This window comes from Siphateles boraxobius, unplaced genomic scaffold, assembly GCF_051911475.1.
Source record: "Siphateles boraxobius isolate OS27281-9 unplaced genomic scaffold, OSU_SipBor_1 29, whole genome shotgun sequence".
Classification (NCBI taxonomy): domain Eukaryota; kingdom Metazoa; phylum Chordata; class Actinopteri; order Cypriniformes; family Leuciscidae; genus Siphateles; species Siphateles boraxobius.
Genome location: NW_027508908.1, coordinates 17,080,053 through 17,224,231, shown reverse-complemented (window position 1 = coordinate 17,224,231; position 144,179 = coordinate 17,080,053). Strand labels below are relative to the sequence as shown.

Genomic DNA, 144,179 nt, shown 5'->3' with positions numbered 1-144,179 from the left:
ACATTAACTCAATGACAGTAACCATAGAAACCAACAAGATACAGCTGAACCAAATTAACTAATGAAGGAGTGGCAAGAAACTGAACAATGAACAGATGAAGAGCATGCAGGTGAGGGCCAGGGAGGATGATGGGGAATGTAGTGACCGTGACACTATTAAAATAGATTATTAAAATGGTCTTCAACACCCCAAACAGAACATTTAACAAAGTTGGGGCTATATACAGTATTATGCTAATAGTGATATTCCTCAATTTTTTTCTTTTTCTTGTGGCCAATCATGTACAGTGTGTACAGTATACTCTTCCAGTATGCACATTGTTATTGTGGTTAAAAAAAAACATACCAATATTCATTAGTAACAAAATAAGCTCCTCAAGAAGGCAGGAAGAAATCTGTGGGGGAAAACAATCTAAATCTATTTTTGTTTGGACAAAAACAGTCAGTTTCAAATGTCTTATGCTTCACAGTTGCTGAAAAGAACCCATGATTTTGGTACTTCACATATGCTGAAAAGACCCTCTCTGTCTGACAATCTGTCTTTAACCAGTCAAACCCTTTACTTGACATGCTGTTTTACCATTAGTGTCCATCACACCCCTGACTGCAGTCTGTGTCTGCAAGAAAGTAAGGTTTATGTGTGTGTACATGTGAATGAAACTGCGTAAGCAGAAGACCCACAGGGCAAACTGCTGATAATTGAGTTTCTCCCAGCAGTAAGACAGTCAAACCAGGTCTGAATCCAGTTGTCCTGTTCTTATCAGTAGTGTAATACAAGGAGCATAGGTGTCAAAGGCAGTATGAATTAGAGCGAATGAAACAGGGAGAGAAAGAAGGACACACGCAGTATGAAAGTGAGGCTTTAATATATAGATGTTTAATGGGAGGGAAAAATGGCATCTTTCATACAGACAATAAAATGGTCAATGCTATCTCCACAGAAATGGCAGCACTGCCTTGCACTTTATGTCTTTAGTGTGTTTCTAACAACTGCCTCTGTCCCTGATTGCCTCCATTCCGTCAACAACAGAGTGGCTTTTCCCTTTGGGCATGACTTCTAATCAACAGCAGTCACAGAGCTTTGTTCATTTCTTTTGTTTTGTTGATGCACACAGGCACAGCATCACAACATCCAAGCCCTTCACTTCAATTCACTGCTGATAATTGGATTGCTCGAACAGTACGTTTTTGAAGATTTATAAATATCTTATTCTGTGGTTCACAATATGGAGTGTGCCATGTCTGTGTGAAGGGAAGTAAAGTGCACTGAGCTTTTATCGGTGTGACTATTAAAGTTTTCCTCAAGCAACAGTTTCAGTCTCAGTTTAGAGATCACATTTCTGGTTGTCATCAAAAATGAGTGTGTTCAGATTACATAAAGGATTGCATTTCTGAGGTCTATGTTCCCTGAAGAAAGCTAGCTGTTAACATTAGCATTCCTGAGCATCTCAAAGGCAGTTGGAAGGTTGGCACATCTCTGCTAATGTTTTTTTTTTATTAATTACCTGAGCCATAAATTATATGTCACAAATTACGGTTGTGTCACAGAAAAATTGTGAAAGGTTAATCCTCCTTACACAGCAATTTCCCAATCGTAATGATATATGTGAAAAAGAAGTGTAGCATACTTATTATGGAAATAACATACTTTAAATGATACTTAAGTGCAAACGAATTGCATGTTCATTGCAATTTAATGAACGTATTTATAGTTTAATTTTATATTGAATGCAATTAGTTGAAATTAACTTTTTCGAACAACTTTAGTAGGATTTAAGTACATTTTAATTTGTAATTTCATAATTACTTTTGTCTTTGAAATATGGTTAAAGTGGACTGCTGAATGTACTGACAAGCACTTATGGTAAACTAAACTTTAATGCAATTTTAAACTTGAATATATAATGTATTCAAACATGTTTATATTTATATTTTTGTAATAATAAAGTTGCTATTTGATATATTTCTAATATAATATAATCATTTATTATATTATAATGTAATATAAAATAAAATAACAAAAAAATGTATGTGATTTCGAATAACTACATTTATTGTAAGTAGTACTTTACATGTATGTTATATAACATCAAAATAAGTGTATTTTTAAAAGCACAACAAAGGATTAAAATGAAAATAATTCAAATGTACTTCAAAATACAACTTTTTATTTGTCATTATTACAAAGTTGCACTTTTAAAAAAACTTGAGGGGCCTTTTATTTCGTTGTATTCTGCATCTTCAGCTTTTTAAAAGTATATTTTTAAGATTTAGTACACTACAAGAGCACATTCAATACGATTGAGTACAACATTTTTTGATAAAGGTATTAAAAACATATATACAAAATTAAAAATGAAAAAATGTATAAACTTGATTGTAGCTGTCACAATCTGTATGTTTTAGTGTTTTCATGGATTTTTAGTTTGTTTCTCTTCAGCCACATGTTTCCCTTTGTTCTATATCCCGCCACTATCTGTTACCATTGACATTCATTAACTGTTTATCACACCTGTTTGTATTCTGTTCATGTCTCTTGAGGTCTCATTCATTGTCTGGTATTGTTTTCTCTTGCGTGTCTGTGTGATCTCAGATTATCCTATTCGCCTTTTTTTTTAATTAACTGAACTTTAATTTATTATCGACCTTCGTTATCCTTGGACTTAATATGTTACAGTAGCATGTGTGACAATTAATTGTGTATAGGCTTTGATAGTTTGCACTCTCAGCACAGATACAATAGATGGCTGTTATTGCAAAAAGTGCAGAATTACCATTTTTATTTGATATAGTTCTTTATACATGGTTGCAATTTATATACATCCTTTTTTCCCCCCGCATGTTTATTGGTGCTGTTAACCAACATAATGGTGTAGTTATGACACTTACCAGCATGGACTAAGTGCCTTGCATGCTAACCAGCCATGTCTTGTATTTTTCAGACTGAACATCAGATTTTGCACTTTTGATTTTCACTTTGCAATTTATCTAATTATACATGTATGTCTTTCCTTTTCATCAGATTTTAATTTTTCTTTCTTTCTCTCCTTGGAAACCATCTTACTGCAGTAACCAAAACACAAGCAAGGGGGCAATAGTAACCACCGAGAAGATTGTCGGGACAAGAGACATGTCAACACAGGGATATGTAGACACATTTCCACCCTTCTTGTAAAGGAGCCTTTAAATGAGAAATTACACACTCGGTGATTTGAGTGATGACTAATTTAAGCAAATGGCTGAAGAATAGGATGTATGTGACGGCTGAGGTGTTTGCATGTTGATTTACCACAATGAAATTCATTGGATTGCTGCCCTAAAAATAAACTTTTTGGTGTTGTTGCATGTTGCTGTAGAGTATAGTTCAGTTTCAGATTTAGTTGACTTTCATTCTAACAACTACTAATATCAATTTAACATATGAATGAATGAAACGGTAATCAATTAATCAATCAATAAGCAGACACCTTTTAAACATGTATGACTCCTGATGTGCTCCCTGCTACTTCCGTCCTTGATTTATTAAGGACATTAAACACACAGACTACTAGGAGGTTACTCCATAAAAAGCGAGAAAAGTCTCTGTATCACCTGTTCCTGCAGATGGGACCCAGCTGCTGTGGAGTTGGAGAATGAAGTCTGGCTGAGGATCTCTCCATTGGGATGACAGCCGTGGGATTTTTCATTATGAATGGTGATATGTGTATACATGTAAAACAAATATTTCTGTCTGAAAACTGAATTTTCTAATGATGGATGAGAGTTTACTTCAAATGGTGCATTTAGAAACAAGGGTAAACTAATGTAATGACATTTTTCCTATGTCTCTGTATAATCTCACTCTTTCCACTGGAGTAGGAGCAGCTGGTCATCTTCAACAAATGTTGCCCTGCTATAAATGCCAACCCAGACAGCTGAATTATGGGCTTAACCCACTTCTTTTTCAGCAATATAGTTTTTTTTATAAGACTGGCAATCATCACCTTTTAGAGACTATGGTTCACAAACAGGAAGAGCCGACAGGGTATTTTGCTCTGCTTGTCCATTACGTACCTCAAGATACTTCATATCTTAACTGTATTGTGCATTTAATTTTGTGTGGTATGTGATTACATAAAAATATAATTTACATTCTTCATCATTTCTTCAAGGGTGAGAGATGTAAGCAGATGTGAAACACTACAAGTAGCACTTAACTTTTTTTTTACTTCAAGGCCCCCCATTGTCTGTAGTAATATCTGAAGGCTCTTTAGAATTTTGTTTTTTCAAATGTATATTAACATTGGCTCCTAGTTTCTATAAATTAAAGTAATAACATTTCTGGATTGCAAATGGAGATTTCGCTCTTTTCAACCAATGAATTTCATTGATTCTTCCAGTTGCTTGTGATTTACTGGAAAAGGATATATATATGAGCATGATCACATGAGTGTCCGTGCGATATGGCTGTATATCAGCATGGATGTGATTTGGCCGTAGTCACACAGCCGCAGGTAATCATAGCATGATGATATACAGCCATATCGCACGGCTACTCGTGTGATATTGTGTTTATGCAACAGTTCGACGGCACAAGTGTGTAAGTAAGAAACAATAAGAAACATTCTTTTGTGCAGAACTACATTCTTCTGCCACGGATACAAATCACAAGTTAACAGTAACAGTTGTGACCAAGCCTCTGTAACTAATTCTAAAATGTCACTTTAGAACTAGTAACGGAGAAAAACAGAGTTTTATTGAAGCTTTCTGTATTATTGTGGGGATCTACACAAGCAGGCACACAACACAGCTGCATCACATTCACCCAACACCCAGGATCACATGATGTTTTGGAAGGTCACATGACTAATCAGGAAGTGATAAATGTTTGCTGGCGACAAATCAGGCTCTCTTTTGTGTTGATGCTAGACACTGTTGTGCGAGTTGGGTTCCCTTTTCATGCAGTTATAATTGGTCATGGTCGAGCATGTTTAATCACTGCCATTTGAATTTTAATACTTATTTCTTTCATTTGTATTAGGGTAATTCTAGAAGCGCGTGTCTACTCTTCATGGAGGACACAGGCTTCTGCATGGAATTTTAACATTTAACATTATGCGATCACCCCCAGTGCGACCCGAGCTGCTGGGCTGCACTGGTAAATGCCTCAATATACATTTTCCATTGAATGTTTTATACGTGCATTGGAACATGTTTTAACTAGTGGTGGGCAGATCGAGGCTTCGTTAAGCAATGAAACAGTTGAAGCATATGTGCCATATTGTTTCGAGGCTTCGAATCAATCCAACACCCGTCTCCACGGTGACACCTAGTGGTCACTTGCAGGTGTTGATCTGAAACAACCTTGACAACGAGCCATTAAAAAAATGTTTTTTTTATTTTTTAATTATTATTTATGTGAAGCTTGTAACCTGTAGGCTCTTCACATTGCATAATGTTATTTTGGTCATGAAAAATGAATATTAATAAAAGAAAGAAAGCCACAATGTCTCACTTTCTTATCGATTTTTATTCAAAAATATTAATTTCTCTGCTGTCGAAGGACTTAGCCTACTTCTTTTTTTACAGATAATTTCTCCAGCCTTCGAAAAAATCCTCTCACAAGGGACACTTGTTGCTGGCATGCAAAGATATTTTTTAGCTAGGACATACAAATGAGGAAAGATTACTGCTCTCTCTTTCCAGTAAGTTAGTGGATCATGAGTTCTGGGCAAAAACGCATCGTTGAGGTATTTTTTCACTTCTACTGTGGCATCAGCTGTAGCTTTGTATATCATCTGGGTTTCACAGATACGATTATCAAAATTTTCCCATAAACTGTCCTGTGTTTCTACAGGTGTTGATGACGATGATGATGATGATGGGCCTGATGTTGACATTTGTGGCTCTGAATGAAAATGAAAACAGCAATTAGTAACAAATCCTAAACTGACGGCATATATGAAGTATAAACTCCATGAATCAGATTACATAACATAACATAGACTGAAACTGCTCACCAGGAGTTGTGTTTGAACGCATCAGTGAAGCACACTCCAGTGTGATGTGCTTTTCAGCGTCCTGGGCTTTGGCAGGATTTCCAAATGCCACATTTCTTAACCTTGGGTCCAGCAGTGTAGCCAGTGCCAAGGCTCTAAAAGTCTTGTACCCTCCACATCTTGAGTGCAGATCTTCTTGTAGATGTGAGCCTATGAGCCAAAACAGGAGAAAACCATATTAATTATAATAATGACAACAATATGACAGTTATGGCCAATTACATGGGTAGTATGGTCATTGTGGCCTACCTAATTGTACAGTTGATTCCTGCGTTGCATTTCCTAATGCATTTCCGTTGCAACATCCTGTACAGTGGTATAAGCTTTGAAGCACAAACTCTCTGTTCCTCTGACATCTCTGTTGTTGCTAGTTTGAATGGTTGCAGTAGTGACAATGATTGTTGAATAATGTCATACTCAAGACTTGTCAGGGGAGCAGTATCACTGTTTAAATTGGAAAGTGCAGCACCCACTGGCTCACGTTGCTCATACAAGCGTTGTAGCATGTCGAATGTGCTGTTCCATCTCGTCTCAACCTCCTGCATCAGTTTCAGTTGGTCTGGCCATCAAGCCCTGCATTTCCACAAGCTTGTCCTTTGCTTTGCAGCTGATCTGAACAACCCCACTCTCTTTCTGGCTTTCTGGCGTATTTCATTGACTGGGGGGTTGATGACTGGGGTTTGATCTAGGGGTTTGATCTTTTAAAAATCAAATTTAAAGTATGAGCAAAACATGGGAGATGGCGAAGGTTGAGTAGCTGGGCACTTATGATCATGTTGGATGCATTGTCAGTCACCATGCACTGAACTTTGGGGGTTATTCCCCACTCAGCCATTAGCAAGGCTTTAGCCTCCATGAGATGCTGGGCTGTGTGGGTTTGGTAAAACCTCCTTACACCCAGTACAACAGTTGCCATTTTTGCCTCTGGGGTTATGTAATGGCAAGTTACACCAAGATATCCATCCATATTAATGGAGGACCACATGTCAGCCGTAAGGCTAACAAATTCGGCCTTTTGTAGGTCCTCCATTGTCTTCTCCTTGGTTTTGTTGTACCTTTCGCTGACCATTATTTTAAGCACCTTCCGGGATAGGAGGACATAGCTTGGATCAAGCTTGTTCACAAAGGCCCTGAAACCCTCATCCTCCACGATGGTGAAGGGCTGCAGATCCTTCACCACCATGTTTAAAAGAGACTCATCCAATTCCCCCTGTCTGCCTTTTAAAAGTGAAGATAAAACATACTTTCAGACAAATATATTGGAAAAATAGTAGCCTACTGTGAAATTAGCCTACTGGTTCATTATTTGGAAATCTTCCTAAACAAAGTTATGTTATGAATATTTATGCTCAGTGTGCAGAGAAAGATAAAGTGGAATGTAGAACTACAACAATTAGAAAAACCAAAATGATGTCTTGGCTGTAGATTGGGTACTCATATGTAGACCTATAAAATGTATATTCACAAAATATTATATTATATTGACAACATATTATATTCACAGTGAAGCTGTTTTTAACATGATTGGCATTTGTGATTGGGACGTTAGGTAGGGCTTAGGTTGGCCTATGTACTTTCTAAACAGTGTCCCAACAGTTTGTTATTATATTTCAATTTTAATTAGCCTATATTTCAAACAATGTATACCTTGCTTAGATGACCCAGCAGTGTCAGTAGCAGGCATAGGTACAGGGGGAATGCTACCATCCTCTGCACCTTGCAAAATGGCAGGATGAGTGCTCCTCAAATGGCGCATCATGGATGATGTATTGTTGCAGTAGGCTAGCTGCCGATCACAATACATACATCTCACTTTATTTGGGGTTTACAAATGGAAATGCTCCCACACCACAGATGTACTGCATCTCTTCTGTGGAGCCTCCATTTCTATCTATCTATCTATCTATCTATCTATCTATCTATCTATCTATCTATATATATATATATATATATATTTCTATCTATGCATCTATTAATGTGTCACTATATGTACTCTGTCTTGTCTCTCAGTCAATGTGTAAATTTAAATGGAAGCCTAAATATAACTAAACAAATTGCACTATAAATGTCACTATATCACCAAAAATCCTCTATCTCAAAACCAAACTCCTCTCACAAAAACCCACGATGTGAAAATGCGTTGACTTCACTTTTATACTGTGTGATTGTGTGATCTGTTCCCGACCGACCTGTCAATCAATGCCTGATTCGGCGGACCATGCCACCTGTTGAAACACTCAGAAGCTTCATTTAGCCGCAGTCACGTGACGTGGCTGTTTTGAATCACGCTTCGGATCAGTGATTCGAAACATCTGCGCTTCGGGATCTCGAAAAGCTTCGGAACGTCTGTTTCGCGTCAGCTATCCCTAGTTTTAACGACTTTCTCTGTCCGTAGCAACAGAACGTTCACCTTTGTTTTCTTCATGTGTCAATGCGCTGTGGGACAGTTGAGCATACTGAAAAGTAGGCCTATATTTTCTAGTTATGTTTGAGTTGACTATGCTATGCTGTTTAATGAGGTTGGCAACTAACATGCTTGGTTTCTCTTGAAAAGGGTCTAGGCCAGCCACTGTTTTCCTGTGATTAATAGGCATTTCTTCATTGCTTCTTGTTGTTTGATCATTTGTCTGGTTATCTGTGATTTTGCTCTTGGGGCTACTCATGTGCCACATTCCTAGTGGCATTGTTTTATTTTCTTGACTAAGTGTTGCCATTAATGCTGGTGATTCTCCTCCCTAACTATGTTTTCTGCGTAGGCTATCCCTGTACAAGCCCGGATGCTTTGCCCCTTCTCGTCAGGGGACCACACTGAAAGAGACACTGTATTGGTGTGTACTTATAGCTACGACACGGTGTGATATTTTGTAGTGATATCTAAAGATCTTAAGTGTGTAGTGCTTGCTGTTTTGCATGCTTCGACTGGTGTTGGGTTGCTCTCCCCTCTTTCCTTCTCCCCAGGGGCCTCCTGAGCAGGGGTTTTGCATAGGCTGATCCGACATTCCTAGACTGAGGAAACTCCTCAAGTAATTTTTTAAGATCTTTTCTACATCTTTTGTACTAAAATATAATAAATTAGGAACACATTTACATATCTGCCTCTTGTCGACTGTCCCTTTGCGGGAAAAAAACATAGAATTAGCCACACTATATTCATGGAAAGATTTGTGGTTCCTCCTGCCCATCATCAGGGGGTGGCGTAGTCAGAGTAAAGAAGGTATATACTGCTTGGCAGGTACTACATTTGGTAGAGTATTCTGAGAGAGAGAGATCAACTAAGCGAGTGCATTACCTTCATCTAGCTGATATTTTTCTGGTCAATCTTATATTCATAATCACACAATCAGTTTGATTGTCCTCTGAGGAAAGCGATATCATTGTCTCAGTCCTTTTAGGAGTTAAGAGGATTTCCTATGCTTAATTTGTAAATAAATAATTGCTGGATCAAAAACAGCAATTAAAAGGCACTGTGACCGACACTGACCATACAACTTAAAGGGGTCATATAATGTCATTTTTTGTACAAGTTAATATGAATCTTTAGGGTCTAAATTAAAACTTTGTAATATACTTATTTATAAAAAAAATTATCATTAGTATTGTAAGAAAACACTAATTTTACATGAACAGCTAAAATACAGCTCGGTTTTCAGCACACTGTTTCAGTGCATATGCCTTTAAATGATAATGAGCTTAGCTCACTCCACCCCTCTGTTCTGTGCGGCGTTTTGACACCGCAGGTGGAGTGTTGCCTTTACAACAGTTGAGGGTATATTTTGCAACAAGAATGGCGGCGGGAGTCTCTGAGGACACATCTCTGCAACCGTATCAATTTGAACCGAAGTCGGACCCGGAACAAGATGATGCCCCGAAGAAGTTCGACAATTAAGGCTCGAACAGGACATTTCTGAATGGTTGGTTAACGTAATGTCACGTAATGTACACCTGAGTACACAGTTTTTAATAACACATTAACCATAACGCCTTGTTCATTATAAATGTGGGATTATGAATTATATTGAGAACGTCGTAACGTTACATAGAAAACATGCCGTGATATACCCTGAGTGTAAACATTAGCCGCATTCATCATGAAGCGTGCAAGCGATTTTGCAAAGATTAATATTTAAAGGTTAATAAAACGTTACACTCACTTCTTCTGGAGGTGCAGCAGGAACACAAATAGTTGGTACCGATTCTTTTTTCAGGACCAGCTTCTTAGCAAAACCTTAGACTTAAAAACCTTAGATTAATCTTAGATTAAAAAATCATTTGATTTATTAGCTGCGCAGTACTTGGTAGCCTTGTCCGCCTAAATTAATTATAAATAAACATAAAAAAAGGAGGCTAGGAGGCTATTTGCAGTATATTAAATCGTTTTTGACCTAACGTTAATTATTTTGCACTGAAATGACACACACTGTCGCCTCTGACAGCATTGCATCACGTGCACCTGCACAATATCATGATTTCCGAAAATATACTATGTCAACTAGTGATATCAGATCAAGTACTGTTGTCGGAATATGCAACAATTTAGACAATTGTTTTTTTCATCATGTATAATAACTGACAGACACTATCATTTCAGACGCTCTGTGCATGTCCTCGCACAGAGGGAGGCTGAAGACACGAATAGACAATTAACTTAAAGCTTTTACTCTTAAACAAACAAGGCACTGGACGTTTAATAAGAAAAGTCGACAATTCCTTCCGCGATATTATTTTTGCGTTTGGATGATAGAGGAGGCTTAACATCCAGTGTGGTCTGGGTGTGTCTGGGGGATGCTACCGTTGTTGCGGGCGGATGCGCCAGCAGTTCTCTTACGAGAGTATCTCTCGTACTGCGTAATATCTTACGCTATGGGGAAAACCTCTTTTCCACGGATATTGAAGCCAAAAATTATCCTTAATTTTGAATTAATGTAAAACTTTGTGCAGCAGCATGCAGACATAGGCAAGACGGCTTGCGCGCCTATTGGCTGCCCTGCGGCAACAGCAGCAGCCTATCGAGAGTGGCCCTGCGTGACACATATCCAATGGGGGCATTTCGCCACTTCGTCACGTCCCGCCAGAAAGGGCGTGGTCTCGACCTATAAATATAGCTCAATTAGGCTGGTACACAGATTTTTATCTCTTCAGCGAAGCATCACGTATCGCTGGATCCGGAGTGAGAAGCCACGCCGTCTGAGTAAAAGCACACAGCGGGACGAGCCTTTGAGTCTGAAGTCGCTGGCATCGCCGCCTTTAGCCGCCGTACCTGCTACGTTTTCCGGCGTCATATCCTTTTCAAGTGTGTGTGTGTGTTCGCCGCTGCGACACACATTTTTTCACTGTCTATCCCTCTCTTATAAAAGAGCTGCGTCTTTTTCAAGATGCATAGATCCTGCGGCTCGTGCCGAGCCACGCTCAGTGAAGAGGATCGCCATGTCATCTGCGTTTCCTGCCTGGGTGAGGATCATGCGGCTCTCACTCTCGTCGACGGCGGATGCCCTCACTGTGAGCTACTGCCGATGGTGACTCTGAGGACTTGCCTGGCATCATTCTCAGAGCCTGCACTTCAACCCGCTGTAGCGCCGCGCCGTAAAAAGCGCCGTGCCCATCGCGGCCCTGAGCCTTCTCCTGCCCGCCAAAGCTCGCCGGTTCGCCCGCCAGCTTCGCCGGCATCGCTCGAGTCCCTCCCCTCCCTCCCCGTCCGCCGCCGCTTCCGCCATTGAGGTCGACGAAACAGCCGAGGCCTGTTCTATCCTGGCGTCGGATAGTGAGGATTGGGTGAGCTCTGTGGACCTCCCCTCTGCTATCCACGAGCCTTCTGGGAAACGAGCCGGCATTGAATCGGAGCTGATGCGTCTGCTCTCTCAAGCGGTCGACAACCTCGGCCTCAACTGGGAGGCGCCCGCGCAGCCTGCGCGTAACCGACTGGACGGATGCTTCCTCAAGAAGGACCACGTGCCGTCACAATCCAGGCCCGCGCCTTTTCTTCCTGAGCTTCACGAAGAAGTCGCAAGGTCCTGAGGCGCCCCCCTCTCGGCCAGGGTGCGTACCTCTGTCTCGGCTGCATTCTCCACTGTGGACGGTGCGAAAGACAAAGGATACCTTTCTCTTACCCCAGTGCAGCGATAGCTTCCCATCTCTGCCCGCCCTCTGCTGGACGGCGAGCGCAGACGGCTCTACCATCTAAAGCCTGCCGAGTGACGTCATCCATGCACGGTCGTGCATACGCCGCCGCTGGGCAAGCCGCGTCAGCACTACACACAATGGCCATCTTGCAGATCTTCCAGGCCGACCTTCTCCGAAAAATGGACGAGGAAGGCGATGGGTCGATCAGGATTGCGGATTTGCGGAGCGCTACAAACCTGGCTCTACGCGCTACAAAATCAGCTGCACAGGCCATTGGGCGGAACATGGCATCTCTCACCGTGGCTGAGAGACATCTGTGGTTGACGCCGTCTGAAATGACTGAAGCGGAGCGCTCTGTATTCCTCGACGCGCCCATTTCGTCAGCTGGCCTCTTCGGATCTGCCATCAAAAATTTTGCGGACAGATTCCAAGAGGTTCAAAAGACATCGAAGGCGATGAAGCACTTCCTTCCGAAGCGCTTTAGTTCCGCAGCAGGTCGCTCTAAAGAGCCATCTGCCCGGAGCTCCCAGCCGCAACCTGCACCACCCGCCGACACCGCTTCTCAACGCCGCCAGGCCCGAGAAAAGAGACCGCGCTCTCGCTCTGCTGGACGCCGCCCCCCTCAGCGTGGGCCCCGGCCGAGGATCGAAATCAAGCCCGAGGTCTCAAAGCCTTCCTAGACTCTCTAGGAAAGCGACGGCGTTCAAATCCCGCTGCGGCCGGATTTTCACCGAAACATTTCGCTCGTCCAGTTCCATGCAATGTGACTGTTCCAGCGTATTTAGCAGTCAACAAGCCGGTCCATTTGCCCGGTGCCTGCACACAAAAGCCGTTTTTACGGCTACCCAGATAAATCCAATAAAGAGTGTATTTTCTGGCGTTCCGGCCACGGCCGATGGTGTTATGAGTGTTGCAAGAATGCCCACGTCTCAGTGCCCATTCCCACACGCAGACACAGCCCGCCACAATACAGGGCTAGCACAAATAAAATCGACTCATGTCGACTGTGCAATAAATGTAGTGTACGTGACCACGACACAGTGCCCACAAACACTACACGAAGCATGTCCCACGGTTTCTGTAAAAACGAAACCAAAACATTTTCAGTCGGCGCGCGACAGTGTTCTCAGTGCAGTGAGTGTGCCCGCTATCCCATGCCCACATTCCCTCACAGACATGCTGAACCCCACGGGGCTCGTCCCGCTCGCCTTCTCTCCACAACCTGTCAGACAGAAGCTGAGCGCGGTCGGGCTGCCTGCTGTGATCAGCGCTCCCCCCGCCTTGCACACTGCAAACACAGTGTCTATTTCTCAGCACACCGGAGCTCTCCGGCCGCCGCTATGCCGCGGCCAGAGCCCAGATTTCATTCTACCTCTAGCCTTTCACGTAGATGCGTGGGCAAAGCTTCCCGGGGTATCGTAGTGGGTGCTGAATATTATAAAAAGAGGCTATTCGCTGCAGTTCACTCACAGTTGCGCGGCGTGAGTCGAAACGACGGTACAAAACGAAGTATCTCATCTACTTCGAGTCGAGATAGCGAAACTACTGAGCAAAGGTATTGCGGAGAACGCCCACGAGAACGCTCACTGTCCAAAATATTTCTCCAAGAGCAAGGACGCGCTGGCCCACGTCTGGCCCCGCTGTCCCCTCTATGCTTTTCCCCCTGTCTCGCTCCTGCCTCAAGTGCTGGAACGAATCAGGGAAAACGGATGCCCAGTGCTGCTTGTGGCTCCGCTCTGGACAAACCAGACTTGGTTCCCAGTCCTGACAAGCACTGCCCCGTGGCCAATACCGTTGAGGAAAGACCTCCTCTCTCAGGCCAAGGGCTCGATTTGGCATCCTCGCCCGCAACTATGGTCCCTTCATGCATGGACCATAAAATGGTACCCGCTAACCTCCCGGAGGGAGAGTTAAACATTATCACGCAGGCGAGGGCACCGTCTACTAGACGGCTCTATTCCTCGAAATGGTCTGTGTTCTCTGCCTGGTGTCAAGCTCAGGGCTTTTCACCCGTAGACTGCGGGGTCACGGAAGTACTCTCCTTCCTCCAAGAGCTGCTGGATTAGGGCAGGACCCCATCCACGCTCAAAGTGTACGTGGCGGCCATAGCAACGTTTACAAAACCTGTGTCACGACCTAGTCGTGCGATTCCTCAAGGGAGCTCGGAGGCTGAACCCTCCCGGTGTGGGACCTTTCTACGGTTTTGGAAGCCATGAAAAATGCCCCGTTCGAGCCAATCCATTTGTCAGACATGAAGAATCTTTCAAAACGGTGTTTCTTTTGGCTCTCGCTTCAGTGAAGCGCATAGGGGACTTACAAGCACTTTCAGTAAGCGCGTCATGTATGGAGTTTGGGCCTAATGACTCAAAAGTCATACTAAAACCAAGGCATGGGTACGTGCCCAAATCCCTCAACACACCGTTCAGGGCCCAGGTTATTTCCCTGTGCGCACTCTAGGTTCACGATGAGGAGGAGGATGCAAGTCTCCTTTGCCCTGTCAGGGCACTGAGAGCTTATGTGTCCCGCTCGTCTGTCTTCAGACAGACCGAGCAGCTCTTCGTTTTGTTTGGCGGACGCTCCAAGGGACTGGCCGCATCAAAACAGAGCCTATCCAGATGGATAGTCGATGCCATAGCACTGGCTTACACTTCTAAGGGTCTGCAGTGTCCTTTGGGTGTCAGAGCGCACTCCACGAGAGGTGTGGCCTCGTCGTGGGCGTGGTATAGTGGGGTTACCCTGCAAGATATCTGTACGGCCGCGGGCTGGGCCTCGCCGTCTACATTTATAAGGTTTTATAACCTAGAGGTTCCCGCCTTACAAGCCAAGCTTCTGTCGGTATAGAATTCAGTGCTATCTGCCCCACTGTGCCGGCCCAGATGATGAGTTTTGCTTGTGCATTGCTCACTGAGCGATAAAACAGCTCCATGGGTGGTGAATAACCCGTACTATTGCCCAGTTCAGGCTGAACACGTTCACCCTGTCTGTGTGAAACATTGTTAACATAACTAGCTCCTGTAGGATGCTATTTCGTGGGGAATGATGCTTGCAGCCTCTCTTCTCCGACTCTCTGTGAGTCTATGGTGATTATGCACTATATGAGTCCCGGGCTACTGCCCTTGGGACTTTGGTGTCGGATCCCAGTACGCACGGCGTTTTGCATTGTGTTCCCCATAGCGTAAGATATTACGCAGTACGAGAGATACTCTCGTAGGAGAACGTACTCGGTTACTATTGTAACCTCGGTTCTCTCTAGAGAGGGAACGAGTACTGCGTATCTTGCGGTGCATACACAGCTCTGGTTCACTTCGGCGATGAAACCAGTGTACCAGCCTAATCGAGCTATATTTATAGGGCGAGACCACACCCTTTCTGGCGGGACGTGACGAAGTGGGCGCGAAATGCCCCCATTGGATATGTGTCACGCAGGGCCACTCTCGATAGGCTGCTGCTGTTGCCGCAGGGCAGCCAATAGGCGCGCAAGCCGTCTTGCCTATGTCTGCATGCTGCTGCACAGCGTTTTACATTAATTCAAAATTAAGGAGAATTTTTTGGCTTCAATATCTCTTGGAAAAGAGGTTTTCCCCATAGCGTAAGATATTACGCAGTACTCGTTCCCTCTCTAGAGGAACCGAGGTTACGTTAGTAACCGAGTACGCTATACAATGAGTATTAGACTAAAACGTGCCAGATTCTGATATGTTCATATAGCCTACTCAAAACAGACGGGGCAACCTAACACAGACAAGTTAGCTTACCGTTTTTAGGTGATATGCCATGTTGGTAGTTGAGCTGTGATATGCAAACTGTTGCTTGCAAACTTTGCATTCGACTTTTTTCCCGTTATCTATTTTTGTAAAATGCTGCCACACTGCCGATGTCTTTGACATAGTAAAGGAGGACTTAAATAAATAATATTAGACATTAAAAAAGTATAACAAGTTTGTACAATAGGAAATAAACAAGCAAACAGTTCAATCAGAAGTACAAAAGCAGTGCTAGTTATAGTAGCCTAAAGAAGTTATGATTCTATCCCCTTCCTTAGCCAAAACAATTTGCTTTGGAACAAGTGAGACGAATAAGACCAAAAATTGCCCATTACACAAAATTAATTACATTTCATTCATGTTTAAAGGGGACCTATTAAATAAAATTCACTTTTATAAGCTGTTTCAACACAGATGTGTGCCCCCAGCCGGAATTTCAACCCAGGTTGAATTATGTTTCGATTTTTCAAATTGAATCAACGTTGATATTGTGACGTCGCTTCACCATTGATGTCGCAACGTTGTTTCACTATTGATGTTGCGACAGTTTTTCGCCGTCTCTTCTTTTAATATGGGTGAAATAATGTCGTGTGTCGACATTGAACCAACGTGGAACTATGCTTCGGTTTTGCAAATTGAATCAGCGTTGATAGCATGACGTTGTTTCACTGTCTCACCTTTCAACGTGGGAGAATACAATTGTACATTAAATTGCAACCTAGTTTGCAGTTGGAACATGAGTCATGACAATGCTGACTGAATTAGTGATTAACTCTGCACACTAAAAAAATTTTAACTGACAAAGGACTGGGAGCAATGGCTTAATTACGAAAACATTTAATAAAGAGTTAACATATCCTCTATATTGTAAAACAAGTTTTATTTTGGAAAACAAAAAAAGTTAAAAAATACTTTCTAAAACATTTCAAACTTTAACTTGCAGCGTTTTCGATGTAATGTTAAAAACTTGTAGAAGTACAAATCTAGAATCTAAAATGTGTCCAGGCAGATTTTTTTTTTCTCACAAATGCAGTTGAGCAACTTCCTCTTCTAAAACAGTAGATGGTGCTAAGGTAGAGGATTAATTTAGCGCTAGTCTCCCGGAGAAGCGCCTGAAACATGTGCTTGCCTTTGCCTACAGCTGAGGATAATGAGCGGTGAACAGGTGACTTTCTATCTTACTGGCCGGCCTTTTTGAGTTTTTTACCCTACCAGAAGCCTACGATCGGCCAAGGAGCGACGGCTCGTGGTGCCATAACAGCGAGGCACTAAATCACTCTCCAGAACATTCTCATTCACGGTTCCATGCTGGTGGAATGAACTCCCCACCCTTGTCCGTAATGCAGAATCACTGACAGCATTCAAAAGACAACTGAAAACTCATCTCTTCCGTGAGTACTTAACATTAAAAAAAAATAATAATAATAAAAAAAATTCTTCTCTTTTAAATCTTTCCTTCCCTTTTAAATCTTCCCTTGTCTGGCTTTTGCTACTCTGAGCAATGCCTGAACTTTGTATTTTGAGCACTTCTTGCGTCGTTCTTCCCTCTTTACGATGACTCGCTTGCTTTAGTCCTCAGATGTAAGTCGCTTTGGATAAAAGCGTCTGCTAAATGACTAAATGTAAATGTAAATGTTTTCTTTTGCAAAATGTACATTACATATCTAGACAGAAATCCATATTAGCACTTAGTAGCACTCCACTCTTTCTAGGATAGAGGAATCTATAAGCTGAAAGCTTATAGAACATTTCATTTAATTAAAAGGAGGGTTTCATTTGTCTGTCCAAAATAATAATTTGGGCACTGCATATGTCACAGGCAAGTTAAGAAACATTGTATATTGTTTGTTTTGTTCATTCATTATTTTATTACATTAACAGTTAACCTGACTGAATTTCAACTAAATAAATAAATAAGTGGGACCCTCCTTTCAATTAAATGAAATGTTCTCATTAATTTATGAAAAAACGAAAGAAATAGATAGAAACTCACCTGTTCACCGCTCATTTTTCTCAGCTGTAGGCAAAGGCAAGCACGCGTTTCAAATAAGTGCTTCTCCCGGGAGACTAGCGCTAAATTAATCCGTACTCGGATATATATATCCGTACCCATACGTAACTTCGGTTCTCTCTAGAAGAGGGACCGAGTATTGCGTAAGTTGCTTACGCTACGGGTAAAGTCATCTTTTCTAAAGATATTGAAGCCAAAAATTATCCTTAATTTTGCATTCATTGTCAACGCACTGCAGCAGCCAGCAGACCTAGAGCAGGCTATCTTGCGTGCTTATTGGCTGCCTGCGGCTTAGCGTATAAAAGCCAGGCTCAGAGGCTGCATCACTGGTTTCATCAGCTGAAGAGAAAATCGGTCGTGGCGCCTGCACGGTCGGGTTACGCAATACTCGTTCCCTCTTCTATAGAGAACCGAGGTTACGTATGTAACCGAGTATGTTCTCTTATGAGAGGTTCTCTCGTATTGCGCAAGTTGCTTAAGCTACGGGAACTCATTGTCAATGCCGTGCGCGCCAGCATCCAATTCATGAGTCCCAGGAATTCCAGGGGAATATAGAAACGTGGGAAACAAGTGGCCGGCAATGCGGGCCAGCACATGTTATAAGCAGATATAGGGTATACAGAGTGGCGTTGCCGGTCCATATAAATATTCACCATACAGTGCAACTCAACCAGAAGAGCTAAAGTCGCGTGAGAGTAGCCTGCGCATGATAAATCTTGGCAGGACATACACACCGCTCATACTGACAGAAGTCTAGCCTGCAAGGCGGGAATTTCCAGGTTATAAAACCAAACAAATGTGGACAGAGAGGCCCAGTCTGCCGCCTCACAAATGTCTTGAATGGAAATTCCGCTGGACCAAGCCCACGACGAGGCCACGCCTCTAGTGGAATGCGCCCTGATGCCCAAGGGGCATTGCAGACCTTTAGACCTATAAGCAGATGCGATAGCTTCCACTGTCCATCTGAACAGGCTCTGTTTCAAGGCGGCGAGACCCTTGGTGCGCCCACCAAACGAGACAAAGAGCTGTTCCGAACGCCTGAAAGGGGCGGAGCGCTTAATGTAAGCCCTCAGCGCCCTGACGGGGCAGAGGGGATTAACATCACCCTCACTATCGAATGCTGGCAGAGCCGATAGAGAAATGACCTGCGCTCTGATGGGAGTGCCCAACACTTTAGGGACATAACCATGCCTTGGCTTGAGGATGACTTTAGAGTCATTTGCCCCGAACTCAAGACACGCAGCACTAACAGATAGCGCGTGAAAATCCCCCACACGTTTGACTGATGACAGAGCTGTCAGAAAAACGGTTTTGAGCGAGAGGGACTTTTGGTCCACGGAGTCTATCAGTTCAAAGGGGAAAGCTTTCAGGGCCTCTAGGACCAATGAAAGATCCCACATGGGAACCGACGGGGGTCGCGGGGGATTCATCCTTCTGGCTCCCCTAAGGAAGCGGATGACGAGCTCGTTTCTTCCTACTGACTGACCGCGCGTCGACTCAGTGAATGCTGCAACGGCCGCCACATATACTTTAAGCGTGGATGGGGACCTGCCCTTATCCAACAGCTCTTGAAGGAAGCCAAGCAACCACGGGACCCCACACGTTTGTGGGTCTAGATCTCTATCAGCACACCATTTGGAGAACACAGACTATTTAGATGCGTAAAGCAGCCTCGTAGAGGGAGCTCTGGATTGCGTAATCGTGTTCATCACTCCTTCTGGCAAGACAACGGGTATCCGTTGATTAACCATACGTGCAGAGACCAGTGCTCTGGATGGGGATGCCAGATTGAGCCGCGGGCTTGAGAGAGGAGATCTCTACTCACCAGAATCGGTCAAGGGGCTGTGTGAGACAGCCGCATCAGCTCCGGGAACCAAATTTGATTCTCCCATCGCGGGACTATAAGGAGCACTGAGTGGCGCGTTTCCCTGATCTTCTTGATTACCTGTGGTAACAGAGAGACTGGAGGGAAAGCATAAAGTGGGAGGCTGGGCCAGATTTGGGCCAGCGCATCCTCGTTCATTGAAAAGAATATCGGGCAATGAGCGTTGTCTTTTGACGCAAACAGGTCGACTTTCGCTTTTGCTTTGCTTTGCCTTTTCTATCAGTTCTATCTCTGACTGTGCTAAAATCAGCCAATCGTCCAAATAGTTCAGAACTTGCAGCCCTTTTACTCTCAAGGGGGCGAGAGCCGAGTCCACGCACTTCGTAAATGTACGGGGTGCCAAAGACAGGCCGAACGGGAGGAAGGTGTATTGATATGCCCAACCGTCGAAGGCGAATCTCAAGAATGGCCTGTGATGGGGGACTATCGGGATCTTAAAGTATGCATCTTTCAGATCGAGAGAGATAAACTAGTCCCTCGGGCGAACTTGCGCGAGGATTTGTCTGGTCGTGAGCATTTTGAACGGCCGTCTCATAAACTTTGTTAAAATATCTCAGATCTAAGATAGGTCTTAGAGCTCCATCCTTCTTGGGTACGAGAAAATAACGGCTGTAAAAGCCTGACTCGCTCAGAGAAGGAGGTACTGGTTCTATGGCCCCTTTGCACAGCAGTTTGGCTATTTCTGCGTGGAGTAGATCCGCTTTCACTTTCGTCTCGGTCCGTGCTCGAAAGCGAGGGGGATGTCGAGCGAACTGAAGCAAATAGCCCAGTCTTATTGTGCTCAGCACCCATTCTGACACTCCTGGAATAGCCTCCCATGCTTTTACATGTATAGCCAGGGGCAGAATGGGCTCCAGGTTCCGATCACCGCACTTCGTGGGCTCGGGAAACTGAACCGGAGGTGTGTGCGAGGCGCGCACGCCCTCAGATCTCGGGAACGGCGGCTCGCAGAGCGGGCAGCGAGTAGGTGTGAGCACAGATTTGTGGGCACATTCTCTACATCTAGCACTCGAGTGGCATTTGCCAGCTTTATGAGAGTGGGCTCTGTGAGTGTGTGTGAGACACGTGGGGCATCGTGTTTATGTGTAGGGGTGAGCACTGACTTGTGGGCACTTTTTCTACACTTAAAACACCATCGGCGTGAGCCTGATAACCAGAATTTATACTCTTTTTGAGATTTCTCTGGGTCGCCATAAAAACGGCGGTTGTGTGCAGGCGAGCAGGCTGTGTTGCCGACTCGTTGGCTGCTAAATCTACGTCTGCAGTAGCCTTCTCTGAGGGGACTGACAGGACGAGTCACTTTGACGGTGGTCCGCCGCGGCAAGATCCAGCCGTCTTTTCCTCTCTGCTGTTGCTATCAGGACTTTGGCTGCTCGGGCTTCAGCGCAATCCTGGGCCCGGGTCCCCGGGGGGAGGCGGTCTGCGGCCGGACGAGCGCTATCTAGGGCGCCCTGTCATCGCTGCGGAGGCTGGGGCTGAGCTGGACGCTGGTCTTCTGCACTTCGGAGAAGCAGTCGACGATCCCGTTCTCCGCTGGGCCGAAAAGACCAGTAGGGGAGAGCGGCGCGGAGCGCTCAGACTCCCTCATAACCGCAAGCGTCAACCAGAGTTGCCTCTCTGTGACGTGAGCGAGGCCATGCATCTACCGATCGCCTGAGCTGCGGATTTCGTAGCATGAAGGGAGAGATCCGTTGCGCTCCTCAAATCCGTGATGGCGGCTGGGTCCTTGCTTTTCTCGTCCCGTTCGCGGATGAGATCAGCTTGAAGGATCTGCAACACAGCCATCGAGTGCAGGGCGGAAGCAGCTTGTCCGGCGGCAGAGAACGTACAGCCGACAAGGGCTGAGGTGGTCCTGCAGACTTTAAATGGGAGGGCCCAGGCAGAGAGCGCAAATCACATGGCGGTCTCCGGCGCTAAGCGGGGCTCTGCACGAGCCGCAGGAAAGGCGAGGCATTTTGATCAAAATGCTTGCGATCTTTCAGAGAGAAAGTGAGTGTCGCGGCGGCGAACACTCACAGAAGGCAAAAGCACTTAAATGATACTCGACGCCGAATGGTGTAGCAGGCACGGAAGGCTGAAGGTGGCGAAGACGGCCGGCTTCTTCAGGCGCTTTCCTCTGCGTGCTGGTCGCTAGTTTCGACGGCGGATGGCTTCTCTCAGAGTCCAGTGATGCGGAGAGCTTCGCTGAAGATGATGAAAATACGTGATGCAGCCTCCGGGTCTGGCTTTTATACATTAAGCCACCCCCATTTTGGTGGGCTGTGACGCGTAGAGTGCACGACGTCATGCGCGAGGCTCAGTGGTAGGCTGCAGCAGTTGCCGCAGGGCAGCCAATGAGCATGAAAGCTGCTGCACTGCGTTGACAATAAATGCAAAATTAAGGATAATTTTTGGCTTCAATATCTAGAGAAAAGATGACTTTACCCGTAGCGTAAGCAACTTACGCAATACGAGAGAACCTCTCTCGTGAGAGAACCCTAGCTTAGCGCCATCTACTGTTTTAGAAGAGGAAGTTGCTCAACTGCATTTGTGAGAAAATCTGCCTGGACGCATTTGTGAGAAAATCGAGCGGAGAGATCTCATAAAAAGCCAAGGGTCTCACAATCATAACAGACAGATATGCATTTGTATGCACTAGATTTGATATTTGTTCAAAGGTTACATGCAATTTATAGGATGGTTTGTATTCATTTGTGAAATATTATCTAGGCTCATTTATTTATATTTGCAAAACGCAATGCATATTTGTTACTCCACTGCATTTTCGCTCAAATTGACCTTTGTACTTGCACATTGCTTTCTGTTTGTTTGTGAGTTGAGTTTTCCTTTGCAAAGCAGATTGAGTGTGTTTGCGAGTCGAGATTTCCTTTGCAAAGCAGATCGAGTTTGTTAGCAAAATGCTGGACTTGTTTGTTTAATTATAGCACAATATTAACTCCATAACATATGTATTCAGATGTAAATTTACAATATCAACCATTTATTCACAAGCAGTTATTCAGAGCCCCAAGGTGGAATTGAAAAAATGTAAATATTACTCCATGTGTCAGTTACGGTTACTATCATCATAAGGTCATGATTTCATCTTTGAAACAGACGAAGAAATCAACAAATTATGGCGTGGAGCTGAGAGGGTTGTGGTCTGTTGGTCCTTTAGCTTATATCTTTCAATGCAGGTCACCGACTCAAACAGTAACGGACGTATGTTCATACATAAAATTGTCATTGCCCAGTTTCCTGGAAGACAGACAGATTAACCAATCATGATCAAAGTAAAATGGTGAAACAACCAATAACAATATGTGGCAAGTGGGTGCGGTTGAGACACAAGCTCAAGTTGATTTATTAATAAAGAAGTCCGACTACGCCACCCTGGGAGTTAAACCCAGGGAAAATACTAAATATTGAGCAAAGCACACAGGTTCAGTTCCCTCAAAGTTAGACAAGAGACGGGAGTATAATACAAAAGTACAAAGGTTTATTAATACAAAAAATGATTAAAAATGTTGGACACTAAGACCCACATCAACTACTAACAACCCCACTTCAGATTAAAGAAACAAACAAACCAATATAACAATATATAGCTGCAAAGCAAGTACCCAAATTATAACAGCAGGGCTGGGGCTCCAAACGAAGAGGAATAACTGTGGAGTTCGGTGTTACGGGGCACACGTTCATGCGCACACACACCCGCGCAGCCTAATCACACTATCACACTCAAGTGTACACTGCACACGATAAGAAAGAACCACCACCACAAGGAAGAACAGCACTCCAGCCGTGGGACCCCAGCTCCTGCAGTAGAAAAATAAGAACAAAAAGAAAATATACAAATTAACATAGAAATAACCATAAAGACATTACAAAATAAGAAAAAGAAAAACCAATGACCTAAAAGGATTAACGAGTTGATCTGGGAGATTATTGAAAAGCAATTTCACTCAGTAGATGTTCACACACACAAACGGGATAACATTAATGGATCTCACATCACATACCTCCAGATAACTACTTCGTTGGTTGTTTTAAATAAAGCAGAAAAAGAAAAAGAGTTAAATCCAAGAAACAAAACAACATATGAAGTAGGGCACTAGAACGACACGATAAAAGAATCAAACGAGCAGTCCCCAAGTTGTTATGTTGATGATCATGTCAGCGCGGCTATCAACGGCAGCGCTTTAACAGCGTGAGAGCAGCCACAAACGAATCACGACGGAGAGCGAGCAGTCCCCTGGTTGTTATGATGATCGGATCGGCGTGACTGTATCAACCGCCGCGCTTTAACAGCGTGACAACAGCAACAACAAATCTCAGCAGAGAACGAGAGGGAGAATCCTAAAATGACATAAAAGATGTTACCAATCATCGTACCATCACAGTCCCAGTCATGGTTGAATTTAAACACTTACCATCAGGATATTATTTCAGATAGCACACTTTATAGCCACGGATTGGTCACAGTCATGCCCATCGATAGCACAATGGGATACAGGGAATCACGCCTATTTAGAGCGCAAAAGGAGTGTTAAACCCACACAACACTATATCGAGTGTCATAATAAACATACCTGCAAGGCGATCAATAGCACATCCACCAGGCAGCGCGAACGAGCAACAGCACCAACACATAAAGCAACAGCTACCATGGACACGAGCAAACAAACGGTGGAAGACGGACGTGACGCATCCCGGTTGACAACCAATCAGCCTTTAAATGGGAAGTACCGTTTGCTGATAGGCCAATATTACTGTCAATCACCTAATCCCGTTACAAATAGTTTCAGCGTGGTAACATAATGAATGTGTACAGTGTATTTACTTTTATTTACAGTCTGTATTATTTAATTAATTTGGTCAAATTGTGTTTTCATGACTGTATGAATAAAAATGTAATAAGGCATGGTAAACTGTTAGGCAAAGACACAAAATTGTAAATCCACACAAAATCACGCAAGGCAAAAAAGTTTCTGCTGCACTGCTCTCTTGAGGTTAAAACTATTTTTGTTAATAATGATAACAATTAGATTTTAACATATACGTTGATTTAGAAGTGTTTTTGTTAACCATTTTAAACCATTTAGCATTAAACGTTATATCAGCGTTGTTTCAACATTGAAACAACAACAACTGACATTATTTCAACCATATTTCAACGTTGAAGGTCAGTCATGTGCCGGCTGGGCAGTGTGTGTAAACAACCAGCCTATAATGGTAAAAATCCATCCAATACTTTTTTTTTTATAATCCTCATATATCATTATCAATCTCTCAGAACAAGCAGTTTCAAATTACCCCCTACCCCTACGTAAGAGTAGGGAAACCCCGCCCAGGACTTGTGACGATCTGCATTAGATCCCACCCTGAGTGAGAAGCAGCTGTCCGACATTATAACCGCAAATAAAACGATACCTCCTCTAGCATATATTTTCTGGCTCTGTGCGCATTCTAATACAGTTTCCACAGAAGCACCTATACAACAGTTTATAGATAAACATGATGGTACAGCAGGCCCGTTGTCAAGGGGCAGTGCCCCCCCAAATGAGTTATTGTGCCCCCCTAATCATCAATATTAAATGTCTACAATTGTGATCATTTTCACTTTCTCACCAAATTGTTTCAGCAGAACTTATCTCACAGGAACAGTAATCTCTACAACAGTAGAAATGCATAACACATTATCTTCAGAAATGATTCAGAAAATTCATTATTCAACGCATTATTACACAGAACGTTACTTGAAATATAATTATATTCATAAATGACTGAGTGTTTGAGTGTAAGTATATATTTCATATAAATCATGCAATTCATTTAGTTAAGCATACAGTATTGTTTATACCTAATTCCTTTGCGCAGCTGCACATTGCATGCGATCTCATAATCAAATTCTGGCGGTTTTGTAGGCCTACAGCAAAGCTATGGATATAAGAAAGTGGTTTAAAGATTCGTCTTTGAAAGACGACTTTGACCAACAACAACGTGTGTGGAGACGACTCTGGAGCTAATGAGATGGTAGGAATGGAGAATTTTTCTAATGAGACACAAGTTCAGAGCATAGACAAAGCAGTGGGTGTAATTTGAATGGGCCTACTACTAGTGACGTGATCGCCGTCGCTGTGACTGTGACTGGGCCAAAGCTGCAGGCCATTGATGATCTTAGAAATGAAGGACCGAATCAGATCATTTTACAGCGATACCCTGCACGCTTGTATAATAATAAAAATCGTCCTTTGTGTCTTTATGGTATCAGACTCGTGACTGGCTTGAATATAGTGTCAAAGCCGATGCAGCATTCTGCTTCCCATGTCGAGTGTTCAATAGTGCAAACGCCGTAGACTCGACTTTCACAGTTAAAGGGTACCGGGACTGGAAACACTACTAGTTAAATGTGGAAATGTTAAGAGAAAATAAACAGAGACGTTGATATCATACAGTGAATTATTTTATTTGAATAATTGAACAAAACAAGACTATTGTAGTCTAGTTATAGCCTAATATGGGTTGTTGTTTTGGTCTGTCTCAGATCATTAAAAAACGTCAGCCCCCCTATGAAAATTAAATTCCCCCCATTTGGTTTGTTCTGACAATGGCCCTGTGGTACAGGTAAGTCGATTAGATAAATCAACATAATCAACACAACAACTAAGTTCAGGGTGTCCGCGGGACATTATAAAGCATTAAAAGTCCTTAAATGGATTTTGCGAAAATTAAGGCCTTCAATGGTATTAAAAAGCATTACATTTGATTCCTACAGGCATTAAAAACTTTGATAGTTTTGAAAAGAATTTTATATCAATTTATTTGAATATAGCCTTTATAATTAATAATTTTTACTTGCCGTCCCAAAATATATGTTAGTGTGATACACGCAGAACCAGTTTGGTAATTGCTTCCGGCCGGAGCAAAATTGCCGTGATGCGGCAATAGCATCCAGCTGCAGCCCCGCAGACTCACCTCCGGCTAGACACCACTGGCTGGACACCAGTGGATAGACAGCCTACGTCATTTCCATTTTCTCTGTCATTTCCGTTTCGCCGCTAATTTCCGTTTTCACCGCTGGATTGACATATATTTATTTTATACTTTCACCTCTGGATAGACATATATTTATTTTATATTTTCACCTATGGATAGACAGCATATTTATTTTCTGTTTTCACCAGTGGATAGACAGCATTCTTTGCAGGCTTAATTGCACAAGTCTTTTCCGTATTGTCATTTTACTTTTATGACTTAAAATATATAATATAAAAGCTGTGTGCGAATTGAAATATGATCTTTATCATATCTCTTTACATAAAACAATTCTCAATAATATACTTAATATTATAACATCAATAATTCATGCAAACTGCATTCACAAGAACCACCTTGAAAATATATATTGTTCAGATCATATCACTATTTTTTGTGACTTAAATTCAGCCTAGATCAATGGACTATAACGTTTTGTCAATACAACAGACTTGTATATCTTAATTGACCACAGTTTTTTGCCTTGCCCATTTGGATATTCAATTCTTATTTTTTTTTTGTAAATGTAACCACTTCTGTTTTTAAAATATACGTAGATTCACATGATCAGACAATTTACCAAACAATCCAGATCAAATTAACACTTCATGGTTTTGCAATATTTCTTGGAAATTACAAAATATAATTAGTAAAATTAGTCAAATCTGACCATCAGAATGAAGATGCCACAGTTAGGCCCGTAAGGTTGTGGGGGAAGTCCCTATTTCAAGAGAAAATAAAACATGAACAGTTCCAAATAAACTATTGCACACTGTGCACACCACACCTCATTCCTGCCCCCTAAAACTGGCAGTCTGGGCAATGCTCAGGAAATTCAGGGTCTGTATAAAACCCTTGCAGGTCTCCACGTCTTCCGTTTCCACAGTACCCAACCCAGTCTTTGAAAAAACATCCTTTATTTTTTCTTACCACTGACATCTGCATGGCGCGTCAAATTTGAAAAGTGAATGACGATACGGAAATGACGTCAATTTGAAAAGTGAATGAAGATACGGAAATGACGTCTGCTGTCCATCCACTGGTGTCCAGCCACTGGTGTCTAGCAAGAAGTGAGTCTGCGGGGCTGCAGCTGGATGCCTCTCTGATGCGGAGTTGACGCGGGCATTTTGTACAGCGGTGGACAGGTCTGAACCAGTGGCGGCTACTGGTCTTTCAAAGAGGAGAGGCTCATTTTTTGGGAAAAAAATACTAAGTAATAATGGTTACTATCCTTTTACTACACCTATAACCATACATCTAAGGTTACTGTGGTAAAAGCATGGTAAGTGTTGTGGTTACAGTGCATTTACAACAAATTACACATTAAAACCACCAATAATGTGGTAAAAGCATGGTAAGTTTTATGATTACTGTCCTTTACTACACGGTGTATAGTAAAGGAAAGTAATCATAAAACTTACCATGCTTGTAGTAAAGGACAATAATGCACAAAACTTAGGCTACCATGCTTGTAGTAAAGGACAGTAATCACAACTTATCATGCTTTTTTGTTAAACTGAAACAAGGAATGTGGTGTATAATTGTGTGAAATGTATGATGAAAATTGGCTAGCAATTTCGCCAAGCAAATACCAAGAAATAGGTTGCAGCAGTTTGTCTTTCGACTATACTTTCAAAATCCGCGATGGGACTGACTGAGCTCGAATAGCTTCCGCACGTCAGCAACTGTTTATTACGGTGGCTGAGAGGTGCAAAACAAATCACAAGTATAAAAACAAAATAACAATTCAGAAAACACAACGACAATTCAAAAAACAAAATAACAATTCAGAAAACACAATAACAATTCAGAAAACACAATAACAATTCAGAAAACACATTGACAATTCAGAAAACAAAATAACAATTCAAACAAAATAACAATTCAGAAAACACAACAACAATTCAGAAAACACATTGACAATTCAGAAAACACAACGACATTTCAAAGAAAACGGAAAAGGTAGGTACATTTTGAGAATGGCAAACTTGTCGCTGATTGGACGAGACACCTGTCAATCATGCTTTACAGGAATTAAGAAATTTGTGATCAACTTTGTTTTGTTAAATGCGAAAATGGAACACATTAAACATTACTTTGAAGAAGGACATTCATATGCCGTGATTGTGGACATGCTGGCGAAATACCACGATATTAAAACTATTTACAAGATTACTAAAAAATATTGGGCTTCGTGAGGCGCACACACACGCAAGGTTTCTCGGTCTCTGTCTCTACCTCTCTGCCGTGCGCTACATGATTCGGAGCTCGCGAGCTCCAGATTCTCTAGAGCTCCGAGTTTTTAAACTAATTTGCGGGCATCAGGGAGACGCTATCAATATGCGGAGAACTTCCGGGAGACTTGGGATGTCTGCATATCACTCCATGGGACCGAACTATCTTTGGCATGTTGATGGGTGAGATAAACTTAAGCCATTTGAGCACAAGCTCATTTTAATGTCGTGGTATGTCGCCAGCATGTCCACAATCCCGGCATATTAATGTCCTTCTTCAAAGTAATGTTTAATGTGTGTGTTCCATTTTGATCACAAATTTCTCACTTCCTGTAAAGCTTGATTGACAGGTGTCTCATCCAATCAGCGACAAGTTTGCCATTCTCAAAATGTACCTACCTTTTCCGTTTTCTATGAAATGTCGTTGTGTTTTCTGAATTGTTATTGTGTTTTCTGAATTGTTATTGTGTTTTCTGAATTTGAATTGTTATTTTGTTTTCTGAATTGTCGTTGTGTTTTCTGACTTGTTATTTTGTTTTTATAATTGTGATTTGTTTTGCACCTCTCGGCCTCCGTAGTTTATTGTACAAAATCGCTGTCAATCAAAAGGGGATGCAGTCCTCCAATCATCACGCGAAAGCCCGGAGTCCAGGCCATCCCACTCCTCTATTCACCCCAGAGAAGCTGTGCGTCCATGGGCGGGACATAATCGCAGCATTTCCAATGACCGTCTAGTTTTGAAGCACTGGAAAAAAACTGTTCAAAGCAGCCCCATTGAAGTCAATGGACGCTCGGCTTCAACAGGGAAATGCACTGTGATGCTACGGGAATGTATGAGAAGGAAATCGAGTCAGCCGACCTGCTATATGTAGCTGATTCTGCACGAATTCGTCTTCGAGACGTTGTAACGTGTTGTAACGCATTTTTGGTAAAAAAAAAAATCTTAACACAATAGTACATATTTGACCTTTACTTTTTTGACATTATAGGGGAAGCGGAAGCTTCCCTTGCAGTCTTAAAGAAATCCCCACTTGTCACAAAATGGGAAAGTGCAAATTCCACCTGAAGTGGCTGGACAACGAAGATTTTAAGACATGGTTGCAGCCCGTTAGTGGAAAAAATGATGAAGGATTTTGCGGCGTTTGCAAAAAAGCATTTAAGTTGGGGACAATGGGAATCAGCGCCTGAAAATCCCATATGCAATGTGACGGCCTCTGGTAAGAGTCAGACAGCAAACAACTATGTCTAGTTACTTTGGCGTGACCAACAAATCTACAGGGCTCTCAAGTGTCACGCATTGAGCGTGACAGTCACTCATTTCGGTCTTTTGTCACGCTCTCCCGCCACACATTGTATTTCTCACGCTGAAAAACTATTTGTAATATATTTAATATGCCGCAGCGCCCAAAACTCTGGCCGCGCCGCTCTCTGTGGAACCGGCAGGAATCAAGCGCGTCTCCTATCGTGTTGTTCGTCGAGCTACACAATAGCCAATCAGGAAAATAGCACTATTGTATCTGGGTAAGATTTAACGCAACAACCAATGACAAAAATTTATCCAACCCCCCCATGCCCCCGTCTAGTGGACAACCTTAGTATTGCAGCCTCCAAAAGACCTTGAAGTACTTTTTTTTCAGTTGCATTTTGGTTCAGTCATATTTATTTGTGCTTATATTATTACTGTCTGTTTATTGTCTTCAATAATGTTTGAAATGCATATTAGTTAGGCTAGTTGTTTTTGTTGTATTATTTGTAAGTGTTGTCCAAGTAATAAATGGAAAGCTAAGTTGTTGTTTTTGCGCTGATACAAAAGAATGATCTGATCCTTGACTCACAAACTGTATTATCTGAACCGTGAGTCTTGTGATCCATTCCACCCCTATTCTTCAGTGATTCCCATTTCTTGTTGATGGTGTTTTTTTTTTATTAAACCTGCGAACTTCAGGCGTGTGCATGTGATATTGTAATGTGCTGATTGGACCAGAAGCAAAACAAATAACACGCTCCAGGTGGAGGTAGAAGCGCAGAGTTTTTTCTAAAACCGGCTGATTTATGATGTTCTGTGGGTGCATAGTGTCGGTTTCAGTGAATATGACTTCAGCTTTAATTTTTTTATTAAAGCAAATTTGCAATAACCAAATATGTCTGTAACATATTTTCAGCATTTTTTGTTGGTGTCTCATCATTTATTTATTTCTGTTCTCAGAAAAATGTGTGCACCTACTAGACCTGAAACATCTCATTTCCATTAGTATGGATGGCCCCAACGTGAACTTTAATTTCCTCAATAATCTCCAGCAAGAACATGGTGAACTACATGGAGGTCGGCAGCTAATTTGGGTCGGGAGCTGTGGGCTACACACGGTACCCAACTCATTCAAGACTGGCTTTTCCACATGGAATATTGAGAAACTTCTGAGAGCAATGCACTTTGTTTTTCACAATGTCCCTGCAAGAAGGGAAGATTATACAAAACTTACTGGCTCATCTCTTTTTCGGCTCCATTCTGTGGACACAGATGGGTAGAAAATCTGCCTGTTGCAGAGAGAGCCATTGAGGTATGGCCAAAGCTGAAAGAATATGTGGAAGCAGGCCATAGAAAAGAACTACCAAACCCTAGAACCTCTTCATTTGATACAATTGAAGCAGCACTGATCTTAGCCAAACTTCAGTTTTTCTTGGCGTTATCCAGAACGTTTTTTCCATTCTTGAAGAAATACCAGACTGATGAGCCAGTCTTGCCATTTCTGCTTCGTTTTAATGGCTATTTTTTGTTTTATGATTACTTTTGAAGTGGGTATACCACATAGAATAACTGTGTACCTGTGTAGGATGGAATAACAAAGCTGGTTAACAGGATGCTAAATAATTAGACAAAAGAGGTTTTTCCTTTTTGTGGAGTCTGGTGAGACGTTTCTTTAAAAGGGAGCTACTCCAAGACAACACTCCCTGTGCCTCTCCGGAATCGTTAAGAAAATGCAAGAAAAGCCCTTTGAAATACCCCACTGTCAGGCAGATAGCATGCTTAGACCCCCCCCCCCCCCCCCCGTCATGAGCAGAGACCGAGAATGGTGCAAGGAAAAGATGAAGTCTCTAGTTCAAAGATTTCTGCCGGACAAGCAGTTGACAGGAGGAGTTTCAGGTGGTAGGAATATTATAGGAAAATAAAGGTTACACACAGCGCAGTATGTATAAGCTGTGTTCTCAGTACTTTGATCTTAAGAACATTTTGAAGATTACAAGTTTGTTTTTAAATGTGCTTTCTTAAAAAGAGTATGAAATGGGAGTAGGATATGGGCTTAAACAGTAAATAATTAGATGTTACATTTTTTAAATACATTACTCTTCCTCTCATGTTCAAACTCAGATTAAACAAATAACAATAAAAAATTGTGTTTGTCCATTGCAGGTGATACTGTTGTGCAACAGTTTGACAGCTTTCTCTCTCTGCATGGCAAAAGTAAGGAGTTCCTCTCTTTCAAACCCATGGAGCAACGACTTGATACTTTTCTTCACCAAACTCTCAGCGCGTCTTATCCTGAGCTTCGGAGTTTCCTTCGACGCCTCCTGCTGTTGTCTAATGGGTAAGCTATGATAGAGAGAGGCTTCTCCATGAACAAGGAAGTAGTGACATCCAACATAAAAGTAGAAACTGTTGAGGCCCAGAGACTTGTCTGTGACCACCAAGTATGTGCTTTAGGGGGGGGTTCTCAAAGTGCCCCTCACAAAGGAACTACTGGCTTCTGTAGCCTCAGCCAGGACCAGATACAGGATCTACCTTGATGAGGAGAGGAGGAAGAGAGAGGGTGCCATGCGTGGACTAAAGAGTAAAGCTTTGGAAGATGAGCTGGAAGAACTGAAAAAGAAAAGGGGAGTGTTGACGGCGTCAGCCTTCAGAAGGACGCTAATCAACTTGCTGAGCAGGCTGATAACAAATCTTAACACACTCATGGGTCAAATGATTACAAAATCTAATACTCTCAGGATATTTAAGGAAAAGTGCAATGAATAGAAAAATGTTGAGTCAGAGTTGGAACTAAAATTGGCTAAATTAAGCCACATGCCTCAATTAACTTATTTACACAGTAAATGACTGCAATTTCTATAGCTCCTCATACATGTATGTACTTTGAATACATTTAGTTTCAGCATTTAAAAAGTTGAGCATATTGAAGAGCTGTTTTTGTAATTCTAAAATGATTATAAATAAAATAATTCTCTTTTTGAACTCCAAGGTGGCAGTGAGCTTACATTTTGTTATAATTGCACGCTTTTGTTTTCGGTTACAGTTACTGGTTTGTTGTTTTGCACACTGTTTTACAAAAGCAAGCTTTTTGAATAATTGTGGCTCTCAACTTAAAGAAGTAGAGTTCCTACTAATTTTGAAATATCTCCAAATAAATGGACATTTTAAGCTGCCTCCTGAGCCATTTCTAACTCAGTTCAGAATGATATAGTTTAAAAAAACCATATAATATCCGTGGTTAGTCATGGGTCGTGTATGGCATTAAAAAAATGGCATTACATTTCATTTGAAGACACCTGCAGAAACCCTGTAAGTTATAGCTATAGTTATAGTAGGCCCTATACTGTAAGTTGTATCAACTGACCATTCAGAAACGTCCACTTACAGTACAGCCTAACAGTTGCAGCCTCTTCCTGAGTCTCTACATCTGTGTCTGACTCCGGTTCAAACATGTAACGCCCGTTTCACACATACTCCGTGTGCAGTGCGTATGCGGTGCGTTTACGGTACAGGAGCAGCACGCGATATAGTGCTTTCACATATAATGAGTTTGCAGTGCGCTACTGATCCGCAGTGTTTCTGTGTGCCACAAAATCAAAAATGGCAAAGTAATTTTGATTTTAAATCCAAACGGTAACTTTGACATTGTTTAAGACATTGAAACAGTATGAAAAATAATTTTAATCATTGTGATTCTTTGTTTTACATGTAGTTTCCCCCGATCCCCTCCCCAAAATATATCATGCATTTTTTGAGGAAAAAAAAAAACATATATGATTAGGGTGGCCATACGTCCGGATTTTGGCCGGACAGTCCGGATTTTAAGCCCTGTGTCCGGCGTCCGGCACAGCCTCAAGCCGGACACTCATTTGTCCTCCTTTTTGGAGTTGCGCTGAATCGGCCAAAAAAAAAACGCTCTAGAATCTTTATTAAGACGCAGCAGCATAGCGTCTAATGCCGTAAGATCTCTGGTCAAACAAATGATTGGCTGAAAGCGGTGTCAAATAAATATCTGATATATCATTGGTTTAAAAAGGAAAACAAGCCTCCATGTGCTGGCTACTACGCCTACGTCATATCATAACGTTAAAATGCCGAAACGTCAGACCTCATTTAATCCGGAATGGACAAAAGAGCACACATTTATATCAAAAAGCAGTAGAGATGCTTTTTATGGATTTTGCACACTGTAGGTGTTTCTCAATGTCAAGGAAGGATCCTCGGAAGCCGTTATTTCGAGGATGCTACGTCATCGACATCCGTCGAAGGACTGTTCCAATGTCGAGGATCCTCAGAATTTCAACCAAGGACTGAGTCCTTCGTTCGGAAAATATCCCATGCACAGGAAAGGATGCACATGTGTAGCCTTCACGCTCTCAAATACCCCACAATCCTATGCGCCAGCTTTTCTATCTTGTTCAAAAAATAAAAAATGTCGGATGTTAGCGGAGTCGGAGCAATAACGGGGCAAAATGCTTTTAAATGTAAGTATATTTATGTTACCATACATTTGTTATAACTGTAGTACATATAAGTAAAGTTAAACGTTTAAATGCCAGTACAAATTACTACCGTATTGATATTACAAATTATACAAATAAATGACGTTATTGATGGCTAACTGAACCGGACCCGTCATTTAACAATTGTTAACTTGGTTGCCGTCACCGGCATTTCTTTTATAAATAACTAAATAAGTTGTACAAAGTAATTTAACATGGTTAGCAGAAGAGAATTCTTTTAAAAGCATTTAAAATCGTACTGACCCCAAGCTTTTGAACGGTAGTGTACTGTACATCACAACTTTTTGAATTTTTGCAGCGCCAAAAGCGGACCTTTTCACTGACGTAGTGACGCAATGACGTGCACTTGCTAGCCTGTTCCATTTACGTGTTCTCCGAATGCTAAAGAGGAGCCTTGCCTAGCCTCTGAAGGAAATGACTTGGAAGGATCAATCCTGCCAAGGAAGTATCCTTGACATTGAGAAACGGCTTGTGTCGCTGTGAAGTGGACGTTAGTAGTCGCTCGTCCTGATTTTGCCAAGTGGGAGCTGTCCTGAGACCAATATCTTTATGATGACCCTGGGACAACAACTGCCTCAGCCAATCAACGTTTATGATGTCATCACCGTGTGCCCCCCCCCCCACCCCCCCCCCCCCCCCCCGTCGAGTCCGCCAAATTTAAACAAACAAACAAAAAAAACACACCCCTGCCAACAAGTGCACAAGTTACAAGGTAAGACCAACGGCTTTTTACATTCTCCTATTAATTAACAGCAGTCTTTTACTACGACTAAACATATTTGTTTTTTGAATAACGTTAGCATTTTTCCACCATTGAAGTAATATAACGCATGTTGACGTGCTTAACAGTAAAATTGCCAGCCTAAATTGATCAGCATCGCTGACGTTCTGGCTCAAAAAATAAAAACAATAGAAGATGAAAATACTGTTTAGCATGCCCGGATTAACATAGTTTTGTGCCCTAGTGTGACCACAGTTTAAGTGCCCCCCTCCTCACACTTAATGTGTGAACAATTGAAATTCAGTATTTCTATGAAGATAATAGATGTACATGAACGTACAGCTAAAGTAAAGGCTCACCACAAATACTGCAGGGAATTCAATAAATCCGTGACAAGAATAGCGCCCGTAGACGTCTGTGGGATGGAGACGGAGACAAATCACAACCTGCTATGTGCATCTGAGCAATGAGCGATCTATCGACTCGTTAGTCGTTACCTAGCAGCGAATGCAAACAAAATGAAAGTGTCACTGTGGAATGGACCAAGATCGGGGAGGGGTAGGGGGGCACTTACCAAATCGCAATTATATTTCTTTATTTTTAAATGCATAAATATGTATGTATTAAATATCTATCTATCAAATATATAACTATATAGTGAATACATATACATTTATAAAATATGACAAATATTTTAAAGGTATAGTATTTGTTTGAATGATTTGGTGCCCCCCATTGGCTGGTGCCCTGGGCACTCGCCCAGTGTCACATATGGATAATCCGGCCCTGCTGTTTAGATGTTTAACGTATAGTTTTTATAGTGTGCCTAGCTACAAAAAAAAAAAAAAAGACGACTCAGGGAGAAACGTTTGAATTAGCTTATTTCTGATGTTGTCCTCAGACCATCATATGAATATGTTGACCTCAAGTCATCACTGATTTATTCTGTAGCATGATGTTGTCCTCAGACCATCATATTAATATGTTGACCTCAAGTCATCACTGATTTATTCTTACATGATGTTGTCCTCAGACCATCATATGAATATGTTAACCTCAAGTCATCACTGATTTATTCTGTTACATGATGTTGTCCTCAGACCATCATATTAATATGTTGACCTCAAGTCATCACTGATTTATTCTGTTACATGATGTTGTCCTCAGACCATCATATGAATATGTTGACCTCAAGTCATCACTGATTTATTCTGTCACATGATGTTGTCCTCATGAATTTGTTGACCTCAAGTCATCACTAATTTATTCTGTTACATGATGTTGTCCTCAGACCATCATATGAATATGTTAACCTCAAGTCATAACTGATTTATTCTGTTACATGATGTTGTCCTCAGACCATCATATTAATATGTTGACCTCAAGTCATCACTGATTTATTCTGTTACATGATGTTGTCCTCAGACCATCATATGAATATGTTAACCTCAAGTCATCACTGATTTATTCTGTTACATGATGTTGTCCTCAGACCATCATATGAATATGTTAACCTCAAGTCATCACTGATTTATTCTGTTACATGATGTTGTCCTCAGACCATCATATTAATATGTTGACCTCAAGTCATAACTGATTTATTCTGTAACATGATGTTGTCCTCAGACCATCATATGAATATGTTGACCTCAAGTCATCATCACTGATTTATTCTGTTACATGATGTTGTCCTCAGACCATCATATGAATATGTTGACTTCAAGTCATCACTGATTTATTCTGTTACATGATGTTGTCCTCAGACCATCATATGAATATGTTGACCTCAAGTCATCACTGATTTATTCTGTTACATGATGTTGTCCTCAGACCATCATATGAATGTTAACTTGTACGTAACATCTTGGTTTTTCTCCAATGTTTAAACAAATAGCTTACAGTACTTTCGTGAGATTATCATGGATTTTTAGGTCTTTACATTATTTATGTTTTTAGCCTAATTTTTTGTGTCTTTTCTTTTTAGGTTGAACATCAAATATGGAGGAATTTATAAATACATCTGTATACAAATAGGAGAGATTTAAAGTAAACAAAAAAGAGACAGATATAACAGTCCATGTTTTAGAAAAGGATTTGGATGCTTTTGAATTTATTCAAGAAAGGCTCTCTACCATAAATGCGTCCAAAGATGCCAACTTCAGGAGTGTGAATTCTGCAAGTCTGCAAAATCAGAAAAATGGATATTTCTTGTTTACTTGTAAACGCTCTGGAACATGCACACCCTGAAGTCGAAGGGCCAAAGGATGTAAGGCCTATGTTTCCTTTAAAAAGAGGACAGACTGGCTCAACAAACTTGTTATAGTTGAAAGGATTTACAGGATTCATTAAGGACATGACCCAACAAGTTCTTCTGAGGGTCACTCAGAAAAAATTAGTCAAGAGCTGGTCAAGCATATTCAAGATTTAATATCTCTTGGTGTTAAGCCAGGTACAATTCTCTTAAAATCACACGAATGGTCAAAGGAACAAGGGCATACTGATCTCAACAACCGAGCATATTTTGTTACCCCAAAAGACATTGAAAATATTCTCTATAAATAGAGAGGAGTACTTGTGCTAGTCATGTGAGCATGACTGTGCTAGAGTGGGTCTGTATACTGTAAATAGTGCGAGTTGTGAGGCAGTTGGTTAGAAATCGATCAGCTGTAAAAGGACTTAATGAGGCAACAGTGTTAATAATAATGCATTACATTTATATAGCGCTTTTCTCTGCACTCAAAGTGCTTTAAATGGAAGGGGGGAATCTCCTAAACCTTCACCAATGTGCACCACAACCTGGATGATGCGACGGCAGCCATATTGCGCCAGAACGCCCACCACACACCAACCAGCATATTGGTGGTGAGGAGACAGAGTGATGAAGCCAATTACTGTATATATATATATGGAGATGATTAGGAGACCATGAGAAATCGATCAGCTGTAAAAGGACTTAATGAGGCAACAGTGGGTAGGTACTGCCATTTTACATAATTTGGCCCTTGTAGTAGATTTTAGCCCATTAGATGACTGATATCACTATGGTAAACAAAACTAGAATGTACATTTACAGAAGAAAATGTGAAGTGGTGCTTGCAGTGGCAAAACTCGCCACTCGGTTGCTAGGGTGTGGTACGATTGCATACGAGCCAACAAACATGTCTGTACTATGTTCTGGTGCTGAGATATGGCTTATTCATGTTGTTCAGGTGGTTGCTAGGTGGTTGCTAGGGTGTTCTGAGTGGTTGCTATGCGGTTGCTAGGGTGTTTTGGGTGGTTGCTAGGGTATTCTGGGTAGTTGCTAGGGTATTCTGGGTGGTTGCTAGGGCGTTGCTAGGGTGTTCTGGGTGGTTGCTAGGTGGTTGCTAGGGTGTTTTGAGTGGTTGTTATGGTGTTGCTAAGCGGTTGCTAGAGTATTCTGGGTGGTTGCTAGGGTGTTCTGGGTGGTTACTATGAGGTTGCTAGGTGGTTGCTAGGGTGATCTGGGTGGTTGCTAGGCGGTTGCTAGGGTGTTCTGGGTGGTTGCTAGGATATTCTGGGTGGTTGCTATGGTGTTGCTAGGCAGTTGCTTGGGTATTTTGGGTGGTTGCTATTGTGTTCTGGGCAGTTGCTAAGGTATTATAGGTGGTTGCTATGATGTTACTAGGTGGTTGGTAGTTGTCACAGATGGTTACTATTGGAGTTCTTAGCATTTTCTTGGCATGATTTAGCATTTACCTAATTGCTATTAGCATGTAGCTATTCACAGCTAGCATGTGTAGCATGTTGGAAGTCCTGTTTGCTAGCATGAGTCAAAAGAACCAACCCCCATCTCTATACAATGTTCTGATGCAGAGATATAGGTCTTGCAAAATGGTTGCTAGGGTGCTCTGTTTGGTTGCTAGGGAGTGGCTTGGCAGCTGCCAGTCATGAAACTGAAAAGGCTGATTGTCAGTGTGAATGATATAAACCAACTCCCATGCCTCTGTGACATTCAGAATGGAAGATATCCCTCTATGGATTTTGGTTGCTAAGGTGCTTGACAATGGTTGCTAGGTTGGCTACGTAGTGTTGAGGTGATTCATTATTGGTTGTTTACTGCCCCGAGTCAAACGAGTCCACCCTTGTGTTTCTATGACACTTCTATCCGGAGATATCCTTTTGATCTCTTTCAATAGAAGTCTATGGAAGTTGTTGCTAAGGTGTTCTAAATGGTTGCTAGGGCGTGGCTTAATAGCTTCACAATGATCCTGAGAGACTGATTGGCCATCTGAGTAAAATGAGCCCGTCCCCTTGTCTCTATGACACTGTGATCCAGAGCTATGTTCAATACAAAATCCCTATGCAATGTGTAGAACGGCCCATTTCATGGGCCGTCCTACACCATAGTAAGTCAATGGGGCAACTTTGAGCAGCTCCTGACCCCCAGGGGTGCAACTTTTACCCCATTGTGAGGTATGTTCTTACAGAGCCTGTCAGCCTCTTCAAATGTGGCAAATCACACGTTTCTGTGAAATCTGATTTCTGAGCTATGACTCGTCAAAGTTTGTTGCAATGTTAGGTCTATGGGATTTTTTTGGGCTCTTTTTTGCCCCTGGGGTAATTACCGTACCCCCGATCTCTTAGAAAAGATGTAGCACACCTCTCCTCAATAAGCCTCACAATTATAATACTTTTTTTGTTGTGTAAAGTTCTTTTGAAATTGTTTTTATCCATACAAGTTTAAATACTTATACTTCATTTTTAACATGAATATAAACTTACAAGCTGCCATGTTGTGTAAAAGAAATCGTTGCCATGCATTACAATAATTTTTTTTTTAAGTTGATTGTTACGTGACTCCATATTAAAATATTAATGCCTCACATCAATGTATAGGTTTTCCGACGAATGATGCAGCTTGCAGACCCTCCTACATGTATGGTTCATCACCTGGGGCCTCATTTATAAACGTTGCGCACGCACAAAAGAAGGCGTACGCCGCTCTCTACGCAATAATTGGTATTTATAAAAAGCAAACTTGACGGGAAAATGTGCGGTCCTTCACGCAAGCTCTGACCCAGGCGTACGCACAAAAACGGGTGAAATGAGAAATGGCGACACCGTCGGCAGATGGAAGAAACACGTGAAAGTTTGTGAAACTGTAGACCGTTGTGTAAAATAAATGTCAATACTGCCTCTCATAAATAACACGAAGACTTCACAAAGCAAGTCTTACAATCAACAGCCTACACAAACACCCGTTTGATCGATCTGAAACAGAAATGCAAATTAATATTTCCACAAAAAAAAATCAAATATGTTCTGCAATAATATTGGCATGTTATACAATTCATCCTCATAAATAAGATGGTAAACAGAATGAAATAATGTACAAAACTGATATTCTCGCCAATGTGTCCGTCTGGCGGATCAGATATAGATGCAATTAGATAGTCAGTCAGATAGATATATAATTAGGGAGATATATAGCCTAGATAGATTTATAGACAGATAGATAAATAGTTGTATTATTTGTCCTCTGGGGAAAGTTGTTTTCATACTAAAAATGTCTTCATCAGCTACGGAATCATGGTATTCATGCATATGCCTTTAGTTTGTTTTATCTTTGATAAAATAACGTATGATGTAGCCTATGTCTCAACCATTCAGAAAGCTGCAAGAAATTACATTTGCGCTGAACTAATTCCCATTTCCAAGTAGATTATAACCAACATCTGTAGCTTGTCAGATGCAATTAAATGGATGGAAATAAAATGCCCCATCACAATGCGTAATGACGCACAATGGCTTATCTTGCGCTCTTAGAAGATGTGGCAAATGGAAGAATTTGGAGTGAACGCATCTTCAGACAGCAAGAAGATTTGCTGGCAAATGAGGACGAGTGGCTCATGAGCCGGTTCCGACTTCCTCGAGCTGTCCTGTTGGATCTCTGCGGTCTTTTGGCCCCCGCGTTACAGAGGAGAACTCGGAGGAACCATGCCGTGCCAGTCCCACTTCAAGTCCTAACAACACTAGGATTCCTGGCGACTGCCACTTTTCAGAGGGAATTGGCTGACAGGTCAGACATATCTCAGCCGACCCTTAGCCGGATAATGCCAGACGTTTTAAAAGGCATAATAGCTTTGTCCCATGAGTGCATAAAGTTTCCATACACGGCGGGTGAACAGGCAAACAAGAAAGCTCAATTTGCAGCTATGTACGGTTTCCCAAACGTTATCGGTGCTATTGACTGCACTCATGTTGCCATAAGGGCACCGAATGTGAATGAAAATGCTTTCATTAATCGAAAGCATTTCCATTCGATCAATGTCCAAATTATTTGTGATGCAGACATGTTGCTCACTAACGTAGTAGCTCGGTGGCCTGGGTCAACCCATGACTCATTCATTTTAAGACACAGCAGTGTTGGGCGCAGACTCGAGGCTGGTGCTGTGCGTGATGGCTGGCTTCTAGGTAGGCTACGTTTGATTACTAGACATTTTACTGTACTTCAAAGTCTTAACCCTTTCACTATCCTTGCAGGGTACAGTGGATATCCCCTCAAACAGTGGCTGCTTACACCTTTCCTCAATCCACATAATGCAGAGGAAAGGCACTACAACATGTGCCACATTTATTCAAGAATTCCCTCATTGTGCTGTTTATTTCAGTTAGGACAGTCTTGATTTCACCCAACTCCTTTGCCACCTCTCTGACTGAGTTAATGACTTCCCTCTGCATTTCAAGGACTGCATCGGTGAGGACACGCCCGCTGCTGGAGGGTTGAGAGCCGCGTGCCGTGGAGACGCTGGGCACAGACGGCTGCTCAGCTGCAGCCTCTGAACCACTGGCACTGGCCCAGCTAGAACACCCAGCGACTGAAATAAAGATTGTTCTATATGAATAAATTGTAATCGTGTAGCCTACATACATGTGACTTGACTGCATTCATTTGACTTATTTCACTTACCTGTGTCATCCGGTGCATCTGGCGCGTCAGTGTCCCCCTCCGCCTCAGTCACCACTCCACTTAATAGGGATTCCCCAATAATTGCCGACAGTCTCTCATCAAGAGGGGTCAGCTCCGGTGTCCCCTTTCCCCCACCCGTGGCAGACACACTCTGGCGATGGAGCGCTAGACGCTTTTTTGCCTCGACTTTGATGTCTGACCATTTCTTTTTTATTTCGGCCACAGTCCGAGGTTGTGAGGCTACAGCATTTACAGCGTCTGCAACCTTTTGCCACTCAAGTGCCTTTTTGGCATTAGTAATGCCCACACTGTGCCCTCCAAACAACATTTTTCTCCTCTTTTCCACCTCGCCAACGATAACTTCTACTTCACATTGAGTGAAGTTACGTTTTTTGATTTCCTCTCTATGTTTGCCATAATTTCACAATCTATGAATATTAACTTGTGGGCGTTTCACGGACTATTTATGGGCAACTATGGGCGTGACATGAAGCCGCAAAAGCTGCGCTACATTTAGAATTGATTGGGATTTATTAAGGAAAAAATGCGTAGGATGTGCGTGTGCACGGTTTTATAAATCCGAATATTTCTGTGCGTACGCACGTCCTATGTTTCATCCGTACGCCACTTCTGACGCAAAACCTACGCGAAGTTTTATAAATGAGGCCCCTGGGCTTTGAAGCAAACTGCTTAAACCCATATGTGTTACAAAACATAAATAATATTTACAGAGCTGACTACGGACGAGTGAGGCAAAGAACTGAAGAAGAGTATGTTTTTATTAAATATAATAAAATTGAACAATGCAAAATAACTTTAATTATATAAGAAATAAAATAAGATATAATGTTTAAAACAATGTATTTTTTACAAACATACATACACATGATGTTAATGAACCATTTGTTTACTTAGTCTGTTTGGTTCAATGCCATAGGCTTTTCCGTTATGTGTCATATCGCAGCTTTGTCAGCTGGTGCTGGGGCTACTTAGGACGACATGTGAGGGTCGTCATCCCGTCTTGTGTTGTTCGCCGGATCCGCCAGCACTTTCCTGATCCAGCTGGACAGTACGTTGGATTCCGGCCTCCCCTTGATTAAACCGAGACACATGTTGGGCAATGACATCTTCCTTGGAGGGTTTTTCAAAGTCTGATGACAGGGAAGGTGGAATGGTGATCTAATGTAGTTCTTCTACATATGGTGTTGGGTCAACAATGACTTTGTGTAGTAGAAGACTCATCAGGTCATCGACATAGTCTGTAATACAAATGTAAAACTGCTTGTGAAAGTTATGACTAAACCTTTTTGTTGAGCATGTTACATTAGTGTTGTTACATTTTGTTACAAATATGTTGTATTAAATAATTTCGTAATTTTGTTAATTATTAATATTTTAAAATAAAAATTAATAACTTGCTAAATGTTGGGTCTGTTTTCACAGGCTTGGCTGTGCATTCCCCTTTTTTTGACATTGGAAAAGCAAATTTGAAAACAGCATGTTCTTGTGTTGTTGTTGCCTGTGGACGTTGGGCATTCTCATTGTAGTGCATGGCTGCGAGATACAACCTGCAATCATTGAAGAATAAGTAAAATCATTAGTGGACCATAATAAATATAACTTCACGTTATTTGGATGCAATAAACAAAATTACCTGCATAACATTCCTATATAAAAGAAAACGACATTTTTGGGTGCAAAACGTATAACCAGGCTGTGGAATGCTTCTAGTGTCGACGTTTGAAAGTGGTGACTGAGTTTCTCAAAGTCCTTGAGAACTCTTGTTGCACGTTATTTTCTCCAGTTTGCCAAGTGTCACTGACCCTGTAAACAACACACACATCAAACCGAATTTTTTGTTTTCATTTTAACAGTAAACTGTTCGTGAATGTACCCTCTATGTAGACATACCTTTTTCAAACCATTTTTTGTTATCCCTTGAAGTCTTGTCTTCGTGTTCGCATTTAGGGAACAGGGGGTTGACGTGAACATGGATTTTCTGCATGTGATTAAGAAGTGATGTCCACTTTGCCACCTTTTCTGGTCCCGAAACAGAGGAAGTCACACTCCAGTAGAGATGATTTCGGATGCTTTTCAACCATTTCATCAGCACCTCACAGTCCTTATTTTTGGAAAGCTTCAGAAGTTTCTTAGACAAAGCTATGAAAAATTAAACAGAAGGGAAATATTGATTGATGGATAGTAACAAAACTGTAAACACCAGTTATCAACTTAATATTTAAAGACAAATAGATTGATGTTTACCTTTCTCAAAGTGCCACACATCATAGTACAGAGTGATGTTGCGTTCCCTCAGGTACTTTTTAATCTGTGGATGGCGATCAGTGACTATATAGTCAACCACCAAACCACGGGATTCCAGCTTATCCAGACATCGCTTTAAACCCTCCTTTTCCATGTGGTAACTACCACCTACCTCGTTGCTCTGTCAATAGGCACATAGAAAGCACATATAATAATACATAAATGTTAACATATTTTAAAAAGTAATATGTTTAAAACATGTTATTCAATCATTGACCTGAATTAGTTGAAGATGCACAATTGAGTTGTTTTCCTTTATTTTTTTTTATTTTTTTTTGCCCGCCTCTTCGGAGGACAACTTTATTTTTAATAAAGCAAAAAAAAAAAAAAAAAAAAAAAAAAAAAAAATAATATATATATATATATATATATATATATATACGCAAAATTTTACAATACAGACAATACATTTATATATAGTGCGTAACTATTCACCCCATTTAGTGAAACCTAGAATACATAAGTGAAGGGGGGATTATAGCGGCATGTACAGAGTGTGACAAGTAACATAGGGCACGACAAGGTGTCAGACAAACAATAACAGAAAAAATACACAACTTGAGCAAAATTATTATTATTATTATTTTTTTATTTATTTTTTTTGATCTGAGATTTACATTAGTTGATCACGATTAGGTGTTTGAGGGAGAATGGGTTTTGAAAATATTTTATGCATGAGTGTGGATAGTGTATGTCTGTGTATGTATGAAGTGATAGCTGCAGTAACAGAAGGGGGAAAGAATATGTCTGGTAATGTACACGGCTTATAGTTATATTTGTGCAATATTAAGAAATGTCAAGATGTCCAAAATGTAAAGAATGGGGACCAGATATCTTCAAAGGCTGATATTTGCTTACTTCTGTGTGCATTGTGTTTCTCCATTGAGATATATTCTGAGATTAAATTTGTCCAGTGATTGATGTGGGAAAAAGATTTCTTTGATTTCCAATTTTGGAGGATTACTTTCTTAGCGATAGCTAGAGAGATGAGCAACGGATTCCTATTTTGTTGTTTTCCATATCCATCAAAGTGTAACTTCCAAATTTTGCAGAGTGCCCTATGTAAAAAAAATGTAGTAATCATAGGCATAACATTGTTGAGAACTTCATCATTATAAATATATTTGTTAGACTAATAAATAAGCAGTATATATACACAATTTGTTCTCTACATCTACCTGGTGAGTCAGCACGCATATCTCCTGCTAATGCCAGTTTTCCCATCTCTTTAAGCTGCTGAAAAACATGTTGCTGATCTCTGTTCCAATTGTGGATGATGGTAGGCTCTAAGAAATGTCTTGCATGTCTCCGGAAAGTACCATATTGCACAGTTTGGAGCTGCATGGCCTTGAAAATCTATGAAAATAACATTGATAAAAAAACTTTTATAAAACGTACATACTAATAGCACTAAATGTAGTATTAAATCAAGTACAATAAATAATGGAATACCTTTAGTAGTTTTGAAAAGGACCCTCCCAGAAAATATACAGCAGCACACAATTGCAGGTTCCCCAATGGGGTACTCCCTACAATGGGCTGTCTCTGCCACCGTCTGTAATGCTGACATTTTCCGCAAAGCTGGGTGAATGTAACAAAAGTACCGATTTGTCTTTGGTGGACATCACATTTCGCCTTACAAACTGGACATGACTCGAAAATCTCTCTAAGGCAGCTTTCAAAAACAATGTACTTCTTCTCATTGTAGTTGGACACAGGATCTATTCTAAAACAATAGAAAGGACATTTACATGAAAATTGATTTCAGGTCACATGTTATTACTAGGAAACAAAATTCATCATTTAACAAGGTCAAAATGTATCAATTATTAATTACAACTTACGACAATTCTGATTCCTGAGTGACCGACTCTGGATAAAATGTTGAGTCATGTGGTTTCAGATTCATGTACATGTATTTCAGATTCTGTTTGTTCCTCTTCGTCTCCCTCCTCTAACTCTAGGCGAAGTCTCTTGCCTGGCCTACAAATTGAGCCACGTACTGGTGTTGAAGACAGCTGGATATCCGGCAACATTGGTATCGTTTCAGTGCCAACATCCTGTCTGGAAACTGTTGCCTGAATGCCTACAAGACAAAAAAATAGTTTAATAATTAAATAATAACTTAACTTTAATAATTATATTTTAGTATTCAAAACAGTCTTTCATGCAATTACATATGATTTCTCTATATAAAAACATAATAAAAACAAATATGTGCCACTACTGATATTTCATGTCTAGACTACATACCTTTGCTTCTTACATGGACATCCCTCAGTGTACCAACAGAAAGTTGTGTGCCCACTGATCGGATCTTTGGTGATATCTGTATGGCCACTGTTTCGGTGTATACGGAGTCTGTCTGACATCCAGCTTCATGAACTGAAGATGTTGCAGGGAGTTCTTGGGAACTCTGTCCCTGCTGAGATGAACTCTGTAATAATTATTTCAAATGTGTATTTAATTATGAAGTAATATCAATGTATACATTTTACATGTTCAACAGTAATGACATATTTCATTGACATTTATCTTAATACAACAGAAACAAAGCAAAAGACAAAAAACAGCCATGCATTCTCTACAATAAATTTACCAACATTGTCCTTGCATAGATTAGTACATCAAAGACTGTGGATATACAGTGTTTGTTACTGTTTAGCACAGTTCCAATTCCGTATATATGACTAGTGTAGCATAATAGCTTCGCAATAAATAGTAAACAAACATGGCTTTACTACAGTAAGTAACGTTACATAAACATAGAACAATGATTTGCGTTGCTTCAGCTAAACGAGCATGTGGTTAAACAGTAAACATTAGATATAATCAACAAATAATTTAAACTGATCATTACACCAACAATCGATGGTGTCTGATTTAATTACTACACTAATTTAAAAGGTTTGTTGGATTAGTTTCAATTCCCAGCTAGTTAACAAAGCTAAACAGCATTGCACTTTGTGTAATGAGTTACAGAAACGTTTAAACGCACCAACTTAAATGATAAAATACACTTACCAAAGAGTGAACTGCTCCATCTTTCAAGAACAGTCTTTGTGCGAATCCTGCATTAAACTGATTTAGATTGAGGAAGCTGTCCTAGGCAAAATGTGCTCCACATAATTTTAAATGAGGATTAAATTTTTCTGGAACCGAATTAAAAATACATTTTAACCACTGATCTCTAAGCACAGCGTTCCTGGGAAGGCCAAACAGAGGTGAATTTACTCCGGCGTGAAAATAACAGCGTCTCGACGACATGGTGACAAACACAATCTCTAAAAAAGATACTCTTCCTATTCTCCGTGGGAGCTCAACAAGACCGCACCCCCCTTTTTGTGTATTCCAGTGGGCGGAGATTAGTCAAAAAACTGTTCTAATGACGTCATTAAAAACGGAAGTAGAGGGATGTAGTCCAAACTGGTCGTTCGCTGTAGGCTTTGAAAGGGGACTTCTGTTAAATAAAATATCTCGCTAGGCATTGAACTGTGAGCTTTATAATTTTAGAGGTATTATTTATGCACTAACAGCAACATTACACACTAACTAAAGTTTGAAAAATGGAATCGCGAAGAACGGGACCTTTAAGCCAAATTGATCTCTAATGCACCATTCTGATTTTACGAATGGGAATAAGAATATTATATGAAATATGAATATGTATTGGGTTTAAAACCATACAGATTTTTGAAGGCTGATAAAACATGGCTTGGTGGGCATGATGACCCTAGAGGTGCCAGATTATTTGTTTATTTATGTATTTCTCTTAATTTTATGTATTTCTCTTAATATTAAGTCCAGAAATGTTATGTTTTTTTTGGTAGGCTACTGTGCACTTTGCAAGACAGGTTCATCTCAGTAGTCAGTTTTTGAAACCGATATCACAATGTCTTGAATAAATACAAATACTGTGAAGAAACACTTTTTTGCCGCAAAGTGTCCTCCCTTTTGGAGTTGCGCTGAATTGTTTAAAAAAAAATTACCTATAAAATTCCCGCATATTGATAGCGGCTCTCTGATGCCCGTAAATTAGTTCAAATCTCCTGGAATCAAGAGCCGCGCATGCGAGATAGAACATAGGCTACAGTATGTGCTCCAAACCGTGTAGAGCGAGAGAACTTGTGTGCAAACAAGCCCCCCCCTAAACAAGCCCCCTCAACATGGGTTAACATGGGTAATTAAAAAAATACACACCGCATAAGCACTGCAAACGGAGTATGTGTGAAACGGGCGTAAGGCTGCTCTCCGCGCTACTCTTGCCTGAGAGAAATTCGGCTGTTATGTTGTCCCAGTATCATGCTCGTGTGTCGTCTGAACAGAGGCGGGAAGCAGCAGCTCATTTGAATTTAAGGGACACACACAAAAAATGGAGCGTTTTCCCTCACACTCAAAAATGGGCAACTTTGACAAGCTATAATAAAAAATCTGGGTGGTATTTTGAGCTTAAACTTCAAAGACACATTCTGAGGACATCAGAGATTTATATTACATCATGTGAAAATGGGCATAATAGGTCACCTTTAATCAAAATCCACTTAAGGCAAGCAGAGTTAAACCCATGTGCAGTAGGCCTACTTATTAAATCCCAATGTGAATAGATGCAAAGTAAACAAAGAATTTACTTGTCTTGATAGTGATGGCGATTTCAAAACACTGCTTCATGAAGCTTCGAAACCTTTACAAATCTTTTGTTCCGAATCAATGGTTCAGAGCGTGTATAAAACTGCCAGTCACGTGATTTCCGCAAATGAGTCTTCATTAGCCTACATCATAACTGTTTTGAAACATTTCAAAACACTTTGAAATGTCAATGGTTCACCATCGAGGCGATGATCTCTGTCAACCCATGAATCATGAGGAGTCACTAAAAACCACTGAACAAGACTGTCTGTGGGTTTTACCTGATCTCTGATCAATTTTATATTTGTAGAGGTTTTAGATGTCCTAGTACATTAGTATAATTAAAATGAATAACGGTCGTTAATAGTCTCGCCTGTTTAGCTGAGCCATCAGAACAAACAAAACAAATTCTGACAATTGGTAAAAGAACATAGACACTTGATTGATTGATTGATTTTTATTTCTGGATCAAGACGATAAAAAGACAGTAATCCAAAGGATAACATGCTAAAGTAAAATAATTATTTCCAGCAAGGTCCTTGGTGTTACACACAGGAAACAATAGACAAGAAACAAGCAAACAAACCAGACTAAAAAGACATACAGTATGAGGAGAGGGGTAAAAAAACATCACATAAAAACAAAATGAAAACGCTGCAAAAACTCTCCAATTTATCAATAAATATTCACCTTGTTCCATAAAAGTTTCTTGACCTGTGTTTTAAAAATCCCTCGTGATGATAGGAGTTTTATAGCAGTAGGCAAACTATTCCATGCTATGGTACCAGTATAAAAGAAATATTTTTTTTATGGCATTAGTAGCTCTAGGAACTAAGCAAGAGCGGATGCTGGCCTTAGTGTTATGATTATGCTGCGTATGGACCATGGTTAAGTTAGAGTATAAATATTTCGGGGCATGACCATTAACACTGTTAAACATATGGTTCAGCTTAAGTTGTTCTACTCTTAGATGTACAGGTAGTAGACCAACTCTTGTAAACTCCGCCCTACCTATATGAGTACGGGGGGTGCTTTTAATAAGTACCGAATAACATTGTTTTGCAGCACTTGGAATTTGTTTTTAAGTTTCACAGACAACCCAGAAAACCATGCAGAGCAAGCAAAATCTACATGACATTGAATTAAAGTTAGTACCAATAATTTCTTTACAAAGAAATCAAAAAGCTTTGTTTTGCGATATAAAAAACTTCTTATTGGTAGAATCGTATTAGATAATTGCATTTGAAGGATTTTACTTGCAAAACAATTGCAAAAGGTGTTTTTATGGATGTTTGGCCCTGGTTACATTTACACTTTTCTAACCACTAGGGGTCACCGCAGAGACGGCGGTCGGATTGTTACGAAGCCTTGACATAATAAGGCACATTAACTTCAAACTGTTTCGGTGGTCCATGAAGCCTCGATCTGCCCAATCCCACTTGGAACGTGAAACATGAAACGTGGAAAAATGGAACTCACCAACAGATGTTACAGTGAACAATACTAGACAAGACACAATGGAAACATGAGGTCTATTTATATACAGATACTAATGACTAACAAGACACATCTGAGAACAATGAAACAATGACAAAACAAAACCGGTAAACACATGACCTGAAGAACCAATCAGAACATGACACATGCACAGCACATGGCAGGCTAACATGAACAAGGGAAGCACATGATAAACAGGAAGCAGGAAACACGACTATAAGAATTTCTAAATAAAAGACAAACCAACATGACCATGGGTGCTTCTCAATATCCCTCCTCGTCTCCTCGCTCCTCTGTCCTCCATCCAATGACCCGGAAACCAATAAAGCACAGCCATCTTGAAGGACATCTCAATTCTCTAATTGCACCGCGAGGAATCGAGGATCGAGGAGTGAGGAGGCTTTCAGAGGAGTCATGAGCGAGGATACACAGGTGTATCCTATGCGGAAGTGTTTTATTGACTAAACGTGACACACGTATAAATTCTCCTCCCCCTTCACATCGATCACAATCATTTTAAATTATACTTTACCTTTGCAATTTATATAAACCACACATCTCACATATTTCAACAGGTTATCTTGCTTTATTATTATTTATTATGAATTTCTTAAATAAACAAACTTCAACAACATAAGGGCAGATCATTTGAGCGCTGCTGATGACGCTGTGGAGTGACGCTCGAGTGATCAAGTATTCCAATGAATTAAAAAAAAGCTTTCACTCGATTCCTCCGTCCTCATTTTCTTTCCTTGCGTCATTTCTTCGCAACCTACAGGGGGCTGAGCTGATACGCGAGGAAAGGAAGTGAGGAAAGGAAACGAGGATGCACAAATAAGAATTGAGAAGCACCCATTATGTTGAAACACTATCTACATAAGAGCCAGCGGAAAAATCCCGAAGGACTGGCCGAGATAAAGTTATTCTCAGAGAGTACATGAACACTGAACGGCCACTGACGGTCTGGAGTTCAATCTCTGAAAACGTCTAAACACATTGTCAAATATGCTCTATGTTTACGTACAAGTTACATATTTGAAGTCTAAATAACTACATTCTTGCCTAAAAAAACTCTTAAAACTACATTCCCTGACACAACAACAGTAGTATTTGAAAAAAATATGGTGGTCAGTCATCCACCATGACATACTAGGTTCCAAGGTATGATACAAAGGTTCCAGTGCTGATATTGGAGAAATATCACATGGCCAGAAAAGGCTCTCAGCAAATTACATACACTCTAAACAAAAATGGTGCTAAATAGCACTAAGATTGGTTCATTGGCTTGTAATCATAGGGGAACCACTTTAAGTGCCATATAGCACCTATATTTAAAGGTGCTATACAGCACCTTTGTCAAATGGTGCTATATAGAACCATAAGAGGTGCCATATAGAACCATAAGAGGTGCCATATAGAACCATAAGAGGTGCCATATAGAACCATAAGAGGTGCCATATAGAACCATAAGAGGTGCCATATAGAACCATAAGAGGTGCCATATAGAACCATAAGAGGTGCCATATAGAACCATAAGAGGTGCCATATAGAACCATAAGAGGTTGCCATATAGAACCATAAGAGGTGCCATATAGAACCATAAGAGGTGCCATATAGAACCATAAGAGGTGCCATATAGAACCTTAAGAGGTTGCCATATAGAACCATAAGAGGTTGCCATATAGAACCATAAGAGGTTGCCATATAGAACCATAAGAGGTGCCATATAGAACCATAAGAGGTTGCCATATAGAACCATAAGAGGTGCCATATAGAACCTTAAGAGGTTGCCATATAGAACCATAAGAGGTGCCATATATAACCATAAGAGGTGCCATAAAGCATCTTGCTTACAATTACTTCAATAAAAATGGTGCTCGACAGTGGTTATTTAGAACCTCTTTTGGTACTGTATGGCACTTAAGAAGCTTTATAGCACATTTGTCAAATGGTGCTATATAGAACCTTTTTTTTCCCTTTTTTTTTGAGGTAGTAGGGGCCATTATCATGCCAGATACTACAATTGATGAGTCAAAATATGCTTCTAAATTACACTTTTACTTACCAAATCGTGGATTGAAAGATTCAAAATCCTGTACAAAAGCTTACTGAGAAACAAAATGCATTACACTTTTTTAAAACAGTTTAATTCATTTATTTCAGTTGCAAATATAATCAATGCTTTTTAACATTAACAACACTGGCTAACAGAGTTGTATACTCTGAAAAATAAAATAGAAATTGGAACTGGAAGAGGCCCAGAAAGAGAAAAAGAGAGAGACTCCGGTCTATGCACAGATTGAGTTGTACACCCTTTTAATCGTGACAGGAAGTCCGGCTGCATCCTTCATTTTTAAAACAACGCACTCCAAAAAGGTCAGTGTCTTTTTCAGTCCTTTAGGATACTGGATCCCAAAGAGAAAATATACACAAAGGACGAGGCCCAGTGCCATTGAGATGTCCTCACTCTCCTCTGTAATTGACTGGCCATCCAACATGATGACAATGTGGTCGTACTGCATGGGATGACCCTCCCTGCAGCCTTTAAGTACCATTTTAGGTGTTGGGGTGTCAGGAGGGCAGGTCTGAGCATGGCCCTGGGGGAGAGGGGATAATAGCATTAACCATATTCTCATACTTATTTGAAAGGCAAACCTTAAAAATAGTTAAATAAAACAATAAGCCCCTTGAAGCCGTGTTCTACTGTGAATTTAGAACAGCTAAGGTTGCTAAGCAACAAAGACAGTGACAAACAGCAGTTGCGCAGTAATATTAAAAGGTACACGGTGTAGGAATTTCTCCCATTTAGCGGTGAAATTGTATTTTGCATTCAAACGAATAGTGCTCTCTAGCTCCTCACTCTGCATTTTTAGGTACAGTCTTTCTCAAATTTGCCGGGGCAGTGACAGCGCCTCACTGATCTCTCCTCCACTTCTGCTGGTTTCAGTCACGTGACGCTGGCTCTGAACCAAAATGCGCTGTGGTAGGCTAGTGCTTTTTGTCCCTCTGCTATTATAGTTTTTCAAGATGGCGGAACGTCATGGATGCCTCCGTGGACTTGACCGCCCCATGTAAATAAAGATAAGAAATTCTTCGCTTACAAGGATAAGTCAGATCATTGGCAGAGGTAATTTTACACCAATGAGGACATATTTATGAATAAAGACATTAATTTTAGCTAATAAAATACTTAAACTACACAGTGTACCTTAATGTAATGCGGTCACAGGTGTATGTTTGTTGAGTAATTTACAACGGCTTTGAACGTAGCTCAACTAATTAGAATCAAGGACCTGAACTATCAGTTTTATAATTGATTTTAACTCCTGTCATACAACTGCTCAAATACTTCTGGCCAGAAAATGTTACTTTTGGAAGAGAAAATGTATGTAATTTTCTCTTCACTTTGATAGCATAGTTTGTGTAGACCAGCAAACAAAAACTAATGTTTGCATTGAAGTCATTTGCACAACAAAATGAGCAATAAGTGTACTGTAGTGCTTGGATTAGATTTGCTTCACACACTGTAGTCAACTGTTCATGGCTCACCTCAACTTCAAACAGCAACCCCGGGTCCTCCTTAAACAGTGCAGGCAAGAGCAGAATAGCTGCTTCCAACTGTAGGCCTTTAAACAAAATAACATAATTAGGTTAACATAACATGGTGGATGCTTTTATCTAATAGGTTTTCTTTGTTTTTTAAAAATGCATTACAAAGACAGTAATTAGTACTACCTTTAATTACCCTTAACTAGAAATTAGTCATTACTATTAAGCAAAACAGATACATGCAGGGATGTATGATCTCAGGCAGATAGGGTGTCAGTCAGTGATACACTGAAAATCAGTGCAGATTTAATTACCTTTTTTCAGTCTGCCATCTTCACAGTCGTCAATCACACGCCTGAACTTCTCCCTCAGGGGGCTCCTTGAAACTTGAAGGACTTGAGGTGCCATTACAGAGAGCTGAGAGAGAATTTGTTGGTCCACATCAACATTGGTATGGTCCCTCAGATCCCAAAGGAGCTTATGTTAAGATGAAGGCAAAGTAGAAGAGACATTAAAATATAGTCATAACTCGTTTGTCATAAGTCATAATTAAGGAGGCAATTAATACTAGTGGTGGGGGAAAAAAATCGATTCTGTTCAGTATCGCGATATTTTGCGCACGCAATTATATCGATACAGTAGCGCAAAGTATTGCGATATTTAATTATAAAATTATCTGTTTTATTTTCCGGTATTCTCAGAGTTTACTCTGATCATTTACATTTGCGTATTACATCCACAAGGTGGCGCTTGTTGCGGTGCTTTGTTGTCATACATTCGACAGCAAATTCAAATGAAAATGGCTTCAGTATTACGGTTGTACACGACGCTCCGCATCTTTCAAATCGAAAGTGTGGGTAAATTTCGGTTTTATGATTATTCTCAGGTTTATCTCAGGTTTATGTCTGCTTTATGTTACTCTATTGTATTTAAATAATTTTAATTTATGTGCTGGGAGCTCAGTGAGTTTTGTTTGTTTCATATTAAATATTACCTGCTCGGTCTTGTCTGTCAGCGCGTTGTCATTGTCCTCTATTTTTCACTGCTTGAGAACATGGGTTGAAATCGCCCTCTAAACCCTCATTCACTAAGTTAGGCCTATTCCCTAAGTTAACGTTAGTCCACTAATACTGTTCACTTGAAGGAGTGAATGAAAACGAGTGAGCGATAGGCGTTGAGCGTACATAAGCTGTACATTCGTTAATGGAGTGCAATGTGGGACAGAGACGCGATCTGACACGCGTCCCATTTTCTCACAAATCTCTACGTTTATTTAAATAATTCAAGATTGCTCTTATGAGAACACTCGACAAAACTGACATTTTGGCATAATTTGTGTGTGTTATGGTTTGTTCAAGCCCGAAAGAGAACTTGATACTGACGCGCGTCTTTTCTGTGGGTCGTGTGTGTGTGTGTGTGTAAGGATTTAACGGATACTGCGTAATTTTAAACTTTTTTTTTGTTTTTGTTGCGGTGCCGCGGTGGGCAAGTGATGAAACCAGTGTTGCAATGTGTCCCGAATGTTCAAGAACAAGTTTTTCAGTTTTTGCACTTCAGTTAATTTGTAGAAGATAATGTTTACAGAATTAAATGTGACATTTAAAGTGAGGTGAGCGGTCTTATTTTCCAAATTTTTTGTAATGCCTTTGAATAATATGGGGGACGTGAATCGCAATATCGCAGAATCGAATCGCAATACTTGCTCTATCGCAATATATTGAGAATCGCAATAATATTGAACGTGGCCCAAATATCGCAATACTATCGAATCGTCACATTTTTGCCAATTCCCACCCCTAATTAATACACTACTGTACTTACCATTTTGGCCAGTCTGAAACATGGGAACTCAGAGATCGTCTCCTCCGTGCTGTGGTTTGACACAAAATTTTTCCGGTAGCATTTTATCAGCGCCATCCTTTCTTTGAGAAGCTCTATGTTTGGTCGAAGCTTCTCGGTTTCCTCCTTCATTACTCGCAGATGTTCCCTGATGCTTCGTTCATCTTCTCCTGCATCAACCTATTGGGGTAGTTAAATTGTTACAAACTCTCAATAAACTAAAACATTGGGACCAGTCACTTTTAAACTATGAGGAGAAAAGGCCTAATGGTCATTCGGCATAGACTCATTTATAACTACAAAAAAAACAAGATAGTCTTAGTTGTTATCCCACCATATTTATAGTGACCAATCAACTCGTCGGAACAAGGTTCGATTTAACCATTGTTTGGCATGACATTGACTTGTAGTCACAAATTACACAAAGCTTGTAATGGTTGATACAAAGTACAGTTTGCAGTATCATTTCTTCAATAGAACATAAGACATCTTATTAGCTATCGAATTTCAATTTTCAAAAATGGGAAGCTCTCACTCCTTCATAGCCTGCAAGGTCATTTCATCTGCCGGCCCAGAAAGTTAGTAAAGACATCGTTAAAATAGTCTAAGTGACTACAGTGTCTCAACCTTAATTTTATAAAACGACGAGAATACTTTGTGCGCCAAAATAACGACTTTATTCAACCTTCTCTTCAATGTCATTCTCCTATGCTGTAAACTATGCAACGCTTCTGGGTTCTACGTCAGATCGTAGGTTCACTACTGGCCAGCATCACACACACATGACCAGCGTCGGCCAATAGTGAGCCTACGTTCTGACGTAGAACCGTGTACACTATGTCAAAAGCGTAGGAGAATGACATGGAAGAGAACGGATGGTCGAATAAAGTCATTATTTGGTGTCATTATTCTTGTTGCTTGAAATACTTAAGGTTGAGCCACTGTAGTCAGTTGGACTATTGTGACGATGTCTTGACTAACTTTATGGGCTGGCAGATGAAATGACCTAGCAGCCTATGAAGGAGTGAGACAGCTCTCAGATTTCATCAAAAATATCTTCATTTGTGCTCCGAAGATGAATGAAAGTCTTACGGGGTTGGAACAACATGAGGGTGAGTAATTACTGACAGAATTATCATTTATGGGTGAACTATCCCTTTAAAAGGGTTTTCTCTGATGTCCATGGACTATTGCAGAAATTGCAATTATACAAAGTTTACTGTCGAATTTGAGATTTTTACCATGGTACTTGGATAAGCTTCAGCTGTCTGAAGAGGTTGCTTCCTTCTTGCCCATCTCTCTTTCATTCGCTGTATTTCATTGTTGGCAACAAGCGGCTGCCTTTCCTTCTTAAACTTATTTCTCAGTGATTCAAGCAGGGAATCCTTAAAACAACAAGAGATTGTAGTTTTTAATGAAACGTTTACCTTCATGCTAACAGTCAGACACATTGCAGAACCTATGGAGCAAATTTATGTTGTTGTATACACATTTTTTGACCATCTACATTTTGGATAGATGCATACTTGCAGTATGTTCTTGAAGAGTTTGACTTCTAGATGTAAAAACTTTTTAGAAATTCCTAAACGCATCATGAAAATACAGAGCCTTCTTCCTCAGAAAACATTTTACTGCCATGGAATAAATTACCAGATGGACCTACTTGGTTAGAAAGTGTATTCTTGACAAAAAAAAAACTGATATCACCAGTAATTAATTTCTATTTATTATTATTCATTTTCAAAACTATGAATTCATTTTGAACAACATTACATACAACTGAAAACGTACATATCCAGACCCAATACTTTCCCTAAGAAATGGGTGGTCCATTATCACGTTTGACAGAAGCTCAATGTACTGAAGATGAGTTGGGTACCTAACAGGAAAATCAGAAGGAGAAAAGCATACTGGTGTTAGTAACTATACCAGCCATAGCAACTACACACTGAAAATTCTAAGGTAAGGGCACATTGTCACAATTATGTTCGGTCTAGTCTGCACCTGTTCTCATTAGTCCCTGATTAGTTCATCTTCATCCACCTGTGTCTGGTTAGTTACCTCATTTCATCAATGTGCATTTAGGCCATCCTTAAAAATATTGTTGTTTGCCGTAACTTGACCGACCCTGTCAATTTAGTCCGACCGACTTGCTGGTTGTAAACTTGTATTAAGACCGGACGATTATTTTTTACTCTTCAAAAAACTACTACAAATGCAATAAAACAATATTAATTATATTTTAGTAAGTATTGAGAATATAAATTGCCTAGGCCTACATACAAACATAGGCTATGTTCTTTCTTTTAAATAAAACCCTGTGACGTCATCTATGATTAGGTTTACACCATTGGTTTAAAGCATGTCGCACTATGGCCTGTACTTTTTTTTTTCTTTTCACACTAAATATTGTTTATGCGCACGTTGTACGTCTGGCAAGAATCATGTATTGTATTGGTCGCATTGCAATTAATCAAGCATTTATCAAGCTAGAAAGGCACAAGTAGTAGCAACTTACATTGTTTTTTTACTGAGGTGGTCAAAAAGAGCCTGGATCAATAGATTCCGTAGTTTTGTTTTACTTGCACTCTTCAGATCAGAATCTCTTCGGTCTATGGCCATCCTCAGCACTGTTGGAAAAACTAAAGAGGTATCTGGACCGGACTGTGCTTGGCTGGAGTTATCATTGTTTCTTGGAGGGTTCTCTCTACAGAGAAAATAATTGGAGAAAGAAAAGGGAAACTCAATAAGAGACTTAACCATCAAAAAATGTAATAAAAATTTAATTAGCAAACTAGTAGTAGCAAAACACTGGTGAACTGCAATGTAACAGAGTGGGCACAGTGATGTGTTTTGGCGTATGGGATACCGTTCTGATTACCTGCTCATTGGTGTGCTTTTAAGTTTCTCCAACTGGGCCAGAAACAGACTCTGTTTGCGAATGACCGGAATGAGCCTCTCAGACATTCTCTCTGAGATAATAGCAAGAGTGGCTCCATCTATCTCATGTTCTAGAAATGAGAAAGCATTTAAATAAGAAGGAAAGAAGGAGAGGTTCAATAAATAGCAAGCATTGTTATGAATTTACCAATTAGACCTTGCATTGTGATTGGCTAAGCTAATGTCACGGTTCAAGGGTTTGCTTATTCATTCTGTGGCCGTTTCTCAATATGCGTTCTTGTCTGTACTTGTGTTCTTGTGGACTTGTGAAACGTCATCAGTCGCTGCCCAAGTACTGTCTCAATACACAAGTTTGCATTTTGGCAAGAACGGTTAAAAATCCCGGAAGTGTTCTTGACACGCCCATTTTACCGAGGATGCATCGGTTGGTAACTTGTGTGAACTTGACGGCAGAAATATCCCAGCATTCATTTCGGCATTCAAGGAAGGAGCGGGGAGCAGAAAGGCAGAACAACAGTACGTCGTTTTTCTACAATTTCGTATGCTATTTCGTCACTAAATTCACTTCTGAGAACATTTGATGCGAGAAATCTACTGTGTAGATTTCAAATATTGCCATTTTTACGAAAATTTATGGCGAATCGAAAATATGCTCAAACATTCTCGGTAGTGAAGAATCTCCATAAGCGCACGGGGGTGTAGCTAGCGAGCCAACCGGCCAGTCATGCTAAAAACCTGGCTGTTATCATCAATAATTCTTGTTATGTTTGGGTACTGAAGACGGCGCTGTGCGGGGGTATTGCGCAATACCAGCAAGACCACATCGCCTCAAACTGTCAGCAGCGTTCTGTGTGCTCGTCACCTTGTAAGTTCATTCTTCCAAGAACAACTAGCAAGAGCGTTCTCCCCAAGAACACAAGTCCGTTCTTTGCATTCTTGGTTTTGAGAAACGGCCTGTGTGTTACTGCCCTGATCTGATTGCCTATCAGCGTCAGCTGTGCTGACAAGCAGTCAGGTCAGTCGCAGGTGTACCTCGTTTATAGTCCTATATGTAGTGCTGTGTTTGTCATGTTCAGTGTCAGATTGCTCACTGCAGTCACCCTGCGCTGCCAAGGATCTGCTGCCTATCTCATATTTCCTACTTTGCTTGTCTTGCTGATTATACATAAACTTTACCAGTACTTGCATTTGGATCCTGTGATTCGTGACCTAACAGCTACATTCCAGGGAGTGACAATCTTGTGAAAAATGTGTATTCTGTTGATCAATTACAGCAATAAGAGCTAAATTAATGATGTTGTAGCTTAGCAAATTGATAACTTTGCAACTCTCCTTTTGGGAGAGCATTGGAAAAATCTCATGGTATAGGTTGAGTGGTATTGGTTAATCACAAATTAAAGCTTGACATTGCATCACTAACATCAAGATTCCGATTCTGTTCATCACTGAAACCAAACAAATCATTAGTCTAAATTTAAATCAATTTGAAGTTGCAAATAACTTAGTATATCTTACAGGCCGATGAAGAAGTGTGATGAACAGGTTGTCCTCTTGATCTGTGTATGCATCAAGGGCATGGAAGTCAGTTTCCTCCCCAGGTGTAATGGCCACCCACTGAGTTGTCGATTGGACACCGTAGGCATGCAGATGCTCAGAGAAGCACCAAGTTTGGTAGAGTCTTCCGCACAATTTCCACTGACTGTGGTACTTGACAATATGTATAACTTTCAAAAAAACTGGGATTTCCTCAGCATGCACTAGGTCAAGGATCAAGAAGTCTCCAGTGGTGTATTTGACTCTGTCATATAGCACTTGTTTGGTTTTCCAGAGTGTCTCACTCAGTTCAGCAGTGTCCTCTGCAATAATCTCTCTAAGCTGAGAGGGTAGTGCATTCAAACGTATCTCTATTAAAGAGTACGGGACATCTTCCGAGCCATGGTTTCCAGTTGATTGTGCTTCCCAACACTGGCGCATTTGATAGCGCTTTGCCAGAGTCTTTGCAATATTCTGGTAATTGTTTACAATTGATGAAAGGCGTTTAAAGTACAGGTGTTTGGCCTCATACCTGAGACACCAATGTGCTCTCAGTGGACCGTGCTGTTTGATTAATCGAGGATAGTGAACCAGAAAGTGAATCTTTGGAGTGAAGTTGTCAGGGAAAAGCTTCTGAAAACTTTTCAGAAATTCTGTGATGAGAGCAGACAATGGACTCAGCCAACTTGTTTTGATCACAGGTGCCAGTACTATGTCACATATAGACCTAAATAGCAAATAAAGAGCCCAGTAAGTGTTTTCCTGAGGGATGAAGCTTCCAATAAAAAAAGGTAAGAGTCGGAAAAGGGTCAGTTTTTCAACAGCTTTTCCTGGGATGACACCTTGCTGCAGAGCAGATGGCTTCAGCAAAACAGGCCTGTGAGTGATATCGTTTTGTCCAAAGGGGAACTGTTGTAGATGTTCATTAAACTGTTGCACTGTTACCAGCCTTTCACGGGTAAGCTTTAGCAAGACTAATTTCAGAACCTGTGGGATAACCCCTTCAAGAATATCATGCATCAAGTCAGGCGGAAAGGATTCAGTAACCTCAAAATGAGGCAGTTTATCAAAAGGGCAGCGTCCAGTAACACCATACAAGGATTTACCATCTGACACTTGTAAATGTCTACGGTGTGTGTCAGGAGTCCGGAGAATACACTCACTTTCCTCAGTTTTGTTACGAATTTCACGGTGGTGGCACAGACAGAAACGACAGATCCGTCCTTGACTAAAGCAAGTATTGAAACCAGCCAAGGAATGGGCTGATAAATTGTCAGCACAAATGGAAATCACGGAGCCTTTGAAAATGCAGGACTTGTCTTCAATGTCAACTGATACACCACGGCGCTGAAGTTCACAAAGGTCACGAAGAAGAGGATCCAAAATTTGCTCGTAACTATACTTCTGAAGCAATCGGTTTCTGACAAGTACAGCCACATGTATATTTTGAAGACTGGAACGATACTTCAGAGGAATATTTCCCAGAACAAAGTAGACACTTAATATTTTGTGGATCTGCCTTTTGGATCCTAAACAATTTACAATTTCGAATTCATCAGTATATAACTGGAGCCTCAGCTGTGTCTCAGAACCATCAAAAAAGGCATGCTGCTGAAAAATTAATCCATCTGTAAAGTCTTTAAGTGTTTCTCCATCAAAAACTGTGTCTTCCACAACATAATGAAAAACATCATCTCTTTTCAGAATATTTTTTAAAACTTCCAAAATGGGAATATACTGGAAAGTCTCTTTTCTTCCTGTTGAGTCATATCCAAGTAAATACTCGACTGGTTCAATTAACCCAAACTCTCTAATACAGTATCTCTCAAACTGAAAGTCTGACACAATAACATCAAAACACTTCCCAAAGAGGTTGTCTTCAACCAAGGACTTCAAGTTTGAATGATGTTCAATATTGATATTTGTTTCTTCTAGACAGAACTTTAGAAGGTCCTTAGACTGTTCATTAAAAAGTTCAATGAGTATTTTCACTTCACGAGTAATAGTATGCCGAACAGTTTTGGGGAGGATGTGCTTTTCTTGAAGTTTTAAACAAAACAATGCAAAATGTCTCTCAATTAGTGATCTGAACCCACATATTTTTTCAGAAAAAGAGATATTTGGTTCTACAGAATCAAAAGTTTCCTCAAAATCATTAAAAGTAGATGAGGTGCCTGGAATCTCCTGATTGTTCTCTGAATCCTCTGCGTTTCTCAAGATTTTATGAGTCCGAAAAACATGGACACGTAAAGAACTCACTCTTTTGTACCTTTTTTGGCAGCCATCGTGTCCGCATACAACAAAGAAATGTGGCTCACTCTCATGGAAATACTGCAGGTGTTTGAGGTATTTGTTGTAAGAGACTGTTCTTACATGGCAGTTAGGGCACTGGTACATTGATCACAGAATACTTGATGAAGCTCACCCACAAAAGTTTCACAGAATTCCCCCAAGTCAATATCTCTCAACCATTGGCAAACTTGGACAGAAGTCCAACATGTGAAGTCTGTCATAACCTGAAGAAAGAGAGAAAATAACAAAACAAATTACAACACTAGGATGAATGTAAGCCTATAGACCTATATGCAGCAGCCCAGTGACGACAAACATTCATTATTTAATTATTTTGTGCATGTTGACAGTATTTTATGATTTATGAAGTAAAGAGAGATACCCGAAATTCCCTGTGTAAAAACATTCTAGTCTAATATGTCAAGAAAAGAAAATAATAATTTTCAACCTGGCTTAATGCAGTTTTTCGGTTCTTAAAATAAAATATGCAAATTAGCGGATATTTGATTAGATACAAAATACCATTTGCTTATTTGGACATAAAATTTTAGAAAACCTGTAATACAAAATAATATTGTCTTTATGCATGTAATCAACTAGGAAAGTTTAGTGGTGACATCTAGCAGTTAATCTCATAATATCCTATTTACGTTACCTTAAGTGTACTCCACACTAGCAGGCGAGACACTACATGTGAATGGTAAGACTACACAGTATCCATGGTAACGATGCAGCTAGCTATAAAGCCCGCCACTAGGGGAAAAGCCGTTAGACCATCACTATCAGTGATTTAAAATATATTAAACGGGAGTGTTATAACGTTAACATTATATCTGAAGAAAGTCAAGAAAAGAATGACCCCAGTTAACTTTACACACCTCAGTGTTTGTGAAACAACAGATAAACCTAACCGTTTCTCCTTAATGTTAACTTACACCTCTCTCTGTGTATTTCTCGAGCTTTGTCGATTAGACCAGGCGTTTCAGTATGTTTGGTTAAAACTTAACTTACGTCAATGGGATGGTTAGCGTTTTATTAGCCAACACGGTTGGTCAGGCTCCACAGCCAGCTAACATTAGCATGACACTAACAGTTAACTAGCATTAACGTCACAAAACACGGTAAAACATTTGCAAAATAAAATGAAAAGTTTCCCCTGACAAGTAACTTAACGTTAATAGTATATTTCTGTCGCAGTATGCGCTATGACCATAGGCTATGACACTCACCTCGAAAAATATCTTCTTCTTTCTCTTTTTGAAGTCTGTTCGTCCCGGTTTTGATTGACGTCGAGTGAGTCCAACGACAGTTTTTCTAGAGTTTTCTTTGAGGAATGCGGCGCTCGCGCTCGCGCTCGCTCACGTGCACCTGACCTGCACAGTGCACACCATAGACATCATATGATGTCTATGGTGCACACTACTCGGCGCGTAGGTTTATATGTTTGAATATATATATATATATATATATATATATATATATATATATATATATATATATATATATATATATATTCTATATACATATTTTGTAGGCTAAGTAGAAATTGAAACACGTTTTTAAACATAACTTCTCTCCTCACTCATTTTAGGCTAATTATTTTACTAGGCCTACCTACACAATAACAAAAAGCAATTAATATATGAATATAGCTTTTTATTGAAGTTTGTGACATAGCCTATGACTTCACTTCCACATAATTCTTTTTTATTTTTTTCTGTGGTCAAAAAGTCTTGTGTGGGGGCCTTGGAATATAGGCTATGTGCTTGTGTTCAGGAAAATTTACAGTATTTTAATGTCGTTTTTCTAATCCTATCACCAACTAAACTAAGCCACTAAGAGAGAGAGAACCTTTAAAGAATTGTAGGGGCTTAACGGGTTATTTGTATGGCAGTGGTGCCATATAGCACCTTAACCACCCCAGAGAACCGCTGAAGAACCGCTGAAGAACCAAACTGGGCTTAACAGGTTCTTTAAATGGTAGTGGTGCTATATAGCACCAGAACCACCGCAAAGAACCCCTGAAGAACCGCTGAAGAACCATTTGTTTTTAGAGTGTACGAGAACCAGAATGAACTGTTTTGTGTGCGTGTGTGTGTCTTTTGTCTCATTTTAAAGTTTATTTTGTCTTATTTTAAATAATTTTAAGTCAGCTCTAGGCCCCCTTGGAAGTTTGCTACCTGCTTCAAAATCACTGCTCTTTACCATCTCTGATATTCTCTAAGGCATTAATCCAGATACATTTGAAAATGGCATTTTTGTTTCAAAACGCTCTCCGTCCACACTAGCGTTTTCAAGAGTTTCCCAAATGTTTCTCATCCACACTGAAACGTCGGAAAACGCTGAATTGACCTTATTGTGCATTCATAAAAGCTCATTGAGATAATACAGACAGAACATACATAATAAAGTTTTAATGCTATTCTTCTGGCAGGATAAAATATCTCACCACTCACTGATGGGTCCAGGTCACACTCAGGCACCATTATATGTTTGGTCTAAAACGCAACTGTGACAGCAATTGCAAGTATTTTCTGTCATCTTTGAAGGACTGTGATATGAAGAATGTACAAAAGTAACATATTGTATCTCTAGATAGTGTGAAAGTTAATAGCACATAACAGGCACAATAGCAGTATAAATATGCATTATGCATCATTTGTAAACGGGTCATTGTTTTCAAATACCATCGTTTTTAAAGTCCACACTACAATGAGCGAATGGCGTATTCAAATTCATCCACTTGGGAAAGCATATTCAAAAAACTCAATTTTCGCAGGACAAAAACACAGTCTCAATGTGGACGGAAGTCCAAAACGGAGAGAAAATGATTTTTTTTCAAACAAAAACATTAGTGTGGACAAGGCCTAAAAAGACCTATAGCTGACGTACAACTGATTCATGTTCAACAAAGGCTTGCTATGCCAGTTTCTTTGAGTATAAGATTACCAGCCATATGTTGCAGCAGTGTCACAGAATTCTACAGATTGTAAATGTTAGAGCTGACATTGTGTGTGCATGCACTGTAGCTGATTCTAACACTCAGAAATGCAATGTTCCAAGGGCATTGGTGGCGGCAGCGGCTGTTACCCTGTCAGTGAATATGATATGTACTCAGACTGACAGCCTCTGAAAGGCTTAATGGAGTTCTGCAAGCTAACCATGCAAGCCTATTTCCTTCCCCAAAGACGGCTGAATGATATGACATTGCATTACTTTGCTACACAGAAAAGACTCAATCATCGTTAGGTTGCAAAATACATCAGAAAGACTGAAAAATACGGTTAGTGATGAGCCTAAGCTGAAGACATGCTTTACTTTGATCTGCAGGAATGGTATGTAACAGATTTCACAGAACCCATCTATAATAAAAATACACTGAGCAGGGTTGAGCTTCTGTGCTTGAGAGATAATAAAAGGCACTTTCCATAGAATACAAAATGGGCCTGAAAACTCTTTAAAGGGTAACTAAACCCCTGGTCAGAGCCTGACTCCACCTACTGGCAATATTTGAAAAATGCTGGAAAAGTGGGCAGAGCCCAGCGGAGGGGGGCGTGCACCTGAGACCAGTATCTGTCTGTATGGAACTTGCCTATCTCACCAACAACCCCTCACGAACCACTCCAAACATCCAATAGGAAAATTCAACTGCAGTAGCCACCGTTCAACCTGAAGAGGGCAGCACTCAGACGTTTTTACACCATATATTGTAGAATTAAAACACTTTATACACAAATGTCAAAAAAGTTACTCGAATCAATGAACAGTACTAATAAAGCCCCATTCTTACAGATCATTAACTAAAAAAAGTTGGTTTAGGGTTTAGTTACCCTTTAAATGCAATTTATTTTACAACAAATTCTCACAGAAATGAGCTTCAGAAAATGGTAACATAATAAGGTCAACAAAAACTTTCACATTAGCTGTTTATTTTCTGTAATTTATTATGTATTATTTTCTGTTATTTAAATATTATAAATATTGATATATTTATTGATAAATATAAATATATGTCACAACATTTCATTAGTAACACACAACAATTTTTTTTAAACTAGATAAAATTAAATGATTTTCTTTTACTTCCACTATGCTATCTAAAAGGTTCAAATGATGTTATTTCTTTGGTAATTAAATTTAAAAACGATTATGGGGCTAATATCATATTGTATCATATAATAAAACATCACATCATACAAAATTAGACAGTAAGGCATTGGTGATTGATTGAAACTTATTTTAAAAATAAGTTTTATGTTAGGTTAATTTTATGTTTGATAATAGTTTAGCTAACATATTAATGCATTTGTGCCTCCAACGCAAAAGGCAAGAGGCATGACAAAATTGGGAGAGATGCTTGTTTCATGTAAGACGATAAAAACACATGTTTGAAAGTCTAGAGAGAAAGTTCATGGTGCCTGTAAACTGGCTTATATCATCTCCCTTAGGCTGTTCAGAGAGCACAGTGCATAAATAGACACTTAAGGTTTGCACATGGGTCAGTGAGTCCATAGTAGTGAGTGTGTGATTGAGTCGGTCGTAAGTTTTGTCTAGGGTCTAAATGAGTATTTTATTAAGAGCACTTGAGTTAAAAATAAATAAAAAACTTTCAAATTCCCTCCTTACAACCTCAATTTTCAATAAAAGTTGTGCATATAAGTTCTATTATCATTCCAAATAGATAGGCCTAGTTGTGGTCATACAGGTGTACATACCCCTTGCAGAATCTGCTAAAAAATAAAAAATAAGAAGGATCATAAAAATTACATTTTTATTTTTTTATGTAGTATTACCCCGAATAAGCTGAGCAGTTACAGTAAACACAATAGATAGATAGATAGATAGATAGATAGATAGATAGATAGATAGATAGATAGATAGATAGATAGATAGATAGATAGATAGATAGATATGGTGGATGACTATGGTCAGCTACTAAACTCTAAAGGGTACTTTTTTTATTTATGAAATCACCATTATTCCTTTACACTAACAGCTACTGAAGGACTGCACCTAGCCTTTAATGTCAGCTCAGCTCTCTATTACCCCTTTTCCACCAAGGCAGAGCTGGTGCTGGTTCGGAGCCAGAGCCTAGTTTCAATTCGGTTCTTTGGTTTTCCACACGCAAAGCACCAGCTCCGAACCAGGAAAAGTGGTTCTTAAGTAGCACCAAATCATTGCTGGTCTAGAACAGAGCCAAGTAAGAACCACTTGCGTCAGGGGCTGGGGGCGGGGTTACCGTGACCAACAAGACGAATAGAAACTTGTGACCGCCATTTTTAAATAGCAGCTAGTCGAGCTAATAGCAGCTCGATTATAAATATCCGTCTATGTAAGTTACGGCGAGCTGCACAAACGCGTTGGACTCCGATGTATTTTGTAAACCCATGAGCATCCATAGTATTGCAACGTCCGTTATTGTTGATGGCTTGTTCGAGATGCATCGGAGCGGCGCGGACCGATCGGAGCTGCGGGAGTGTTTGGAGAACATACGAATCCTTGTGCTTTTAGATCGCTATTGCAGTGCTTTGATGTCATGCGGAGATCGATCTGCGAGAAGCCGATGCATCTCGAACAAGCCTGGCGTACTGTTTGGCGCTACCGCACTAGCGTTGCTGGGCAACATGAGACGTATACAGTGACGTAAGATCTGGCTCTGTTGTGGCTCTCTAGCCGGTGGAAAGGCAAATCGGTTCTTATTAAGCTCGTCAGTCGAACCCACTCTGAACCAGCTTTGGCTCTGGCTCTGAACCAGCACCCGGTTCTTGTTGGTGGAAAGGGGGTATATATCTATCATTCTTGTATCATTTTGTTTTGTAGCCTATTATGTTCAGTATTAGACACATCTACTTAGATGACTGATAATTACTGTATAGTACTGTGCTATATAATTAACGGATATAGTAAACACGTGTTTTGATGAAATGTTCAAGAAAAAAACATATTAAAATTAAATTTATAAATAGCCTAGATCTTATCTGAAAGGTGAAAGCAACACCAATGCTGCGTCCCAATTCGCATACTATCCGCCCTAAATAGTATTCGATAATAGAATTAGTACGTCCCAAATCGTAGTATGTTGAAATGAGTGTTTCAAAGATACCCGGATGGGCTACTATTTCCGGTCAGAATCCGAAGTGTAGATCGATGCACACTGGCCCTGTCCAAAATGGCACACTCCGGACTTGTGGACTTCCTCAGAGTCCACACTTCGGTGACGTAATGTAGTGCAGACCTACAGGGCCCTTAGAGCGAGTCCGCGAGGGCGCATTGAGAGGTATTTTTGGGACAGACTCGATCGTCACGCCGGAAACGGGAAGAAGGTCTCAGCTCAGATGTCGAAGCTGAATAAACTTAAAGGTCATCTCATCAGTCCCTTTATTAGAAAAATAACACAAATATCCTTAAAAAAAATTACAGTCTTTAGCATCGAGAACACGATTTATTTTATTTTCCCAAATCTTATGTCCATGTGAACTACACAGCCTGCTTTTACAGTTCTATAATTGTATATGCCACCTGGGCATTAGAATAGATGTCATGGTTATGTAAATGATCAATACAGTTGTACATAACAATACATAGTTCAATTTTAACACAAAATTAAAATGTAAATGAGTTTAAGAAAAATGTATAGGTTTCAATATTCATACTACGTTTAAATGACTCAGTAAAGCCATGACATTCGGTTCTATTTAATGAATCATAATAAGATCGTATTATTTAACACACTATTATTATGTTTGAGATATCAACCACTGGTCGATAATGTTTGTATAAACTGTAAGTAACAACTGGTAAAATGTACGCCTATATCATAAAGCCATGTTAACAGTCCGTGAGCGAAATCTCCTCCCATCCGTTTTCTGATTGGCATTTCGCAAGGATTTCTGGGTAGTTAAAGTGCGTGGAGCCTGCATCTATGCGGGCTTCGCGGAAGACCGCTTCAAGGGTACAAAGGTGGCGCTGCTGAGCACACTTCAGAGCGTTAAAATGCTAAATGGGACTGCCTACGGACTCATAGACTCGGCGAGCACGCGCAATTTAAGTCAACGAGACCGAAAGTCCGCATGAAGTGCGCCATTTGGGACAGGGCCACTCTAACGGCTGATATTGCCCACAACCCATCGCGCGTTGGACGAGGGTTCGGTTAGAACTACAAACACGAGTGAAAAGTGTTTAAAAACTACAGACATGGACAACCGAGAGTCCCGCGGTTATTAAGAGAGGTTTAGATAAAGAGGTTTGAGTGATTAATTATCAGTATCTAACCTGACGAAAATGAATGTATTCAGAGTTGTGCACATTATATTGCATCTGCAGCATTGTGAACTTTTGTAAAGATACGTTTAGCCATTACCTTTTAAATGCATCATATTCAAATTGCAAACACGAGAGTATCCACATGAAAGACCCACGACTGGCAGATGAACATGCTCTCCGAAACAGTAGGACATCAAATTAGATTGAATTGAGGATTTTAACTGATGAGATGATTGACAGGGCAGTTTACGGTGACAGGATGCACGCGACAGAGCTGTCCATTAAAGATGGCGTGATAGTATGCATCCCAAAGCTTGCCTATCTTTAGCTACACACTCAAAAGTATGTAATTTTTACTTCACAAGAGTACATACTTTTAGGGCGTAGTATAAGTAAGCGAATTGGGACGCAGCACAAATGATTTTTCCTCTGCGGTCGCCCTACAGGTTGGAAGCGAAATTGTCCATTACCGCTGTCGTAAATAATTTAGCCTACCATAGCCTACTGTCGCACGGGCATGCTCTCTGTTTATCCAGCACCGGCTTTGGAATCAACAATGGCCACAGACAAGGTAGAGTATAATGCAAGATTTTAAGAAAGTATGATTTATTGCGACATCTCAAACGAGCAATTTTAGCAATTGTAACGCTTGCCGTAAAGCAAGTCAAATTAATAGTTTTCTTATGTCTCATTAGAATAGAACTACAGAAACACGACCCCATCTGGCAATCTTACATATCGTGGATATATCAGATTAGGACCGCAAAGCTGTGGCATAAGTGCATTTCACCATGTCACGACTTGATGAACCACTGAAACGATTTTGGAAACATTATTTTAAGGTAGAAAATCTTACTTAGTGCTGCTTGAAAATTCTCATGTCAAAAGCTACAATGTGTCCTCCTCCCCCAAAATAGCATCCAGTAACCAAGGCGTGGTGATGTCTACGTTGTCTACATGTGCTACAAACCACAGGGAAAAATACTTACACTCAAGCTGTCAGTCAAACGGTGCTCCGCCTTTTCTAACGTTCGATTGGACATTGCCGCAAGTGTCCTGAATATGGTTGGTCAACACCGCTGCCTGTCAGTTTTCAAGCGTTTCTCTGCTTCCTTGCCGCTGAGCGAATCGATGTTTTGAAGGAGAAATGGGTTCCGATTTCTTGATGGGTACGGAAGGGGGAAGTAAATAATTTAAATGTCTCTGGTATCCGGCAATTTACATTGGGGGACCATAAACCAGCGTTTATACCGCATCCTTGCTCCTGAAAATTTTCGACTGGATAAACCGCCTGCATTCGTAAGACTTGAAGTTTGAATCTTGTACACTCCTGTCTTTGTTAACGTGCAGTAACGTTAGTCGCACAGGGGACGTCCGTAATAAAGTAAAGAATAAATGACAGTCCCGCTGACATGAATCGCTTAACATTTTAATGACAAGACTGTTTGTCTAGTTCTGATACATTTCTGTTTTTCCAAGCGATGGAAAGCAGAGGGTCACAGTCTGGTTTGTGCGAACAAAGGATATGTTAACTGACCAAAACAGATCAATGTGTATGTTATCGATAGCGCGTTTTCCAAAAGCGGAAATTCTGGACTTGATATCTAGAAGTGGCCATTAATGTGGCTAGAGTTCGATTGGTCATATACGGAAGAAGATGGCATCAACTAAAGGCAAAGCTGGAATAAATAATGAAAGCAGTTCTGGTCGGGATAGTGGCAGGACAGACGCAGGCAGTCCCGCGATATCCGCAGGGGCCGCATCCCTCACCACCAACAGGACCTATACACTAGATGACCTGGACACCATTGCCACTGTTGGTAAGTTGGTCCTTCTGGATCAGATTAAAACACGTAATATCATCCAAAATGTTTTCACATTTCTTTAAAATGTGTACAATCATGTTTGTCCTACAAGTGATTTCTTGGTTTAGCATTTCAAGGTTTCGCTTCTGATCCAAGCTTACCTCTGTACAAAGAGACAAACCGGAGCTTTGTAGTAGCATTTTAAGTTGCTCTGGGAATTCCCATGGGAATGCATGCAGTAATGGGTTGTCAAGTAGCCTACACCTGCTTTCTTTCTTTAAAGAGCAAGACCTAAATATAGTTCAGAAATACATTTTTGATATTTTGTTACTTTTTACCAGTAGATTTTTAAGCTGATTTTATATTTACTTGAGGCCATTCTCTAAAACTAACAATCGACTGGTTTTAACTGACATTTTGAAAGCCAGGCTCAGGTGGGAAATCCCGGAAGTAAAGATCAACATTATCATGAGGGTGAAGAAACTGCTAAAGTAAAACTATGAAATGTATCAGGGGTGCAACCCCTGCCTCCATTTATATTTTCAAGGGTGGATGCCATTAACTTTTCAAGAATGAACAACACCAGGAAGTCTTTTGTAAAAAATTATAATAACGTTTTCAAAGTTGCATCACCAGAAAGCTAGTTGCAGCCAGTTGCACAACAGTACAAACCCTTTAAATGCATGTCTATCTCTCGTAGCCTTGTTTTCATTCACATAGTATTGACTATGACTTGAATACACCTCATGATTTAGGGGTGGTCACAAATGTCTGGGTTATATAATTGTGCTGATATCATAAAGAAAAAAGCCTTATTAAACAAATAACATTTTTGGAAGTAAATCATTTTGGCATGATTCAATTTTTTTCTTCTTGGAAAGAAATGCAGTGAATATTAAAAAGTTGGCAAGGGTGCATTATATTGATTAACAACGTACAATGCTGTCCTTTTAAACTTCTGTTCATCAAAATATCCATTTTTTTTAAAATATTAATATTTTATTTCACAAAAATATTAAGCAGCACAACTAATTTCAACACAATAAAAATATGAAATATTTCTTGAACACCAAATACACATGATTTCTGAAGGATCACGTGACGCTGAAGACAGAACTCTGAAAATGCAGGTTTACCAGCCCATCACAGGAATAAATTGCATTTTAAATTACATTAGAAAACAATTAATTCATCAATTATTTTATTTGTAATAATATTTTACAATACTACTGTTGTTACTGTATTTTTGATCAAATAAATGCAGCCTTGGTGAGAGACTTTTTTTTTTTTTTTAAATCTTACCGACCCAAAACTTTTGAGTGCTAGTATATATTACAAACAGTCATTCACTGATCTCATGTTTTCCCCCACCTTAGACTAATTTTTATTCCAAAATGGCAGATTGCATGACATGGTTACACAAACTCAAAATCCATCCACTCAGCAGCGAGAATGTTTTAGCCTGCATTTAGCCTGTAATTTACTAATACTAATTTGCAGTTTATGGTAGTGCTTTTCTTGCTTTTGAAACTTAACCCAATAAGAATACTTAATACCTTTTTTTTTTGTTCTTCCTCTCACTTCTGCCCCTGAAGACCTCACTATCTTAGTCCACTCATACCTCTAACACATTTTAATTAGTTTCATTACACACCTTCTCTTCTACTCCCACATTTGGCAGTGAAAAGTAATTTAAATATGTATTGTGCACACAAATGGAACAAGGCCTGTCTGACAAGGAGTAAATTGCATGTGACCAAATTGTATGTTAAAAGAAGGCTCAGTTTCTAAACAAGCCCCTCTATTTATATTGAAATGCACGGCAAGAACATGCTACCTCCTATCTGAGCACCACAAACTTCCTCGTTCTCATTAGCACCATGTGAGTTCAGGCAGAAACTGGCAGGATTATTACTCAAGCCATAGAACAGACATCATAAGAGAACAACCTACGTCAGTCTAGTCTAACTCCACCAGTGATGTTCAGCCATTGGTGAGAGTAACAGTGCTTGAATACATACTCGAATAAGAATTAATTCATTATCGAGTTATGGTGATCGGCATAGTGGCTATTTGTACTGCCACCCTTTTTAAGGTCTGATGTTTTAGTTATTAGTTCTAGTTGTGGTCATGCTGAAACTGAAATGACAACTCATTGTTTAAGGGCCTCAGGGCGAGGAGGAGAACAGTTCACATTAAGAAAATAACAAGGTCAGGTCGGAATGTGTTCACAAGTATTTTGCACATGTGTCAGCATGTTTTGTTATTTTCACTCATTAAATGCCTCCAATCCATGTTCAATAGAAGTTATCTGATGATGCATCAATAAACTAAGCTAGTTGAACTTTGCTAATTTAAAAAATGATCAAAATACTAATCTATTTTAAAGACAAAAGTTCAAATAAGAGAGCAAGTGACAAATATTGGTATCGGGCAAAAAAAAAATTCTTGCTGGTGCATCCCTAATTTTTGGTTTTCAACCTGTGGGCCGTGATGATATTGCAGGGGGGCCGCCACTTACTATTAATAAAAAATAATAATTTTGTTAATGTAAGAATGTCATATTAAATATATAGTGAGATAAATAAAATATTAAACTGTGTATTCACTATTTATGCTGGCTGTTCGGTTGTGTTAAGAATAAACCACCAATTTATCTAGTACTTTTGCTGCATACAGTTAATGTAGGCTACAACTAGGGATGCACCGATATGAACATTTTGGCCGATACCGATAACCGATAATTCTTTACATTTGAAAGCCGATAACCGATATATTGGCCGATAAATCTAAATTAAAAAAATGTATATACTTTGATAGCCTGTATACATAAACAAAAGGCTCACCATTAAAAGCCTTGTCTCAAACACTTTTAACATAAATCAAACATATACAATACAGTACAGCCTAGTTTGAACCAGTGTAAGATTCCTTAACTTTTAAAATTAATTTTACACTCCTATGGGCAACTTTCTTTATTAAAAAAATGGCAACACTTTATAATACGGTTTAATTTTGTTAGCATTAGTTAGCATGAACCAACAATTTTATAAGACATTTTTAAGAAAGTTGTATCTGTTAACATTAGTCAATGCATTGTGAACTAACATGAACACACACATTTTATTAACTACTATAACAAAGGCTATTGCTCTCTGTTAGTTAATGCATTAACAAATGAGACCTTATTAACATTGGGCTGCATATAAAGAAACAAAATGGATCAATAAAATGGAATCGCCTCTGCACGGACAATAAGGAAATTATTTTTATCAAACCATATCGTTGATGAAAATAATACGACAACAAAATAATGGTAGTTATTAATTATAACACAATGTTTTTGAAAAAAATTAAACATTTTTAATATTACAGTGATAGTAAAAATCTTTAATAGCTTAATTACTGTTTCAAATGACATTGCTGTGTGAGCTGCGCGCGCTGAAGCTGAAGAGAACGAACGTTAAACCAAATCGCTTTGCTAGAAGGTTAATCAACTCAACGGTTGCTGAAGAATGCAAACCCAAAGAATTTACAAATTTATTACAATAGTGAATACAATTATAATTATATGACAGTCCCAATCATAGGTTTTAATGTTTTGCATTGTTGTTCAATCTGCGCGTGCTTAAGCTGAAGAGAACGAGCACCGGGAAACTGAAGAACTTTTCTAGCTGGCTGTTTAAATCCACGAAACGCATCATATGTGAGATTAATCAGATATTTATTTTACATCAACTTTATATTACGACTTATCTGCACAAAATGACGTGAATGCACAATCGAACTTGTGCTGGTCACAATGTTGTAGTAATCCCTGTTCTGGACGCGCTATTCCCACAACAACGCGCTGAAACACGGCAACTAAACCCAGAGAATTCACAACGTTTTATTACAATAGTGTTCTCATTATAATGGCATGTATATGACAGCCTCAATTATAGTTAGGAATGTGCATTGCTGTTTGAGCTGCGCGCACGCTAAATAGGCTATAAAGATGATCACCGATACAATGAAGCGCTACTGCATCGTTCATTAACTCAACCAAACGCATCCTATATTAGATTAATAATATAGGATAATATATATAATTATATATAATAATACAGATATATATACACAAAATAAACATATTACAACTTACAATGGCACAGAATGCTGCGAATGCTCAAGAGAACTTGACTATGCTTGTCATGAAGGCTTAACTCCATAGATGCGCTCTTTCCAAAACAACGCGCTCGTCGCGCTGAAACACTGGCGAACAAGAATTCACAACATTCTTTTACAGGCGTTTCTATTATAGTGTTATGAAGCCTATGTGACAGATTTGTGCTGCACATGTTGCACTGAACTGTATCTTCCTTTTCGAAGTGAATCCAATCATTCAGAACCATCATGGCGAACAGCGGCATCTCTCAACTGAAGTAAATAATCTATTATCTATCGGCTTTGATATATCGGCCAAATTTTCTTATCGGATCGATAACGATAACATCAAAAAAGACCATTTATCGGCCGATATCGATATATGGTCGATATATCGTGCATCCCTAGCTACAACATATTTTCTAAACATGGATACATGGTTATCAACAGGGTTGCTGAAATAGACAAATGCAGATGTTTCTTCATCTACAAGTAAGGATAAATCTTGAGCAATGCCTGACATCAAAACAAAGAAAATACAGTAGTGACTACCTAGTACTAGTCTTCACTTGTCTGGGAGGGAAAAACTGAAATTAATTATGTTGCTGAAAATAAGTTTTACATTATTTAGCTTATTTTAGCTTTATTTTGCCAGAATAAGGTTCACGTTAATTTTGTTGTCCGTTTGCAACTTTCTTCTCTTCAGCCCGACATACAGTGCTTAGTAAATGCTAAACAATACCGACCTTTACATCCGGTGAGTCACAAAGACTTTAGTTCATAAGGTCCAGGGCTCAACATTAACGCTTCTCCGCTTGTCCCAGGACAAGTGGATTTTTTAAAGGTGCAAAGATAATTTTACTTGCTGGACCATACAAGTAGCCTGAAGCGTCAATAACAAAACAAAAACAAAAAAACTAGGGAATCACTAAACAATGAGAATGATTCGGATTGTATTTCATTCAGTGGTTATTATCCACGATTGATAGTGGATAATAATATAATGTAATAGGCTACTTGCGGAAACAGTGCTGCACTGTTGATGCTCTTGCAGCCTCTGGAAGAGAAATCTAAACTAAACATACTGTGGTAAAAATTCAAAATGTGGAGTTTTTACATTTATAACATATGAGCAACATCAGTTAAGCAACATCACACGGCCAAGAGTGCTGTTTTCCTGAATATCATCGCAATTGAAAATGTGACACTGATTTCATATAGTTCAATAATCAAGTAGTTAATATTAAGTCACTTACATTTTAGTTGCAATATTGACCGTTTTTGTTCTATTTCAGCAGCGGAACAAAGATCACAGCAACACTCAGTAGTGTTTCATTACTGAATGATTCAGCGCTTTAAGCGAATTGGTTGAGTCAAAGATTAAATTAACCATTTATAAACAACTGCCTAATTATTTAATGAATTAGCCATTTGAACAAATTGTTTGAATGAATGACTAAATGACTCACCTGCCGCCACCTAATGGTGGTTTAGTTTCATGTTTAAAAGTATCATTCTTCCCCCAACATTTCTTATTTGTATATTAAAAAATATTTAAAATCTCATAGCATTATTTAATGCACTTGTAATTTTTCATTGTAAATTATTTAATTTGATTGATAACAGCCCTATTCTGTCTTATTATTTGAATTTATTGATCAAATTTAAGAATTTAAAATGAAAGACGAATCATACATTTAATAGGATTAGGGCAACAATGCCCTTTATAAAGTTAAAAAAATGCCCTTGGGGTAAATATCACAAATATGCAGATTTAAATACCTCAACGCTGATATAACACTGATGAGAATATTGCTTTAGAATAAATTATATTATACAACACAAAAATCCTATTTTTTTCAGACAGGCAAATCTTTTACTCGGACAAGTGAATTGACCAATTCACTTTTCCTAAGGATAAGAACATGACAAGGCTTAATGTCGAGCCCTAAGGTCCAATTGTTCGGTCAGGCCCGGTTCCATAGGGGTGCAAAGGGTACCAAGCACCCTCAAATGAAAGCAAGAGCACACTCTGTTTAAGCTGTATAATATTATGATATTGAGGAAACAGTTTTGGCAAATGCTCCCTGTGCATAGTTGTGTTTGCACTCTGGAGAGTGGCAAATGTTTCTATTTACAACATGCTTTTTCATTGTTGAGCAATGTAGCCAATCACAGACATAGCCTATCTTAAACGCAATGGCCAATCAGAAGTGTTTGAGTTAGTCAGAATACACTCAACGCTCAAACCACTAGAATTTTTGTCCTGCATGCTTGCAAAATCCTCTAATTTTAATTAAAAAAGTGTGTAGGGATGTAACGCCACCGGTTAATCGACATGTTACAACACGTGTAATACCGGTATCAACGGTGGTGGTGTGTTGGAGTTTTTCCCTCTTTTGCAACTCGCTTTTAAATCGCTAATTCAAAAATGAAAGTAAAGGGTTCACAGCCGAATGGGCATTCATAACGATGCGGAGCAGAGCGAGCGTTTTCAATTAATTATGGTAGTTCAGCGCAAACAGACACTCACTCCGCGCCAGTGGACACGCACCATTATGAATGCCCGTGTGTAGTTTACTTTTGCTTTTTCGCTTTTACTTTTCACTTTTTCATTATACTTTTCAGTTCATTATTAGTTATTATAAATGAAAAACAACAAAATAGTACAATGACAAACTCACTTAAATAGGCACTTTTACATTTTGCTTTGAAACCAATCTTCCGCCATCGTCTTGTCAGTCAAGAGTGAGGTGAAGTGAGGTGAAATCTGACTCCTGCTGCTGATTTGTGCTGTGACTTTCGTTCAGCTCACGCTGAATTGAGCACACATTGTAGTGTCTGTTCTCTAACTAAATTATTTTTATTACTATAAAAAATCAAAACGACGGTGGGGCGGTGCCACGGTGGACAAGTTATGTAACCGGTGTTGCAGCTGAACACCGGCAACACCGGTCACACCGACTATCGCAGCAAGCCATGTAAAGAGATTTCGTGTGCAGTGTTGACTGCTTCATTGATTAATGGCCATGTACAGAATTCACTCTTGAAATTGAAATGATTAAAGTAATAACCATTGCAGTGGACGGGACAAAAGTCTGAAATATGGGCACTTGGGCTGCAGGTATCATTCAAACATTTTCCAATTTTATGAAATCCGTTTTAACAAGATTACATTACATATTACCTATAAACAAAAATTTGGTTTTATAATTGTGAATGTGTCAGAAAAAAATAGTAAGGTGACATTTTATTTGTTTGTTAATAAATTAGTGTTTTCTGAAGTTGAAGTTGCTGACTCGTCATCTCCGCAGTATTGTGAATGCGCGCCTATAGAGAGAAATGCACCTTTCACTTGGATTGCATCAGAGTTGTTTTCGATTTGAATTGGTTAATTTAAAAGTAGACATTATTTCTCATGTCTGCGCGGCAAATAGCCTATAACTCGAGTTTTGGTCAATTTGTGAAGCGTTCCAGTTCTTCTTGCAGTCGAAGACGGAGAAACTTTCTGTGCTCTTAAGTTTATTCCGTGCACTGTCAAGTGCTTCATTAGATTTGTTGTGCTGCCAGTCTTGGCAGCAATTATCTTGTTGCAAATATTGCATGTTGGCATCGCTGGTGAAATCCATCTATGGGGGTTGGGTGCTTACACACTACAGCCTCACCTGTGTTGTAAACCTTGTTCTTCTTAAGTGTAGAAAAACTCAGAAGCGAAGACCAGGAGACTCAGGTTTGTATCTTTTAAGCAGGATTCTTTATTTGCTGTAGTCTGCTTCATCCAAAATCTTACCCAAGTCTTACTAAAGCAGTATACAGTAGTTCATATACCCTTTAAGGGGGAGGAGTTACATAAAAAGGGGGGAGGCAATCTGAACAAAGCATGTAAATGTGAAGTACAGGAATCAGCACTTTACCTGAAGTTCCACAGCCCTGATCTCGTCAGCATAACTGGGTGATTCAAATGTAAATATCCTAATCCAATCACCCAGACTCTTCACCGACTGGGACAGTGGCACCGAGAGCCATTAGAACAAAAGGTGAGAGTTTCAGTAATCTGCCCGACTGTATCACCCATCTTAATGGCCAGGAAGTGCATACAGACAAAAGCTAATGTCCGACACCTGAATTGCTTGACTTACAATAGAGAGATCACGACTGGCAATGAATCTCTTACTGATAATTCTGATATCATCATTTATACTTCAAATGCTAAATTCAGTCTACTAAACTTTCTCAGTGTATATACTATTGTATTGGAACCTAAAAGCATTTAATAAATTTGTAACACTACACCCGTGAACGCATCTCTGGATGTAACCGGCGTAAACTGGTGTTTTTCCTTGATGCCACAGCCAATCATGCTGCATGCTTATTGGCTCACTTGACGTTGATGAGATTTAATTAGTGTTTGTCTGAAAAAATTAAAGTTGGATAATAAGTGTAGCCTACTTATTATCATGCTTCTCCAGAAAGTTAAAAATGTGTTCTTATGCATGCAGTAAACCTAGGCCTATAGCCTGATTAAAGTAAAGTATTATAAAAAATAAAGTGTCTTCATTAACATACATACTCAGGCTTAAGCTGTAGACTATATCGAGTTGGTATAATTATCAATATATTTGTATTACCATATGAGACAGTTTATATCGACAGTAATTTGATATTACGAGCACATCTGAAAAATAGAAATCGTAGAAAGCGCATAATCCAATTTGTCCTAAAAATGAGGCATGCTTATATTACGGGCTTTAACATAACTTGGAAGATATAGTTAATGTGTATACTTAAACGCTACTTGCCCCGTCAGATGCTCTGACAGATTTTTTTCTTTTTTCTATTTGTGCTGTTTAATGTGCGAGATCTGTTTTATCCAATAGTCTCCATCTGTAAATGCTAGAAAGTCATGCGTGGATGAGCCTCATTCAAGCTAGTCTCTCCTAAACTTCACTCTCCTAAACCGCTGCACACATAACTTGACAATACTTGCAGTTTTTGTTCTATAACGTATTAATGACACACACACATCCCACCCCAAACGTTCTTATCTGTTTACTTATTAGAAACATACTTTTTATTTTTTAAATACACATGACAGCTTGAAATTTCGATATGGGTGTGTTTAATTTACATTGAAGAGCAAACTGTGTTTGTGTTTATGCGTTTATGTTTACCACAGACCTTATTTTACTCAAAAATTGAAAAACCTTGTTATGAAACCCCATAGGAAAATCTTGAGGGGAACCAGTGGCAAATTAGTCTTCCAGGTTTTGATGTCATCCCTGAACCACTATATAGAGTAGACCACAATAATTCTGACTGAATAATTCTGAAAAAATATATATTTTGCTAAAATATTTCTTGTTTGACATTAAATGTGCCATATGTAGAATTTTAAACCTACAATTGCATTTATATGATATCAGGAACTGTATGTGACTATTGTAAAGGAGTAATCAGATGTCAGATGAGTAAATGTGTGTGCTTTAAAATGTGTAAGTTGTGATTTCTAAAAACAAACTTGTCTGGAAAATGTGCGCACCTGCACGCAAACTCTGACCCATGCGCACAAACATTTTGGAGACGGAGCAGTTTGGCGACACTGATGGTGAGCTGGAGGTAAATGGCTTTTTGGTCACTTTTAGACAGAAAATTTAAAGAAAATTACACATACAGCAAGATAATAATTTCACTCTAGACTATCTCTTGAAGCAAACATCCATCCCTTCTTAAATATCTGCGCTAGTGGGCGCGTTTGGCCGTTTAGTGAAGCTGACTGCTGTATCTAATGGCAGATGAAGGAAAACCGTAAATCATAAATACAGTGCATGTTCACAATAACAGTTTAAATAAATAAAATAATGATTTAAACTATGTTTTACATCTGATACACATTTAGATTAAATATGCCATTCTCATTACTGGAGTTAAGCACTTAAATTACATGAAATCATTACTGAGAAGAAAAAAAAAGATATTATAATAGGAATATTTGCTGTGGATGCAATGCTTTTGAACACTTTTCCTGTGGCATGCTGTGTTTTATTGTTTTGACTACTGTGAGGATTGCTTACCATGATCAGAGGTGGAAAGAGTAATAAAATATTCTACTCAAGTAAAAGTACTACTACTTCAAGGAAATTTTACTTAAGTACAAGTAAAATTACCGGTCTAAAAATCTATTCAAGTAAAAGTAAAAAGTAGCTCATTTAAAATTTACTCAAGTAAAAGTTACTGAGTTACTTTTTTAACAGTGGGGGATGGGTGAACAGTGGGTGGGGTGGGGGGCTCTCCCGTGTAGGGTTGTAATGGTATGAGATTTTTACAGTATGATAATGTCTCAGAAAATATCACGGTTTACAGTATTAATCAATTATTAAATGAATGGTATTATTAAATTATGGTTATTATTATTATTATCATCAGTTAAAATGACAGTTAAATAAAAAAAAAATTTTTTGGGGGGGTTGAACAAATGCTTTTATTATAACAAACTTGAAGCCATTTGTTTGTTTTGTTTATTAAAATTTCAATAGAACATGTCTAATCAATTAAATTCAATAATTGATAATGAATTAGATTAACAACTAATTTTTAACATTAATAATTTATAAAAAAAATTAAGAATAATATTATAGTCCTATGAAATGTATTTTATTCATAAAATTAATTTTTCTTTTTATGATTTACTCCAAATATATAATCAAAAACGGTGTCAATCAAATGGAAATTTAAACTTGTCTCCTTTTATTTTTTGGGGAAGAGCTGCAAAAAACAGATTTACTAAATTAAACCATGGACAAAAAATATATGCCTTAATTAATGTTTAAATAAATAGTATTATTATTGTTGTTGTTATTATTATTATTTTGAGAAGTACATTCCATTGTATGCCTACAATAGTAATATATTTATGTCATAATTTCTCATAGTTAAACCAAACTTTTTTTTTTGATGGGTTATAGTGAAGATCTGTTTCAAAGTTTAAGCCTATTTGACAATGGTTTTTCTCAAATAAAATTTTGAAAATGCTCATTAGGTGTTCTCTCAGAGCAGCTCTGGAAATGTTCATGTATTCATCATGTATTCAAATTGTTTGTGAGACGCTGAAAACACCACGCGTACATGAGTATGTAGTAGACAAAGCGGAGCAGCTCATTCACACCGATTCACAGAAACGCAGAACAAGCAGGTTATATATTTACATAGCAGTATTTTTGCACTTAAATATTCACAGACCATGTCGCGATTGGATTTATTGCACAGTTCTACTTTCCATGTATTCATCCATCCATAATTTTGCATGTTTTACGTGACATCTTCTGCGTTATGTAAATTCCATTTTCATGACTGGATTCCGGGATTCCCTCTGCATCACGTAAATCGTAAATGTATCCTCCTTTTGCAGCCACTTTGTGTCCACATTTTTTGCAAATTGGATATCTATCCTCAAGGACAACCACACTTTTTTCTACATCCCAAGTATTTCCATACTGGCCATAATTCGCTTCATAAAAAATCGAGGGCACTTTGCTTTCAGCTTCAGCTGGGTCTGCGTCACCTTTTTTGCGCGTTTGTTCTCCCGCCCTTCAATCAATGCAGTAGTTTCCGGAGTGTGAAAAAAAACGACTCAATTACTTAACGCGAGTAAATGTAATTTGTTACTTTCCACCTCTGACCATGATAATAGCAGTTTGTCTGAGAAAATATTTTCGCACACATAATGCACATAAGGCCTATCTGTTTCTATTAAAAATGTAAATCAATTAAAAATACAATTTGGCCAGTGGAAAAGATTGAGAAAAACTTTCTCTGAAATGTATTTATTTGATATACTATTTGATTTATCTATTCAAAAACAAGGCAAGGATAAGCTACTAAATTATTTTTAGCAATTTAATGTGACGGCACATCTGTATCTCATATTGTCCTAATGTCTTGTACCGTTAAGCATGGTATCACGTGGATGAATATGCATATGCAACTGATATGCAGATGAGGAAATGCATAGTAAAACTAGGTGTTGTAAGCTCCATATATGGTTATTGGAGACGCATGTGCGCATAATCCTCTGCTGACTGGGATTTATAAAGGAAATGTTGTGCAAGTCTGAATATTTTTTGCTGTACAGCATTTTTGGCTTTCGTGCGCACGTACACTTTTAGTAAGGATCCTACGCACAGGTTTATAAATGAGACCCCAGAGCAGCCTCACAGTTTTTATTGGAGCGGATATGTACTATTTCCAATAAACAATGATCCTTATGTGATATCTGTGATTTACTGTACAAGGAAATTACTTTTGTGGTTTAGGGGAACATTTTGAGAATAATGTATAAAATACATTATTATACTCCTGTATAAAAATGGATAGCAGGGATGTGAAGTGTATACTATAGCATTAGGCCCAGCATAAATAATCCAATTTGCAGAGCTTTTTGTGGGATGGTAGAGATTTATGGTCTGTGACGAATGGTTTAAGTTCCTATCTCAATGCTCTTATCGTTAAATTGTCATTAAAATAATGAGGAAATCATCGTCAGAACTCACTTTTTGCTCTAATTTGATTTATGGTAGAAAAGAGACTGAATCTGGATAATATGGCACAAGTTTTCTTTTGTTAAGTAATGTCAAATACAGCTTGGAACATTTTCTAGTGATTTTAAGGCATTTGATATCACATGTTAAATGATGCTCAGTAAAGGTTATCTCTGCCCACCAGTGTAAAGTCAGTTGTAATGCCAGACTATTACTAAAATATGGGTTTCATAGTGAAAGGCTGACATCGTGCTTTACTGAGACTTACTATATATATAAAAAACACATTTTAAAGGTTTTATAATGACCAGTTTCAAAGTGTAAACCCCAAAGAAGAAGATGGTTTATCGAGAAAATCTAATACCACACATCAACTAATGCATTAATGATGCCTTCAATTAGGTATTCATTAATTATTTAGAATAAGTTTGGTGTCTCATAATCATGCTGATAATGGCCAGATAATGGTTAAGGTTGATGATTGAAAAAGTAAAATCTATTCCCATATCCAGATAAAGGGGCATCCGCCACCCGAAATAAGAGTGATCCGCCTAAGAAAACTGGAAATATATTATTAAAGTAATTGTTTGAACCTGGTTTTCTATATTAATTAGGAACCAAAAGCAGCCTACAATAAGTGCTGCAGGAATGAGTTCTAAAACTTGGAAAAACATTAGCATTTTTGCACTTGTTTTTTTCAATGGATTTTTGGTAAGGTCGGTATGAAACGGTAGCTAAAGTAGTCTTTTCTTCCCTTTTGTGTCATATAGTAAAGCAATTTCTCGAACAAAAAAAAAATGTAGGGTGGAATTTGGTTTTGTCCTCCATTGGGATTGCATTGGATCGCTGAATCTTTGTCGATTGCTGTGATCTAATGTGAGTGACAGGTTGTCCCGCTCTCGAGCCAGTGAACACGTCATCAGAGAAGAGAAGAGAAGAGATGCCTTTGCAAGAGAGAGGGGGGAATTATTTTGATTACAGATTACGAGGGCACATGCATTTTGACATATATAATTATGTGCACAGATAAATGATTTATAATAAATAATCTAATATAAAAAAAAAAAAAAGATTTGTCAATTTTGATTTTATGGTGACTTAAAGGCAGGGTAGGTAGAAATCCCCAAAAATATTTTTTTCCAAATTTGTTTAAACTGTCTTTATATATCAATGCATAATTAAAATGTAAGTACTCTGGAAAATAAATTATAAAAATTTAGTGTCTGTAGTCCTCTAAGGACTGTAATAAACACAGCTCATTATTCCATTCGGGATGAAAGAAATGATTGGCTGGGTCGACTGTAGGGCTGCAACTAACGATTATTTTGATAATCGATTAATCGGACGATTATTTTTTCGATTAATCGATTAATCGGATAGAAATTAAATTAGATTTTTTTTTATTATAACTAAATAAAACCGTAAATCAGGGTATTTATGTGTAAAAGTGTACTTTAAAAAGTGCAAAAGCCACACATTGAGTTTTACTAATATCAATATTTGCATTGTTTTTAATGATAATTGCTGATGGCAAGTTGACAAACATGATTATTATTAAAAAAATATATCCAACATATTATGTTTTAACACAATTTTTGTTAAAACAAATTTACACAGACATGTTGTTCAGATGTGAATATCTGAACTAAAAACATCTGAAATATATAATTCATTTAATTTTTATTTAAAATTAATTATATATATATAATATATAAAAGAATAATATAAGGATAAATTGATTAAATAAATATAGAAAGACTGAAAACAATTGTGTGAACGTAGAGCCGCAGTAGATCGCGTTTGAAAAACAATTAAAACTTAGTAGACAAATGCTATAAAAAGAGAATGGAATGGAGGTAACGTTACCCAGCAAGCTAACAGGCTTGAGTAAAGGACAGGAGAAATTATGCATTAGTGCACAAGCATTCGCTGAAAACCACTGAGTACAGTGACTAAAAAACAATATTTTACTGCTGCTGTTATTAACTGCCTTTATATTTAGTGCTTCGCTTTGTAAAGACCGTTTTAATTTAACCTATTTCTGCGGTAGCGCTATTTTAATCCATCACTTACGTTGCGAGCGAACTGATTGCACAACCTGATGCTCGAGACAAAATACAGACATCCCAAGATCCCGGAAGTCCCGGGAGTCTCCCGCATATTGATTGCGGCTCCCTGATGCCCGCGAATTAGTTCAAACTCCCGAAATCTAGAGCGCGCAAGCAAGAGCGCGCATGCGAGACATAAGAGACTGCTCCAAACCGTGTAGCGCGCGCGCTCGGCAGAGCGCCTGAGGGAGAGAGACCTTGCGTGTGTGTGCGTACCAGTAAACGCTCCCCGTGACGTAAGCAGACCAACTAATCGATAATGACATTCGTTGACAACGATTTTCATAATCGATTATAATCGATTTTATCGATTAGTTGTTGCAGCCCTAGTCGACTGTCACTCTCCCTCGCTACCATGGATACCACCTCTGCTGATACAGGAGCAGCCCAAATGCTCGCACCCGTTTGAAGAGGCACCGAAGCTAGTAATAACAATTATGGCTGAGAAAGAACAGTCAAAATTCTCAGTACCTGCATATAGAAGCAGCGAAGTCAAACAAGTTAAAAAAAGGAAGACAGTATTTGAAAAGGCTCTGAACAAAAAGTCTTTGGATAAATCAAGAAATCATATGAGAGTCAATATCAGCGTGGCTTTCCAGCGGTGGCGACAACTGAGGGATCTCAAGGTCCTGAAAAGTGACTCCATGATGGCTTTATTACAGGTAATCTTGCTGTTTTCATTTTGATGGCATTTATTTTTTCATGAAGCATGTATCACTAGCACACGTAGCTACCTAATATAGCTACCTAACGTTACGTAGCATAACTAACGTTACACTGGCTTAGCTATGACAGTGTAACTTTGGTGTCGACTGGTATAACGTTACTATTAGTGAGCCAGGGTTGAAACGATAAATAAGCAATAGGGCTATCTGCAGTTGAAAGCTGTTTTGTTTAATTTCGCCAAATCTAATTTTAGGTTAAAAAGTTTAGGGGATCTATTTTTATACCTAGCTTTACCCTCTGCTCTGCCTAAACTTTGTTCCCATGTTCACAGTGAACTCTACCTGCTCCGTTTTTTCATGTTTGGTTTGTTGTTATATGCTCTACATATGTTTACCTATGTCTTTATGTTGTATCTGCAGTGTTGTGCCTGAACGCGTTCATTGAACGATAGTTCATGAACTCGTTCATATTTTGGGCGAACGTGAACTGAAGGTACTGTATTACCGCCTGATGAACGTTATTGTGAACGTGTTCATTCTGGTGTCTGTGAACGCACGCTCTCTCATACCCCTTTTCCACCAAAGCATTTTGAGAGCCGGTTTGGAGCCGGTGCCTACTCGCGAACCAGTTATTTGTGTTTCGACAGCCAAAGAACCGGTTCTTGGTCAGGAAAACTGGTTCCAAAGCGGCACCATCTCTTTGCTGGACTAGAACCAGAGAACCATTCTTTTACCACGTCATGCTTATGTCGGGGGCTGGGGGCGGGTTTAGATGTGTTCTATACATCTTTTCTGACCGCAGGGCCAGGAGAAACATTTGCAGAAACACTATGTAGTCTGCCATTGTAATTGTTATGCTTGAAGTTGGCGCAAGCGTTTCTAGCTTTTTTTAAATGTATTTAATTTTTTTATTGAAAACATTATGTAAGCAAAGAAGAAAACAGTCACAATATAGAACAAATAAACGGAAAGAAAAAAAGACAAGACATACTAATACATAACTAATCAGAAAAGATTACATATCAAAGGAAAAGGTTAAAAGACTTACATATTTCAATTGTTTTTAAAGCCTTCTTGGAACATGGAGTTAGAGATAATCCCAAAGTAATGTTGTACTTGCAAGCGTTTCTAGCTAAGACGTATAGCGACGTACACAGTGATGTAACGACGTCGTTCGCTGGGCGCTCTAGTCAGTGGGGAAAAAAAACGATTCTGAGTAGGTTCGCAAGTTGAACCAACTCCGAACCAACTTTGAACCAGCACCAGTTCCGAACCAGTTCTTTTTTGGTGGAAAAGGGGTATCAGTTTAACTTCGTTCAATAGGGTGCCTACATGATGTCACTACATGCACTGCACTCCTCTCTGCTCGGCGCTGGTTAACGCGTCTGACTCTACCAGCTGAGCGAATGGCTGGGATTGCGCGTTCATGTGTTTTGGGGGCATGGCTTTGTAAGGAGCCGAGAAGGGAGGGGGTGGGAGTAAATTGAATAATGAGCTGTGTTTATTGCAGTCCTGAGAGGACTACAGACACTCGATTTTTATAATTTCTTTTCCAGAGTACTTACATTTTAATAATGCATTTATATATAAAGACAGTTTAAACAAATTTGGAAAAAGTATTTTTGGGGATTTGTACCTACCCTGCCTTTAAAGCTTTTATGTGGTTGCTAACAAGTGGCTTAATAGGACCACAGAGATTTTCTGGGACATTAAATGGTAGGGGTGTCAGGATTCTCCAAATCCTCGATTCGATTACATTTTCGATTCTAAGGTCACGGTTAGATTCGATTGTCGATTTTTTTTTTTAAGCACAGGTTGCTGTTGCTCCTAAAAAGCTGACATCAGTTCATCGCAATCTCACACATCTCTGTTATTATCAGTGAAGCTGACTGCACAATGAATCTTTCATAATATATAGCCTACACTTTGTTTGTTATAATTAGAGGATTTGCCAGCTTACAGAATTCAGCACTGAACATAAAGTCCGCTTTGAGCGGTGAGGAGAGTCTATCTTAAATGCTTCTGATTGGTCATTGCGTTCAAGAAATCAACACATATGTCTGTGATTGGCTAAATCGCTCAACGCTGCAAACATGTTATAAATACAAACTCTGGCCTGTAAATCGTTTCTATTTTGTTTTAGTTGTTCTTGTTGCTTTTCTGCAACAGATGAAAAAAATGTATTAATTTTTATATGTTGTATTCATAGATATTTCTAGTTTGCGGGAGTCCCGCAAATCTTTTTATTCTCCCGCACACACAGAGTGAGTGCATTACCGCCCGCGCTCGCACTCGTCCATCAAATCTAGTCCCGCGCCGCACTCTATTGCGTTGGGAGTGCACGTCTATAGATCAAGAGCCCGGCCCGAGGATAGTGACGGGAAATATCGACCAAGTTCGGGCTTGGGCATAGAATCCAAGTTAGAGGACTCGCAGCCTTTCAACACGTGTTTTTTTCCCGCGCCGTGATGAGTCGTTCATGAACGATCCGTTCATTGCCTCTATCACGCGACAAATGAACAAAAGACTCGGAAGGTCAAGTATTAATGTTCCCTGTAAATTACTTTTGACTGCATTATAATGATTTCTTAATTCAGAATATGATCAAGATTGCGTTGGATGTGTTCGGGGAATTTGCCTGTTAAAAGTAGGCTATAACATTTAAAGCCCCTGAAATGACTAGAAAAAAGATTAGTCAATTTTGATGAACGAGATTGAACAATAGAGTCAGTAAAACGATCCGAACTTTCCATGACAGGCGCGACATGGGGGCGTGACCGTATCGACGATTCCATTTTTTATTTCGATTTTTGAGTTTGTGAATTAATTTCGATCGATTTCGATTTAAAATTCATTTGAAATCGTGACACCCTTATTAAATGGCATCATGCCAAACAAGGAAACACTTTTATAGCTTTGTTGTTTTTATAGTTTGCACTTTTGCAAACTATTTTAACTCAAACTTTACAACTTGTAGATTTTCAAAAAAATTATTAAAAGAGTCATCGTAGCTTAGTGGTGGTGACGTAGCAACCATGGTGTAGTTTATAGCGTTTATAGCCTATTTATTTTGCTTCTGGTGAATGCATTTAGGATAGTCTTCAAAATGTATACAGTAAAAGTTGTGTTAATTTGTGAAGATTACAAAATGTTTTGGTTGAAGTCACTGTGAACAGGAAGTTGCGACAAATTTACTTCAGTATTCTGACATTTTTCGAGTGAAATGACAGAGGGTCTGGCTTTTCTTTTCTTTTTTATTAATAGGGAATTGATTGGATCTAGAAAAGTGTGCATTCCATCAGCTCATTGTCAAAGTTCAAAGCAGACTGACAAACTAAATTGCATTGGTTGAATTGTTCACCTCAAGACTAATGTGCACCATAGTGTTGTCACGGTACCAAAATTTCAGTATTTGGTACCAATTCCAGTGAAAATCCACGGTAGAGGTCTGCACTCCCGCGCGAATTTTTAAAGGTCATTGCGGGAGCGGGCGGGATGATGAGGTGCACTTGCGGGTGCGGGCGGGAGGGATGATACGCTGCACTCCCGCAATTGAAATATGAGTATAAAGTAAAATATATAAATGATTAAAGTAGCGTACATAATTTGTAGTTGTGAGGGAGATTCTGATTGGCAGCAATAAAAACGTTTTAAGCAGCCTAAACTTGTGAATGTTGTCAGGTAGGGCGGGGCCTAATCTCACGCACACTTGTTTAGAGACAATTCCTTTCCCGCTGCTCCGAGTTCGAATTCGAAAGCTAGTTCAAGTTCAAAATAGACAGCATGGACGAGGAACAGAGCGCCTCTAGTGCTTCAGATAAAGTGCTGTTGTGAATATTATGCTGTTCGTAATATGGGACCAATAAATATGTTACCAAGTATTGGTAAGGAATTTTGTGTGCACGCATTTTTTTCCCCAAGACCTTTCGTCAGACAGAAAGTGCGGGCGGGAGCGGGACATTATATCACAGATGCGGGCGGGAGCGGTACTAAAAATGACAAATCTTTGCGGGAGCGGGCGAGAGCGGGACTGAACAGGGCGGGAGCGGGTCTGAAAATTTTGTCCCGCACAGACCTCTAATCCACGGTTCTCGGTACCAATTTCGATACCAAAGCTTAATTTAGATTAAATTTACATAGCCTATATTAGAGGTCCCATATTATGCAAAATTCACTTTTGCATGCTGTTTGGACATAAATGTGTGTTGGCAGTGTGTGTACACAACCACCCAATAGTGATAAAAATCCACTCACTCCTTTTTTATTAATCCCCATAAATCATCAGCAGTGTCTCCCAACGACCTGTTTTCCGAATGCTGTTTTAGTGACGTCACTAAGTACAGGCCCCGCCCATGAGTTTTGATAGACAATGCCGTTCTAACATAGACTCGCCCTGATCGAGTTCACTCTAGCCATGTTTCCATCCTCTTGTCAACCGAATTATCTGAAGTTCGGTAAAAAAAAACTCATGCGAATAAAGCTGGTGAAAGTGTGTTTCCATCCAACGGCTTTAAAGCGAATAAAAACCTGTACGTAATGACGTCACTTGCTGTTTTGCGATCAAATTGGTATATCGAATTGATTTGAGACATTTTAAGGTGTTTCCATTCATTTTCGCACTGAATCAAACAACATTCAAGCAAACTTTTGCGAACAAAGTTTTGCTAGACAAAACGGAGCCAAATAGTGCTTATGTGCCAGCTGATAGCGACATATGTAAGGGAAAATGTATATGCCAGGCGGTTGTTAGCCTGAAGGGGTTGTATTCGCTAACAACCGCCTCGCTATACATTATCCTGCTTATTACATGGCTACCTACCAAATAAATCAATAATTTGACACAAAATATTAACTTAAAAAGGAGTTTATTGATTTAAAACGAGTAGTGCTTCTGCTAAAGAAAATAGTCTGTTCCGTCTCTGAACTGCGTCCATGGCAACGGTGTGTTATACTTAGCAGCTCCGCAGTCTGTTAACAAGAAATAACACACCGCATTCTACATTAGAATTCAACCAAGCCACGTAATAACAAGCAAACCTAACATAAGAAAGCAACGACTCTATAAACACATTGCTATGATGATGCAGATGCACGTAAATGCCCGACGACAACGGAGGCAGCCTGTGGTGTGGGAACGACAGCGCTCCATCAGTTCTGGGAGATCGTGGTTCAGAGACACTTCACGGAAACCCTTTGGTTGAAGCATTTTTTTGCTTTGTCCAATCTGCCCTACAAATGCAAAAGACCTTAAGTCGCTAGAGTGTGGAACTGAGAAAAATGACTTTAAAGTTTTTTAGTTGTCCAGCCAAATGAATTATAGGTAGGAATCGGAAAATCTGGTAATTTAATGTTTTAGTAATGAAAATTATCTACATAAAAAAAATATTGATCTCAAACTTGACCTTTGACCCCAATTTTGAAGTTACTGTACTCTGCCTTTGTATTGTCTGCAAAACGTGAGAAGTCATGCCAAGGCAAAGGGCAGTAACTTACACATTATCAATATTTGGTTGCTGATCACCATTAACAAAATCTTTATAGTAACACCAGTATTGTGTTTTATGGTTTGTTTGTGTATATGTTATGTAAGGTTGGTTCTGTAAAGCACTTTGATCAACTTTTTTTGTTTTAAAATGTGCTTTAGAAATAAAACGATTGATTGATTGATAATTTTGGATGATTTACAATTACTCTTAGCCATTATTGCTATCATCTGATTTGGTTGCATCCTGATGGCATTATTAATTAATTAGACATGACACCATATCTCCATATCAGTAAAGAGTATCTTGTGTGCAGTAAAACTAACAGGTTGACTGCAGATAGGTGACACTGAATTATATGAATACATACAAGATAAGCATATTTGTAATAAGTAAACATATTCATTTAATTAATAATTGAAAAATGCAAAGATATAACAAGATATAAAACAAAGATATAGCAGATAGAACAACGGATCATGTACAAATTTAAAACACATGGAATGGGAATAAGGGAATAAGAGTAAATCATTTACAAGTAAGTGAACTTGGAATCCTGCATCCATTTAATGTTGTTTCAGGGTGTTCTCACTCCTCATCCTCCACAACTTCGCTTACAGGCAGTGAACACCAGAAAGCCCTCCTGTTTTGGGGCATAAAAGGACATAATTTTCCGATTATGTCGTTCTTTTTAGCCTCTTCAATCCCCCGGTCATGTGGTCTCAGGAGAGAGGGAACCTTCAGCTCGAACTTAGCCCGGAGGAAGTCCAACTCGGTAAAGTCAGCATCTACATGGTTTAGTTTGAAGAACAAGCTCCTTGAACCACGTCGCAGCTGGATCACTGACATCTCGCCCAACTTTGATGCCTTCTTGGTCTTAACACAGGAGTGCCCATCCTTCCAATTCCGCACATCTTCATTCCTCATTTCAACCACTTCCACCTTCCTGGAGTTTGAGGTTGTCACAACATTCACAAAATCCTCAAAGTCATACAGCACACCTCCAGGTCGCTTTTTCATCTCCAGCTCGACACCATGATGAAAACTGTCAGCACTGATGAATGTGTGTCCCTTTTCGAAGTATTTCAGAGTTATATCCTCCATGGAGGTTGGAATCACCATTTACAAGGCAGACTAGGGAGGATAGCAAGCACCAATTCTTATTTTGGGCTGAACAGTTGTCCACCCAAAAGATGCAGTGGCCTATGTCCCTTTCTTTTTTTAGTGCAGTCACATAGACCGAGGTGATCTCTGCTGCTCTTCGCCCTGCCGTGCCCTCATGCCAGACCACAGAGATGGTGTTTTTTTTGTCTTTTTTCTTGCCTACAGAGGCAAAGGTCTCATGGAATGCCACGATGCGTTTTGTGAAGATTGATGTTTTTAAACCAGGCATACGAGGCAACATGATGACTTTTTGAAGGTCCACACTCTTCACCAATGTGTCCTCTGGCCAGTCCTTCTCTGCAACAGCCTGGTACATTATGCTGCTCTGCACGGCAGACTCTTTATGTCCAAGCCACCTCTGGCACTGCAAGCAGTCCATATCATGGCCATCCCAATCATGGTCAGTTTTCATGTGCTGATCCTGCAGTACGCACTCCTCACATTCCTCCTCTCCAAGCTTTGCAAAGCTGATCTTCTTATGTTTTACAGCTTTGCGGTAGCTTTCATAGGAGCAGCTGTTGCCTTTTTCCAAATAATCAGCATACATGAGCTTGATGTTAACGTCGCTAGGGAGATAGCGACGATGTGGGGCATGCTCTCTTCGGTAGTGGCTCACTGATGGGTGGAATGATTCAATGTGGTCGTAAAAAGGCTGCATGTCCAGCTTGTTGGATGGTGTATGTCTTCCTCTTTGGTCTCGTGTGATCACCTCATTCCCATTCCCCATCACAGAGAGGACCAGGCTGTCATTCGCTGGGTGGTACCCCAAAGTGGCCAAGAAAAAAGTTTTACAGACCTGCTGTGGGACCTGATCTGCATTATTTAGCCTGTAAACAAAGGACCTGCACCGTCGACTTGTTTTTCCATCCACACAAACTGCTGCTGTTGGTAGCTGGCTGACACTGTGGAACATGAATGCACGTCTGTCTGTGTAGTTGATGTCCCAGTACCTCTTCCAGATCTCCTTACGCCTCTCCTCACTAAATTTGTCTCTGCATTTTCTTCTGCATTTACACGGATCTCCCATTGGTGGGGCTTTGGCTGGAGCGAGGGTGGGCTCTGGTTCTGGCAGTGGAGTGAGTGTGGGCTCTGGCAGTAGAGCTGTGGCTGGAGCTAGGGTGGGCTCTGGTGCTGGCAGTGGAGCGAGTGTGGGCTCTGGCAGTAGAGCTGTGGCTGGAGCTAGGGTGGGCTCTGGTGCTGGCAGTGGAGCGAGGGTCGGCTCTGGCAGTAGAGCTGTGGCTGGAGCTAGGGTGGGCTCTGGTGCTGGAAGTGGAGCGAGGGTCGGCTCTGGCAGTAGAGCTGTGGCTGGAGCTAGGGTGGGCTCTGGTGCTGGCAGTGGAGCGAGGGTTGGCTCTGGCAGTAGAGCTGTGGTTGGAGCTAGGGTGGGCTCTGGTGCTGGCAGTGGAGCGAGGGTCGGCTCTGGCAGTAAAGCTGTGGCTGGAGCTAGGGGAAACTCCATAAGAGCATCAAGCGTGGTGTCAGGTGTGCTGCAGAACAGCTCATCAGAACCAAACTCTGGGAAACTAATATCCAAACAACTATCAAGAACTGTCCATGTTTTTGATTTGGGTGCTGGATCACAATCAATATCGCCATAAGTAACTGAAATGAACAGAACAAATTTACAATGGAGACATGCATGGAAAAATATGGAACATGAACATGAAATATTTGAAGAATATTTGATTAATTAATGTCAATGTTATGAAAATGCCTACCACTGTCCAGAACGATCATTTTTTTTGTTTGTGGTGCATCCGGACCACAAGGAATATCACCACAAGGAACTGAAAGGAATAGAGCAAATTTAATAATACTAAAAATAATAATAACAATAATGATAATAGTAAAATAATAATAAGTCATGGAGGGAAATTTGAATAGTAAATAATATTTTATATTCAATACACGTAGGTCCAGCAAACATTTGTTTTTACCAATAGGCTATTTGATTAATCAATGTCTACTTTAACAAAGTATCAGGCATAGGCCTACAAGTAAGTGCAACTGGTTAATCAAGGGTTAAGTTTGGCTCGCTGACTGGTGGATTAATCTCAAATGCGTGGAGTGATTTGAATATTGTTTTTCTGACGTAACTGACTACCAGACAAAAAAGCTATAGCCCGTACATGCGGGTGGATACAGTTTTGCAACCAATTATTATTTATTGCAACGTAAAAGGAATTGCCTTTACATCTAATTGAATGTTAATCGCCTGACTTGTGGATTGATGTGAACGCCAGCTATGGAATAATGCTCAGAATGCTTGTGGATTAAACATCTCTGATGACGTTCATTGCCATGGATTTTATCATGTTACAAGAAAAGGTAGGATATGGATTTGCGAGCTGTTTCTATACTGTTTTTATGTGTGATCATACACTAACGTTAACTGCATTCGACTCGCACTCGTGTCGTGCAACTAGTCTGTTGTCTAACGTGACAGTACGTGTCACTGACAGGCTAGCTGGCTCTGAGTGAATTACCATTATGAAAAAAAAAAACATTTATTTGAGATTATATACGGTTAAATTACTTATTGCTGGTAAGTTATTTAGTCTCTGCTTGTTTACAGTGCTTATATGGAGCAGTTTGGTAGCCTATTCATAACTGACTAACTTTAGCCTTATGCTAGGCTGCTGTTAGCTAGTTAAATTAAGTAAATCGCGATCTTAAGTTTGTCTATGCACATTTTGTGTTTCACAATTTCTTACCTTCACAATGATGTCTGCGTTTCAAAGCCATCTCAACCATCATTTTCCCTCGAGAGTAATGGGCCATCCTTACGCTATAATAAAACAACCACTCAACAATATTATTTTACCTACTCTTTTATTCAGGTATTGTGTGTGTCAGAAGTGCTTCAATGACAGTATGACAGTAACACAGGCTACACCGTAACTTAAACACGGCAAACTTTAATGGACAGTAAAACAAAGGCAGAATACCGTAACTCCTGGCCGGCACAGTAACTTCATATTGACGCGCGGCGATACCAAGGCAGAGTGCCGTAACTCAATTTGAGCATTCCAAAACAAAGCCAAACAGCGGTAACTGGTGTTACGGTCTTCTGCCTTGGTTTCTCCTTTGCTTTTTGGAAGTTACTGTTAAGACAACCCATCATTTTTAGAAAAAACAACAGAATTGACGCAAGATACTTATCCACATGATAAAGGGGGTCTTGAATTTGCCAAAAATATCAATAACTCATTTTCGACCTAAAACGAAGTTACGGTCTTTTGCCTTTGCACGGCAGCACTTACATCTGTCTTTGTTGACATCCGCCATGTGTGCGCAAACAGAGCGGGAATACTGGCCGGAAATGAACTCGTCTTCTTCTATGTTTTGTGGCGTTTTGCAACCATAAAAGGGCCTAAAACTTAATCGCAATTCATTATTTATTCGGCAAATAACGTTTCCATCAGCTATTATCGCATTTGCCGTATATCGATCAAGATAAAATCCGATGAGACCGAACGTATTTCATTTGAGTCGATATTCATGAAATTTAATCGTATTTTACTGTTTCCATAAGGCATTTTTCATTCGATATCACTTAATTCGGATAAAAAGGTGTGGATGGAAACATGGCTACTGCTGCACTGACGAGAATGTCTCCCAGCGTTGTAGGTGTTGTGTGGCTGGATGTATTAATCCACCTAGCTCTCTCTATTTACTCCCGAAATCTGAGGCAGCCGCTGAAGACGAGGTGGAATTATTTTGTTTTTAAAGAAAATGCTCCCTCAACTCTACCGAAATTCGTTTATGTACTTGCGCACTTCTTATATCTTACTGTTTACTCAGCTCTTTCCGTGAGTTTCTGAAGTAGCCCAAAACTGACGCTTCATCTTTTGTGTTATGTACAAAAAACTTTATTAAACTCATCAGTATATGTTTGATCATCATTTGGACCTGGTCCGAAACCGCAGACTTGTAGGCTATTGATAGTGGATAAATACAAGCAGATGACAAATACGTTATAACCGTAATTAAACGTTACTAAACTATACCTGTTCCATCTCTATACAGCACTCTGACTCTGTAGGCATTATTGTCCGACTCTGGGTCGAAATGAACACCGTTACTGAGAGTTTCTTATATTATTATCATCATTCTGTGAGATGAACTTGTCCTGAGACTGAGCGCGAGCCCTTATAGCTCCGCCCCCTGTGCCGTGCTCATTTGCATTTAAAGGGTACACACTAAAACAGCGCGTTTTTCAAAAATGACAATTTAAACATGCTGTAAAAAATGATCTGTTGGGTATTTTGAACTAAAACTTCACACACACACTCTGGGGAAATCAGAGACTTATTTTATATCTTGTGAAAAGGGGCATAATAGGGGACCTTTAAAGTGTATGTCACGGTAACAAAGATGGAAACTGGACATCTGTATTAAAAACACTTTACAATAAGATTAGATAAAATGACCTAACAATAAACAATAGTTTATGATGTATAATATAGCAGTTATTCTCCTTGGGGTTAATTTAAAAATGTACTAATACATTTTTAAAAACAAACGTTTTATCTGTTAACATTATTTAATGCACAATGATAAAGTGAACAAGCATGAACTATCAAGTGTTTTTATTAAATAACATTCACAAACATTATTTAATGTTGTAAAAATATATTTTTCACTCAATGTGTTGATGTTAGATAACGCATTAAGTAGGCTAATGTTAATGAATGGTATCTTATTGTAGTGTTACCAAACTATAAAGGAGATACAATTCGTTTTATTTTTTGTTATTTATAATCATACACTGTTCGTTTGTTGGCCAAAGGAGGACTGGCCCCCCGACTGAGCCTGGGTTCTCCCAAGGTTTTTTTCTCCATTCTGTCACCTGATGGAGTTTTGATTCCTTGACACTGTCGCCTTTTTTTTCGCCTTCATTCGCCATTGGCTTTTGGCTTGCTTAGTTGGGGACATTTAACATTTAATTTTGAATTTAACAATACTATTACAACTTTACTTTCCTGTTATCTCTGTAAAGCTGCTTTGAAACAATTTGTATTGTAAAAGCGCTATATAAATAAAGGTGACTTGACTTGACTTGACTTATTTGACTTGACTGTACTTTTATTTAATCCAAAACTGCATTCATATTTAATTTTAAAAGGGCTTTTTAAACCTGCTAAGAGTTATCCAGGCAAGAATAAGCCTAGAACTGCTTTTCTGACGGACTGATATTAATTACATAAATAGGGATTCACCGATACTGATACCAGTACTCGTCTGTCGGTCCGAAACTGTGCTCATGTACTCGTAAAACTACCCCGATACAACCGCATCTGATACCAATTTAAAGGCCATTCACATATAGCGTTTTTTGCGCGTGCAAATTATTTCCACAAGCGCTTGCTCTCCCGCGGCGTCTGTAGAGCTGGGAATCGGTTCCAAAAAGAGTCGACTCCAAAGATTGGAATCGATTCCATTTAAGGGGAATCGACTCCTCCTTTAAGATTTTTTTTAACACAAACCGGCGCGGCCCGATTTCCTTTTTCAACACAATCACGTCACCTGTAAAGAAATAAAGTTCAGACTAAATAAATGGGATCCAGTCGTGACAGAGTGTGGTTTAGGGTAGGATGATTTTTTCAGCATTGTGTAGTGCAATGACTGACGCAATGAAATCTTTCGAATTGGTTGCTTGGCGGGGTTTGATCTTACTTGTTGTAGTTTAGGACAAGTAATAAATCTGATTTATGAAATCAATCGACAAAAACAATCAAATGAATATTTAAGTCATTAAATTCAAGTTCACGTAAACATTTCCCTCCGCTGCGGCTGTCAGTCATTCTCCATTCAGCGTTCAAACAGCGCTTCGCGTTCGGTTACAACAGTCAACTCGATGAAACTCTCTCTAAGATGATTCAATGTTACTATTATTATGCTTGATCTGTAGATAAAGCTCTATGGTTACGCATAAAATTACTTTATCTTGCTGGACTGTATTGCTGTAGGCTAACGTACCTTAATCATGTTCCTTTCTACCGTGTGTCTGTTAGATCACAACACTGAGAGCAGTATAATTGTTCTTCACGCGCACAGTAACTGAAATTTAAAACTGTTAAAAGAAAAGGCTCAATAAACGATTACACTGATAGATACTGTATAATACACTATGCATCGATATGTCTTTCCTTTGTGCTTAGAACTTTTCAATGCGCACTCGAAGAGGAGCTGCGCGCTGTGACTACGTGCTGCTTCAAGCGCATCATTCTGCGCTCGGATTGCGCTTTGTGCCCAAGGGGGTAATCCATCAGCCGGAAACTGAACCCTCGCGGGAGCCGCCATTGTAGCAGAACTTCACCTACTGTTAGCATTCCATTGACTCCCATTCATTTTGGCGTCACTTTGACAGTAAATAATTTTACATCTGAGGCGTCCAAAGAACTTCATTTGTCCATTATTTATTCCTAAAGAAACATGACAATGTATAAAAGGCTCCATTACTGTGTATCTTACGTTATGGCCCCGTAGAAGCCGTTTTTGTTAAAAACAGGCTAACGATTGCGTCATAACCACGCGACTTTATGTCGCACAATAGAGACATTACCGTATAGACAGGAGTAGAAGCTCGCAGGCAATCTTTTACTGTCTATGAGGCAATCGGGGGGACATAGAGGCATAAAGTCAAGGGAGAAGCCCATAGATAAAGAGTCCATAAAAACAACGGGACAAAATATTTCAACAACGTTTTTAAGGAAATTAGGTGATTCAGATTTTTCTTGCCACAGCTACTAGAAGATTTACAACTGTCAGACTGTCGTCACGGTCACTTTGAGCCTACGCAGTCGCTCAGCCATCAGACAGGAAGTGCAATAATCGGGCTTGAGTCTTCTCCGTTAAAATCAATAGGGTCGCTGTGTCCATTTCTTTTACTGTGGAACGAGCTGTTTTTCCTATTGAATAAAGTGTCATATTAATAAGTTTCCCGTCATTCTAAAATTCTCATTTTACTCGCGCGTATGTGAAGTGAAGCAGGATAACGTCCCACCAGTCCTTGTTGTGGATTCTCATCCACCACAGACGTCTGGTTTTGGCCGCAGGGAGGGGCATTTTTACTGTGTGATCAGCACGGCAAAACGGTTAATATGCTCTAAATTATGACCAGAGACGAATTAATATTACGTCTGCTGTTTAAAACAAATAAAGAACCAATAGAGGAGAATATTTATGCGCGAACAGCGGGAAACTCTGTATATTCGTGCAGTTTGCGCATGTCAAAAAATCAGATCCGATTTGAAACTTGTGACATATAAACGCGCACATCAGCCCGATTACTTTATCATTCATGTAAACACCTTGTTCGGATTCATCAATCGTATTGATTTCATTCCGATTGTGTCCATGTAAACGTACCAACTGACAGCGGCAAAAGAGATGCATGCTCTTTTCACTTGTAAAACTCAAGGGTGTATGGGTAATGTAGTCTCTGCTCTCGGTGGGACGAACTAGGAAGCGTCCCGTGCATTGTGAAGGGCGCTCTGAAAAGCGGCAGCGCAGCCAAATGATTAAAACGGATGTGCAAATGAGCGTACCGGTACGCTAAAAGCACGTTCTGGGCGCATGGAGAGGTGGCGGTACGCTCAAGAGCTATATTTGGAAGTGGCGGTACTGAGTACCGGCGCGTACCGGCCCACTTAAAGCACTGGTGACGGTAGGCGCGGCGTCAATTATGTCAAATATACTAGGCTAAACATGGAATTGCGCGAAAATATAACGATATTCGAAAAAGCTATTTTATGATCCCAACCCAACTTTGGGAATAGATTAACGCGATATTTTTTTTTATCGCCCGATAGGAGTCTCACGTTAACGCAGCACGTTAACGCCGATAACGGCCCACCACTAATATATATATATATAATTGATCTTTCTGATTTTTATCTTGTTTTCCATGAATGTATTTTACAACAATATAAAGAGCAATGTGTAACATTTTACCAGATTTAGTGCAACACTTAGGCTATTGTCTCTTATTTGTTCCCCACTAAATGTTTTTTTCACTAAATGTTCAGATTTTATACAATTATTGTTTTTCTAGACTAAATTTTACTGAGTTATCCACTAATCTAGTTTCTAATATAATTTTTGTCATAGGTTATGATCATGTTTTGATTTGTTGTTTTTCTCTTTATAATTAAGTTGTCTGTAGTAGATTGTGTTTAACACACAAAAGAGTGATTATCAGTTCAACACACAGAGTTATAGTTATTTTTCTTGATTTTTTTTATTTATTTCAATTGCGCTGGTATTGGATCGGTATCGGTCGATACTCAGAATTTTTGGTATCGGATTGGATCGGTTCTGAAAAAATGGTATCGGGACATCCCTAATATTTTCTGGTATATCTAAGTTACCCAGGAGCTCTGTTGACATAAGCTTAGCTAACGTTAGCTACAGCTTGATGAATTGAGTCATTGAGCAACAAAGCTCCGGTCGAGAATTATTAGCTAACGCTACGGAGGCCATAATATTTTTGACTCATGCTGACGTTGGCAAAAAATGCATCTCAAAATGCATCAGATTGATGCTTTAAAATATGGAATATTTAAAATTTTCTTACGGGAGACCATGACCCCCCGGACCCCCCTAGAGGGGTAATATCCTTCTCACCTATTTCACCCCAGACCCGTTTTCATGCATGGAAGTAAATGCCTCGTTCTATTTATGACCAAGCAGCACTCGCAATAATCTAATAGGAAGGACAAATGGATTTGCATTGGGCGCTTTGTCACGCCCGGTGTAGAGAGTTTCTCGCTGTGTGGCACGGTAAGACATGACAATGTTAGACACGCTGTTGGTATTAAAAAAAATAACAGTGAGGAATCGATTCTTGGAATCGATTCTTTTCGATTCCAGAAACAGGAATCGGAATCGATTCCAAAAAATCCGGAATCGAACAGCCCTAGGCGTCTGTCGTTACTATGCAACCATGAACAGAGGCGCGCCTGGAAAAATGAGCACGCCACGCCGCGTCGCTTTTATTATAAGCGTGCTTGCCGCGCGCCTACACTTGAAATTGCGAATTTGCATGTGAACGGCACCTAATGGCAATGTGACATTAGCCTAATCCAAAATATTTCCATATGTGGCTCTTTCCTCCTTTCGTGTCAACAAGTGGATTCAGAGCAACCACATAGCAGTGCCGCCGGGCACCATGTCTCAGACTGTTTTTATGAAGAGGATGCAACTGTGCACCTTTTGGACAGCGCATCAAGAACCGGATTAACCCGGTACTTTGGGTACTTAAAAAAAGCTGGTACAGTATCAGTTTAATTTTTTTAGTACCGACTTGGTAACGAAGTACCATGTATTTTGACAACACTAGTGCACCACTACTAACAAAGTAATTGGGGTCAATTTTGATTTCATGCCGACTTTATGAATCTTGAAATTTTGTTGGTCACATAATTATGTTAATAATCCCAAAGCCAATATAAATATATTCTTAGCTTTTTGTCGAGGGAACCAGGATGATGCTAACTTTGGTTTTGCCTACAAAAGAATGTCATCCCTGCAGCAATCTATTAGACCAATGAGAAATAGGCTAATTAGGGGAATAATTTTGATTATTATTTCAAATAGATACAATTTAGTTATTGATTAGGGGCGGGAATCTTTTGGAATCTCAAGATTCGATTAAAATCGATTCTTGGGGGCACGATTCAATTAAAAAACGATGCTCAATTTTGAATTGGATCTTGATTCGATATGCATTTGTTTTTGAATTTATGTAATTTATTTGGTTGATATCTGGCAACCCTTCTTTGGAGCTTTAATGAAGAGAGGGAAGAGTTCAGAAGACAGTAGGTAGAAGGAGAGCAGCAGTATTCAAACTGAACAGCAGCTACTGTTAGTAGAGTTATTTAATAAGGTAGCCTAGTTTAAATTGTACAAACCTTGTAACCACATTATTATTTTAAAGGGATAGTTCACCCAAAAATGAAAACACCCCATGATTTACTCACCCTCAAGCCATCCTAGGTGTATATGACATTCTTTTTTCAGATGAATGCAATCAGTTATATTAAAAAATGTCTTGCGTTCGTGTAAGAAAAAAATTCATATTTAAAACTTTATCGACTAAAATAACTAGCTTCTTGCAGACGGCCTCCGCAAGTCGACATACACCAAAAGAGTAACACTTGATGACGTAGGATATAGGATTAGCGTAAGCTTTGATGCCTCTCGTTGTCAAAACTAATAGGGCTGGGCAACAAACTCAAACTCACATTTCTCTTTAAATATTGTCGTTTTAGACTTCTAATTTGTGACTGGTGTTTTGTTTTGCTCTATCCTCTGCGCTTCCGCGTTCTTCATTATGTATGTGACAAGTTCAAGGGTTACTCGTTCGCCGTAAATCAATGCATACGGCCGTCTGCCGGAAGCTAGATATTTCAGTCAATAAAGTTTTAAATATGGATCTTTTTCTTACACGAATGCATCGCTTCACTTCAGAAGGACTTTATTAATCATGGGGTAATTTTCATTTTTGGGTGAACTATCCCTTTTGATTGATATGGAACTGCTTAATTTGTCCCCCGTTGCAAGCCTGAACACTCTCTAAACTGTCCTGGTGCTGCACTGTTCTTTGTTTTGTTATTAACAAACGTTTAAATTATAGATTTTTTTCTTTTTTAATTTATGAATGATTTGAATCGTTAGAAGATAGAATCGCGATTCATATGTTAAGGTACCTTAAAAATATACAGACTTTTGTTTGCGCACGAGAAACACAAATTGTAATTTCCGTTACAATTACTGGTTTATGTATACTATACCCAGCTAACAAAAATACATGACTGTTAAATAACTGCAACGTAATCTGTTGACCAAACTTTCGTCGTGGCGTAACCGGAAAAGTGAAATTGTAACGTTGTCAGTAAGTAACTGCGACGTCGTGGCAACGTCATGGATCAACAGTCGCGTGTTGGTAACCATTTGGTCATTTTAGTTTTTAATTAATATAATATAGACAGACATGCAGTGGTCTAATTTAACTGGTCCTCATTTGCCCAAAACTATTTTAGAGACTTTTTCAACGACATATGAAAGATACAGAATTTAATTCATTCAGCTCATTTACTATAGAACAAAGCACAAACAGAAAAAACAGTATGCAAACAGGTTTATAAACATTTAAATGAACAAGGTTTTCCCCAGAAGCTTGAACATCAAACTACTCCTCCCACGTCTTCATTTAGGATGAAATTAGAAAATTAATCTAACCAACCATTGGACAAGAAATGCTGATTGGATCAACAGGGTCCAGCCATTGTTAATTATTAGATAACACTTTTTTACACAGTTTACATAGTTACATCACTTGATTATACAAGTTAAAAGTTTAGAAACATTAATAATAGTAAAGTTTTTGAAAATAAGTCTCTTCTGCTCATCAATGCTGTATTTCTTTGATCAAAAATACAGAAAATCAATATAAAATGTATAAAACAATATACAGTACCGGGCAAAAGTTTGGAAACATTACTATTTTTAATATTTTTTGAAACAGTCTCTTCTGCTCAACAAGGTTGCATTTCTTTGACAAAAAAAAAACCAGTAATATTGTGAAATATAATACAATGTAAAATAATGGTTTTCTATTTTAATATACTTTAAAATATAATTTAATCCTGTGATGCAAAGCTGAATTTTCAGCATCATTAATCCAGTCTTCAGTGTCACACGATGTATTATAAACAGGAATAAATTACACTGGATTATATTAGAACACAGGTTAGAAGACTGTTTTTATTTTCTTCTCTGCTTGTTTTAACAAGTCTAAAAATAAATAATAATGAGTAAAATAATAAATGTATTAACACACAAACCACTGTTAATTTTTACATAAAAGCAAGCAGTTACTGCGTGCATGGTCTGACATAACTGAATGCGCCCAAAGTGCGCTCCCTTAATAGTCTAATTCCTAAAAAGCTGACAGTTCATCGCGATCTCACACATCTGTTATTATCAATGAAGCTGACTGCACAATGAATCTTTCATAATATCCACACTTTGTTTGTTATAATTAGAGGATTTGCCAGCATACAGAATTCAGCACTGAACAAAAAAGTTTTGAGCAGTGAGGGGAGTCTATCTTAAATGCTTCTGATTAGCCATTGCGTTCAAGAAATCAACACACATGTCTGTGATTGGCTACATCGCTCAACGCTGCAAACATGTTATGAATAGAAACTCTTGCCTGTAAATCGTTTCTATTTTGTTTTAGTTGTTCTTCTTGCTTTTCTGCAACAGATGAATGAAAATCTATTAGTTTTAATATGTTGTATTCATAGATATTTCTAGTTTGCGGGAGTCCCGCGAATCGTTTTATTCTCCCGGAATTATTCTCTCCACACACAGAGTGAGTGCATTACCGCCCGCGCTCGGCCATCAGATCTAGTGCCGCGCCGCACTCTTTTGCGTTGGGAGTGCACGTCCCTATGCCTCAGTTCACCTCGACAAAGCACTCGCGGCGACCAGTTTCGTTTCGCAAAATGTACGTGGTATCGGGGCGTGGTATCGGCGAATTTTTATGAGTACGAGTACGAGTATATGAGGACAGTATCGACCCGATCCCTGATGCCAGTATCGGTATCGGGCTATCCCTAATTCATATCATATTTTTCCTTTGACACATGCATGGTTGCTGTTGGCTAAAATATGCTAAAATCAGCTAAAATATGACTCACTCACAGTCACAAGTTATTTGATCATGGCACAAAAGTATATTTCTGAGTGTGCATCCATATAAAAATGTTGTAGAACCTGAATTTGCATTTTAAGGCAGACCTCAGCAAGGTTTTGTACAAACAAAATACATCAAGTCAATGTCTTGAACTTAAAGGTGCTCTAAGCGATGTCGAGTGACCTCACTACTTGTTGACGTTTAAAGTATTGTCAAACAAAACGGACGCTAGCTAGACCCTCCCTCCTCCTCATCCGCGCACTAACCCCCCAAACCCCACCCCCCAAATCCTTCTTGTCGGTTATTGGCTGGAACAGTTTATGTTTCGTGGTGCGGGTTAGCCCAGTTTGTTGTTGCTGTATGTGACAAAAAATGTTTTGGCCTAAAAAACATGTGACATCGCTTAGAGCACCTTTAAAATGGCACTATTATGCTTTTTTGGATATTACTTTTCATGTAATGATGTAACTGTACATCGTTAGCCTATATCGAGATATCGCGATATAAAAATGTGTCAATGTTTAAAGTTTTGAAAATTTAGCTAGCTGAATAAGATTTCCCTGCAACTGGTAGGAAACATGATCTAATAATGTGTCATCATAACAAGTGTCTTACTTCACATGTTACCAATCCCGTCTCCTCCCTACTAACAGCCAAGGCATTTGTTTTCTTCCATGGTTGTGTAACCATGTCAACATAGTGGTCTCTGAACAAAGATTCCTTGTGTGAGGTAAACGTGTTGAATGCCAACATTCCATGTCAGTTATTCCGTCTATGTTGTAGCTCGAATGCAAATACAAGGAAATGTAGGTGGTTTGAAACTACCCTGTTATGAGTACTTAGAGCATAGCTTAGTTCTGTGATCATACAACATTAAACATTTTGCTTCTAGTTCTATTTTTTTGCTTGTGTCATGAAATATAACTTTCTTTTGGCATTTGCTCTTTCATTGTTACTGTATATGGAATAAGAGCCATGAGTCTCAGAACGATATTGTCCTTCTTGTAATATTACTAAGCAACAGAAATAGGTAGTTTTCAGAAATTGCATTAATAAATGTTTTTAGAAATGTGGGAAAATGTTAAGAATCTTTATCAAATATCAAACTTGAAGATCTTATCAATATAGTTTTTGTTATTGTTTTATTGTATACCCTTGTGAAATGTATTTATGAATTTACATTTTTATTGCATATAGCCTAGCTAAAAAATGCACTACTGTTCAAAAGTTTAATAAATATAATTCACAAGAATATTATGACATATTACTACAATTTAATAACTATTTTCTGTTTTAATATATATTCAAATGTTTATTTCTATTTTTTTCTGCACTGTAAAAATTAAACTTGTTAGTTTAAAGTTATTTTGCTGCCTTAATTGTTTAAGAACAAATAGATGGGCTATATATACAGTAAGTCATCTAAACTTAAATTATATTAAAGGGATAGTTGATTTCTTACATTAATTACTCACCCTCAAGTCGTTCCAAACTTGTAACTTAAGACTTTCATTCATCTTCGGAACACAAATGAAGATCTTTTTTAATGAAATCTGAGTTGTCGTAGTTGTTTTTAACTTAGTAGGCCTGCCTACGCTGATTGGAAGAAGAAAAAAACAATATGCACAACGTTCTACAGTCCGTTGCATCGCCAAACCAGATGCTCGTCAGATCAAAGAATAATGTCATATGTCATAATGATTTTATGTGAACCTGCCTTTACCGGCAATAGCCTCCTCCTTTTTAAACAAATTAGTTTTTAATCTATGTGAACTATTCGTGTGACTATGCCCCTGCGCAATACACGCACACATTACCGCGGGATGGCGGGTGTTCATTTCATAAACCGTACACAATGGTAAGTTATTTAAACCTGTTAACCTTTGCCAGTGCGCCGACGCTCTGAAGCGTTTTTGTAGCCTATAAATTAATGTATATGTCCAAAAAACAGATAATGCCATACTTGTTAGTAGTGCTATCGTGGCATAATAATCTGTTTGGTTGTAAAATGTATTACCTGAATGAAATGAAATTGAATGTATCGTCCTGTGGAATCATTCATTCACAGACAGCATACGAAGATGTTCAACTAATAAAGATCTTCATCGCTGGCAAAAATATGATGCATTTGCAGATTTGCTTTTACTGGACTGTAAATCCACGGCCACTTCATCCAACGCTCTTGTGATGTTCTTAAAACTTCCTGTTTCGAATTCGAGTCAAGTGTGAATGAACGCGCTTCAGACGATTCAGTGCGTGAGGAACTGAACAGATCATTCAGACTGATTCGCGAACCGATTTACACAGATCTGCCAACTTGTTTGAAGTCTTTGAACAGAATCGACTCAAAAGAGTGATTCATTTGTAAACTGAGCATCGCTCATGCCCATAAAAAGATACAGCGCGCTTGGAATAAACTCATTTAACATGTTTGTATTAAAATAAAGTAACGAGAGGAACGTCGCCCAACGTAACATGTAAAAGTATACACCTTGTGTCCCTGACAGGAAAATACCCTGCTGAGCGATCTGTGACAGTAGGCGCGGCGTCAATTATGTCAAATGAATTGCGCGAAAATATAAAGATATTCGAAAAAGCTATTTTATGATCCCAACCCAACTTTGAGAATAGATTAACGGCGATATTTTTTTTATCGCCCGATAAGAGTCTCACGTTAACGCAGCACGTTAACGCCGATATCGGCCCACCACTAATATATATATATATATATATATATATATATATATATATATATATATATATATATATATATATATATATACATTAGGATATTAAACTGACACCCAGTGTCACGATCCTTCAGAAATCATTCTAATATTCTGATTTAGTGCTAAAAAAAACATTTCTTCTTATCATCAATGTTAATAACTGCTGTGCTTTATTTTTTTGATAAATAGAAAGTTCAAAAGGACACTTTATTTGAAATAGAAATATTGCTGACCCTAACCATTTGAATAGTAATGTCAGTCAAAAGGCTCTCTTTTTTTAAAGAGATATCTCTCAAATTGTTAGGGATGTTTGTTCTGTCTCAAGTGTGTATTCTACTTTAGATGTATTTCTCAAGCGGAAGTTTGGTTAAACAAATAAAACACAAGCCTATTTTTCGGTATCTGCTTGATCCACTTCATGCCCTTCAACTTCAACTACCACTCCACGACTGTGGTTTTCCGCCTCTTGAGCCGAGTGCTAATAGTACCTGCAGAGAATGCCAACTCCACACGTACACACAACAGGGCTTTTTTTTCTTACCATGCTTTAAGGTTATGTTTGGTTTATCATCAAGGATTAGTTAAGCATTTAGTGTGAGGCTTAGGTCTAAGAGCATAGGATGTATTGGTCCAAATAGCCTGTCGAGTTGTAGTATTCTGTTGTTGGTATTGACCTGTCAAGCTTGTAACAGCACTCCGGTGAGACTGAGTAGCCTTTAATTTGGTGGGTGGTTAAAGGTGCCCTACTCTCTCAGCTTGAGAGCTCTCTCGGTTGCCATTGATCATATGTGTGTAGCGTAAGATATCAATCAAAAGATCAAATCACAAGATCAAAATCAAAGACTTCTTTGTGGTGGGTCATCTTTGAGAGTTTTACGCTCCCTGCTCTGAGTACCATTCATCTGTGGAGAATTGAGCTCTGTAGAGAACAAACACAAACATGCTTCTGTAGTCTCAGTATTTAAAAAATGGGATAGTGGTCATAAGTAGCTTAAGTCTTCATACATTTTGGGTCCAATGTGAATTAAGTTTCTGTTCAGGCTATTATGTAATTTTTGCGTTGTAGCCATTCTCATTATGTCAGTTCTCCACATTGTTGCAGGTACAGGAACCTTTGGAAGGGTTTTTCTGGTGAAGGATAAAAAGACAAGAGGTTTCTTTGCTCTGAAGGCGATGAAGATCCCAGATGTTATTCGTCTAAAGCAGGAGCAACACGTACATAATGAGAAAGAGGTTTTGACGGAGGTGAACCATCCTTTCCTTGTCAGACTGTGAGTGAACACTACACAACATTAACAAATAGGCTAACAGAATTGAGAATACTGTTTATACACTGTTATCTTATAAAAATACACTGGGTTATGATCTGTAAACATTTCAATGTGCTGTATAAACATTTAAACGTGCTGAAGTACCAACATATCAATGACAAATGTTGTTTGACCTGCTACAATCACTTCAGTCAATTCAGAACATTGAATTGCTCAAGAGAAAATCAAAATATTTCTTATTTTAATTCAACCTCTCAACAACTTTTTTATTTTCTTTTTTTGAAGAACTATGGATATATTAGGAAAAACCAGGATATATGATGTATAGCCCAATTTTTAAAAGTATGATTTCTAGACCTGGAAAAGTTAATACAATTAATTTATAAAATTGTATTAATATAATTGTGTAATGCTTTAGTAATTTAAGTCCAGGTCTCATAATGTATAGGTCTTATAATGGAAAATTATTTAAAAAAGTATATAGCCTGTCTGCCTCCAAGCTCATGGCAAGTATAAATATGATTGATGGATGACCAATCACATGTAAATATAATGTGGACATTTTTTCAGGTACTGGACGCATCATGATGATCGCTTGCTGTACATGTTGATGGAATACGTGAATGGTGGTGAACTCTTCAGCTATTTACGCAGCAGAGGACGTTTCAGTAACAGCACCGGAATGTTTTATTCAGCTGAAATCGTGTGCGCCATTGAATACCTTCACTCCAAAGAAATAGTCTACAGAGACCTGAAACCAGAGAATATACTGTTGGACAGCGAGGGCCACATTCGACTGACAGATTTCGGGTTTGCTAAAAAACTCACAGAAAGGTAGGTTTTCATTGGTTATGTATACAATATGTGTACATGCAATGTACAGTATACTGTTCAAAGGTTTGCTGTTAAGAGCTGTATACTGTTAAAAGCCAATACTGGGAAGGATTGAAGCTGCAGACAGTTCTGTAGGTTCTCATATTTAGTCTCTAAAATGGCATTGGTGCACTGCATTCCTACCTCTAACAGTCAACATATGATGGAATTTGACTGCAGATATCACACCTTTTTTCTATTTGTTGAATTAGTACATTGAAATATACAATGTCTGCTTAATACACTCCTGGCATTGTTGGGTGTAATGCATTATTTAATACTTTTCCTTTGAAAAAGTAAAGCAAGGGACTACTAATATTGTTTCTGTAATTTTAACGGTTAGTTCACCCAAAATTAGGAAGAAAAAAATGTCATCAATTGCTCACCCTCATGTCGTACCAAACCTGCATGACTTTCGTTTCATCTACCAATTTGTTGCTTCAAAAAGTTTATAAAGAGACCATAAAACTAATTAATATGAATTGAATGGTTTAGTAAAAAAAAATGTTGATCACTTTATATGATGAACAGATTAAATTTAGGCTTCAATTCACATATAAACATTGATTAGCAAACAGAAACAGAAACTCAAACTTCCTCCGTAACAAAAGAATGAACCTCATTTACCGAATCTTATCTGTGCGCTGATGAATGTTTATATGTGAATAAAAGCCAAAATTAAATATGTTTATCATATAAAGTGATTGTGTCTCTTCAGAAAATTAGGACTAAACTACTCAATTCTTATGGATTATTTTTACAACCTCTTTTTAAACTTTTTGAGGCGTCGAAGTGGTAGTTGCATGGACTGTCAATGGAGGGACCGAAATCTCTCAGTTTTAATTAAAATATATCCATTTGTGTTTAAAAGATGAACAAATGTCATATGGATTTGGAAAGACATGAGGTTGAGTAATTGATGACAGAATTAAAATTTTTGGTTGAACTATCCCTTTAATTACAGTTAGGCTACTTCTGATGTAATTGCATTAGATCAACCCTCGCCATTGGCTGGTACATTTTTTTTTTATTTTATTCGCCAGACTTTTTACATGAAATGCAAGAACAATGCAAATGAAAATAAATTCTACATAAATATAATATAAAATATACATTGCAAATACTATTAAAGACAAGTAAACAGTCTGTAATAAAATAAGAACAAGTAATCAAACTACAAGCAATAGCACAAATAAAAACAATAGAATAAAGATACAAATTTAAATTGCTTTTCATGTTTTTAGGTAGATCCAACAGTAGTTATATACAGATTATATAGATTAGGTACAGAAATTTAATAAATGAATCAAATGTAAAATAACACTGCATAGTGTAACGATAACGATATATCGGTCGATATTATTTATGTGTATATTATAATACGTTAGCAATATTATTTGTGTGTATATTATAGTACAGGAACCAGTCAAAAGTTTGGACACACTTTCCCATTCATGCGTACAAACTTTTGACTGGTACTGTATATATATTTCAGATTCACCAGGTAGTTCTATTGTTCTTGTTTATGGTGAGATTGTATCTTTTAGACTTAAACAATACCCATATTCCGGTCTCACGTAGTGCTATATATATATAGCCTGAAGGGAGCGTCCATGGACAATTGAGTATATATTGAGTATTATATAGGGTTTTTCCTGCATAGACAATTATGAGGCGGCCGCCTCCGTCAAATTTCGTGCCGCCTCCGCCTCTCGACAAAACTCGGACATACAGTCACGTGCTCATATACACTTTTTCCACCGTGACAGTTCTGTCGCGATTCCCGCTTGTGTCCATTCTCTAACCGTGTAGTTTGCCGATAGTGCTGCACGGATCATAATCCGCGGGTCGAGCGGGCCGAGTAATAAAAACATTCCATTCAATCGAGGGTGGATGACAGCTAAATGAGTGTAATAAAGACACGGAACTCCCATCATGTTACCTAATGTATGGACGGAGTTGCGCTGTTGAGTCTCGCGCAGTTATTTATAACATTAATTATAGTTAAGAAACAATATATAGGCTACACACGACCAGAGTGCTGTTTTCCTGAATGCCATCAACGATTGAAACCGAGATATTAATTTCATAACAGTTCAATAAACAAATAGTTAAAATTAAGTTACTTACATTTTTAGACTGTTTTTGTTCTGTTTTAGCAGCGAAAATAGTTCCAAACAACAGAACCATATCGCGTCTCACAGCAACACTCATCCATGATTCATTACTGAATCATTCAGCGTTTTGAACTAACAGTTAATGGCTTGAGTCAAAGATTCAATTGCCCATTATTAAACCGCCTCATTCTGAATCAATCAGCCGTTTGAACGAATCGAACGAATCGTCATTAATGACTCAATGACTCGCTCATTAAGACGGCCGCCTGCCGCCTCCTACTGGCGGTTTAGTTTCAAAGTATCATTCTTTTCAACATTCCTTGTATATTCAAAAAATATTCAAAATAATCTCATTTAATACAGTTATAATTTTTCAATGTAAATTATTTAATTTGATTGGTAACAGCCTAGTGTCTTATTATTTTAATTGAATGTATTGATAAAATGTAAGAATTTGAAATGAAATTTAGAGCATACATTAAATAAAATTAGGGGGAAAATGCCCTTTATAAAGGTACAAAAAATTGTTCTGATAAGAGTGTTTTCAAAAATGAAACATTGACAATAAGTTTAAAGGGAGTAAAGCCTCTGTTTAGGCTATAAAGAAAATGTAATTTTGCCAAAAGAAGAACTTTTAATTTAAATAAATGTTAATTGTGTGATGTGTTACTATATTATCATGCTTAATTGAATAATTGTAATGTGATGATCAGATGCAGATATCTAAATCAAAGAATATGGGTGGTTGGCAGGTGGATTATTATTTATTTTTAACAACAGATCCGAGTGACTCAAAGTGCACCAGATTAATGAATTTATCTTTAAAATGTACAAAATTTTCTCACGGGGGGGGCATGCCCCCGGACCCCCCTAGTGTTACAATTTTACCACCTCCGCCTCATTTTGAGCCAGGAAAAACCCTGTGTGTGTATATATATATATATATATATATATATATATATATATATATATATACACATAGCCTGAAGGGAGCGTCCATGGACAATTGAGTCAACCTCAACTCGCACCCGATTCTGTTTGACTGTGATTCCAGGCCCATCGGATAACGCTCTTATTTAGACAGTTTGGAGTGCGAAATAATTTGATTCTCACACCAGCTGCTGTTTCTAAGCTGGCTCAAGAGTTGAGATGACACTACGTGAGACCGGAATATGGGTATTGTTGAAGTCTAAAAGATGCAATATCACCATAAACAAGAACAATAGAACTACCTGGTGAATCTGAAATATATATATATATATATATATATATATATATATATATATATACATACAGTACCAGTCAAAAGTTTGTATATTGTATATATATATATATATATATATATATATATATATATATATATATATATATATATATGCGTATAAATAATATAACACATTTTTTGCAATGATCACTGTAGCATCTGGACCAATCAGACACACACAAATTATTCCTTATATTTAATCAATAATCCAGCAAACTCACTCTCCCAACAAAGGTCTATAAAACTTCCCCCAAAACTAACATTCCAAATGAAGCTAACACACTGGAAGAACCCAGTGTCCTGTTACATGAAATTACCCCAAAAGGAAATTGCAGAGGACTGTGACACTCACTTAATTTTTGCTGCAAAGGAGAAATAAACCCTTTTAATCCCATGTATTCTATATATAACCACGTGAGAAATGTATAAACATATATCTAATTTTCCCATCTCATGATTTTCCTTTTATGTGGTTTGGCCTGTCTTCATTTTCTCTTTTAAACTCTTTTGGATTAATGTTTCAGACTTGTATACTATGGTTAACCTAAATCATATGTGTAGCATGTTTAGTCTCTATAAACTCCAATCTTCGTCCCCCATTTGTTAATTTACATTACATTTTTCAAAATTTGTGACGCATTAGTATTATAAGAATCTTGAAGATTCTTTTCTTAAACACCCAATCAAATTATATATTCAAATGCCCTGCTAGAACACAATGGGTCGTAAAATCTCCCTCTAAAGGGTAAACTTCTTATTGGCTAACATACCTCCGATCACAGCACATCACTGATCACAAGATCACTCCTTTTTAGTCTCTTAGTTCCTTTCTGAAATCCTAATGAAGATGATGCTGAACTAGAAGTTTTCTAAGGACCCCCAAGCTTGTGCCAGGCTGCGGCCTTGTCGTTCCATTAGTCAAATATCCTCTGACTCCCACTGGTTTTCTCTCAAGACAACATCAGCAAAGATCAACTGTAGCCTCAACAAATTGCATCAGGACAGTTTAATTCAAATGGGCAAGACATGCAAGTATCAAACTTAGTCTCATTATTTGATACTTTAAGTATCCTTACCCCTTTTTAAGAAGGGTGTGTTAGAACTAAACTGATGGTTTGCTCAAGGCTGTTGATCTGCTGAATTTCAAATGCTATAACTTCTTGCTTTCCTGTATTCTGCTTCAGCTCTCTTTCCCTTGGTAAACTGTATGCATGCATGTATGTATGTGTATGTTAGAGTAGTTTAAATGTTTAGTCTAGTTAAAGGACAATTCCGACCAAAAATGAACCTAGGGCTAAATAGCACATGGGTACCGAGTCGACCGTTCTCTGGGATGCGTTTTCATGATAATCGAATGTACCTAGTTTTAACATTTATTTTTAGTTTAACCACAGATTAGCTTATAACGCTAGTGTATGGGGCATTGAATAAGTAAAAATAAAAATCGCTAGTTAATACCACTAACAAGGCTCAAAATAGCCCCACACTAACACAGTAGCATAATTAGGGTCTCTACCTGCAAACCGAAGATTTGAGAACTTTGTAAGTGTACAGACAGTTTAATAAGAAGATACTTTATAATGACAGTTCACTTGGCGTATACAAGCAGGAGCCATCTTTGGAAAACAGTCTCGACCAGTCGAACCAGTGTTGCCAACTATTTTCAAAGTAAAGTAGCTAACGCCTTACCTAAAAGTCGCTAAATGTCGCTAGATGACGTCATACGTCAATTAGCATATTTGTGACGCCATCGCGTCGTACTTGCGTTCTGCTTGTCTAATGTGTTTTCTCTATAAATTAATGCTCAGCTCACATACTGTATTTAATATATTATAATATAATATAGCCGAATGTAAAATAAAGCTGTTCTCATTTCCTATATATGTTTTGTCAGACAATAGAACGAGAAGCTATGATATAGGCCTAGTGAATGACTAACTTTTTTTATAGGCCAATGTGGAAAATTATCTGAATTGAGAGAGTTCTGGAGCCGGATGAACAAAAGCTTTGTGATAGTGAGTATTACAAGTAATACCGTAAGCACAAGAAAAGGAAGGAAACTAAATTATTTAATTAAAATGAAAAAGAAAAGCAGATAATAAATCCGTGGAAAAACACTGCTCATTCACGTCTCTCAGTGGCCGTGCGCTCAACAGATGAATGTGCTGCTGCTCCTCTCAGTCATTTACTGAACAGGGTAGACGTAGCAAGAGTGAGTGACGTTTGAAAAGTCGCTAAAAATAGCGACTCATTTGCGCGATTCTTTTGCAGTCTGTACGCGGAGGGGTGCTCTAACTGCAGCTGGGAGGGGCTGCTGCGCGAGGACTGGGCCGCCTGTGAGTGCTTTGGGATGGGGGTGGGACCCACGGCAGCACCCGCTGCTCGTTGAGAAGAGTAAGAACGATATGTGCTTTCACGTCAGAGAGTCTCCAAAAGTCTCCAATAACACCAGAAAAAGTCGATAGATTTGTCGCTAGTCGCTTTTTTGAAAATGTGTCGCTAGAGGGTTCTAAATACTCGCTAAATATAGCGACAAAGTCGCTAAGTTGGCAACACTGAGTCGAACCACGAATGCCGTGCTACGTGCTGGTCGATAGTCACAGTTCAGCTCACGTAATATGGCGTTCGTGGTTCGACTGGTCGACAGTATTCTTGTAACAGTATTTTTCATTCACTTAGAGCTATGTTACACACTACATGAAAGGTCATTTTCAAATATCCATAATAGGGGCCCTTTAATAGTTAGAATTGGACTCTAATCTAAAGTGTGACCATGTACTTTTTTTAGAGTAACTTACCCAACACCTACTCCTAGATAGGTCTATTGATGTTGTGAAATCTCTTGAAATTATTTTTAAATACATAAACCAGGGAGAGAAATAGCTGAGCAGCAGTTATCTGAAGTGTGCGTCCTTGAGGATTATAGTTCATTTTAAGATTGGATTAGGCATGCTCCAGAATTTTTACATTCTTTTCATGGCATTTTAACATTCCTAGTGTTTTCATTGTCAAATTAAATGTAAATCATACGTCCTGCATTGCTGAAATTCTGTAGGCGATCAAATTCATTTCAGTTTTTTCAGAATCCCAGCTGTGATGTTAGGGAATGAATAGGTAGAATGGGCTCAGAAATTAACTCTTCATCCTTCAAAATCCCTCTTCTTTTATTATTCACTCATACAGTGTGACTTCACCTACAAAAGTCATACAGAAGTGCTTCTCTGTGGGTATTAAAGCTGTCCTAATATGAGCCTCTTTAACAAAAAAGGCAGCTTTGTTTGGCTCCAGAGCATCCACCAACCTACCGTTATTAATGCTGAATGAGAGTGACAGACCAATTATGAAAAAAGAGAGTAACCTTGTTGAAATTGAAAATCCCCCTGGTTGTGCTCTCTTATATTATCTTTCAAATAAAAAGAATGAGAGATTTTGTGTGTGTGTGTGTGTGTGTGTGTGTGTGTGTGTGTGTGTGTGTGTGTGTGTGTGTGTGTGTGTGTGTCTGTCTGTCTGTCTGTCTGTCTGTCTGTCTGTCTGTCTGTCTGTCTGTCTGTCTGTCTGTCTGTCTGTCTGTCTGTCTGTCTGTCTGTCTGTCTGTCTGTCTGTCTGTTTGTTTGTTTGTTTGTATCCATCTGCAGAGTACTGCAGTCAGTGTTTTTTCAGAGCAACCCATGACCCCTCTGGTGTGTATTCATGATGGGTCACGATTCTGTTTCTCTGTACATGGGGAAGGGGCCCAGTACAATGAGGGCCTGACTCTGATGCGCAAGTGACCCACATATAGAAACTCAAAGGTGCCACTAGTCCAGTGTAGAAGACAGCGGTCCCTTCAAGCAACAGCTTTTGCTTTTCCAGTTTGAGTAGATAACATTTAGACAGATTGTCATGTGGCAACATTGCCATCTGGTGGCTAAGGTTTCATTTGGCATTACAGACCGGGGATAGTTGCTGTTTGCCTTGATTGTTGGCCAGAACAAGTGGCTGTATTGTTAAGATCAGGACAGGATGAGGACTTTGGAAATCTGGTCCTACAACAGGCATGTTTTTTTTTTTTTTTTTTTTAGACCGCATTATGCCATTTTCATCTGTTTTTCTTTCATCTTGTCAGAGAGTCTGCTCAACATGAGGGCTTATTGTTGTGCCACAGTTACTGATGAATTGCAGGGTTCTTATTGTGGACGTTTGCTTCTGCTGGTAAGTACTACCATTGGTCCGTGGCGATTATGTAATTTTTACGTAGGTGTGCCCGGAGGCTCCGCTGAAGGATTTCACGCTGAAATCTTTTCCAGTTCATTTTTCCTGTTCAGTCCATGGAGGTAAGATGTCCATGAGTAAAAACATGAACACACTGGAGAGCCGCTTTATAGTAGAAAATGAAGTTTTACTTCTGATGAAATGAGACACTGACACTGTTTTTAAGTCTATATTTAAAACGGTAAAGCTGCTTAATTTTAAGCAATCTTTTGAAAGTGCTATATAAATATACGTTTTGTGACTTTACTAGAGTACCGAATTGCAGAGCTCATGCAAACATATCCACTTTGCTATGATCACATGCTTTTCTTCTGCTTTATTAAAATGCTTGGTGTTTTCTTAATTTTGTTGTGTGTTTATATTGTTATTGAGAGGAAAGCATGCAGCACATATTTACATATTCTACACATAATCTAAACGCTGCTGTCAGCAGTGTAGGCATCTTTGGATGGTCGCTAACAGTATATCACTGGTCATGTATTTCGAACTTCGTTTTACCCCTATAAGCGAAGAATGAAAAAAATCGTTGCCGTGATTATATCGGGGCCTTTGCAGTTCCTCCTGAACCAAAACAGCAAGCTTATTCTGCGTTCACGCCATGTCGTGCCTCGTAACTGTAATTACAAGATGGCAACCGGTGAAGTTCTACCCAGAGCTGCTCCCTTCCTCAGACTTGGATGTATGCGTTTCTCTTGCAACACTATCAACGCCTAAATTAAACTGCAGCAGTCAGGTGGTACAAGCAAGAGCACTATACGTTGTTTACGTTCATTTTTATTGTAATGTTATGTGCTTTGAGACATGAGGTAATTTAACGTTGTCCCTCGTGGCGCTTTGCAGACTACTTTTCGCGTTCTTTTGGAGGAGGCATGGTTTTGGAGACTCTTCGAAGGGAGGGTGGGATCTATTGCTTTCATAGACCAGCTTGCTATTACTAGCCTCTCCGAAATTGCCTACCCTACCTTTATATAAAACAGGCTTACATTTTGTAATCACAAAGATGCACAAACACAACCATACAGGCAAACATATTGTTAAGTGAGTCATCAGGTGCTCTTATCTTAATAACTGGAACCGATCTTGATAACATGATCAGTTTCTTCACTGCTCCTATTCGTATGCAGTCTGATATAATTAGTGTAAACATAAATAATCAGAGCCAATTGAAAACCATATCACACCAAACTTATCTTGCGGTTCATTGAAATGCTGTTGTGAACAGACACTGAGAGGCTTCAGTTAACACAAGGGAGACTAATCCTCTCTAGTACAGAGAGAATGATTAAAACCATACAGCTGAGCACAGAAAGATAAATAAAGAGACTAAAATAGAGAGCAAGAAAAATAGGAAAAGAAATACTGTGAGATATGCACACAAGCTGTTCCAGATCCTCTTGCATTTAAGCTTACTGCTGTCATCATGGCAGTTTTAGGATAGAATCAGCAGTAGTATGAGGTTATATTTATTGAGAATAGAAGGGCCAAGCACTGAACCCTGAGGTGCCCCAGTTTTGTGATGTGATTTAAACACCCCTTGAAGAAACTTTTGAAGAATCTATCTACCCATCAGATGACCTAAAACTCAGCAAACATGCAATAGACTTTGTCCCTCTATCAAATGATTCATGAGCTGATAAAGGTTGAAGACCTGAAAGCTATAACTATCAAAAGGTTGAGTGGAATCTTTTTTTTTCTGTTAAAACTGCAAGCGCAAAATACATTTTTGTTTTACAATTTTTGAATACAGAATGATTACTCAACAATTTTCTGATCTTTTACATAACTCACAAAGCTTTTTTACATATTTACGTACATCCTTATTGACATTCTGGTATCAACAGCTGCAATCTTATAAATCTATTACAAAACCAGGTCCAGACAAAAAAGCAAAGGGCAGCCATTTGCTGAAGGACAGGTCAACAGACTAATTTATTGACCAGCCCCATGGCCCCAAACAAACACAGATATGTCATTTCACCCCATGGAGCTGCAACTCTTCTGTGTAATCAGAAACCCTCTACTACAAATAAAACATGGTGTAGTGGGCTTTCACCCTGGCTTCTAGCTCAATATACAGTTACACTTACAGTATCCTTGGCTTGAAGTGGATATGCTGTCTCTACCTTACACCAGCCAATACAATCCGTTCCAGATAGCCAGCTGTCATAAGGTGTACTGTAATTACACCCCTCTGTGTGCTATCTCAGCAGTCACTGCAGTAGCTGGGCTATATCATATGGCTATGTTTATATCTCTATTTATTACTGTGTTAAATAATATAGCCAAAAAAAAAAAATTGTTAACGTAGCGCTGCAGGGATTTTTAATCCTACTCAATTTAATGATAAAATTACTATTGTAAAGATACTAATACTACTAATAATATTGCAAGTTTGTTTTTTTGAAAATTTGACAGTAAAGCACTTAGGTTGAATTGAGATGCAGATAAAATTTACTTTTATTAACAACAGTATCATGCAAAACCCGAATTTTTGTAGGGAAATGTCAATATTCTACTCTCATTAAATGTTGTTCTCATTGTTCTTCTATAGTATCATACTGAACTGACCGACAGCTTCAGTGATTAGAAAATGAGCGCTCTCTACTTGCTTTGTGTAATTCAGTCACAATTTGAAGAAAAGGTTTTGTTTTTCATGAGACTTTGTGACTTCCAACTTTTTTCCATATATTAGGGAGTGGAAATGGCTAATAAGTCAATAAGTGCTCCTCTGCTGCCATCTACTGGTTATAGTAGTAATTTCATGTCTTTTTTAATAATAGTGTTTGTTTGCCGTGTAATGTTAGTTCCCATTCGTCAGCTCACAATGATGTGAGTCAGAAGTGATTCTGACAAATGGGGATCGCTTGCGAGAGCCTATCTACTTCGAGTGAAACTAAACGAGCCAATGTACATTGGCATGCGATAATTGCACCAGCTGCTGTGGATTCGTGACGTGAGCATGTAATGAGCAGAAGGTGCCTCGCTTCCTTGTCTTTCGCTTCGGAGCAAGACTGCAGGAATGCTGTTCCTGTCTCCTGCAAGATCTTCTGACGGTGATTTCGAGTCTCTGCGAGGAAGCCTCAGTGTTTGGTATTGGTGTGACGACACGAACAGCGGTGATCGCGATCTCTCCTGTCAACGGTTGTGAGCAAAAACAACTATTTTCACAGCTCTGTTGTTTCGGAGGGTGTGACAGAGAGTGAGTGCTCACACAGGATTGCACTATTTCCCTCTGTGTAGCCGCAGCTATCCCCCTGTGCGTTTCAGCACCTCAGAGCACTTCTGAAAGAGCTAACATGATCTGTCTACGTCTTTTTCAAGATATCATTCAGATCGCATGTTTCTGGATGCGGCCAATGTTTGACTCCGGTTGACAGGCATGATCGCTGTATCACAGGCTTGGGCTATAGGCACACTGAAATGGCGCTCATGGATGACTCATGTTCTCATTGCGGGAACATGACCATCGCGGCGTTACGGTCGAGACTCCAGTACCTCAAAAGAGGTGGAGCCCTTCGGTTATCCCTGATCTAGCGCTGCTTCTGCCCAGCAGAAGAAGCCTACTTCGGTTAATAGCCTTGGTGACCTGAGGATCACAGTGAGAGGTAACCCGCGTGCCAGTCTCCTCGGGCCCCTCACTCCTCTATAACGCTTCCCGTGGAGCCTCCAAGAGAGTGCGTTGGGCCGTCCGTGGCGGTCCCAGTCGTTTCTTTTGGAGCTCCACCAGATGATCAAATGTCGGTCGCTGCATCAAAGGGTGAGCTAATGTCCTCTGAGGATGATGATTCGGCTGCGCTGCCTCCTTCGGGTGCGCCAGCGTTGTCCGAGTCAGACCCAGAGCTCACGGCTATGCTTTCCCGGGCCGCCACAGGTTTCGGGCTCGAATGGAACCCTCCACCGTGTCTTGTACCTTCGCGGCTGGATAATTGTTATCTTGAAGCGGCCCGTGCTGGTTCTCAGCGCCCCGCCCCAGTGCCCTTCTTTTCCGGAAGTGCATGAGGAGGTTACCAGAGCATGCACGGCACCTTTTACTGTCCGAAACCATTCTGGTGCCTCTTCCTCCCTCACTACCCTTGATGGCAGAGCAGCTAAGGGTTACGTGGAGATCCCCCCCCACTGGAACAGTCTGTGGCGATGCAGTGTCCCAAAATTGCTACCTCTTGGCGGAGAAATCCACGCCTCCCCTCCCGAGAGCGGACAAGACTTACTCAGCCCTCAGCACCTCTCCCTCCCCCGGAGGAGGACCGGGTGGAGAATCCTTTGTTTCATTTTGTTTCTGTTCCCCCGCTGGCTACGGTCCAGCGGTACCCACATTTTCAATAAAAGAGCAATTTCTTCCATCTCTGGGTCACAAGAGGACCGCGGATTGCAGTGAGCAACGCTCCCATGCCTTGCCACTCCTTTCTCCCTCTTCCATTGCCAGTGGGCAGCAGTGTGCGGCTCGCGGACGCCACCAAGCCTTTCCACTCACCCTCTGCCCCACCCTGGAACCAGTTAAGTGTGTCACAACACTCTCAGACTTCGCTTCGGGCCGTCTCTGTGCCTCCCGAGCCGGGTCCCTGTGTTCAACCTCGCTGCCCAATCCTCCAGCCAATATGAAAACAGGGTTCTACAGCCCCTACTTCATTGTACCCAAGAAAGGCGGTGGCTTCATCTGTCGACGGGGCCTCAACTGCATTGGCACATCAATTGACCTTTTGCAAAGACACCCCCCTCCCCTTTAGTTACTGTTGCTATGTCCATAAAGCCACGCCACTCTCACGCCACACACCTTGTTCTCACACAGTGAAAAATACAACGTGGAGCAGAGAGGACACTGACAAGCCGCTGACAGACAGGACAGACCAGGTTACTTTTTATATGAAACAAAGTCTCAACTTTCAAATTTGGACACAGTGCAAAGTCAGGGAGGACCAGGAGTAGGTCTTGTTAGTTGCGCCGTATTGGCCAAACCAGACCTGGTTCCCAGAACTCATGCTCCTAGTGAAAGTACCTCCTCGGCCCATTCCTCTGAGGAAGGACCTGCTTTTCAGAGACGAATCACTCTATGGCACCACGTCCAGACCTCTGGAACCTGCATGTCTGGTCCCTGGACGGGATGCGGAGGTTCTAGATGACCTACCCCAGGCGGTGGTAGACACCATCACTTCTGCTAGAGTTCCTTCAATGAGGCGGTTGCTCAGCGCACTGCAGAGACCTCCCTTTGAACCATTGCAGTCAGCTGAGTTAAAGATCCTGTTACTAAAGACAGTGCTCCTGACTGCTCTGGCTTCCATCAAGAGGGTAGGAGACTTGCAAGCATTTTCGGTGGACAAATCGAGCTTAGAATTCGGGCCGGCCAACTCTCATGTTGTCCTGAGACCCCGGCTCGGTTACGTGCCCAAGGTTCTGATCACTCCCTTCAAGAGGGTAGGAGACTTGCAAGCATTTTCGGTGGACAAATCGAGCTTAGAATTCGGGCCGGCCAACTCTCATGTTGTCCTGAGACCCCGGCTCGGTTACGTGCCCAAGGTTCTTACCACTCCCTTCAGGGACCAGGTAGTGAACCTGCAAGTGCTGCCTTCGGAGGAGGCAGATCCAGCCCTGGTTTTTCTCTGTCCTCTCCGCTCCTTCCGGTGTTACATGGACAATACACAAAGCTGACAGATATATGTAGAGCTGCAGGCTGGGTGACCCCTAACACGTTCGCTAGATTCTATAGCCTCCGTGTAGAGCCGGTATCTTCCCGTATACTCACCCACAGTGGCCAGTAGCACGAGGGGCCCGTTCTTAGAGTCGGCTTGCAACGCCACACCCGCCCCCATGAACAGTATACGTGTCTATTTACTTCAGTAGTGTTCCCCAGAAATGGCTAACTCTGTGAGTTCCTCAATCACCCCCGCGGCAGTCAGACGTTGCAGAGTGTCTGACGCCAGTCCTACACTCAAATGCATTGTGGAACCTGTGTTAGGCTGGGTATCCATATGTAGCAGTCTCTGCGGCGACCCCATATGTGTATACCGCCACGATCAGCTCCTCAGCCCGTGTCTTTCCCTCAACAGAGCCTGCTCTGTCGTCTCTGCTGGTGTTCTTTCCCCCCTATTGGCTGGAACAACTTCAGAGACTGCCATATGTTGTACTACCCTGCTTGGCTAGTCCATATGTGTATCCGTCACAGTGCCTCCCTCCGGGGTAGGATGTGGCTTCCGCAGGGTTCCCTTCTCCAAGGGCACACTTTCCCAGTGTTATCCAATAAGTCACACTGAGTGGGTCATGCGGAACAGCAGTAACTGACCTTCTCTGCTTAAAGCTCCTACTTCTGCCAAACACTGTGGTCAGGCCAGGAGGCTCAAGCGGAGCGATGGAAGGGCCAGTAGACGTGGCAATTTGGTAGATATCCCCATTCGTCAGCATCACTTCTGTCTCACCTCATAGTGAGCTGACGAAGGGGAACGTCTCGGTTGCGTATGGTAACCCTTGTTCCCCGAGGAGGGAACAGAGACGTGAGTCCCCTCGCCACAGTTGCTGAGCTTCCACTGTACGGCCGAGTCACAGGTTTCTTCTCAGCGGAAAAACAAGGATGCGAGGCACCTGCTGCTCATTATATGCTCGCGCCGCAATGCACAGCAGCTGGTGCAATTATCGCATGCCAATGTGCTTTAGCTCATTTAGTTTCACTCAAAGTAGGCTCTCGCAAGCGATCCCCATTCATCAGAATTGCTTCTGACTCACCTCTCCGTTCCCTTCTCGGGGAACGAGGGTTACCATACGTAACCGAGACGTTTTCTTACATCTGTAAACTTCTTTTTTTTAATCATCACATTAAAAATAACATTAAAATTTGATAATATTTAGAGATTTGTACTGCTTAAAAAAAGTGTGATGCACTTTAAAAAGCCCTTGAATTTTTTTTGACTTTCACTCTCAAAAGGTTTTATGAACCCTGAGATGAATAATGTAAAAAAAATTGAATGCTTCACACTAGATCTCGCTTCGATGTTATTAATTCAGTGGCGTTATCAAACTCTTTCTCACTGGATCTCATAGCGCTGTGTAGTAACAGTGTCGCATGCTCAAGATCGCACACAAGTAAACATGTTCTGAGTTCTGCGCTGTCTATTATTGCTCCGAGCTGATAATTTGTCGTTAATTTTCCATTTGATATTTCTTGAATGCAACTATAATTTATTATCAGTTGGGCAACATGGTGGTGGCACCAGTGCAACCTCTAACAAATTGTAGTCGCACTGGCAGGAAAAAAGTTTGGGGGTCAATATTAATTATTGCAATTGTTATTTGCAATGACTGGCTGAGTACTTATGCAAAAGACGTCAAGATTTTATTTATTTATTTGTTTGTTTATCTATTTATCTACTATCTGTCCATTACTATTTTATTATTTCTTTCTTTACAGGACCTGGACTCTATGTGGTACTCCTGAATATTTGGCTCCTGAAGTGATCCAGAGTAAAGGTCATGGGCGAGCAGTGGATTGGTGGGCTCTGGGTGTGCTCATCTTTGAAATGCTAGCAGGGTAAGACCAAATGTTAATTCATATTTTATAGAGTCTGTGTATCCCTGGAAGTTTGTAAATTACTGAAGGGGGTCCACAGAGATGTATAAAGCATATTTTTTAACTAAACATTTGCTAATGATCTAAGAATAAATATTATATATTGCAATAGTGTTAGTTGGTGGTTTTTAATGAATGCTATTACTAATAGCATAATATATAATATATTTATATATATATATATATATATATATATTTAATTTTGCTTCTTTTTTTTAATCTATAAGTGACTTCCCTTACGTTTATTCTTAAAAAATGCGAGAATCTAAAATCCTGACAACTACTTTCCAAGTATTTTCCAAGGCCAACTTAACTGGCCTTCAGCTAATGGCAACTTTTTAAAAACCAGTGATGAATAAATACATTGAAATAAATAACAGTCGCCATTCCATCTTGTATGGCTCAGACTGTATTTGTATTGGTGTGTGGTCAGGAGAGATCAGCTATTGTCAAAACACCACTAGAGGGCAGCAGTGGAATATTGAGCTCTGCCAAGGGCCTAAACCTCCATGTTCATGTCTCAGTGTCCTATTTCATGCTGTTTTGATATCTATCCTTATTTGCCTTGACGTTAATTACTGCAGCCCATATTCAGCATCCACAAACTGGCATATTTAATATGCACACAGATAATATGCTCGCATTTACAGTATATTAGGGGGTGGATGTGTATCTTGGAATTGATCTTGTTTACAAAAATATCAAGATTAATCTGTTATTACCAACACATGTTGGCATAAATTTTAGGCAAATTATGTGTTATATTTTTATTTCTCGATCAGCAAGTTCCACACAGCTGCACTTTGTGCATAATCTTTGTTCTTGCACAAGAATGTGTTCATTTTGTCACATGGACTCCAAAGCCGGTGTGAAAATAAATAAACTTCTTCCCTCCTGGTATAATTTTGGATGCTGTAGTGTATATCCATTCCAAACTGCTCCATTCTCCCACCTGCATGTTGCTGAATCTAAATCTGCCCTAGAGCTTTCACAGGCTCTCGTGTGAAGGAAAGAGTGACCCACCCTCTTCATTCATCCCAGACTTCTTTTGAAGTATTTGCTCCTGCAAGTCGGTGAGAGAAAAAGACCTGGTCCCTTATTTTTCAAAGAGACAGACACACGGACATAGGCTCAGCTTGCCCAGACATACAAAAGCTTTCTTCAGTCGTATCTGGGACTGTGTGTTTGTCTGTTTGAATGTTAAAGGTTGTTTGACTCTCCTTAACAGGAAATATATCAAGAGTTGAAATAGTTCCTCCTGGGCCATCAAAGGGGTAGCAAACTCAATGTAGTGAAAGACTGTGTATGTGGGTGTTAGCAAATGTCTTGTGGGTGTGTTCGTATTTCTGTACTAACTACTTTTAAGGATGAAATTGGTGAAAATGTCAGCTAAGTCTGAGCTAAAACTTTTAGAATTCAATTAAAAAGCAAAAATATGGTTCACAAACCAGGATTTCCAGAAGATGTATTTTGTATTAAGTATTGGGTTATGGTAGGATTGGGTATTGTTTGAACTTTAAAAATTCCAATTCTGCTTATCGATTCCTAACTTCAATGTTATTTGATGTTGTAATTGTGTAGCCTTATTGCAAAACATTTCATTGTAGCTGAATACCATGAACAAAAATCAGCAGACTAAAGAGCATTTAAGTAACTTTTGCCTATGGTTTAAAAATATCATAGCAAAAACAACTAGCCAAACTAATTATATAATAACTAATAACATTATTAAAGAAAAATTAAAACCGTTGTTAAAAAGGAAAAAAAATACTTCACAAATAAATACAACTGAACAAAGATACGATTGAAATAAACAATGTTTTAAGAATGTCAGGTATTCAGGTATAGAAACTGTAATCAAATGTAAAATAGCACTGCACTTTATGAATAAAATATAGGCTACATTACAAATATAATTTCAAAAGTAATTATTCAGTCAAGAACGGAGGGTTAATTTTCTGTCTTTTGTTGTTTGATTAATGCTATTATAGAGACAGCAGCAGGAATATCAGGCTGTTGTCACTTTAAGAGCTGCACTGATCCAATGTAATGTTACACATGTTATAATGTTTTCTTTGTCAATTGTTTGTGTTCACTTAAAACATAACCAACGGTGTTTTCGAGAATATTTTGACATATTTGTGTGTGTATTTGTCCGTTTAAGTGCAAAAAGATGCGTAAGGAACTCTGTTCAGTATCGCGCTCCACTATTCAGTATGAGAAGGGACTTTCTGTGCGCAACGGTTTAAATGTAACTGGCAACTCTTACATTTCTGTTTGGATTTTCTTACCACTATGTTGATTCACTTTAAAAATATACATAATTTTGTCATTTGAAGAAAAAAAATTTTTTTGAAATGTGCTTGTGTGAGTGTCTTAGTTATAATACAATAGATGTTATAAGATCCAGCACTTCAAGAGCACAATTTTAAAGGCTTCTCCTTTTGTATTCTCTTTCTAAGTGGAATGTTGGCGACACCTGTGGTGTTATGTAAAAGTTTTGAGTTTTATAATTCTCCCTTTTTCCCGTCACCAGCCACTGCTTACAGTAACACTATAGAGACTAATATGCCTCTCTTGCTCTCTCTTGTTCTCCTTCGCCCTTTCTCTCTTTTCCATCACCCACAAGAAGGAATAGCTACAAGTTATGCTCTCCTGGATTCTCTCTCTCTGTTTATGGTTTCCACACTCAGTCAATACTGTCAGTCCTGCTCAATCCATTAAGTTGAACCACCTTATTTTACTTTTTGTAAGGCTGCAGCAAGAGGTTTGTAAAGGAATACAAAATTCTGTCAGCATTTCCTTACCCTCATGTCATATCAAACCTAAATGTCCATTTTTCTTAATTTAAACACAAAAGGAGATTTTTATGTTTTTCTTTTCCATTCAATGAAATTGAATGGTGACCAGGTGCTATCAAGCTTCAAAAATGCACTATAAAATAATAATAACAGTAATGTATATGACTGGAATATGTGTGCTATATAAATTACAGTTATGATTCGTTATGCATCATATTTGTCAAGAATTAAAAGGTACAGGGTTGGTCTAGGATAACATGAAGTATTAAATCTTAAATAAAATTGTACTGTGGCCATTCTGTGTAATGCTCTTTTAAGCCATCACGCATGTCATCCCCGCTGTGCAACTCTGAGCTAATGGGTTATTCATTGTCAAACACTGCAGGGTCTTTCACTTTCATATTTTGCTGCTGATGTATTTCTCATCATCTCATCTTCACTGTTGACACTTGAGTACTGTCATTGTCAGTGATCTGTGCCCTCATGCGACTTCATGTGGTCGCCTAGTAACAGGCTCATTAGCATCTCTCACCTTATCTATCCCTCATATTTAATGGCTGTTTGCAATGCCACCTGGACTCAAGCTCATTGCTTGAAGAGTGGAAGGATGTTTGATGGCGTGTTGGTTGGGGCGTAGCAGGACTGAACTGGAGGTCTGTAATGGAGTAATGGATTACACAGCATGAGCTGGAGAATCACATACCAGACATTAGAGAACACGCATCACATGGACACAAATGAGTAGAAATGGCATTATACTGAGACGCAGTCCACAGCAGTCATTCAAAGGCCTAAATGACCCATTCAGCAGTTGCGGTCCTCCTCCAATGCTGCTACTTTTGGTGATTTAAACAAGTGTAGACCAGGAATGCATCTGTGAAATTAGCCATTTTGAAAGCAAAAACTTCAAGACGTTATTCAGTTAACTCGCTTTAAGATTACATTGGAATATTTGTATTAACTCTTTCCCCGCCAGCGTTTAAAAAAAAAAAGTTTAACTGTGGAAAAACAGTGAAACACAAAAAGTCGGAAAATTCAGTAAGTGGCGGGAAAGCGCTGTCTCATAAATGACGGAAAATTCCTTCACTGGCGGGGAGAGTTTAGCAAAAGTAACATAATTGACGGGGTATTTTATATTAAATTATTCCATGTAACATACTGTCAATAAAGCACTCCAAAATGACAATAATAATAATAATAATAATAATAATAATAATAATTATTATTATTATTATTATTAGAATTTTCAATGTAGTAAAAAAAATGCTTTATTGTCAGTATGCCATTTGGAATTATTTGATAAAAAACTTAATGCATTTATGTAAAACTTCCCTAAGAGAAAATATTAAATCAAAACTGAATGAGTAATTCTATCTTTGGTAAACCAGATTTATTTATTTGTTTGTCAATTATACATATGACACCTAAAAACGTTGCTACAAACAAAAGTTATCTGTTGTTATTGATTAGATTTTATTCTAACCCAATATTAAATCTTCACTTAATTCGAGTTGAATGTCAACTTTCTTGCTATCTAGTTCAAGTTTGGTCCTTGATGGCTTAAGTCACAGTTGTTTTGTGTTCATCTATGTGCTTGTTTTGTCTGTAGTGTGCAGGTCAGGTCTGTAAATGAATCATTGCAGAGTTTTTTATTAGACTAAGCTGACATCTTTAGAGACTTTTTCTGCTCTCTGTCATACTGACACATTCATTGATTTTTATTTTAAAATGTCTTTGTCAGCATAAAAATATTTCAGTCACTCTCTGGTTGGTACATCTTTTTAAGGTTTTGGGATCTTGGATTCATCACTGGCATTTAAAAATCTCTACTCTTTTACTGTCTTTCTCTCTCTAAGGTATCCACCATTTTTTGATGATAACCCTTTTGGCATCTACCAGAAGATTCTGGCCGGAAAGCTGGAGTTTCCACGGCATCTGGATTTCTATGTAAAGTGAGTTTGATAAAGAAAACACACAAAAAAAATGACACATGGCATATTTATAGCATACATAAAACACAACGTCTAGTGAAATCATGTCAGCATAAACAAGAAAATTATTTTATCTCTTTTTTTTTTTTCTTAAACCTCACAACCAATTTTAATTTATGAAATTAAGCTGAAATAAAAAATTTATTAAAAATATAAAATTATTAGATGGGAAAAAATGTAAACTTAAAAAATGAAAATGAGAAAATTACTAAATCTTTAACATTAAAATGAAAACTTTGAAAACTGAAAAGATTCAAATTATTCAAAATATCAATAAATACTGTAATAATGCTAGACTAACACTGGTAAAACAAAAATACATTAAGTTAAATTAAAAAAAGCTAAAATTCAGATTCATTGCTCTTCCCACATTAAAATATATTAAGTAAAATAAAAATGTATATCTTTGAACATCAATAATGACTATTTTAATAACTTTGCAACAAAAGCATCTTCAAGTGTTTAAATCCATTAATTTGGTAGTAGAACTCACTTAAAATGTAACAATAATTTTTATATTCAGTGATAACAGGCTCTCTCTTTCCAGCAAAGGGTCCTTAATATGAAAAAGGTTGAAGACCCATGTTTTAGAAAGTTCATAGTTCAGAAGAGATGCTCTCATAGATACACATAACACATGCCCTCTAATGAACCCATCTAAACTTGTCAACTAAGCACACTGGCAGCTGCATCCAGTGAGTGCAGGCATCCTCTAGGTTACAGACAGACGGGTCTGTTTACTCCACTACTCAGGGTGCTTTTGAACTAAAGGAGCTCAGGATCAGGCAAACAAGCTGCTGTTTCATCTTGATGTTCAAAAAATACAAAAGTAATCCTTAATGATACAGAACAATATCCTCTCTTAGTTGTATCATCTAAGAAGTCATTGCAGCTGTACAAATATATACACAAAATGACATCACAGCTGCATTTCCTAATAAGACTTGTGTCCACTAATTGTTGGGCTAGCTGCTGTTTACTGTTTCAAACAGTCTGCACTCCAGAGACAAAGACAGCTTAAGAAAGCTCTCGGAAATCGAGACAGACAGTCACTTCAGGCAAAGCAAATCCGTGTTTCCTTTCAACTGACATGTTTACTCTAGTTACAATTGTGAAAGTAGCCGAACGATATCTCCTGTCACTAGAGGTTTAACAAGCTTGATAAGATAATAGTATCGTGAAGTCAAACACACATGACAATTGGAGAATGAATAACATCTGCCAGGGAGGCTAGAGTGAATGGTAAGGTCATCTGTAGCAAGTTCGCTCCAGGCATCTCTCGTGTTATAGTTTGAGTGGGAATATCAACGCCACAGACGTCAACATGCTAATGCGCTCGCCTTCACAGCTTGAAGCGTGTTGGATCATAGATACAGATTATTTTTGTCAAAGTGCAAAGATTTTTATGTTCATAAGCTGACTAAAGCTTTTGCACAATGAATAATCTCTTTAAGATGGTGGTTCTCAAACTTTTCAGGCATTTGCCACAAATAAATTTGCATATTTGTACAATCTGTATTGTACAAAGGAGACCACTGCTTTGTACTGCACTGTATAGGGACAAACAAGATATCAGCAAGAGTTAGATATTTTGCTTTTTGTACATTTGTTGACGTATAGTTTGATGGTGGACATTAGATTCCTTAAATATATTTCCACATGTTTTAATAGAATATATAGATTTACATTTGCCATCATCTGGCATAACATTTTATTGTATTATAGTGAAGATTTAACTCTTGGAAAAAAAAGTACAAAAAACAATGCATTTACAATTATTTACATTTACTAGACGCTTTTATCCAAAAGTGACTTACAAATGAGGAATACAACAAATGATTAATCTTAAGCAGGCAATAAATACAAGACGTGCCAGTAATACAAAGTTTCAGACATTGTTCAGAAATCAAATAGTACAAGCAGAATAGTTCAAACGTTATTAATGTTACATATTGAAACGTGCCATAAACTGTTTCCAATTCCGACCACACATATTCCTAGATCAATTTTTTGAAGACTTACTTTATATAGTATTTGTATACTTTTACTTTTGTTTAGCAGATTTCAATACTGCACATTTATAATGCTATGTTGTCAAAATGTAGTATACAGATCAATTATTTTAGTTTTTTTAATTTAATTTTCTTTTATTTTTTCTTTTATTTTTTAGCAAAGTAGTACAATATTGGTATTTAATATTAGCCATTTATTGGTCATCATAACATTATTGAAATTCTGGTTGATTGCAATAATTATTGTAATTGAGTCTTCCTAATCTTAATGTCTCCCTTGTGCATTTAACTTTCCTATGAGTATTGAATAATTAAATAATGTGCCTTTTTACCATAGTGATTCTCATCTTCTGTCTTTGTTTGTCTAGGGACCTAATCAAGAAGTTTTTAGTAATTGATCGGGCAAGAAGGCTCGGAAACATGAAGGTAAGCAAGGTGTTAGTAACAGATATTCTCTATAGTGCTTGTATGGTATGGTTGAGCAAGGTATTTCTGCAGGAATCAGCATCTGGGATATTTCCTTTGAGAACATTATTATCTTGATACACTCTTCTCTCTGTCCATATGGACTCTTTATAGTCATATCACATTCAAGGTCAGGTTGAGAATTCATGAATCATCTAACATATTAAACTCGTTCTAGGCCAGTTTTGCATCTTAATAAGCAAATAATAAGACCTTGATTGAGTCCTGTGAGATTTTTCTACCAAAGGCCACAGTTGGCCACATGTTTCCATTTATGATAAGGAGGCTGCCTATCTGCCTGGAGGGGATGAGATGAGGCTCTGGAGAAACTCCCTGGACACTCACAGAGTGATTCTGACACCAGGAAACTCTCCCACCATACCTCCCTTCCAACCCCCATCAGACGAGGTGGGAAGAGAGGAAAGAACTGCAGAGAGAGTCCTTGTGCAAAATGTTTCTGCATCTCCAGCTTGAGTAATTCAAACAGTTGCGGTTTAATGGCAGTTACTTTTCTAAATTGTCCTTTGAGAGGAAATAATTCAATAACTGGCGCCAGATGAGGTGGCAGTGCATTGCACCTGGCCTGTCACGCGTAATGTGATGCATATCGTGACGGTGATGTCATGGGAAGTTTGTGAATGGTTGCGTCTGAGCGTCATTTTCCCATTAGCAACAGTTAATGCTGTTATTATAATTATCCGCATGTGAGGAATGAGCTGTGCTGAAATGTACATATCACTGTTTGTTTTTTGTTTTCTTTAGATTTAATAAATTGTGATTTATTCAGGTTTACTTTTTGTTGTCAATGCATATTCAGAGTAAGAGACAAAGATGGCAAATTTTTGAAGAAATGTCACTTTGGGTGGACTCTGTTGTTAATTTAGCTTTCTTTCTTTCTTTCTCTCACTTTATTCTCCTCTGACTCCTGAGAGTTTAATAGCCGGCAGCCCAATCACAGCTGTGTTTGCACTGTTTCCACAGCAAGGCCAGCTCCTGCTGGCAGCGCTCATTCACAAGTGCTGATATCTGTTATTCCACTTGAGTGGATGTCTATCTCTCATAGTCCCACAGTGCAATGCGTGGCCCAAATTCTGAGGTTTCTGGAAGACTCTGCATTGTTGCCCCACTTTTCTTTTCCTCTCTTAGAAACTAAAAAGACAACACAGTGGCTGAAAAGACCGTTTGTATTAAAATGGATTCAAATAAAGAGTGTAATGTTCAATGTCAGATCTAAAAGTGTTAATAGATATATTGTTCATGGTAGCACATTTAAGGTTTTTATTCTTGTCACAGTTTTTACTGTGATGGTTTGTCTTAAAATGTAAGACTTTATTCTACTTTAATGTTCATTTAGTTATAGTAATCCATCACATTATTGTGTATTATTTTTGTCTTCTTCCAGAATGGGGCTGATGATGTGAAAAAGCACAGATGGTTTAAGTCAGTAGACTGGGAGTCTGTGCCCTGTAGAAAACTCAAGGTAAGCCCCGCAGTTCTGTTGTATAGAGTTTTAGGATATGCCCTGTTATTAAAGATTCATTTAATACCACTAATCATTTTTGTAAGATTTCCAAGTCATTGCTGGCCACATAAGTGTGAACGCCTCTTTAACAAGTAATTCCATTTTACTTGCTTTATTGCTAGAGTTACAAAGCCAGAATATTCTTAATATTTTTGTGGAAACTGATACATTTGATCAGTTAAATGCACCCTTGCTGATTATTATTATATATATTTGTTTAAAGCAGTAACCCCAAACGTTTGAATGCTAATGTATATTTAGCTGTATCTGAAGCTTTGTTAATGAGTTTCTCTCTCCTTCCTGTGACAGCCACCCATAGTTCCAAAGGTATCTCATGAGGGTGACACGTCTAACTTTGACACCTATCCAGAGGATGAGTGGAAGAAGGACACACCTGTACCAGCTAAGGATCTGGAAATTTTCAAGAACTTCTGAAAGGATATTCTTTTTAATGACACAAACGATAGGACTTGGTAGAAGATAATGGATTGGAGCTAAAGGTTTAACCTCGCCATTCAGGGCACATTAAAAGGTCATAGTTGCATTATTATAGGTATGTCTTCCCTGCTTGTCCCTGAGTCCTGCACACTTGAGAAACAGAAATAGACTTCTTGTGATCACCATCATTGGCATCATAATTATCATCAAACGAATAAGGAGGAAACAGTTTATCACTTCAGCATCTACTAAGTGATGAATAACATAATTCTTCACTGTCTCTTTATATTATGCAAAAATATCATTTAAATTAGCAATAATAACAAGGTTCTTCTGTTTGAGGTCCCTTTTGTGGGATCTATTCTAGACAATGTCTTCGCTTATACTTGATCATGTATGGTCATGCTTTGGTTATGACTATATATCTTGAAAAGCTTGCTGAATCAAAACTTTAAGCCTGACAAATGTTCTTTTCTGGTTATCTAAACTTGTTGAAGTGTTGATCCTTTCCTTCTACATGGTTTATCTAGATACATTTTATAACATAAGGCCTGTCTCACACCGGACTCTGGAGCAGGCACATAATCAAAGCAGCAGCATAACTGCAACACACTTTTACTCTCACAGCTTTTTAACTGCGTAACAAAACTGCCAGTCTATACTAAAAAAGAAATAAGTAAATAAACAGTCAAATTTTGTGGTTACTATTATAAATATTTCCTTTAATAACGGCCATACATTTTAAAATGGTAATTTTTTTATTCAATAAAAATGTATAGTCTGAAATGAAGTTGTGGGCCACATCTAAATAGTCATTAATCTACACAGAACAGAACCCAAACTGCTTGTCTCCTGAATTCAGTCATATTTACTGAACAGAAAGTGCTGCTTGTGTCTATTTATTTTATTTTGTATTTTTTTTTTTTTTTTTTACTTCCGACAATAGGCGAGTAGTTTGACTCCGGCATTCTATTTGAAAATTATAACCTGTTCATATGAATCATGGAAGCCCACTTCCAACACATTAGGGAAAAATGCTTTGGTAAATCCTAATTTTGACATAGTAAGTCGTAACTGACAAAAATTCTAAATTATGTTTATATAAGTAAAAACTATTCATGATGGCTTTTTGTCATAATTATGACTTTTTATCTCAGTTTTGACTGTTATAATTGAGATATAAGTCAAGACAAATCAAAATAAAGATAAAAATACACTGACTTTATAATATTTTTCCAGTTTGACTAAGAGATTTCATTTTTACTTTTTATCTCATCTTTTTGACGCGTCTTTTGACTTATCTCATGACTTATGTCATTTGATTTATCTAAATTTCGACTTTATCTCATAATTATGTTTCATAATTTTGACTTTTTCTAATAATTTCTACTTTGTTATTTTCTTTCTTTTTTTTTTCCTTTTTTTTTTATTCTGCTTATCAAAGTATGATTTTTTTTTTAAGTGATGGAGAAAAAATGTGTTCTGTGTGAACGGCCCCAAGTATCCAAAGAGCTTTTGAACACATTTCTGCCCAGATTTCATACTGAGAATAGCAGGTAAAATAGAGGTACAGTAGCACTTATCTAATCAAACATGACCTCACAAACCTGTAGGTAACTAATAAATCGGCATTAATGCTTGTATTATCAAATGCCTGTTCAAATACGTTGGCTGTTGTGCTTTGATGTTTTATGTGTTTACTAATTGTTTAAGTGCATAAACACTTAAAATTTTACTAGCCATGTGTTTTCTAAAGTTGCCTTGCATTTATATGGGGGTGAATTTAGGGAACACTGTTTACATTGCTTTGTAATGCTACTTAATACATGGTTGGCACATGGAAAGCCTTGCATTATGGGAAGGGAACTGAGTATGGTGTGAAATGCTTACAAAATGTAGCTACTGTGTGTATGTTCAAAACGGTTATTTTTTTCTGGACTTTCCTATTTTTTTTTCTTTTTGTAACTGCTTTTGTTTGAAGCAGTTATCTATCATTGTAAAGTGTCTACTGAAGATCATTTCTTGAAATGGCTGTTCTTTTTAAATTGCAAATGCAATTTTATACTGAGGAACCTGCAGAATCATTATGGACTTTACAACTGTTACCATCTTTTGGATTTTTCTGTTATTGTTTGTTTGTATGTTGTTTTACCAATTGTGTATTTTTGCTGTATTCTCAATTTTAGTGTGTTACTTTTTTTTACACTTGTTTGAGAAAAGATTGTATTTTATATTATTTGCAACAGCAAAAACTAAAATGAAGTTCTATGAACTTAAAAATTGAAACCCAGCATAGGATTTTATACTGATTTTTGATTACATTTTGTTTTAAGTTTCAGTACTTTACTTTTTTTGGCTTCTGAACATTGATGGTGTATTTGAGATGGTACAAGTGCAATGTTACCTTCAACCAAGCTGTTATGAAAATCTGCAAGTACTATAATCATGAAAATAAACCGAACTTTTCATGTGGGCGAAACAATTTGACTAATACACATATTGCCTGTTATAACTTTTCAGTGTACTTTGACCAAACTTGTTGAAGTCTTGTTGAGATGGGTTGGACTCTTAGTCTGATGGCGCTAAGCCATACCCTCTTAGCAACATTTTTAAAACCGGCCATTGTATAACCTTTTAGAGTAAAAGTTTGAGTACTAAAACTACTGTAAGAGTCTTAGTATATTCTCATTTTCCTATATTCCCACGATTAAGTGTTTTCCACAGTTTAATATGCTTGTATTTCCTTCTTTTGGTCCCTTTATAGCTTATTTTCCATAAGTATTAATGTAAAATGTATTTTTAATGTACATTAGCAGTTAACAGGACAAATTAGCATCCCTCATTCCCTGCAAAAGCAGATGAATGATCTCATCCATTGAGTCTATGGCATTTTTTAGAGGTTATTTCATTCTCTAACTCCTGTGGTCAGACTTCACCCGTAGTGAAATGTTCAAACATAACTTTCTTTCTTCTCTCTGCTCCTTGTAAAATTTGACTACAGTTTAAACATTTTAATGACATTTAGTCCTGTCAGACACACCACTGGGACAGTCTAATTGTACTTAATAGTTCCCTTACAGTCTTCTAAATGCCTGCACAATGGATCTGTCCCCAACCTGATATGAAATGGTTTTTATCGTATGGTATGTATTTGTGTGCACGCCTCTGCACTTTGGCAGTTCTGCGTAAAATATTCCCACATGTGACAGGAAAGCAGAAAAAACATTTAACTGGTAAGATGTAAATGGCATTTCCATTTAACACTAAGACTATGGTGTGTTCAATTATGTGTACACTAATCTGTGTATGTTTGGGTTGCTCAAACCCAACAAATTTTCACCTGTTGATATGTATTCTCTGAAGCTGAAATGTGAAAAGTTGCAGCTGCGGTTTTTATTCTTCATTCTGTCCACGCAGCACTTACCTGATGACACTTTTTGGCTGAGTCAGGAGCGCTGAATGATGTTCCCTAATCTCCCTTTGTCCCATAGTGGAATTGTTGGTAAAGAAGCCGTTTTTTTCTTTTTTTTTTTTTTTTTTTTTCTCTCATTGCATCAGAGTTACTTTATTTATTAGGAAAAGAAATGACAGGATCAGTGCTGCTGTGTTGGAAATAAACCTGATGTGAATTTGTAGCTTGGAGCAAAGAACCTTGAAAGTTGCTGAGTGTGGTGGAGTCTACTTCATAAATAAAGAAAAAAAAAGACTACAAACCTACAATTACGCCCACGGTCCCCTGCATGCCGCTCACTTAACCCCTCACCTACTGGAGTAAAGAGGTCAAACCACCCCAAAAACCTCCATTTAGAAATGTGGGGTGACACCTTATAATAGCAGGTAACCACAGTGATCAGTGCAGTTCTGATCACATCAAAGAGTCCTGTCATCAGAACACCACCACACCCACAATGAGATCTCATAGAGGAAACCTCACCCATATAACAGCTACACCTCATGCTGCCTTCATGTGCTATCGGACATCAACAGGTAATTACAACTTCAGAAGTGGGAGGTAGGAAATTTCCAAAAGCACATGAAGACAGCATCAGACACCTCTTTGTCTGGCCAAACTAATTGTGATATACACGGCAGAAACTGATGCTATGACACTTTCCACATATGCACTACAGGAACAAATGCAATGTGTTTTGTTGTGATAACTATTGTGCTGATGTGAACTGATGTGTTGGATAACCTTATTAGCATAGTCTGTCCCACTTTAGAAGTCTTGAACTTCTCAACTGTGTCCAACAAATAAGATCATGCATTGTATTTTTGACTAAATTAATATTCAATAAATGAATATTCAATTCATTGTAGTAAAAATAAATTCACTTTATTTCGATGGTCCCTTTAATACATTCTGTTGACTCTAAGTAATGTTGCACCTACATGTCTACTAGCTCTCATTAGAGTGTTAGTAGAGTATTAGTAGACTGGTAGGGTTAGGGATAGAATAAGTTGAAATGTTGTTCCAAAGTTACTAATAGTCAGTAGAATGTCTATTGGGGGACCATCATAATAAAGAGTTAGCAGATATTAAGCAGTCTACTATTACTCTAATGAGAGTTAGTTGACATGTAGTTGCAATGTTACTCATAGTCAATAGAATGTTCAAAAAAGACCATCAAAATAAAGTGTTACCAATGTTAGATTGTTTTATCAACTAATTTATAGACCAAAAATAATATTTAAGTAGATGTTTTGCACTTGTGCACACGAGATCGAGCTGCATTCAGATACTGGATTTGGTTTATATTTGACTCTGATATGAACTTTTTCTCTGCAGATGTATCAAGTTCAGGTCTTTCACTGATACACACCTGTTAGTACTTAAGAAGGTAAGCTCACCGTCTGAAAGTTTGTGTCTCGGTCAATAGAAAAACTTGTGGTTTATCTCAGATTTGGCACACAGTCAGTCTCCTGGAGGAGCTTTGCCTTGTTCAGATCCATCACTAGCACTGAGTCCTGCAATTATCCCTATAGTTCATTTGGTTGTTTCTCTATTTTAGCTTGGGAAAATATATAAATACTTAACATTTTAACAAGCCCAGGTTGATATTTAATGATTTTCCTATTCTTTCTCTAAACTAATGAATTATAAATAAGAATGCAAGCTTTATACCATGATTTGCATGTCCTCCTTAAGACCCTATATATATATAGGATATATATATATATATATATATATATATATATATATATATATATATAGGACGACTTAGGAGTAAGAACTTGTTGGAACTGCAAGCTCCTGGCAAATAATTAACTAAGTGCAAAACAAAGTGCATCTGTTTCTAAGGGATAGTTTAGAATCCCTTAAATGCTCGGGAGCTTCTTGGCAATTAAACGTGCTGTACATGGTTTCAGGCATTTTACTAGCCTCCACCATTTTGCTAATTTCAATTACATGCACTCACTGCAAAACTAGGCCTTCCAAAAATGATTAACTGAATTCCAAAAACATCAATGAAACACAATGAATCAGAAGACAAACAAGTCATCAGAAGAAATGTCTTCGTTTCAAGCTTGGTTGGGAATATACTTCCTAGAGATTTGTTTCAAGTAAACAAAGAAAGCAGGCAGATGGATAGTGTAACAGGAATAATTCAAAGCTCCATCTTCTCAATATATAATGTTATATGTGCCATAACAAGATAAAAATTATTTGTATGTTTTGTTTATAAAAATCATTAAAGATTTCACAGCAAAAGGACACATGTACCACAACCTAAATATTTACATTTTTACAATACTAGAAGGACTTTTACTTGCTAAAAGATATTCAACTACATTTTTGATCATGTTGATAATTTAAAGGCCTTATTAATTTTTGTATCAAATATGATATAGTTGGCTTTAGGGATAAAGGGATAGAAAAAATTTGTTTAATCCACATTCATGTTGACCAAACCTGTATGACAAAACATGTATGGGTACGTTTACCCATACAATTTAAGTCAGTGGGGTCCAATGTTGCCCTTTCATTGGATCTTCTTTTGTTTTCCACATCTGGAACAACATGAGGGTGAGTATAATGATGACCCAAATTACATTTTTAAGTGAACTAAGGTGTTAGTGAAAGCATGTGGCTATCAGGCACAAAACCCTGTCGTACAGGGGGACAGTTAAGGTCAGCAGATACATGAAGACCATATCTAGGTCAGCCTAGTCCCCATTTTAACACTGGCAATGCTGTAATATTTCTTGATTAACCAGCTGTTGAGTGTAACAGCAACTGAATTTGGAGCAGGCCTCTCCGGTGATAGTCATTTCACAAATATGCTTACTCAGATCTAAATGTCCATTTGCAGAGCCTCTGGGGAAGGAGTGAACTGTAGCTCTCGTGATTACAGTCTAGCGGTCTGATTAGAGGGGAAGATGTTGCACGGAAATGAGAATCAAATTAGAGAGGATCTTTTTGCATGGAGAAGTAAAAGATCTTGTTGAAATGATATTGCACTGGGTCTGTGTCTTATTCAAGAGGTGGATAAGAGCAATAGAGGAGACTTTTAAGTGAACATAATGCATGGCTGTAACTGTCAAAATGTATCAGTATCATTATGATTTGGACTCGTACAAAAGACTAATCCGAAACACTCAACTCGTCCACTTAAATGTAATGCTTTTCTTTAGGCCTTATAGGTACCAGATTTCTTCTTTCTTCATCCAGTGTCGTTTTCTGTTAATTGTTAATGGAATTTGATCTGACTTTTACAGTAAAGCAGACACACATTTATGACACAAACAAATCATTTTAACGGTTGTTTTTCCAGAGTCTTCAAAAAACTGCAAGGCTCTTTGTAAATGAATTACTTGGTGGTCAGTCTGCACCAGACTGACTCTGCTTGGTTTTTATTCAAAATGAGGAACTGATTTATTTGAAGATTTGTTATGTCTCGTCTTTGTTCTTGTTTGTGAGTAATAGCGTCAAATATTTTGCATATGAAAACAAGTTTTAGGATCTAAACACACAAATCTAATCAAGGATGGCAGGGGTTTTGCGCCTGACGATTACTATTTAACAGTCATTGAGTCAATGAGTGCCACACTTTATAAACTGTCTAGTGAAAAACAAGAAGTGCCTTGTAAAATGTGTAGCAGACCCCTGGATTCTGTTCTATTCTGTTCTATTGCATTCTTTATGCAATAAAACATCCTATGTTAAGTGTGGTTTGGCAAGGTGCGTTGCTTGTAGCGGAAAACTAAAAATATATCAACTCTTATTACAAAATCAATTTTAGTTTAAGTGTTATTTTGTATATAATTAATGGTCCTTGGCTGACGTGTTTTGTGGTACAGTTGTATCGTAATATTTTTGGGGTTTTTTTTTTTGGTTCACGGCACTTGAGGATGTTGTGAGGATCTAAATGCTGCTTTTTTCATCACAACAAAACACAAAGATAATCTCTAAAGAAGAATCCAAAAACTCAGTGCAAACAAGAACTGAATGGAACAATCATTTGAAAGAATTATGATCTACAAGCACAGCATCTGATAGTAAAAAATAAAAATTTATAAAAAAACAAGTACTGTACATACATTAGGCAATTTGCTCTTAGTTTTTAATCAAAGCTACTAAGGTCTAATTGTGATTTGCTCCCTTCTCTCTGTTGGCATATAATGCAGTTCAGCCAATCACATTTAGATCTGCCTTTAATCCAGTATGCAATGCTCACTTTTCACAATTCAAACAATAACTGATGAATATTATCAATTCCCGCTCTATGCTATTTCTATCTAAATTATTTGTAAATACAGAACATCAAAGCATGGAAGCAAAGTCATGACTTCTGCTTTGTGCTAACTAACGGATACAATACAATAAAATAGAAAGCAGAATTTCAAAACAAGAGCACTTGAATTTTTCAAGGGTGCTCCAATCTGACATGTGTCAAGAACTGTGGTCTGTTCAGGCTGTAGGTTGTACATAACAGGTGTCATCTGGCCATGTGGATGTGGCCACA

The 144,179-nt window shown here is 39.0% G+C and overlaps 3 protein-coding genes and 2 long non-coding RNA genes across 5 annotated transcripts; 1 reads left to right on the top strand and 4 right to left on the bottom strand.

Annotated features, from left to right (window-relative positions):
- Nucleotides 1-23,271: 23,271 nt before the first annotated feature.
- Nucleotides 23,272-24,427, bottom strand: LOC143754041 (uncharacterized). Its single transcript, XR_013207869.1, has 4 exons — nucleotides 24,387-24,427; nucleotides 24,228-24,320; nucleotides 23,710-24,153; nucleotides 23,272-23,613 (listed from the first exon to the last, which is right to left on the bottom strand). It is a non-coding gene; the product is annotated as an uncharacterized LOC143754041 (long non-coding RNA).
- A 19,487-nt stretch (nucleotides 24,428-43,914) lies between these two features.
- LOC143754040 (uncharacterized) lies at nucleotides 43,915-45,059 on the bottom strand. The gene is made up of 5 exons (XM_077246968.1): nucleotides 45,030-45,059; nucleotides 44,753-44,933; nucleotides 44,399-44,647; nucleotides 44,142-44,311; nucleotides 43,915-44,055 (listed from the first exon to the last, which is right to left on the bottom strand). Exons 2-4 carry the CDS (start codon nucleotides 44,904-44,906, stop codon nucleotides 44,250-44,252), a joined length of 465 nt encoding a protein of 154 aa, XP_077103083.1. The 5' UTR covers nucleotides 44,907-44,933; nucleotides 45,030-45,059; the 3' UTR covers nucleotides 43,915-44,055; nucleotides 44,142-44,249.
- Nucleotides 45,060-45,815: 756 nt separating this feature from the next.
- On the bottom strand, nucleotides 45,816-46,699 carry LOC143754039 (uncharacterized). The gene is made up of 4 exons (XR_013207868.1): nucleotides 46,657-46,699; nucleotides 46,265-46,538; nucleotides 45,991-46,168; nucleotides 45,816-45,870 (listed from the first exon to the last, which is right to left on the bottom strand). It is a non-coding gene; the product is annotated as an uncharacterized LOC143754039 (long non-coding RNA).
- Nucleotides 46,700-53,066: 6,367 nt separating this feature from the next.
- LOC143754038 (sterile alpha motif domain-containing protein 3-like) lies at nucleotides 53,067-64,374 on the bottom strand. Its single transcript, XM_077246967.1, has 10 exons — nucleotides 64,279-64,374; nucleotides 60,740-63,273; nucleotides 59,205-59,334; nucleotides 58,842-59,030; nucleotides 58,115-58,202; nucleotides 57,565-57,708; nucleotides 56,306-56,503; nucleotides 54,799-54,961; nucleotides 54,485-54,561; nucleotides 53,067-53,532 (listed from the first exon to the last, which is right to left on the bottom strand). The coding sequence occupies exons 3-10, from the start codon at nucleotides 59,288-59,290 to the stop codon at nucleotides 53,224-53,226; spliced, it is 1,254 nt and encodes a 417-aa protein (XP_077103082.1). The 5' UTR covers nucleotides 59,291-59,334; nucleotides 60,740-63,273; nucleotides 64,279-64,374; the 3' UTR covers nucleotides 53,067-53,223.
- A 3,900-nt stretch (nucleotides 64,375-68,274) lies between these two features.
- prkx (protein kinase X-linked) lies at nucleotides 68,275-138,694 on the top strand. The gene is made up of 8 exons (XM_077246828.1): nucleotides 68,275-72,132; nucleotides 110,758-110,926; nucleotides 111,497-111,760; nucleotides 126,825-126,944; nucleotides 131,641-131,736; nucleotides 134,156-134,213; nucleotides 135,655-135,732; nucleotides 136,084-138,694. Exons 1-8 carry the CDS (start codon nucleotides 71,970-71,972, stop codon nucleotides 136,207-136,209), a joined length of 1,074 nt encoding a protein of 357 aa, XP_077102943.1. The 5' UTR covers nucleotides 68,275-71,969; the 3' UTR covers nucleotides 136,210-138,694.
- Nucleotides 138,695-144,179: the final 5,485 nt, after the last annotated feature.

Coding starts and splice junctions, on each gene's coding strand:
- LOC143754040 (XM_077246968.1), bottom strand. CDS start 44,906: ATGGAAAAGGAGGGTTTAAAGCGATGTCTGGATAAGCTGGAATCCCGT. Junction 44,648..44,752: donor TGTGTGGCACTTTGAGAAAG/GTAAACATCAAT, acceptor AATTTTTCATAG/CTTTGTCTAAGAAACTTCTG. Junction 44,312..44,398: donor CAAAAAATGGTTTGAAAAAG/GTATGTCTACAT, acceptor TGTTGTTTACAG/GGTCAGTGACACTTGGCAAA.
- LOC143754038 (XM_077246967.1), bottom strand. CDS start 59,290: ATGTCTGAGAGGCTCATTCCGGTCATTCGCAAACAGAGTCTGTTTCTG. Junction 58,203..58,841: donor CACCTCAGTAAAAAAACAAT/GTAAGTTGCTAC, acceptor TTTTCCTGTTAG/GTACCCAACTCATCTTCAGT. Junction 54,562..54,798: donor AGATGGCAGACTGAAAAAAG/GTAATTAAATCT, acceptor TTTTGTTTAAAG/GCCTACAGTTGGAAGCAGCT.
- prkx (XM_077246828.1), top strand. CDS start 71,970: ATGGCATCAACTAAAGGCAAAGCTGGAATAAATAATGAAAGCAGTTCT. Junction 111,761..126,824: donor GCTAAAAAACTCACAGAAAG/GTAGGTTTTCAT, acceptor CTTTCTTTACAG/GACCTGGACTCTATGTGGTA. Junction 131,737..134,155: donor CATCTGGATTTCTATGTAAA/GTGAGTTTGATA, acceptor TTGTTTGTCTAG/GGACCTAATCAAGAAGTTTT.